Source organism: Chironomus tepperi, unplaced genomic scaffold (genome assembly GCF_022539635.2).
Source record: "Chironomus tepperi strain 1889 unplaced genomic scaffold, CSIRO-AGI_Ctep_v1 contig_16, whole genome shotgun sequence".
NCBI lineage: Eukaryota > Metazoa > Arthropoda > Insecta > Diptera > Chironomidae > Chironomus > Chironomus tepperi.
In genome coordinates this window covers 1593312-1737490 of record NW_027226138.1, presented here as the reverse complement: position 1 = coordinate 1737490, position 144179 = coordinate 1593312, and the positions used below count along the sequence as shown (strand labels likewise).

The following is a 144179-nucleotide window of genomic DNA, read 5'->3' as shown; positions in this document are numbered from 1 at the left end:
TGTCATATGAATTAGAATTGAATTAGAATTGAAGAAATTATGATATTCAAATTTCTAATTGACAATATAATTTCTTTAATTAACTAGAATTTTTGAGAACAAATTTAACAACTGCAGTCGAAAAAGAGAATTCTTAAAACCGAGTCAAAGATTTCTAAGTCTTCGGTCTCAAGATTTGTCGTGATTTGTTCGAGAGCAAAATTTCGAATAATTTCCTAATAGTCTCGATCCTCATGTTGATATCAAGAATATGTCGAAACCAGAGCTCGAAATAGACTCGAATTTTGAATAAAATTGAGTTGACTTTTCGATATAAAATCCAATTCAATTTTGAGCTCTGATCGAAATCGAGTTATTAGAGAGCCCTAGTCATTTACTTAGTAGTAGAGCTCGAAATCGCTTTGAATTTTATATGTAGTCGAATTGACTCGAGTTGACTTCTCCAGTCGACTTTAAGTTCTGCTTATTAAGTTTGAATAAAAGGAGGAAACTGCGATTATGCAACAGATTGAATAAAATATTATTTTTTTGTACTTTTATACTTTTGAAATAAGGAAGAAATTGCGAGGGGTGATAGGAGTCTAAAAATTCGTTTATTTGCGTAACGTAATAAGTGAATATCCTCAATCTCTCTTGAACGGGATGTGAATTTACGAAAAATTTCTCTTGTCAAGTAAGGCATATTAGACCATAAAATCATGATACTTTTTCTTGGGCCCTCATCTCTCTAGTCTGACTACTAATCGCATAATATAATAAATTTAAAATTCTTTTTATCAATTCTTCAACAAAATTTCAGCAAATTTTAAGGATTTCTATCTTTAATGAGTATACAGTTTGAAGTTCTTATTTCGTAACATACCGCATCAAATTTATGTTTTTATATTTTTTAAAATTGCATAAAAACAATTTAATAGAAAAAGTTGAAAATTTCCTACTTTTAACATACACTTCACACCAATGTGCAAATTCATATGTGGGTAAAAAATAAATTAAAATCATGATGAAAAACGTTGTGCACAAAAAAATATTACACTATAAATAAGTAAGATATATATTATGCTACTTCATCTATTTCATTAACAGCCAGTAACAGTATCAACTTTTTTAAAATGAACTAATTTTGAAAAACTCTACACTCATTGTTTTACTCTCAACAACAAGAGCATTTTCCATTAGATATTTTATCGTAGTTGAAAAAAGGGAAGCACAAAAAAAAAATTGTTCTTTTAAATTTTTTATGCACAAAAGTAATTTGATGTTTTTTTTTTGTATCTTGAATTACCTTTTTCTTTGCTTCCTCATCCACTTATATCTTCTATGAGCATCGAAAAGTGGGGGATGGAATTTAATAGAAGCGAATGAGGAATAATCCTTGGTTGCTGTGTATGGTTGAGGAGTTTTGAAATAAATATATATATATCGAGATAGCATGCGAAAGTAAAAGAAGAATTTTACAACAGGGAATAAAACATTCAGAATTATACACATTGAAGAAAATCCATTTCTACATATTTAACATAACAATAAGAAACATTACAATGCTCTTGAGCAGGTGCCAAAGAAACATGAAAGGCACACAACAGAAGTAGAAAAAATGAGGTAAAAAATTTGAAGTAAAAAGGAGAGAGAGAATGGGAATATAAAGGAATTGAGCTGTGAGAATTGTTTGCAAAAAAAAGGCATTAGTTCCTCTGCTTTTCTATTCTCATCGTTCCATTTGTATTTAACAGGATATTCTACTGTTCACAAGGAGGTCAATAAAGCACACAACAATTTCTCAATTTTCATTCATTGCACATTTCATCATCGTATCGAAAAGGATCTCTTTGGGATCATTTCACTACAAACTCACTCTAATACACGTATAATGTAGTCCATTGTATATCTATATATATTTATAAAGTATCTTCTCAGGTAGCTACTGCCAGTGAGATGACTGACAAAAACACTTCGATATTCTTGACTGTAGGACTTCTCAAGAAAATTAGTTTTCAACAGCATTTTGAAGTGTTAACTTGTAAATTATTTATTGCACAGTTCAAGTCAAACTAATTTGTTTTTGAGGATCTGGTTTTATGCAAAATAATTTATATATATACTGTGCACTTGACATGCAGTCATGCATTGATTTCATTTAATTTATGCATTATGGTTTGTGTTCGATAAGCAAAATCTAGTTTCGGTGTTGATAATCCTGTTTTAATTTTGAGTATAGATATAACACGAGATTAGTTGATTTTGTTAAGGTTGTAAATTTGTGATGTACAACATTTATTGCTATAATTTTAATGATATAGTAGGATATTGAGTATAAAGTGTGACCAGAGATTGTTATTGTTTTGTGATTAAAATGATACTATTAGATTAAGAAGATAGTACTGAGAATATCCAGTGAAAGTGCAAAATTTGGTGATTATTGTATTTTACAAGCATTGCATTCAATAGGCAGAACTTGAATTTGTTGTGATGAATTTTCATTAAAATTGAAAATCATGAATTCCTATATGTGAGTGGATCAGGTTGATAAAAATGATTCTCATACTATAATCCGCGCTGTGTATTAAAAGTTTATCAAACAGAGTCGGCTGGATTTGGTCAATTTTTGTCTTTCACAATCGGCAGGCTGCTGGTTAAAGGTGTTACGGTGACTAGCGGCGACAGGCCGTCATTGACTGTCAATGGTTGATGATTTTTGGCTTGCTTTCCGCAGATTGCCGTCGAATTGCATTTCTGTTTGCAGGGTTTAAAACACATAAAACTACACAATTAAATTTATAGTTTGTCTCAAAAACCAAAGAAGTTTATCCACTGTGACATTTAATTCTCAATAGTCATGAGGAATATACGTTGACTTAAGTGCTGAACCCATTTTCTCACGTACAATGTAATCAAACCACTGGAACAATACAGTAGCTCACTTAGTATAGCAAAGTGGTAAATATTTACTCTACCATACCAACACCGGAGGGAAATCTGCCTCTAAACCAGTAAAAAAAATCAATAATTCAAAAGAAATGTGTCCTTGACAATAACAAAGTACAAAAGTAACAAGAAGTCTAGCATATTTATTAACTCAATTCGCTCGTAATAATTTTGTTACCCTCAAGAATTTCAGTCTCAGATGCACACATGACAACCTATCTCAAACACAAACATAATTACATTCATATAAATAATCGCCGAAATCGACAAAAAAGAAAAATTTTTATTTCCGTTAAAGTTCTGAATATTAAGAACATTATCATGTTATGAGAATCACTTTCAAAGATTTATTGTATACAGCCCCCATGAGATATAAAAATAAAAATTGGCAGAGAAAAATAAAATAACACAAAAGAAAGGGAAAGCTCGCGCGGAAGAGATGACTGAAATTATTCATGAATAAATTAAATTTTAATAAAGCTTTGTCGCGAGCACATTAAAAGCAAATTGTTTTTTTGTCGATGAGTGGTTATATTTTTGAAGCTGAGTAGTGTGGGCATGTTTGCGGAATCAATTTAAAGTCAGTGTCGGTGATTGAAAATTTTATGTATATTTTTCACCCCCAAAATATCCGGTCTCTCAATTTTTTTGGGAAAGTCTACTGTTAGTCATGTTGCTTACTTTATTCATTGAATAATGATGATAATGTTTTATGTTATACTAGTTGACATACATTGGCTGCCTTAAACTCACTTTATTTTTTTCACAACACTCGCCTTCCTGCTCCCACTCCAACCTCCGTTGAGTTGGCTTTTACCATTAAAAATAATTTTTTATTCACAATTTTTTAAGCTCTGAATAATAATGAGTCAGGGGATGCTTAAAGTTTTTTCAGTGCGAGAATCTATATACATTGTTGCGATGAGTGAGTGTATATACACTCACTTTTTTTTGATATTGATTTATTATTCAATTTGTTTGAATATAATGAAGTACTGCGCCTAAATAACAAAGTGAGTGAACGAGATTGTTTGAATGCTGTGTGTTGCTTTAACGTGTATACATGGTGGAACCAATGAACGAAATTAATGAAATTTTTTTTTGTGTTGCTTCCTTTCTTCTGATGATGCTTCTGTTGTTGTTATTATTGTTATAAAAAGCTTATGCTTTCTCATCAATAACGCCACTTTATTTTACTTAAACCTCTGTTTGCGATAAATTCATTGATCGATTTCATCTTTTTTCCCATTCATTTCTGTGTTTTTTCTGAAGAAAAGAATGAAGACAAAAGAGGGATTCGTTTGCTTATGACGTCTAAAATTGAAGATTGTTTCAACATGCGTACATATTAGAAAATAATCATGAATTGCAATTTGACAGTGGTCTATGACATCTCTAGTTTAGTGCTTTGTCCTGTTTATCTTATATTGCCTTCTGTATATGACTAGATGGTACCATTAGTTTTATCACCATCTAGTCAGATTGTAGGGCAGCCATCATTAGGATACGGTGGTTGGGATAAACATTTACTCTCTATTAACGTTCTTATCTCGCCAAATTGCTTGGCTGGTGTCAGGGGATACCTCGAGAAGCATTCACTTCCAATTGGTCAATTCTCGGCTACCTTAATCCCCCAATATAGTGTCTTATAAGAAATTGTGATTCTCTGATAAGAGATGTATGAGAATAGGAAATGAGAACTGACTTTTATGTCTGGCTTTATATTTCTGTCTACTTTGATTTTATGCATTTTTTATGAAACACTTTGAAATTATGAGGGCGTTTCCTTCTGTAAATCAGAAGTAAATGATGGAATCAGGTGTGATAGCCAAGAACGTGATTGCCATCAATCTCAGGCTTAAGACTAGTAATAGCACTTAATATACAATGAACAAATTGGTTACTATAATTGAGGATGTTCTTGTTTTTTGTCTGTTAGGAATCCAAATTACTAGATGTACTATAGTTCTAACATAAGTGGATTGTAAAAGTAAATCAAACCTTATTAATTCATTTTTAATGTCACTAAAATATGATTCTATACAATCGAACCAATAAAGCTCTAAACAGTGATTCAATACATTGATAGACATCATATCCAGTTGATCCCACAAAAAAGTTGTTGATATAAAAGGAAAAAGTTTTTTTATGAGCGGAAACAGAATTGAGATGAAGCAGAAAAAAAAATGTTGATAACTGATATTTCTCTGTCTATCATGATTTCACGTGATTCTTCTTCCCATTACACTATAAATATTTCTATTCATCAGATAATTTGCTAAGAGCAAAGTTTTATATTCTATTCAATTTTCATTTGATGATATCAAATATCTCAATTTTTCCTCTTTATTTTGTTATCTTGATATGAAAATGTTGTATATTATTGGGGAGAATCCACATGGAAATATGTAATCGAGAACTTTTTCTGTTCAATTTAATGCTGAAGTTCAGATTGTTTTTCAAAATCAAAAGGTTGTGAATATTCAATGATTTTACAGGAAAATTTTTTTACAAATTTTTTCCGGTTCAATCAAAAATAATAAAAAAGATTTTCCTGAAAGTTCCTCTCGTGTGGAATCGCTTTTCCATGAACACATTTCTGCTCTACAATACGTAACATGAGATATACACTCGGATAGCTTTCAAAAAAAAAAAGTTTTATGTAAACAGTTTGCTTTTCATAAAAATTGCGAGTAAAAATTCTGCATTAAAAGTTCAAGAGTAGCAACAAAAAAAAAAGTTTTCAGCATGAAATGTTTTGCATATTTCTCATTTTGATATATCTAATAAATATGAATATTTTCATTATATTAAACTTTATAGATGAATCTTTTATTATGCTATCATGTTGAAAATTTTCATGCGAATTTTGTCAATAATAAAAAGGGATTATTGTTTAGCACATTCATAATTGAGACGTATGGGGTCACTATTTATCACGGATATACGTTTCAAATATTAAATGGCGCTTCGGGGAATTTTTTTTTTGGCTTTAGAAACTTAAAATTAGTTGAATGAGGGTTAAATTATTGTTGAATAATGACTATGTTATGCGGATAGAAGCTTGGGGACTACAGGCTAACATAGTTTGTAACTTTTTGGATTTTATTAATATTTAAATTTCAAATTTAAAGTCTTGAATAGTTTTAAGGTATGAAATATCATGAATAGACCTGCAAATATTATAATTCGGTCAATGCTTCACTCGGCAACATGGCGATGTGTCTCGGCCCGGATTGAAATCGAATCCGACATCAAGTCAGAGGCACCCCAACTAACAGGCAACGAGAACTTGCTCACCTTAAATATACTAGATGAGCATGCTCATGAGCAACATACTCTGAATCTTAAGAGTACCCTCTTTTCCTGCAAGGATCCCAACCTGGGACTGCATGCCGCTATTCGGGAATCAAGCATAATATTCATTCTACAATGTTTTCTAATAAAATTGCATATTTTATTACAAAAATGAAAAACTTTTATGTCCGAGCTGCACTTAATGCTTAAATCCATTTAATAGCTCCAAATTATTACCATCTGATATTATTTATGACTGAACAGCATATGTTGCAAGTGCCAATGACATGACAATTTTGTAGATATAAATCTTGAATTTATGTTGACGACGGTTGGGGTATTCTTTTGGTTGGAATTATCCTATCTACGCCACTGGACGACAGTCACAAAGTTCTTTTTTACTATTTAATTCGCATGCTCACTTTAGAATCCAATTTGATCCTAGATCTAATCAATTTTTTTTCTTGTTTTATTTCTTTACAGTTCTTCTGAGTAGCTTGGCATATATCTATTGCAAAATAAATGAAAGAATAGTATTGGCAGGAAAGATATCATCATTGGCGATATTACCACAAGACAAGGAGTTGATCTAGACACAAAATAGTCAATAAGAAGGAAAAACGAGGGGAAAATAGACAGAAAAAGGAATTGTCATATGAGGATATAGATATACATACGATATAAATACATAGCATATGAGCATATATATTACTCGATAGATAATAAGACAAATAAGAAAATAATCTTTTATATTGTTATTTAAATGCTAAAGAAATATAGAGAAATGTCATCAAATACATATCAGAAAATTGCTTTGATCCTATTGGTCTTGTGCATAGTTAGTCCAATTGAAAGTCGCTATGAGAGTAAGGAGCGAAAACAGGAAAAGTCAATTGGATCACAACAAAGCATACAACCGCAATTAACAATTCAACAACAAGGAGTATTAAGTTTGTGCAAAAGGATCGCACGCTTTCCTTCCTTTGCCACTGTACACCGGATGATGAAAGCATTAAAGCTCAAAAAGGTCTGTTTCTAATTAAATTTATTTTGCGGTTTATAGTTTGCATGAATGTAATTTAATGTTTAAAATTTAATTATTCATAGACTTTACATATAAATTTGAATATTGTAAAACTGTAAATGAGGCTTTGATGGTTGCTGAATTGGTAGAGTAAGGGGGGTTCATGTTATGAATTTTTACTAATTATAGTTTCATATGTACCCTCAAAGTATACTACCGAGAAATCTATTAAAGTCTATTAACAAGAAGGGGTGAATGCTTTGCAACTAGGCAAGCGTCTTGAGCAGCACATTCGAGTCTGTAAGATGTTTTCATGTCTATGTGTAAATGACAAGATTCGATGATGTCCTGACGTCACCATGATGTGTGTATCCATGTGCAAGCTAGCCTATGATCAATTTTCTAGACTTCCCTTGAAGCCTTCTTTAAAATTGTCTTGGAGAGAATGGAAATACCCCTAAAAATTAGATCTTGTTCTTCATTCATAATTTCAAGCAAGAACATCCAAAACTGTACAATCGACTTTAAAACTATTCAATACTTAATTACATGGCCACTTCTGGCACTAATCAAGTATATTTGAAACTGTGGATTACCAATATTCCAAAAACTGAATAACTCAAGCCCCCAAAAACTAATCGTAATCATCAATTACATTTTACCACGACATTATGGCAATAGAATTATATCCCGAAAGTACATGACTTGATTGTTCACACTTGAAAAGCGTCGTTACGTGACACACAAACTATTTTGTTACTAAAATAATTATCAGATGAAAATTAATTAATTACTTTATAATGTTCATTACAGCCGACTGTTGGATTATTAGTCAGAACATAACACGCAAGGATCAACAGTGGTTAGCATTTAACTCACAAACTCAGTTGCAGCATTTAAAGTTTTCAGTATTTGCAAATGGTAATTTAACGTTTGTGCCAACTGATATTCTTCAGCCATTGAAACATTTGCGAACGATAAATATTGAATACGGGCATATCGACGAAATATACGGATATGCATTTGGAAATCTAACACAATTAATGAATATTTCATTGGCAAATAACCGCTTAAAAGTCATTGGTCAGAATGCATTCGCAAATCATCCACACTTACATGAAATCAATTTAGAGCGAAATGAACTTAAGGATATAAATCGTCGGGCATTTGTGAATTTACAAAATTTAAATCGACTCAATTTTGATCATAACTTATTGGATGTGATACAAGATGACACGTTTGAAGCATTAGTGAAATTAAGTGAATTGTTGTTATGCAATAACAGTATCAATAAATTGACACGCGGTATATTCAAGGGACTGGGGAATTTAAAAGTATTGAATTTGAGTCATAATAAACTCAGCATTATCGGTGATACTGTATTTGCCGAATTGTGGAGCTTACAAGAATTGGAATTGGAGCATAATCAGATTGATGTAAGTACTTTACTTTACTTTATTTACTTTTTTTATCCTATTCATTAATTTGGTTTTCCGCAACTTTATTTCTCATCATGAAATGTGCAATAATAAAGTTTTAACAGTTATCTCATCCTTTGAGTTATCTCTCTCTCTCACTCTCTCTCAGTTTTGTGCTTCTGTGGATGAAAAAAAGGATGGGAAATTATTTATTGCAATGAAATTAAAACTTTCTCATTTCAATTATGATGATTAAGTATTTTTTCTTTTTACTCTACTTATTCCTTCATTTTCTTTCCTCAAAAGTGATCTCCTTTTTTTTTATTCTTGCTAATTTAGATGCGGAAGTTGTTTAAATGCTTTTTAATTGTTTTGTATTATAGCGTTTTTTTTCTTCTTTTTATCTTCTTTTTATGTCCCGCTATTTCGCTTGCTTCCTTGATTTACATTAATCCTTGAAAGTGAAATATTGCGGATGCAAAAATAGTTGAATTTTCTTTGGATTATTGTCTTGTTTAAGAGTATTAAAAAAAACTTCTTGGGGTGTACTTTGAATGAGAATGAATCGAGAAACTTCATCTTTTAATTAAAAGAGAGCTTAAAGGCAGTGTTGTCAATCGGAAGTTATGCAAATTATAGATAATCATTCTTGACGTGAGATTTAGATTGGTTGTGCATTGAAATGTATATTACACTTGATTGGGGTGCTAGAATTAAATAGGGGAGTGTTTAGAATTTTTGAAGAAGAGGCACTGATTTCCCGAACAAACAAGGAGCATGCACATGAGTATTAGACCACGAAATCGAGTCGATTTGACTTTATTAATCAACTTTAAGTCGATTCGAAGTCGACTGGGTATGAGATGTGTCTAGTCGACTTCAAGTATGTCAGCTTCAAGCACTGTTGAGTATCCTCAAAAAACCGTGACATGGTTTAAAAAAGCACAACACTGACTATGAGTAAGAATTTTAATCACCGAACATTGAACAACCCTGCCACAAAGATCACTGTCTGAGAAACAGCATCACTGTCTTAAAGTTTTAAGCAAACATTCAAAAATTTTTGTGAATCATTTCAATCAAAAATTAAAAGTTTTATTGTTAGCGAAAAAGAATGAGGAATTAAAATTCTTTCTCTTAAATAAAAGATGTCAAGATTCAACGAGCTTTGTGACTTTATATACATTTAATTACGATCATTCTTTGACTAATCAGTAGTACTGTTATATAAAGTTTATTTGATATTAATTTACTATATTTAAGAGAATATTAGGAGTGGTTAAATTAATGTGAAATTTTTAATCATTTTAGTTTGGTCCCGGAATAGTGGGGACCAGAAATATGGGACCTAACCATATACGTAATGAAATTATATCTAGAGAAATGTGGCTAACAGCTTTTTTTTAGGATAAAGACAGTAATGACATTAATGGAGTGATTTTGATCCTAAGATAGAGAATCTGGTCTACTAAGTACGGTGGTCTGGCGCACCCTAATGCCCTATTCAATAAAATGCTGACCATAGCTTAGTATCTCAATGATCTGAAAAGCTCAATGTTTTGTTTAAAACCAAGGTAAAGCTTTGGTATATCACTATACTGCAGAGGGCATGAAGTAAATTTGGGAAACTCTGGAATAGAAAAACATCCAAAATTTACATTCCTTTAACTACTAAGCCATTAAAATAACCACTGATTGTTTTTCAGCTTACTTATTTAGGATTCACAAATTAATTAATTATTGTATAATCAAGTAACATTAACCGAATTTAAAGATTCATGCTTTAGGCCTATCAAAGCCTTTTTCTTTGTTCAAAAACTTTTTTATTCAAATTTAATTAATTTTCAAAAGTCCAACATAGACTTTAAGCTATTTACAATACCTTGAAATTGCTTCTTTACCCGATTTGTAATTTTTTTGCAACACATTTTTTCATGAATTCTGCAAACAATTAGCATCGATACTTTTGTGCAACAATTAAATATTCAAATATGTATATAAAATTCTGATCCGTACACAGAGCCGATGGGCAGTACAAGAATTTACATTTAAAATATTTTTAATCTAGCAAAAGCAAGATTGATGTAAATTTCATGTGAAAAAAAGTAAACAAATCTTTTAATGCATAAAAAAAAGTACGGGAACAGGAAATTCCATTAATTGTATAACATAAAGGAACGATGGAATCATAGAAGTGAGAATAATTCATTGTTTGATTAAATCTGTCTAGTAATGCTTCAATTAGTCAAAGATAATTTGAATTGTAAAATCACTTCCCATCTTCTTCCTTCTGCATAATTTACTTGATTGCTTATTTTATTTGAAATGGTTATGCTGCAGTCTTTCCTGTGAGTTTTTTTTTTGTTAAATTGTGAAAAATTTTTCATTTCAACGAAATATTTTACTTCTTTTTTTTTGTCTTTTCCCTCATGCACATTATATTATTGTGTGGATTGTTGAAGGGAAAGAGAAAGCTAAGGAGAGGAAGAATAAAAAAATGGAAATGAAGGAAAAGGAGATGAGAAAGAAGTATACGGATTTTTTCTAATTAAATTTATCATGATAAAAGAAGAAAATTCATCTCAATTTCATTCAGCATAAGCAACAAGAAAAGAAATTTTTTTTCGCATGCAATCTTTTCATTTGACTGGAATAAAGAAAACTTTTCCTCTTCTTACTTCTCTTCTCTTCTACTTCCTTTTTTTATTTTTTTGAAAGACAAAATTCATTCATCGTAAAAAAAGTCGTATTTAAAAAGTTTTTCGAATTAAAACTGTTTGTTGTTTACTTGATTAATTCAGATCTCAGTCGGGATAAGTTTTTTTTTTTTTTTATATCTCTTCTGACTTTTGAGCTAGAAAATTCTTTGATTTTCAGCAAAAGGAATCTTAATTCGTTTCAATCAGCATAAGTTTTATTTTTGAACAGATTGAAAGGATGTCATACTTTATTTTGGTTGAAAGAACTTTAAAGATGGGTTTCTATTAGATTACTGATGTGTAACATGTGTGCCGTGACACACTGTTGTGTGTGACACACTGGTGTGCTATGAGAAATCTCAGATATGACTAGGGTTTCCTGAAATTTTCGAAATCAAGAGAAAGCCGAATCGAGGTCGAGACTAAATCGAGACAGATAGATCGAGACTGAGAAAGGAATCGAGACCGAGACTGGGATCGAGACAAAGACCGGGATCGTGATCGGGATCAAGACCAAGACCGAGATCAATATCGATACCGAGATCAAGACCAAGTTAGCGATCGAGACAAAGTTAGGGATCGAGACTGAAAGCGATACAGGAATCGATATCTAAACCGAAATCGAAATCAAAACCCACATCAGAATCAAAGCCGAATCGAAACTTGGTCTCGATAATTTTCGATTGAGAATTGAAAGTCTTGGTCTTGGTCTCGACTCGAGAACCTTTAGGTGTTTGATGTTGAAATCGTTCGCTACACATAGGTTGCGCACTCCTTTATTACTCACTCGGAATCTAGTTCTTAGTACATATTATGGACTGTAAAAAAGGAAAAAATACTGACATTATTCAGAATTCAAAAATATTGTAAACTCAAGTTCCGAATCAAATAATCAAAAACTTTTATCTTGAAGTGGACTAAAAATAGTCAAATCAATTTAAGCATGACTTGGTAGTGACTGAAAAGCTAATCAAAAACAACGAAGAAACTAATTCGACTAGACTCAATTTCAAGAAGTAATAGCCATAATCACGTTGGTTGATGTAAAACGACTCCACATAAGCCCACACATATGCTTAGCACACGCCTATATTTAGCACCGACAGTTGTGTCTACAAGCAATCTAAAAATAATCCATTTGATAAATGATGCTTCGAAATTTGCTCTTACGTAATTACAAAAAAGCATGTCTCGTTGCAATACCGCAAGGAATCTGCGTATATTCACGACATAGCTTCATATCTATCTACACTCAATTATTTTAAAATATTTTCTCATTTCTCATGAGGGGGAATTAAAGCAAGGATGGAAAAAAAACAATTTTTTAATGATAAAGCAAAAATGCCTCATCTGTGCTGTAAAGTTTCTTTTCACTCAAAATTTAATTAAAGTTATATCAATCATATTCCTCAAGGTTACTGTACTTGTCAACTTTTTTTTATTTTTATAGAATTTTTGTTATTCCTTAACCCATAAATTTGACGCATACTATCGTACCCTTATCATAAATTTTTATGATTTATCTTCTTTATTTTCATGGTCATGAAGACAGAGAAAAATGAATGCTGAATTTTATTTACATAAAATTCGATTGCTTTATATTGACTAGTCCCCTTATTTATTTCGCATTATTCCAAAAATACAAAACTTATTCAAGCATAAATATTAATAAATAATTTTTCAGCATTATATTATGGCATTGAAAAACATTTCGATAATTAAATTCAACTTTTATTTTACATTTGGCTTTATAGTCATATCGCACGGGAAAGTTCTGAGAGTAAACATCATAAATTTTCCAAAAATAGTAAGGGAAAAAAATGCTGTATGAAAAGTGAAAAATTTGCATTTTTATGACTTCTTGATTCCTACAAATTCATTGACAAATAAATAATAAAAAAAAAAATCTTGTATATAAATATTTTATACGCATATATTAGGTATCTACTTTGCATATATCCAACACAAAAAAAAATATTGTAAAGGAGTTAGATCTAAGTGAAATACGATAGAGATACAAAACTGAGTGAGAGTGTTGAAAAAATGAACTTATATAACATATAAAGTTGTTCATCGCATATACCATTCCTTTTTTGCATAAGTTGAATATAAAATTAGCATACAGAGATGATAAGTAGTTTCTTTCTCACCAATAAATTTTCCTTTTTTTCTCCCCTTTCTTTTTCATATAGAAAATTTCTGAACGAGCATTTGATGGCTTAAATAACCTACAACGACTCAATTTGGAGAATAACAATTTGAAATTGTTAGAACGTGGCCTCTTTACTGGTGTACCAGCACTGATTTATTTAAATCTGATGAAAAATTCATTAGAAACAATAACATACAACAACATTTTGCCGTTAATGGATAATTTGGTGAATAACACGAACAGCATTTTGGACATAACAGGTGCGTTAAATGTAATGGTGATTTATAAAACGCGGGTAATAGGTATTTATGACTTCCGTTTCTCTAACGCCAACGCAACATTTGGTTGATGGTTTTAGCAATAAGTACCATCACGATTTAATGCGTCATAATCAGCAGCGTCAATTAATTGTGTGAACTTAAAAAAAAAATTATGTGGTAGACGGAGGCAGGATAATTTTAATCGCTTTTCGGTGTAAATTGCTTCATTTTTTGCGCTCGCCTTATTTATTCCCTTTTAACGATGAAATGACAATTTTCCATTAAATATAATGAATGTCGAGCAATAATTACTTTTTTTTCTTCTGTGACTTAATACAAACTAAAAATAAGATACGGAATGAGAAAAAATGGTTGTCATTTCCTGATTTCAGCTAATCTTTTAATGCCCATTTATATTTATTAAGACTGAAATTCTATCCTCTAATGTATGTACATATCCATCTTTATGATCAGGAGTGTAGTATAGAATCTATTGAATTAAGGTTTTTGTTCTGAATGAATGGAAGTTTTTTAGTGGAGGTTGAGATTTACTTTCATAATTTTGCTGTCTTTGGTTCATTTCTTTCTATTATCCAGATTTCAGAGACCACAAATAGCCTTGATAGCCCTCAAATACTTCTGAACATCTTAGGATGTTTGCCGGGTCTCTTCCAGCAATTTAAAATTAAACCTTCCAAAATTTCAGAAATCTGGATTTGCAAAAATTTGCTATTGTCATGCAGCTAACGGCAATTTCCATCCAGTTTTCCTCACAAACTATTACAAAATTTGTTCAATATTGCTGTAAGGGATGCTCCTTCATAGTCCCTGATCCCATACCCAAATAATCTCAAACTAACTCTTAAAAGCTTCCCAAGAAACCACCCCTGACTACACTCTTATACACGATTATCTTGACATTACTTGCGTGATGGTGAAAAGTGATTGTAAATGACATAACAATTTTCGTTAAGTTTAAGGCATTTCAACCATAACGCCCATATCATTTATTCTCGGTTTCACGATAATGCTCATCATCTTCTTGTTATTATATTCGTCATTTATGAAGTATATACTACAGGTTATTATTTGATTAATGTGAATGATTTATGAGGAGATGTTGTGAAATTGATGGAAATCTCAATGGAATTAGGATTTTGATGTGCATTTAGCTGACAAAATTCTTGAGTAATTATTTTAAGATGCTGGATTATTCAGCAGTGTACAGAAATTCCCCAAAAATAAGTGTAAATAATCCGAGAAAGATCCCCAACTCTGCAAAAGATTCCCCCTTGATTTACATCACCTAATCATCTGATGACTTCTGGTAGACAGTCTCATCATACAAATTTTTTCTTCTTTTGAAAACTAATTACTTCTGAGTGAAGGTCTTGACATTTTTGTATAAGCAGAAGAGAGAAGCAAGAAAAATATGAAATAAGAAATAAAGTTGAGGGAAAATATTTGTTCTCGTCTTCGCATTTTTAGTAAATAATATGCTTAGTAATGTCACCCACAATACCGAGTATTTTCTGAAAATTCCATCCTTAATTTTCATTAAGCACGTCAAGTGTTTTTTAATTTCAAGTTTTTGAAAAGTAAATTTTTATGACAATCAGAAGTTTCTGCTTGTTTCTTCATTTAAGACATCTCATGAGCCACTCTTAAACGGTTCATAATTATACTTTTGTACACCCGAGAATTTAATTTAATTAAACATTCATATAAAAATCACACGAGAAAAAGTTTGTTTCACTGGAAATACGGGGGGTATTGTACTTACTTTGATGTTCATTACTTCGCCATTCGCACATATGCGCTTTACTTTCCTCAAGCGTAATTGATATAAATTATTTTAATACACTCGGGATTAGATTGTATGATATAATTTTTCATATAGCACGAGCAAAATTTATTTAATACCCTCGTGTACTCACTTTTGAGTGAAAATAAAATAAAAATAAAAAAATATTCTCAACAAAATTTAATTTACTCATAAATTTATTTTTGCTTTTCTTTTCCTTTCAATGACAGTAGCTCCTCTGGTTTCATTTTGAAATTGGAAAACTTTCATTATCAATTTTATTCAAGCACTTTTCTATTCAAAAAGAGTAATTGAGATTACGTTGGAATATTGTCTGCTTTCTAATGACTGTCTATGAATTCTATACAATATTTTAATTTAGTGACTTCTATGACGAAGTTTTATATTATCAAGTACTTGCTTACTTATTTAGCTGGTAGTACAGATCAATTGTGATCCATGGCCTCATTTGGTTTACGTCTGAAGCTGGATCTTTCGCTGGCAACCACTTGCAAATACCAAGTGTATCACCATCTCTGTCGACATCGTCTTTCCATGAATTATTGGGGCACCTGTGTGATAGCTTGCCATCCATAAAATAAGATTTAAAGAAAATAATTAAGTAAAATTGGATTTGAGAGAAATTTTCACATTTAGACCTTTGAATTTTGAGTTAGGAACTTAAAAACTCTTAAAAACATCACAGATCAGTTGATTGCTCCAAAAATCTAGATAGGAACTCCACTCTGACTTGGAGCCAGATTCGGTTTAAATACGACATCGTTCCAAAAACACGTCAGCTTGGTGGTACATTTTGGATCTAGCAATCGACTTGTGATTTTCTAATCTAAAAACAGCAAATATTGTTCAATTTTTAAAATTAGTAGCTAAACTTCGCCGAAAAACGTAGATTTCAAATCCATTTGATTAGAAATTTAATTAGAATTTGGAGCCTTCTTCTTACTAATCTTCCGAATCTAAATGCTCTTTCAAATCTAATAATCTGTCAAATCTAATAATTTCAGAATGAGTCAGACGCAAACAGCAGCTTAATTCTCTAATTTAACAAGAAAGTATTAACGCCCAAAATTCATAAAACTCGACCTTGCTCGAACTTGATTGACTTTCTAAACCCCCTAAGCTCTTAGAAACACAAGTTAAACCTTTCTACTTAGAATTCTCAGAAATGCCTCTAAGTAAGTCCTTCATGTTAATAACAGAGTTTCCAAAAATAACATGCAATGGACATAACTTTTGCTTATTTATTCAGCAAGTCCAATACGATTTCAAAATTACAACTAGAATACATGCTGAGCTTATTTACACTCCTTCTAAATTTAGATTCCGTTAAGACAACATGAATCCACACTAAACTTACCAAAAGCGCTAAAGTCATTACATAAACACAACGCCATTTTCAGCTTTTTCCCAAAAAAACACAAGCAGCACAGTAAGAAGAAGATATAATTTAAATACAAAATTTTATTCCTTGAAAAAGATAATTAATTAATTTCGAAACCGCATCTCATTGGAACTGTCTATGTTGTTGTATTGGCTGCTCATTTCGCTGTTTTATTTATGTCAATAAAGCCCCATAAAAATGTTTCATTAAAGTATAGACAGATTTTTTTGGTTATCATTAAGCAAAACTTTTTTGCTTCATTTTAATTAAAATTACTTTTTTTTGTGCCACCCCCTCCCTAACCTACACCACAGTCTCCACGTTGCTGCCTGCTTTTTTTTCGCACATTTCATCTCACCAGAAAATTCTCGTGAGACTCAAATGCAAAGTTTGAACTTAATTAAAGCCTAATTTTTGGGTAAAGAGTGTAAATTAAATTCATAATAACGGAAAATAAAATGAAATCAGTGTGAGAATGAATGTGATGCGTGCTTAAAATTCATGAGTTATAAATTTTAATTCTCATCATCATAACAATTTTTTTTGGGGAAGGAAGGAAAAGGTTCACATGAAAGGAATTTTTTCATGAAAGAAGCCTTACTTTGATATTCATATATGCATTTGTAATCTCGAGCTTAATTTTATTTTTTCTCTTTTTTTTCTCAAAACAGAAAATGATTTCATCTGTGACTGTCGAATGACGTGGCTAATCGAATTGAAGAATCAGACAAAAAATGAAGACCTTCGAACCGCACTTGACGATATTGAATGTTTACTAAAAAAGCCAAAGGATCCATACCACAAGACAAATAGGATTGACCATAACACTATTGAGCATCCAAACATGCATGTTGAAGAGGATGAACCGGAATATTACGATGATGAGCCAGATGGTAAAACAGTAAGGCTAATGCAATTAAAGCCCTCGAATTTGACATGTCCGGAGGAGATGAGCGATCCAACAGAATTGCCACTATCGAGAGAGTCGATTGGTTTTGACATGAGTTGGGTTAAAGTTGTTGCATCGTCAAGATCGTCAAGTAGTCTGCCAGTTTCAATTAGTATCCTCCTCCTACTCATAGCCGCCTCGACAAGCATTTTTAAATTCTGCTGAATAATTTAATAAGCGAATGGAAACAAAACATACACAAATGAGAAACTTAAATTTAATTTAAAAATCTTCTTACTTCTCTTTACTTTCTCATTCAATGTCTCTCACTCACTCCCTCACTTTTCATTGTTTAATTTGCATTTTCTTAAATTAAATATATTTAACTCTTTTTTTATTTTTTTGTGCTAAATAAAGAATAGAAATGATGCAGGAAAGGACTTCAAAGTCTGTCGCTTTTCTTTTGCATTTCCCACAAATTTTCCCCATCATGACTTATATAAAACAATTTTCAAGTTTCCCCTTTCATCAACTTTATCATCATAAAAGTCTATGTTGGAAGCGAAAAAAATAATGTAAATAAAATCCAAAGATAAGCAGATATATTTCGTTTCCTTCTCCGTTATCTCATACAATAATTTTTAATTTTCTGTCCGAATAGCTTTTTCTAGGAAAATAAAATTCTTAAAGAGTGGTGCTTTGTGCTTTAAGACATACCCAAAAAAAAAGGGAAAAATCATATGAATGATGAGTTTTTGTGTCCCAATTTGAAGATTTCTACTGTAATGTAACCTAAATCTCGTATCTTGGTAATCCTTTTTTGTTTTGAGGCATTTCTTCTTCTAATTTCTATATGCAAATTTTTGTGTCATCTGAAAATCGATTTTGTTCTTCCATAGTCATTCTTCATTTGTTCAAACTTCAATTTTCAATGTATTTTGTCTGTTCGTTTCTTTTGTCGGAAACTATTATGGAAATTACATGATGAGAACTTTTCTTGTCGATAAATTTTTTTCTTGTTGCTTTCAGTTTGTTGAACTGATTGGGCAAAGCTATTAATTTGGAAAGAAAAAAATGTTAAAGTTTGCATTTTTAAATGGCAAAGAAATTGAACGTTGATGCCTCAAAGGAAAGCACAAAAAAAGACATTTCAAATTAAACTTGCAATATTGGAATAGTTCTTATTTAATTTTGCATACTTTTTGTAAGTTTTTGTTACAATATCGAGTTCTGAATGATTATTTAATGGTGTTACATTGGACAAAACTTCCAATATATGCATGTAAAGCTTCCATTAACAAATGAAGTTTCCGATGCATGTAAGGATCTGGAAAAATGGCATCAGAGGCCTAAATGGATGAGCGTTGGCTTCAATTACCAGAACATGTCAAATTTTCAAAGCTCTTTTTCCATTTGACCGTTTTACCATTTCTAGATCCAATGCTTCGTTGTTGAGCTGGGTGAAAATTTTAGGTTTTGGCATATAATTTGACTCCATTGCTAGGTCTAGACAGGGTACATTAGGTTTTATGACGTACTCATGTCATTACAAGTGATTCAGAGCTCAATTTAGACTATTGGTCTCAAGCGATTAGTGTTTAGGCTTTCCACAGAACATCTTGGTGGTAAACCACGTCCGAAACTACACACGGCAAGTCAAGATCGCTATATGCGGTTCCTGACACTTCTTAAAAAATTCAGCGAATGTGCTTTTGTTCACAGTTTGAACAAGAATGCACTAAAGGATGTCGTACAAAAGATCCTTTGATTTCAATATCGCTAGCACATAAATGGACCCTTGAAACACTACATAATATAAAGATCACTTCCTGATAGTTTTAACCGCAATAGATGAAACAAAAGCATTCATATGCGTGTTGATGGCTTTTAAAACTTGTTTACACTTTCCATAACTAAACATTATTCTATACAAGAAATGCCGAGGTGTCAAGATGAAGTAGAATCATTTTCCATTAATATATTCAAGCACACTAGTAGAGTCACTGATTCTATTAGTGCCCTGCTATGATTGTGTGTACGTGTCACGTTGCGAAGCATTAAGCACTTGATTTAAGATATATTTTTCTTGAAAAGTATATTAAATTTTTGAAGTAGTTTAGGATAACAAAAAAATAAAATAATAAATGCACGTGCTCAGCCATGAGAGGTCGAGAGGTCGAAAAAAAAAGGTAAATTATGTTTGATTTTGAGACAATGACTTATTGGCTTAGTACTGAAGAATACTCAAAAAGATAATTCTTTTTTGAAATCAAAATGACAAAAAAATAAGACATAAAATTCTAAAAAAGTGGAGATAAAAAATCCCCAAAAAATAATTTGTTTATTCAAGAAAAAACCAAAATGGATGTAAATGACACAAGAAATTCAATTTGCTACATTTTTTTGCAATTTATGTCAATAAGATTTAATTTTTGCTTTGACAATTTTAGTTAAACCAAGTTCCAGATGATAATACTCTTTACATACATAACATATAAGCTATCATCCTTGATTGTAAATATATAAAAAAAAATGTATTTGAGAGCAGAAATTTGTTTTCGTTGAGATGCAGCTGAGATTGGACATATACGAGGAATCAAAGTCCTTTTATCATCTAAATCTAATCGATTTTCATTAAGTTCATTGAATTTTTTACGTCAGTCCAGCATGGAAATGAAAATGATTTTTGCACTCAAAAGGAATCTTGTAATTTTATAGTTTTTGCTAGATTTGGAGAATTTACGGATGTGATGATACTTCGAGTGACACATCATGACGATGATGTTACAAGTGCATTCATCATGATGTCTAGGCAACTTAATGTGATTTTCATCTGACGTTAAAATCGGAAGTTTAAATAATATTCACAATTGACTAAGCATCCCTAACAATCAATGAGCATGGTCTCAGAAACTTATTCTACTTAAATATACTGCTTGAGCATGCTGGCGAGTATGCTCTCAGCTTGCTCTGCTTTTGAGAAAACGTTCTTTGCTTGATAGGGTATAAGACGTCTTACTTACTCAACTCAGTTAGCCGTACAGACCATCTTTGATCCATGGCTTCTCGCAGTTGGTATCTAAGACGTCTGAGGAGTATAAGACGTCATCAAGTGAAAATATAGTTTTTTTAATCGAATTGTTACTGAATGTACATTTTTGATTTGTTTCTTGTAAGATCAGCAATAACTATCCTTGTCAGTAATGCTCCATCCACAAGGTGATCAGTTGTTGGACAATTCACAAATGACTCAATTATGAAATCATTAAGCGATCTTCTCTAACAAGCAAAGGGTTCGGTGTTAGGTACTGTAATGAACTTTCTACACCACAAATGCATGCCCTTTGCCTGTTAGTGTACTTTGTAATTATAAATAAAGAGTGATGATCGAGTAAGACACTCCAAACTGTCACCAAATTGCTAAATAAGCATGCCTATAAATATCCGATAAATTCTCCAAATCAAGCAAATTTCCACAAAAATTGACAAAAAAAAGTTAAAGAAAAAATTGTGACAAAATCAAAAGAATAATCAAGAAGAACGAATTTATAATAAATCATAATAAATAAAATAAACACATAAAGGAACTCCAACCATCATTAAAATGAATGTTATTATTGCCGAAAATAAAGAAATCCGTGAGTTTTAAAATGAAATTATCAACTAAAAAATTAACATATGTTAAGCAGCATAAAAAAAAGAAAGAAGAAATGAGAAGGCGTAAAATATGTAAATAAGATAAAAAGCCGTTATGAAGACTTACGTGTACCTTTCGCATTAAATGAAAACATAAAAATTATTAAATCGCATTATAATTTTCAGAAAATATAAATTATTGTGAATGAAGATGAAAATAAACAAAAATATAAAATTTTTACAAATGAAACGTGGAAAATTTTTCAAAAAAAAGAGGATTTTCTTTTTTAACGAGAATTTTCATTAACAAAGAATTTTCCTTAAGGTTTTTACGTTTCTAATTCTTGTTGGTAAAAGATTTTCGTGTGGGTGATCTTGAAGCAGCTTTTAAGCCTATTTGACTCTTGAAAAAGTTGACAATATAATTCAAAATAATCACCAGAATTAAAGATAATCTTGAGTTTCGTGAAATTCAGCTCAAAATAATATTATTTTTATGGAATTTCTATTAAAAATAATTCAAATTGATTTTATATTTTAATTGGTGGGGTTTTAAGTTATATAATGATTTTTTGTAAGCATTGGTTGTATCATCAATGCTTGAAGCCTAGAAAATGTACACCAATTTTGCTTTAATTTTACTTTTCTGTACCTATGTAACCAAAATGTTGAATATGTATTGATATTGATATTCCTTAGGAACGTGAACGTAATACACGTGGATTTTTTTGGTTACATGAGCAGGGTTTGTCAAAAAGTTGTATTTTATATGAGCAAGCTTGAAGCTTTTTCTGTGCTTTAAGTGTTCCAAAAACTGTAGATCTCCCTGACAGACAATGAGAATGCTCATCTAAATGAGCGTATTCTTGATTATACTCAATCAACACAATTGAGCATGTTCAAGTTGAATTGTATTGATATTGATATTCTTAGGAACGTGAATGTAATACTGGATTCCTTTCAATGCATTGACATTGTTCCATAAACTCCAATCTTTCATTCATCTAAATGAGCATACCTTGAGTAACTCAATCCATTCATATTTATGAGTCTGTTCCTTTCAAGGCATTGACCCTTCATCCAGATGATATTTTTGTATGGAAATGAAGAAATCTTTCCATCCCAATGAAACTTGTGTCAATGCCTTGGTTCCTTGTTTATTTGGGACTTAAGAAACAAACCCGTTTTTTCTGCAGATCTTCAGTTTTTTGGCAAACCAAAAATTGAGAAATTTTGATTTTTGAATATTTATAACCAAACTATCTACATATTTAAAGCAATAATAACAAGTCCTAGTAGATTTTTAAATAGATCGCAATATCAGAGACTAGAAAATACAATTAAATTAGGATAAAGCAAATATTTTCACTTTCCCAGAAAAATACTCCAAGAAATTAATTGAACATTTTTCCAAGAAATGACGAAACCCACATCTTCCCAGAATTGATCAAAATTGATTTCCAAGAATGTCGAATTTTCAAAGAATTAGGGCTTAAAACTTGCTTCAATTCACACTTAATAAAAAACAATTTAATTTTTGCAAAATGATGGAATTTTTTCGTTAATTTTCATGTTTCTCAATTAACTTTCTTAGACATTTAAACGAATCGCGCCTAATTTGACTCATAACAGACTGGTTGTTGAATGTTAATTGTGAAAATTTAAATATAATACGACAAAAAAATGTGCAAAAAAAATTTAAAAAATATAAAAAATGATTTTTTTACACTCCCTAAAATGCTATTTTTGAATACAAAAAAAAAAGAAAAAATTCGTATTGTATAAAAAAGAAAGAGAATTAACGCTGCATAACAACTCTTTTTTAATGTTTCTAATTTTAGTTATTATAATATAGGAAATTGAGAAATAACTCTAATGTTAAGGATAAGTATACACATTCAAGAAATACAGACACTGATTTTATTTCCATCACATTTAACTGAAGACGATCATTAAATAACTTTTTTGATTTAATGAAGACAAAAAAATAAAAAAAAAATAATTAAAATAAAAGGAATATAAAATTGTAAGTAATATGATGATGATAAGGAACTTTTAAATGAAATAATAAAATGTAAGAAATGTATTTTTTTGACTTTTTTATTTCAATTCATGCGACTGTCGCTTAAATTCTTCTTTTTTCAGCTATAGAAAATAAATCTAAAATCAATAAGAATGCCAATTGATAGAAATAGAGCTTTTTGAGGAGAGAGCAAAAAAAGGGGGGCTTTAAATTACCGGAACATCAACATTCTGCTCATTTTTCTTTTTCCTTCGCATTTCATTTCACTTCTATCTTTTTCATTATTTGAAAATGCTACATATTGAATGATATAAGAAGAAGAATTGAAATTTATTTACAACTTTCTATCTTGTGGAGTAAATCGATGAATTTTTTGGGATATAAGGTGTTTTTGGCGCTTTTTTTCATACTTCGTTGAGGGATTACTGATTACTTATGTGAATTCGACTTTTGGTATTTATTTTAAACAGTATTTCTCAACCTATGGTCCACGATACTTTACAATGCTTTCCAATATGATCTCAAGTTTCAGGTTTTTATTTAATACTTTCACAGGCAGAAGCTTGAACTTACAGGTACAAAGATTTTCACTTTTGTCAATTTTACGAGCGGCATTTTGCCACTTTTGTCAATTTTTTCCTTAGCGACCGTCGAGGCAAATTCGTAGGTTCTCGCTAATACGATGACGTAGCGATGTCCTAGTGATCTAGCTGCTTGTTCAGATTAGTCCCTTGTCGCATGATTTGTTCACTCCTCGATAGCAAATAAAATCATAATTTAATCTGTAGCCTGCTTAACAGTTTCGTACAGCTTTAGAAGATATGTCGCTTGAAAGGTGAAAAGTAGAATTAAATATAAATCTGTGGGTTTGGATTTCCTACAATTTAGATGAATAGGTCGGTACATTTTGACAAAGGATGCAGGCTTTTTATATTTCATCTCATGGTGAATTCACCTCATGTATATTTCACCTCATGGTGCAATACAGGTTCTGGGAAATAGAAGGCAGTCAGAATATTTACGCCACTAGTTACTTGGTGTGTTAACAGAGAATTGTCTCTTAATAATCTAAAGAAAATATAATTTTTCGGATTATTCTGATGTTTTCAACCCTTTTTTCGCCGTTTTGCCACCTACAAATGTAAATCTTTTGCCAATCAATGAAAATTCAAGCTTAATATATCAAAGAAATCTAAAATAAGATCGAAACCATATTTTAAGAAAATATTTTAAAAATGATTATTTTTGAAGTTTAAGCACTTACGCCACTTCACCATTAATTCCAAGTAAGTCTGAAAAACAAACTTCAAAAAATAAAGCTCAAAGACAAACAAGTCAAATGTGCAAAACTCAATCATCCCACGTTTTTCAAAACACTGTTTCAAAAAAAAAAACATCAACATCAAGTTGATTTAAGATAAAAATGAAAGACTTGCTCTTACGTAATATAAATACATACACATGAGTGAGTGTAAGAAGTTTGCAAAATGAAAACAGAACAAGTTCATTTTTTTTAAGTCACAAGATATTGACACTTGAAACATAAAATTGTTGAAGTGAAAAAAAATTTTTTTTTCTATAGATCAGTTTTTTGGACAAAATGTAAAGTGACGAAATGACTTCTGAACTGCATCTGATACTATATTTCGTACACAAGTGCTGTGGAGTATTTATTGTGAAGTAGAATTGCTGATATTTCATTTATTTCACTGTAAAGTGATGGAAGCTTTAAGTTTTTTTGCGCATTTTTAAAATTGAAGCTTTTTCTGACATTCATGCATGTAGAAAAGGCAATAAATAGTGTCCACGGTGACTCTGGTATGGCGATGAAATTCAATTCAGGACTCACGCAGACAAGCACACATAATAAAATCCTATCAACAAAAATCAATCAATCCACTCGCATGTATGCCTTCCTCATCACAACATTTAGTCACATGGGTACAGCGTCATGAATCATGAGAGACTTATGTACACATGAATGTCAGATTTTCAATTTTTTTTACTTCTTCTCGCTGGTGTTAAAGGTGGAAAAAAAATAAAATGGAAATATCGAGATTAAAATTTCATGTGTAAGGCTATGATTCAGTAATTTTTCTTTAAGCTTTCCGTATCTTCTTTACATACCCTCAAATGAAAAACTTTTTTCCTCACCTTTTTTTTTGGTACGCAATCGAAAGTGTAGAGTGGAATATTGATTTACTTTGCATGATATATATTCGCATGAAAAAATAAAACAAACAAAATTGATATTCACACAAATGTGTATGTGTAATTCCCAAATCGAGATGAAGAAGATGAAAAATTTTCACTTATATTCTACGTCTTAAAGGAATGAAGTAAGTATGAGAGACAAGGTAAGGAAAACATTAAGCATTAAAGATCAATCTTTATGTTGTTTACAGTACGGAAAACAACTTTTTGTTCTTAAACAAAAATAATTCATAGAAATGAGGCTCATTTTCATCAATATGTAGGTATGGACTATCTTTCACGTCTCTTGTCATTCATTCCTTTAGGGTTCTCACTTAATCGGTTCTATTGAAATTTGAGATGAACTTTTGTGCTGAAAAAGATTTTGGTAAAGTTTTGTTCCTCAGAAAAGCTTCACAAAAATAAATTTCTTCATTTTTAGGTGCATTTATAAATCTTTGAGACGTTAGAATTTTGATCTGGCTATTTACTGGCTTTAATGGTTGTGGAATTTTAAACATGAATAATAATGAACCATTGTAGAGTCCTCTACCTACCTGTTACATAATTTACCCTAATTTCTTAACAGAGAAGCACTCATGGCTCATGAGCTTACCCCAATGTTAATCCGAAGCGACACAAATGAAGAATGTTCCACCATGAAGGTTTCATGCCTCCGTCGAAGCTCTTTCATGTGACTTAATATCAAAAAATTAAAAACCCTGTTAAGTCTTAAGTCGGCTCTATCATTCGAGAACTTTTCCCAGCTCGGAATGTCAAGGACTTTAGCGTCAATTTCTTCACATCGAATCCAGAAATTCTTTTAACCTCGTTAAGTAACTCAATTGACCTTTAAACAGCTCCATGTCGACTTTTCCATACAAAATTCCAAATCGACTATAAACTGTACCTTTAAATAATCCGAATTATCAAAATTAATTCCAAAGCAATACCCAAAAAGCAAAACAAATTTCTCGAAATTCCAAAAATCTTGAATTTAATTGAATTAAATCAAGAAAAGATTGATCTTAAGAAAAATGACCATCATTCTCGTAAAATGAAATCCAATTGACTGCCGAGATGCTCTATCAAAAATTCTCAATATCAATCTATCTTTCATCAAGAAGACATAAAAATAGCCTTAAAAGTTTCATTTCAAAGTCCGTACATAGATATAAGAAAGAAAAAAAAATCCTACACACAATCCTATTGAGAGAAGTTATAGAAATTCGAAAAGGATTCACTATCTGAGAAAGATTTGTTAGCTGTAAATAGAAGAAAAAGAAAGAAAATAGAGGAAAATTTTCTTGTACTTTTTGCAAACAATACATCTTCATTCAAGATTTGATAAATTATTGATAACTTGAAACTCGTTTATAGAAATCAATAAGCGTCACACATCTGGGTTAGGAAACATGAAGTGTTCCTCTTTATAATGAAAAGATATCAATTGTATTATCTACACAACAAAGAGAAATCAGTTGATTTATATGCTTTTTTTGTATTCCTCCTTATTGCAATGTGAGTTCCTACATCATTCGTATAAGAAGAAGAAGAAGATGAAAGAAATAAAGGATTTTGATTTCATACAAGTGGTCAAAGATGGAATGTATAAGGATGTGAGATTCTTTTATAAATACGATCCATAAGAGTCTATCGATTTTTTTTATTGGAAAACTTTCAAAGAGACTTATCTGTATGGATGTGATGATATTTACAGAGAGTTTTTATGGATGGGTGAAGCCAATTAAAAATATTACATGCACACTCCATATCTTTCATTCAATTTTCAACTGATGTAGTGATTTCAAACTCATTCAACCGATGAGAATAGCGGTTTGTCTGTGGTTTATTCGTTCATATGATTGAGTTTTGTATGGCGAATGAAGTTTTTTGGGTAGATCAAGATAAAGTACTTTTAAATTATTTTATTGAAAGTTGAATGTTGAGGATTTAAATCTTTTGGCATTTGAAAGTTTCTCTATATAAGAAACTTTACATATCATTAAATGAAATCTTTAGAGAATTATAAAAGAATTAAGTTTTATTCTTTGTTTGATGAAAATTCATTAAAATCGTTACTTACTCGAGTCATGAGAGACTAGCTCGGCAATCTCTAGAAAAATGGCTCAGACTTGACTCTGCCATGGATCATAAAGCAAACGTTTGGAAATTACGGAACGCTAAATAAATTTGTAACAAAATCAAGACTAAATTTTGGGGTCGTTCACTTATTATGTTCAGGTTTTATTTCTAATTATTGAAGTTAAATTTTTATTCTGTACCTTAATTTCAGGAATTTCTGAACGTTTCTTTAAAGCTCAATCAAGGATGGCTCATTTGGTTAACACCAAATGCAAACCGACTTCGTTTCCTCTATTTGGCGATTAAACAGATTTAATCTGCAGCTTTCATTTAGGATAAATGATGTTTAGTTCCTATTGATTCACTGTGAATCGTAGGAGGTTAATGAAACAGTTGAACAGGAAAGGTTGAGGAGTTCCTGGCCAAAACGCCTACTTCTGCTAGTTTCCGGTGTTGTTGCTCTGGTTCATTCTTTACTGTTAAGGGTTGGTTTAGAGTTAGTAAATCTTTATGTAACATCTTTATGTAGGAATCAGAGCACAATCTGAAAGCATTGTCTGAGAACAGGTACACATTGGGGCCAAAAGTGGAAAAGATGGCAATAATTCATCTGATATGTCTATATTATAGACACTAGTGAGTACTATATGGGAAAAATAAAATTTCTCCCCATGAGTGCACTGTGCGCGTAATACGGGGGAAAACGTTTTTTGGGTAGAGGGGACTTTCAAATCGTTCTAACTTTTCACTGCCTTAGCAGAAATTTTTGAAGTTTTTTTCATTTGGTAGGTATAAGTAAGGTCTTTCAGAAAAATATTCATATGTTACACTCAGGGTCAAGTCGAGCGTGAAAACCTCAAAAAAGTTCAAAAAAATGCATGTTTTTAGTATTTTTCACTTCCTGTGACTGTATACCGAGCTATAACTATTGACAAGTTACTGTATATGAAAGATCTTATGTATATCTACAATACTTACATACATCATAAAACAAAAAAATTCTGTACAGATAGTCAAAATTAGCTTTGAAGTTAAAAACACGTGGTTCTTCCGCCTTCTAGGGTCAATATGACCCCCCGAACATAACCAGCGGTTTTTTGAAACTAGTTTTATTTATACCTAACACACTTATCTATCTAATAAAAACAAAAAAATATCAATTTTTCTGCCAGCGCGATATCGAAAAATTGACTTGAAGGGGGTCAAGGGGGGGTACCCCAAAATTCAAAAATTTCTAGTAATTACCAAACTTGATGAAAATTTTTGAAACTTACGGATCTTATTTAAATACTACTAATATTTATATTGATATCAATAAAAATTGTTACGCAGTGTAATTTTCCCAAAACTATTGAAAAAACTGATTTTTATGTTTTTGAATCCACTAAATGACCTTTGAACGTAGTTTAACCAAATATTTTCTATATATCTCATAAATATGTAAACAGAAAAATCTTGAAATTCGAAAATTTTCGAAAAATTTGATTGTTTCATTTTCTGTCATTTACAGGTTTTGATGATGAAAAATGAGACTTTTTAGTGTTTTTAGACAAATTTAGAGTAAATATATGGAAATTGCTTTCAAAAATAAAATTTGGATAGTCGTTGCACCTAGGACGGATAGTCAAAATATGACATTTTGGACTTAGCATATCTATGCACTGAATATCTATTAAGATATAATTTTTTTATTATCGCATAAATACTGCTTTTAGCTTTCCAACAATACCAAATTTGTCAAATATTATTGAAATTTACAATAATTATGAGCAAATTTGCAACTTATAGATTTTCAGATTTGAAAAATTTTTACAACTTTTTAGTTTTTTTGATATAAAAAGCATAATATGTAACATATTATACATCATTGAAAAGGTAATTTAATGCACTTTGTATAAACTAATGAGATATATAGAAAATATTTGGTTAAACTACGTTCAAAGGTCATTTAGTGGATTCAAAAACATAAAAATCAGTTTTCCCCCGTATTACGCGCACAGTGCACTCATGGGGAGAAATTTTATTTTTCCTATATAGTACTCACTAGTGTCTATAATATAGGCATATCAGATGAATTATTGCCATCTTTTCCACTTTTGGCCCCAATGTGAGGTAATCAAATTGTCTAGGCACCCGAGCAAAGAAAATGATTTCAAAATTTAGGATCTTTGAAGAAAATTAAATTCAAGTACTACGTATTCCTATACTGAGGATGTAAATAAATGAATATACCTCCTGAACTAGATTCACAACTTTTCAAACTTATACCAAAAATATCATAGTACATAGTTTATAGATTCGAAATTGATATTATTTATTACGAGAATTTTAAAAATTTCATATAATTTTGTTTACAGAAGTTATGTATTTATACAATTCCTACATAGACATAAGATAGATATTATCAAAATGAAATTGAGATCATTACACAAGCATTATAACTTGATTAATTTTATATAATACAATACCAAAAATGATTGAATCAATAAAGTTATTGCATTATTAATATCAAGTCACAGGTTCATGTACCTTACATTAATGTCATAATGCAGTATATACCTCTTTAATTATGATAAGATACAAATTTTTTTTACTCAATTTCAAAAAGACAGACATAAAGCAATTTATGTCTAAATGATCTCAAAACAAGCATATAATGCTGTTCATTTTCTAAACGAGATAATAAAAATTATATAGCTTTCACTTTAATTTTCTTGGCATGAACATGAAATGGAAGAGAAATGAAGAGAGAAGAAATGAGCAAAACATAAGAGACGGAAAAACCCTCAAAAGTATTTATCTGGGAAGTTGTGCCTTACGTGTTGTGAAATATAAATTTTTTTTTCGTTCTTTCTTGTTATAGTCGGAGAAAAAATAAAATTTTTTACGTTTCATACAGCCTCTAAAGAGGTCTTTGATGTATTTTTGAAGATAATTAAATGGAGCAGAAGGTTCAGCTTTTCTCGACGGACATCATGGCATCAGCATTTTCCAAAAAGAAACTATTTCATTTTACATTTCAATTTCGACTTTTTATTATCGACATGTGGGACTATAATTCTCGATACAGCACAAAACAGTCGATGATAAGAAATGGCTTGTGGGTTTTGGGGCTTTAAAAAAATTTGCTTTGGTTGCGAATTCTTTAAATAATTTTTGAATGTATTTTCGAAACAGGATTCAATGAGGATTGAGGAATAGCCCAGGAGTGCAGATATGTAGAGATGAATTTTCTAGGAACTTATCCCGTGAGGTACGATGCAGAAAATTTTATTTTGTGACATAAAAATTGACAAAGCACCGTCGTTACAGTATTGTCAGGGTAATTTATGTCTTACCGCAAACATGGTAACATAGCGGTGTCCTAGCGACTACGTCATGCTACTCGGGTATTATCTGCATGACAATGGCAGAATTTTGGGGAATTTTTTTGCAATTTTCTACCAAAAATCAGCCGGTTTTCTTCAAAAAATGATACCTAGCCATCCCGAGCGACACAAATTAAGAAGGTTCCCCTAATGTCCATTTAGCAGTCATATGACTGCCATTTGGTCATTTGGTAATATTTCACGACCATGGTACCATTAGTGTCACATTTCATTTGGTAATAATAAAAGAGCTTTGACGAAGCATCAAAACCTCAGTGTCGGAGCCTTCATCATTTGTGTCACTCGGTCATGTCTGTGTAAAACCATAATATACTGCCTACGCAATGCCTGTAATAGATTTTTTCATGTGATAAGAAATTGATAGGTGACAATTGTGCTTTAAATATTAAATTTTATTTTATATTTTCCAGAAAATGTCTTCATGTTACCATCGAGATTTATTTAAAGATTTATAGCCTTGGGTTGCTATATCAAATGAAAAATTTACTTTCCAATTAAAACAGAAGAAATTCTGATGAAAAATCATTGTTGAAATCCAATGAAAATAATAATTTGATCATCAAGTTTAAATCATAAATTTAATGAGATTCAAAGCTCAAAGTTTCAGTTGAAATAAATCCTGAAATAAATCCATCAGAAAGTTTTTCACAAAATTCATTTATTTACTGAGGAAAAAGTTTTTAACGATCAGATTAAGGAAATTTTTTTTTGCAACATTTATATAAGTACTCTCACAGCTACATATATCAAATTTAATGACAAAATCATCCTTGAAATTTTTTCCTACAGACAATCAAATTAATTACTAGCAAATCCTTTGACATTCATAATTATAATTTAAGTGGAACTAAAATGTAATTTACTGAAGTTGAAATGAGAATTAGTAAAGAAATCGGATATGAAAGTAATGGATCTTTTTGATACAATTTATGATTCACAAAGATTGTGATAAATTGATGCACTCGTTCATTTTCTTTTTAAAAGGATGAGAAATGTAAGTCGTGAAAGAACATTTTAATGCTCAAGATGTTGTGAGTCAGTGGATTTTATGTGTGCTTTGTAAGCTTGAGGGCAATTTAGGGGTTAGAGGAAACATGTATCATGCCATGACATGTTATCAGGAGGGTCTCCTTTTATTTTGTGCTGCTTCCAGTTTCTGATTAGTATTTCGTGAATTTTAGGTCTTGTCAAATTCTTAAGACCAAAACAGAACGATAGACCGTATGCGGAACCAAGACCAAAACCCTCCTTAAGGCCGAATCTGACCTCAAAATCGAGACCGAGACCGAGACTGCAGGAGAAAATCCAAAGTCTCAGTTTCAACAAATCTCAAATTCTAGACCGGGAAGTCTGGATCTCGGCATCGTGAACCCTTACTTCTTATGATCAGTCCTTGACATTCTAGGGAAGTAATTAAAACATATTAAGCCATTCAAAAAATCCTCCATTTCAAGATATTTATGTGAAATCAAAACAAGGACTTCGATCCGACGAGAAGCATGCTTATGAGTATTCTCATTAAATTGAGCATGCTCAATTATGTTAATTGAGTTTACTCATAACGAGTGGACAAAACTATGTTGTAAAAAGTTAAAGGCTACTTAATGTCCAATTAATGATTAGTTCTATAGTATTTTGGTCCACTCGGGCATGTGCACCCTCATTTTGGTAATTATTCCTAATGTCTGTTACGATACAGTCTTATACCATTGGCACACCCTGAATTACGGATAATAATGCAAGAAGTAAAATATTACATTCTTTTGAGCGTTTTTCAAGCATTTTAACTCCACATTTTATGTCATAGAATATTCAAATACAAACACAATTGAATAATAAAAAAAAAGATACAAGAAGCATGAAAATGATGAATACTTCTTCTTATTGTTTCTAAACCCTCTTTCGCACTTTCATCTTTCATTTTCATCATTTCTTTAAATAAAGCATAACACAGGGAAAGAAAGAGAGGAAAAAAAAATAAAATTACAAAGCAAATGTCTTGCGTTGCTTCTTCTTTTCATAATTTAGCTTTCAAGTCATGTTTCTACGTTGACAATTCATTACAAAACATATTTGACTCAAATGTAAATATTATTAAGAGTTGTTGTGATAAATAGAGAAATGGCATAACATAAATAACACAAAACTTGAGGATCCGTGGCATTCAACAGTAACAAAGAAGAGCTTACATGAGAAATTGTATGACAAAAAGAGTAATGAAATAGATGGAAAAGAAAAGGAAGCGAAAATGTAGTATGGGGGTTGTTTATAAATGACGTCATTTGTTTAGCTAATCGATCAAATATCCGGCATCAGACCAACATGACTCTGACATGATGTCGAATTTAGATTGATTCCGACATCATCTTTGGATACACCCCTAAGTGCCATTTAGTTTATGACTTCTCGTCCTTCGTGATCCCAAACATTATACATCATTTGCGTACGCCGCCCATAGCAAACAATTTTTCTCACTTACAGTGTATACGCAATTTTCATTCAAACACGACATTTAGAAATTTATTAGGCAGTTCCATTCAATTTTAACGTTTCATTTCTTCCTTATTCAAGTTTCAACATTTTTGCAACCTCCTTAATGAAAGTTATAATTAAAATAAAAATATCTCAAGTGAAAAGTAATTTATTTTCTTACAGGTTTTGCTTACAGCTTTTGACTCGACACAAAATTTGTATGAAATGAATATAAAATAATAAAATATTCTATGAAGTGTTAATGTAAAATTAATTACGCTTTTCTTTTCCTTTTTTTTCCTTGTATTTCCTTACTACATAACTTGTTTTAATGATTGAAAGGTATTACTTCATTATTTAACACATTATAAATGAAGAAATGCTTATACATAAGGCATTCACACTAGTTTTTCACCTTTATTGGTTCAATATTCAATACGATACAGTGTGGCTTTTGTATTCTACACGTGCTGAATTTTTTGCAGTCAATACCAGGTAGGTTAGGTGACACGTGCTTCAAATAAATGACAGAAGCATTAAGCGTCTCATGAGAAATACGTAAATTCAAAGCATATTAAAGAGTGCAAAACTCGTACTTTTCGAAGAATAATGTTACATGTTACATTGAAGTATGATTCGTTGACTTTAATAAGGTTGATGTAAGTAAGTACACTGTCAGGTAATTTTTTTGATATGCTGCAGTAGTCAACATGTTCTATTATTGGATTTTTTAAAGTCATTCCTTCCCAGGAGTGTGTCAGAAAAATATTGCTAATAAGCTTTTGTGTGGGTCGAATTTGGACCCTCTGTGGGTTTAATTTATTGCTTCCAAATACCACTGGTAATAAATTACATTCTTCCTTACTTTATTCATGCTACTTCTAGATAAGAATATCGAAATCGTCCGCATCTGAAGGCTTTTAATACACTGCGGCTGCTAATGAAATTGATGGGTAACTGATGTTACCTAACAGGCAACCGCTTCTAAGTGCCGTAGTGATATTTCGGTATCATGAAGTTATGCACTTTGCCTGTTAGGGGTTGTGTCCAATTAAAAGGAATCAAATTCAAATATGATTGTATTCATAATACTAGACCCTTACAAGCAAAGAACATGCTTTCGAGAGCTTGCTATCCTTAAACATACCAGTTGAGCATGCTTGCGAACGTTAGTTTCACCTTGATTTGCTCTTGAGAGCACGCTCTTTATCTGCTAGTAAAGCACTCGTTTCGATTTCGGCCAATTTTTTCGACCGACATTCTGAATGAAAACGAGACCGAAACCAAGACTACAATAGAATTCTTGATAAATCTTGACGGAATAGACTGAGTAGTCATGATAACGGTATTGAGAACTTAATTTGCCTTTACTAATTAATAAATTCTGCAGCTATTCATAATTATGGAAGGATCCTAGTTATCTACAAAAAAATGGTGCAATATTTCCATAACATTCTCATCGAATGGACCAAGTAAGCAATTAAATTCCAGTTGAGAACTTTTTAATGTCCAAACAGTATGCTAATGTATACCTGTTTTCAAAGTGTACCATAGAAATGTCGAGCATCATTATTACATTGCAAAAAGTAGTTTAAATTTAGCAAAATACGATTCAACTTCTACGAAACATTACAATCCAAAATATTTTCGCTCCATTTACCTTAAAATTGTAATGAAAATAGCTTCAAAGATTCACAAATTAGAATTCCAAATGGTAACAACATTACCTTTATTCCAGCAGTAAATAGAACAAACATTTTCAATCACGAGAAAAATGTCAAAGTTTGTAAGCCTTCTCAAATATCTGATATCTAAAAATTAGAATTGCGTGTGAATTCAAAAGGAAATTTTCCTTACCTTTTTGAGACTCTCAATAAAATTTTTCATTTCCATTCAGTTGCCAACAAAAAAATAAATTTACATCCACCGTCTTCTATTCAATAAACAAACAAAAAAAAAATTGTCGTACACAAATATGAGATCATTAAATTATACATCTCTGAAAAGAGAGTCACGCATAATTTAAATAAGCTTACAAATTTGATGAAAAGAGGAATTTACTCTACGTTTTATTTAATGTTAAAGATTATTCTGATTATTCCTCTTTTCACTTCGTGTAATGAAGTTTACAAATGTTTTCAACACCTTGTAATTATTTTTTGGTTTAAAAGAGAAAAGATTAAAGTCGATGATAAGAACAGTGATTTTCTTACTCTTCTATAATCTTAATGCTTCATTTTAATGTGATTAACTTCTTGGATTGAGTGTTTATTTAAGGATAAATTTCTGTCCAAATGTCTGCCTCATTAGCTGTTTGTAATGATTTTGTACATTTTTAATTGATTTTACATTTTAAATTAAGGCATTTTAAGATGTGTTCATGAGCATGATCAGGATATGTTCATAAGCATGTTAAAGGACATCTTCAGGTGAGCATGATATGACTTGACGAACATTTTCTTAATTCGATCAGGGAGACATGAGCGTGCTTTAAAGTGTGTTCAGGTGAGTGCATTTAAACTTAATGTGCCATATTAAATAAGATTGCTTATGAAGTGCTTAACAATGCGTCAAGAGTATGTTCAGATGAGCACACCAAAATTTTGGTGCTGAGTATGCTCAACTGATCGTACTTACTTGAGAACACTAAAACAAACTTTATCCTTTTTGAGAGCACATTCAAAGAGTGCTCTGTAGAGTCTTAAGTCCAATAAAAACAACTTATTTAATAAATTAAATATCAAAACGAGTTTATTCCTCTTTCCCTCAATTACAAAAGTGACCAAATCAATTCAAGTACCATACATCCGTTATTTATTCATAACTTCGCACCCCTACATGCTCAACTGAGTATGTTTAAAGAGCACGGTAAACGATGATTATAAGCATGCTCAGTTTTGTAACCACGCTCTTCAATTGGTTCCTTTTATTCGGGACCCTTCAATTATTAGAAAAGCTCGAATTTAACACAAATTTTATATTAAATCGAGTTTGCACAAGCCGACTTCTTCATTCAAAATTTGAGTCGACTTTATTAGGTAATGCCAAAAAATTGACTTTTTGAACCAACTCCTTGAATTCCTTCTCAATAACGGCTTGAGCGTGAGTAAGTTGATTATTCGAATAAACTAACCTTTATTCTTAACACCTTTATACTAGTTAAAGACTAAATTATCTCTTTTTCTACCTTAAACTACCTACAACAGTAGAAAATGCGTTAGTTTTCCCTTAAATCAATTATAACCTTTGATGTTTACCTGTTTTATTTTTGTATTATAACTTTTTTTTTCCTAACTCTCTGTTCCTCACAATGTAGCTTGAAGCAAGTAAGTAAGTAATGTTCAGGAAGGTCAAAACATTTTTATCGAAACAGAAGATTTTTATTATTTTTTTTTCTTCCTTCTCTCAATTTTGTGCTTAATTTGTTTTTCTTTCTTTTTTACGAAGCAAATTAACTTCTTGCAGTGATGCTCTCGACATAATCAAAGTGATGTAAACTTGAGGACGGTTGAGAGGATAATTTTATACGAAACAGGATGATAGCACAAGGCGACGTTACCTATGGCAACTGAACTGAGCAACAGCAAAAACTTAATTTAAAATTAAAAATTTATTCATAACACAAAAATAATGTACCATGAAATTGCTCACCAAACTGCATTAAAATCGCCATGGGCAACATTATCGCTCTCATGTATGAAGCAAAAGTATACAAAAGTGAGAAAAAATGAGAGAATGAGATGGAAAATCAACGATACGAGAAAGGGAGAAAAGGACAAGATTTTTAATTAAATGTATTTAAAATAATTTTTTTTTTCGATTTTTGTATAAAATTTCTACCATGAAAGTCTCGCTTTCTCATTCTAAAATATGTAGCAAGTTCTTGTGTTATCGACGGACTTGAGCGCTTTCACTTTTTTCTCCATCGATTAGTATTTGATTAACGGTTTATTTGCAATTCAAACTCCTAGCGACTTTGAAATGTTCAAATTTAGAGATAGTTTTAAGCAATCAGATTAAGCGATACGCCATGAGCCCAATAAAACAGATTAAATATTTCATAACCGAGCTTTCCCAGCCAGTCAGCCAATCTAAACCAGTCTTAGTCACTCTCAGCCAGTTTCAGTCAGTCTCAGCCAGTCTCAGTCAGTCTCAGCCAGTCTCAGCCAGTCTCAGCCACTCTTAGCCAGTCTTAGTCACTCTCAGCCACTCATAGCCAGACTTAGTCACTCTCAGCCAATCTGAGCCAGTCAGTCGATTAAAGTGAAATTAAAAGTGCAATTTACTTCAAAACTGCACTAAAAACTTTACCAAATATATATATTTACAGTTTAAACTACGGTATAGTCATTGAGTGGTTTTGCATTGGTAGCAATATGAGGGAAATACATAACTTTTTTTTTTGGCAGCACAGAATGAGGAGAATGAAAAATTCAATTAAACAAAAGTGCTTAGTTACTCGGTGAAAATTGTAATGAAATCAAAAGCGAAAAATTTTTGTTACAAAAACCTGCAGGAGTCTACAGCATTAAATATTGGAACTGGCAAAACAATTTTTCATGGTCTTCATATGTATTTTAATTTAATTGATTTAATTCTTTAGATTGAGAGCATAAAGTGAAACGATGCAATAAATTATTATTGATGGCTCACACATATATGGCTCGAGGTAGACTGTGCCACACATACTGAAATTTGTCATCAAAAGATGACTTTTTCAATTATTTTAATTCACTCGTAAGTGAAATTTTCCACGGAAATACTAAAAGCGACACAAAAAAAAATGAAAATAAAAAGTTTAATTTTTTAAAATAAAAATGATATCAATTGCGCAATGAGAAATAACATTAATGCACACGAGAAAAATAAAATATGACATTAAGTGAAGCGTTTTTTTTATATATTTCATGATCATTTTGATGTTTGGGCCTCTTTGATGTACCTACATGAATTTTGCAAATAAAAAAGTAAAGTACATTTTTTTGTGAAAATATTTGCGATGCTAATACAGTAAAAGTAATAATATTGTTTGAGCTTTTTAGACTGAATTTGTAAATTGCTTTTTTTTGACAAAATTAAAGCTTTGGCACTAAAATGTTTTTACTGCAATTATTGATATTTTCAGAATAATTTTGGGCTTTCTGAGAATATGATTGTTGAATTATTAATATTTGGGTGTTAAAATTGTGGATTGTAATACATAGGACTGACAGGATATTTGTCGGAATTCTCATGAATTTTCCACAAATATTTCTGAAATTCCTGCAAAATTCGGTTGAACTTTTTGTAATAAATTTGGGATAATTTTGGAAAAAATTTAAAATTCAATAAAAAATTGCTGAATTTGGCTAAATTTAAACGAAAATTCGATTGAAAATTCTATCAAATTTGGAGCAAAATAGAGAATTTTTTAATTTTTTTTGACGCACCTCGGTGATAAGCCTCGATTAAAATAAAACACTGTTCATGATATTTCCAAAACTTTTTGCAGGCAGTGTCCTGTGATGAAAAAATTACCCAACAATGGATTAAAGTGTAAGTCAACCGACCCTAAAGACCCTTCGTCAATTCCAGGGGAAGTCTAGACGGATTTGGGTAAATTTCGTCATTTCTAGTAACATTACCTCGGTCTGTGTATCTGCGACACACAAATTATAGCAAGGTACTTTGCTTTAGTTTACCCTTTTTACCCATGCAACTGTGAAGAATTTGAAAAAAGCAAAATGTTTTTTATGACCCTACTTCTAGATGTCATTGCATCAAAAGCATCAAATTATTATCAAATTTAAATTTAAGATGAGGAGAGCTGCTTCTAGAAAAAAATCTCCAAAAATTCTCTCGGCCTTTTGAAAATTTACGATTTTATTAACAAGTCTAAATTGTCAATTGGAAGAAGTTTGAAATGTCGTCAAATCTTTGAAATGTCATCAAGTCTTCATCTTCATTTTGAAAATAAAAATTCGTTGCTACCTGCCAAGATTTTCAAAAGTTCATCTCTAAGAAGCCTACAAATTCATTTCAGATTTCTCCAAAGTTTGAGGTTCATGCAATAAATAAAGGATCTTCAAAAATTAATGATTGTTTAAATTTCATTACGTTGATAAAGCTCAGGATGTTTGATTTGTTATCACGAAGAGCGAAATTTCTAGTCGGAAGAAGTCTACAAGTGGGCGAATTTGCAGATGATTAAAAAGATATTTGACGTTAATGGTAAAATATTTTAATATTTAATTGAATTTTGGCTTCTTGCTGAATTCCATTTTTGACCTCTGAAAATTGGAAAAGTTTTAAGGCATCAAGAACATCGATGTTCAATAATTAATTAATATTTAATTATCATTACTGTGGAAATTTCTGTAATTATTGTTTACTGACTTTTTGGGAATCAATAATGTTCAGTTGACATTCAAAAAGTTCTTCGCCTCATTAAAAATAATCCAACCACCATAAAATTTCAGTTTTAATTTCTTCTTCCTTTTTCCGAGTACACAACATAACACGTTATATATGAGGTATAAATAAAGGCATTATAAAATCATAATTGATACAATTCAACTACGCCCCTATGGTGTATTTATTACCCTGTACACTTAGTAATTCGTGCTTAATAAACCCCTTTTTTTCTATAATCAGTCAGTCATACAAGGAAATAAAACATGCGTGCAATAAATAAATAATTTATGTATGCGACACTAGCTGTACATCAGCTAATGTCTTAATTTACCATTTGCAACTAACGAGTGTTCATTAAAATTTTCTAGCCAATATTCATATTATTCATATCGCTTTTGCATCTAATTGAAATATAATTATGTTTTTCATGGAGAACGTGCCATAGCATATTGTCCTTTGACACGATATTGTTGAGTTATTAAGTTAATATGAAAACTCATTTCATAATGTATACACGTAAATCTAAAATGTGTGTGTGTATGTGTTGTTATCAATATCAAACAACCTATCCCTTGCACTTTATGATCAGTTCATTTACAATTGTCAACAGAAACATATATGTAGATTAAAGTATGTTAGTTCAGGTGCTACATATAATTAACGTCGTATTAAATTTAATTCTGCGCATTCTCAATTTTTTTAACTCCAACCTTACAGTCTTTGCCTTTATGTGAACGAACAACAAATGTTAACAATTTTTATTTTATTTCATATCGGGCGAGAAAAAATTGTGATCTTAATCTAATTGAAATATAATATACACACACAGCACTGTGTGTGCTAATGCACAGTCTGTGTGCTTTTTTATTGTTGAATGGAAATCCGTTCAATTGGAAATGGCAACATTTGTCTGGATGTGTCAATTGAATCTTCAGTTTAAAAAAACTTCATTAACCGATACAATTGTTGACTATTTGAAAGTGAAATTTTATAGGATTATTATTATTGTTATGATTGAGTTGGGAGATTGGAAAAAAAGGAAGTGAAACCCGAACAAAGTATTGTTGGGTGTGAGTTGATTGCACGGTTCAAATAACACAGAAAAAATGTTACAATTTTTTATTTAATGGAAGCTATTCTAAACATTACTGGTTACAATTCTGACATTTGGAACATGTGCTAACGGGTGCTAACATGTGGAATAACCCGAATAGTACAATTGGGTTAATTGATCAAAAATCCAGCTAAAGATCGGCCTGAATCTGACTTAGTGCCGAATTCAGTTTAAATCCATTATTGAAAAGGTTTATATAAATGGTCAAAACAAGAAATGCTAAGCACCATAAAACTAAACTTTTATTTAGTGACTCACTTAGAGACGAAGCAGGAAGACGAAGACAAAGAAAAGACTGAAAATCTGATGTCAGATCTGACTGATTCTGAACTTAGGCCACTGATTCTGAACTCGGACAAAAATCCGGCCTTAGGTCAGAGTCAAATCAGCTTGGGTCTGTAACTGAACTAATCCAGAAGCCCCAAGGCATTGTAAAGGATGAAAAACTGGTTCTAGGCAAACATGACTAGCTCTTGGCTAAATTGAATGAAATTCGGCCTCAACTCAGAGTCAGATTGATCTGGAAACGGATTTTCATCCTTTTCTACGCAGTATGCTTTCCGGATAAGATACTTATTAAGTTTTAAAATAAACAAGCAAAAAAATAGGATAAACGGAAGCAAATTTGCAATCCGTAAATCTAAATAAATATGACCTAAATATTTTGATTTGTTCCGGTTCAGCAAAAGCTACATTCTGTGCTGCTAAAAAATTTAAATTCATTTTTATAATCTAGAATGTTTTAGATAAACTTGAATTTTTTAACATGATTCTTAAATAAAGTTTTAAGGATTCTCATGCAAAATTTTTAGATTTTTTCTAAAGGCTGCACAGACCTACAGTGTCCACAGTATTCATATTTGCCCACAGTGGTAGCTAATATTTTTATACCACCGAACACCTCAGCCATTGAAAATTTTTGCGGGTTACAATATTAAATACATTTTTTATACAGCACATCAGTAAAGTAAATGTGTTTAAAGTTATAAAGATTGAACACTGCAAACAGCTTGCTACTTATTAGTACTATTGTGAAACTGCAGCCCCTCAAACAGAACGACTCCTTAAATGAAATACTCAAAATCTTTAAGTATGAGTCTTTATACCCCTCCAAAAATTCAATCATATGTCACTCGGGAGCAACATTGTGGAAAATATAAAAATAAAAAGAATCTGTGACTGTAAAATGTCACCAGCAAGTAAAACCCTATGTCATTTCCCTTCATAATATTTAATTAAATATTTTTTTCACACTCATTTTTTATTTCTCTCATTTTTAATAATTTTCCTTCCTCTTATTCTTTAATCACGAAACAGTGAAGAATTTAAAATTTAATGTTTAGACTTAAGTCTATTGTTCTATTTTATTTAGCAAACAAAGCAAAAATTTTCATGAGAAATCTACTTTAACATTAAACATATACACAATTTAAACGTCTGTCCCCGAAGGCACTTTATATTTTCTTGTTTTTGCGTGTATGGAGACAAAAAAGAATTAAGAACACTTAATAAGGAGAAATGGTGAAAATGATAATAAGAAAATGTGTAGTCAAGGATGATACACTTTGGCATTTTGACAATGTAAATCCTTGATGCCTTTAAAATTTTAATTCTATCAACAATTAAGATTTGACAGCAATCATCATTTGATTTGCCTTTGTTTCTCACAAAAAAGTCTTCAATTAAATTCAGTGAGAGTGCCTGAGACAAAAGGCTACAAAGAAGAACTTAATTTCCGAACAAGATATGTCAGAAAAATCTTCCTTCCCTATTTTTCAGGAGTAGGACTGAATAAAATTCAAAATTATATTCACAATGTATATCAAAAACATGTAATGAATAAGTAGGATGGATTTTTATATGTTATCATCTTTTTGGGGGCTTTTTACTCATCTTTAAGGAGATGACATTAAAATTTTAAGCCCTTTTTGACATTGTTTAACAGAATCTTTATGACACAATCCTTTATGACATATACACACAGATATGTGTAAGTTTATTCTCTGAAAAGACGATTAAAAATGAAGATATCACCATATTTACTCGTCATAAAGTGAGAAGAGAGATAAAGGCATAACCCACATATATAAATATAGCAATAATCTTTTTCATACCAAAAAAAATGATAATAGGCAGCTCGTATTTATGAAAAGAGGGATTCCAAATGAATTCATGAGGGCATCCAAACCCCTTCAGGAATAAAAATATACAACACAAAAATTTTCATGATTATGACATCTAAATTAAATTTATGAATGGATCGGCTTAATTGATTTGATTTTATGTCTTCTATACATTAAAGTATTAAATTACATGACTCTCTCCCTTATCCTTCCGTTTACCATAATTTTATGCAGGACATATTCATGTGTATGAATATTTTGTTCGTAAATCTGTCTGACTGTGTTGCTAATATTTTTTTTGATGTGAAGTATGACTAGTCCCCGAGTGGACAAAAATAAGTTAGAATTAGTCATCAACTTGAAGGCAATGGATCAGATTTGGAAGTCTTACCTTTTTTTATCGCTCGCCGTATTTTATCGGCAACTAGCTATAATCGTACATTTTTGTCCCTAAGATTAATAAGTCACTTTAAGTCTACCAGATTCAGTAGTCAGATTTGAACTCATCTTAGGATCCAGTTCACTTTTCGGTCCACAAAACGAGCGTGCTCAGTGAGTGTACTTATCGGAAGATGCTCCGGCGATCATACATCCTTAGAATAATTGCAAGAATGGTTGTGCATTTTAACTAGATGCAATTATTCAGATTTGCAGAATAAGTGATACTAAGAACGTATCATCTTCCATGTTCAGGTCATGAATTTTCGAGACAAAAATCAAATCGATCAAAGTTTTTGAAATATACACAAAGATAAGAATTTATGGATGGAAGCTGTTAACAGAGACAGCATAAATTGACAAACGGAAGACAGCGATAAGGCCAGTTTCAAACGGCATCTAATCACAATTGATCATCAAAGTCAAATGCGCTAAATTCACTCAACAGCAGTGAATTTCCAACTAAACTTCAATTCCCAATATGAGAACTTTTTAAGGAAACTTATTGTTCAATACAAAAGGGCAAATGGACAGTAATCAGATGGGAAAGGAAGTGTTAGAAAGATAAAAAATTTGAATAATTTGATGAAATTAAAGAATTGACACTGATGTTAAAGATATCCAAATTTATTCACTAATATAGTGAGTATCATATGACATAGAAGAAGTATAAGTACATAAGTAAGTATTAAATTTCACAAGTTATTCTTTTCATATTTTTTTGCAAATAAATAAGATTTAAGGCTATTTAATAAGAGAAATAAATACGTTCCGGAAGACGAAGCAAGGAAAAGAATTAATCTTGGCACCATCTGTAATGATACACAATTACTGAAGGAAAGGAATCTAGAAAACTACTATAGATGTTATGAAGAAGGGAAAAAGGAAGGCTAGAAAAGGCATAAGAGAAAGATAAAAAATGTATAAAGTGATAGGATAGAGGAGATAACTGTACCCTAATGAATAATTTCCAGCCCACTGATTCGCAAATTCCCTCTCAGGCTACAAACATTTACAAAACGACAACTAAGAGTAGTAATCGTATACGACGATGGAAATGGTTTTTCATTTCTTTTACAATTTTTTCCTACTGCCCTTACTGTTGCCGCTTTGCTTTCAGATTTTCAATTCTCTCTCTTTTTTTCCATTAGCTTCTTCCTCAAATCAGATACGAAATCATTGTCGCTATGAGTGGCAAGTGTATATCCTCGAATGTTTATTATTATATATATATTTTGTCTCTCCTCTTCATTCAGCAGATTAAGCTATTTTTATGCAAACTACAAGGCTGTATTATTTTGAAATAAAATCATTCCACTTTCATTCATTCCCTTACCCAACATCATTGTATTACTGACTACCAACTGAATGAATAAATATATACGATGTTGGGATTATAATTTTTCTTATGTTCTTTCAGCTCTTTTCCTATCTCTCTCACTCACTCACTTTTTGTATGTTATTCACTTGCTCTTTGTTTTTTGAATAGAACCATATTAATGCTTGTTGCACACTAATGATCTCTTAAAAGGGTAATAATTTAAAAGAATGAGAAAAAAAGAGTATAGGGATGTGTAGAAGCTGTTCGTGTTCATTCAGGATTTATGCGGTAATGTCATATCTTTACGTGAAAATGTTCACGATTTATAAATTAATTATGGATATGAGTGCTTTTAGTCTTTTTGAAATTTTCATAATGAAATGCTCCATCAGAAAGTTATTTTTACACAGCCTTAAGCTTAATATACATTAAAATATGTCAAAAATGTTTACTAAGAAATTTTGACGTGGCGCAGAACCAAAGAGATATCCAAGATATTTGAAAGAAACACAAAACTTTGCGACAAAGCGTCTACGGCTCCATAAGAAGCAAAATCCACTTGACCCAATTTTATTATACCCTACTTCATAGTAATGAGTAGTCATCTGTAAAATTGGTTGGGTAAATGGTATTCATCTTCTGCTTTTTACCGAAACTTTTTTTTTTCTTTCAAGTCTTATTTATAGAACGCTTAAAAATGAAATTTGCAATCGTAATTATCCTCTTTTATGTGATTTTTACATGGATGCAGATTAAATAGCATTTCTGTATAAAATCCTCAATTTTACCAACATTTCTGACTATTAAAAAGCAAAGGTAAAAATGTAATGCTGGATAATCTTTTTATTTTCACAAAAAGAGGAATTATTTTAAAGGCAGTCATTGAAAATTTAATAGCTGGTTCAATTTTAATTTCTGTATTTTTAAATTAATTTAATTTGTAGAATTTTCAAATTCGCTCTAGCGGCACAATTGGGTGAACCAAATTTATCTCCACAAAAATAGGTCAAAATCAGAAATTTCGCAAATTTACGGTAATATATTGATATAGCAGCACGCTGTGTGCTGTTCGGGTCCTTGAAAATCATGTCAAATACTTTAAAAGTCAAACATTTTCGCAATAAATTTTCTCCCTTTAAAAAAACCTCAAATGGAATTTTTTTTTCCTTTATTCGTTCGTATTTCGACGAAGCATCGAGTCATTTGATCATCACTTTTCTAAGAAGGACATTGTTAGTCACGTTTTGCTGAATTAATCATATGCTCATTACATGAAAACTTGGAAAGAAAAGTTTTTCTGACGTCAGAATGGCGACACAGCGGTGCTCTATCATTTTTAATTTTTCAGTCTTCTGCTAAGTGTCTGGAGGGTATTTGGTGATATGTGGGTGCATGTTTCCAGGTGGAAGGAGGGTGGATTGGATGATACCACTCTATTTAGACAAAATTCTATTATTAACTTACCCCAAAAATGAAATTCTGGCTATGTTTCTGAGTATCTAAGCCATGATGTAGTTGAGTGGTCCTCACTAGGGCTAATAAATGGTGTACAAAATGAGTTAATCGTTCAAAGTTTTTAGGGTTTTCAAAAGTTCTCATTTATTAGAATAGTGTGTCTTAAGGCGATATCAGAGGCGAATTCATGTGATACCCGAACCCACCCTCTTCCTCTTTTGGAAAAAAAATATTTAAATTTGATAGGATTTTCTATGGAAATGTCAATAACCCCCACCACTAAATTTTTGCAATCCATACAAATATATTAAAACCCATCCTCAGGCTACGTCATTGAGCAACAGTGAACAATGTGTTTTGGCTCTATGTTAGCTCTATGTCAGGATTACAATGGATTTCCTGAATCCATTTTTTTAATTATTTCAATAAAACTGTTTGAATTTTGAGATTGCTCATTTATGTATCGTTTTACGATGAATAATATTTAAAGCACATTTCACATTACATGCGATAAATTAAATGGTAATAAAACATATTCAAACATATTCTGAATTCTCAAATATGTATAATATTTTTCCACATAATTACAATTTCACATTAAATTTATTCTCTTTAATATGGTTAGTTAAAATAAATTGAATTCCAGGAAAATTAATATCTCGCTAATATGTTACTCATATATAGAAATTTAAAGCCTGCCGCCACATATACATGCTGTGTCCTTGAGAAGAAAAATTACCCACATAACAACAGCTTCTATATATTTTTAGATTCATATAAGCAAGAAGAAAAATACCGGAAAAAATGAAGCGTCAAATGAGCTAATTAACAAAAAAAATTCAAACCTAAAATGAATAAAATTCGGAAATTTAATTAATTTTATGTCAATAACTGATATAAAATCATTTCGGGAAATATAAAAAATATTTCCTTTGAAGTAAAATATAAAGCATAACTTTTTCATGATTTCAATACTAATTCAATTAAATAGCATTTTATGCGCGAGTCATAAAGGAATAGGAAAAAAGCTTTCATATAATAAATTATAGTCGAATATTAAAATTGGATTTGAAATATTAAGTACCAAGCTTTATAGCATTTTGAAATATTCATGATCCAATGAATGTCAATTTTATGTTCATGATGTTTTTCCGATAGTATTGTAGCTCATTTTACACATGTATGTATGTATGCATGTATCCAAGCTAGCTTATAAATCTAAATCTGTATACCATTAGTAATTAACGGATAAAATTTGCATAATATTAACATGATCTACATAATATGAAGTGGAAGCTTTTTCAAAAAATTGTAATTGACATGTGCATTAACAATTTAAAATCCAACAAAAGTGATTGCTATTGATATTTATTTTAAACTGTATACATTTCAAATTGGCTCATTGGATCAGGGAGGAATGCAAAATAAAAACATATAGCATTTATAATTTATTTGTTCTTTTTTTCAATGACTTTTCATGCTTTTTGTTTAAAAGGGACTTGTTGTCCATGCTTTGGATGTTTGCTTACTTGTTCTTATTTTCAATATAAATAGTTGAAATGAGGATTTTATGGAAGGCTCATTCAAATATGAGTTCTTGAGATACTTATCTAAAATGCCTTCATCAAGGATGATGCTGTGTAGTATAAATTCTTCTAACGGTATCTAGGTATAAAAATCTAAGGTTTGAAACCTACAGAAAAATTGTTTTGAATGATTGAAAGCACTTTCTTAAGATATCCTTTGATAAGTCTTTTGTATTTTTTGAGATTAATTTTATTGAAGATTTGTCTTTTGAATTTGTATTGTCATTCAAATTTGGTATGCCTTTCCGGAAGGTACACGTTGTGGAAAATTCAAAATAAAGTGTTCCTTAGGTCGACGTGTCTTTGTCTTCGAGGGGGATACGACATAATCCAGTCCAGAATGAAGTTATGTTGACCTAAAGACAGCAATTTTCCGACTTTTTCATGTCGATTGCCTTTTGAGCTTAGAATCAGATTTATTATTTAAAATTGATTGAGTGCTTTTGAAGGACTAAATCTGATTGATAGATTAAATCAATCGCAATTTCGACAGTACAGTATATTTATAAAAAAAAAATTTACTTATTTCACTGTTCGTAAGATCAATTGCGATCTTGACTTCCCATAGATGTCACCTAAGCTTTCACTCGTTCGAATTCCACTTGCCAATTTCCAATACCAAATGTAATAATTTCGATAGAGAGTGTCAGTTGGGATTGAAATTTGCGGTAGCCAATTCAGGTCCAACTGAGGAAGATCCATGAATCACACTTGATCTGCCGGCCAGCGAAGTGACTCAATAACTAAAATGAATCTACCCGAATGCATTTCGTTAATTGATTCAAAATCTGGAAACTGGCCGATTTCATGTCTCGGGAATTGGCATTGCCACTCGTAAATGGATTTAAATGGATCCAAAAACAAGTCAGAGACTCATCGGGCTGGTTCCGGATTTTTGATTGATTAATGGATTAATGCTTCTCGGAATATAGTACTGAAATCCACACTAGTCTATTTAAATGTGCATTGAATGTTGCATAACATCATTCCACCAAAAAATTCGCTTTTAACTCAGATTAATACGTGCGTTTAAACTAGTTAATGATATGAAAAGTGGAATATATCGAAATAATTTTCAATAATTGACTGTCCATTGCAACAATAAAATGAAGTGCATAACATTTATGCACAATTTTAATCTTCATTATTGTGTTTATTTTCATGCAAATGATAAAAAAAAGAATTGATGATAGCTTTTTTCCGGGTATAAACAAAAACAACAACGGTGTGAATGTGAATATGTGTGAGAAAAAAAAGTGGTATAAATTATTACTATTATCATAATTATTAGAATAGTTCTATTCTAAATAAATGACTGTGGACAAAACATTTATTAAAATTAAAATGCATTTAAATGTAGTGGAACTATATAGTGCTGTATAGATGAATTTTTATTGTATGATGCAACTTTATGCAAACAAGGCAATATTGCAATTGTGACAAAAATTTTTTTGTAACTCATGCGTCATGAAAATTTATGGCAATTTTCATATTTCCAGTTAAATTTGCAGTTGTGCATGAAGTTATTTTTTTTAAATATAAATATATGTATCTACGATATTATTTTACATAAAACTCTGTTGGTATTAAATTTAATCCATTTCCAGGTAACGATCACTAAATGCTTACAATTTATGCTGTTTCAACTTGAGCTATATTTTCCCCGTGAGAAGAAGTCTCTTGTTTTATAAAGCTTAATATAAAATTATGAGATAAGTTTTACTACACCCAACTTCTATCTTACTTTCATAAAAAAATATTATTATGTGCATTTACCATAGGATTTTTATGAAAAATTATTATAATTACTCATACAGTTTATTTGTTCCTCTCATAATAAAAAACTAATTTAGTTTCACTTTAGTCAAGGCATGGAAACTTCCAAAAGATACCATATTATTCTTAGAACTTCCTGACTAGATTTTCCCTTAGAAATGATATTCAGACAAATTGAGAAATTGTCAGTAGCAGAAGATTATTTTCCAAAAGGCGTTTGAGAGCAAATACATACACCTGACTCATGTCACAATAAGGAATCACATACGCTGTGACGGTCGATACTACAAAACAAAGATTCAAACGGAATTGTCAGCATTCAAGTATAAGGAAGCAACACTTTATAAGATTGGAATTTTTACATGACACTAAAGGATGGAACAACTCGCAGATCCAAGTGTCTTTTTGTCAAAAAAAAGTAGATCATAAACCTTATTCAATCTATCTATCTGACTCATGTCATGAAGTGCTGGGATTTTTCTGAATATTTTGTGGATTTTTGGCAGTTTCCACGCCTTGACTTTAAATTTTTATATAAAATAAATGTTAAAAAATTTAAGAAAAAAATAATTATTGTGTTGGGAATAACTATGGATTGAACTGGTGAGATTTATTATGCTATTGAATTTCATGCAACAGTTGTGTTCTTTTTTTATTTTGCACACAAACTTGACTCCATTCAAAATTCTAGAACAGGGGTGTATTCAGGGGAAGTGAGGTTCAGGGTTTAATCATTGTATGGATTATTAGCGACCGTGCTCTGTGCTAGGACATGTATTTAAAAAGACTTTTATTGAAAGGTAACCCAAACAACTCTGCCTGAAGGGTGACAGAATAGGAGTGGATACCTACTCTCTCTCTCTCTAGACCCAGCTCTAGACCCAGCTCTAGACCCAGCTCTAGACCCAAGTTGTACAAAAAAGAGCAACAGAATACAAACAGGGCTAACAACGATAACACAATGCAAATGAAAATGAAATGTTGTAATCTAAGTCCCACATGGCAGTATGATTAAAGTAAGGATATAAGGAAGTTATTAAGTAGGTCTTATCCAGCTCAGTGATAGATTTATTAGATTTCATGGAATTATGATTTTTATATAACACGCGAATCACTCAATGTCAACTAAATTACCAAGAATATAAAATGTCTAAGAAGTACTTACATATCAAAGCACAAACGACTCATAATAAGGAGATATGAATAACAATTTAAATTGATCAAAACAAGAAAATCTTATTCGGACAGTTGAAAAGTCAATGAATCCCAAAGACCTTTGTATAAACGAGCAAAATACTCAACAACAGACATAAGAGAAAATTTATTCACTTGTAAAATGTCTTTGAAGAAGTTCCGATAAAAATATTTCTAATGAGACACTCGAGCACATTAAATTACAAATTTGAAAATAATTAAGATATTTTAGACATTTGAGTAAGATTAATTGCTTTTATCTAATTTATACACCTAGTGTGGAGGATAATCAAACCATACGCATGTACGTGAATATAATTGAGTGTGATCAATTGTCACACATGGCATTATAATCATAACGACGTTAAAAAGGAATGGTAAAGACATGAACGTGATTTTTATACCAAAATGACTCGGATAACCAACGAGCTGTGCGTCTATGACAATTTTCAAATCCAAATTGAACTAATAAAAGTAATTTTTTTTTTCATCTTATTCATCCTTTATCTGCTTCCATTCCATCTCTTTCGCTCCTTGTCTTACTCGATGTCGTCTCGATTAGAATGAAAATGAATTCTTGGCCTTATAAGAAGTGAGATGATGATGAACAAAGCGAGAAAGGAAATTTTTTTTATGTTCTGTCGTTAAAACAAATCATTAACACTAATAATCCTTTTCAGTCTTAATTATTCTCTCTCCATCTCACTTCTTAGTTTGATATCTTTAAAGATTTTTTTTTTGTGCTGGCTTTATATAGTTTAATTATAAGGGAGCTGTTCATTCAGATAGGATATTTTGTGAATGATGTTTGACATAGGAAAATGAGATTATTGCAGTGTTGTGGACAGGATGGTGACAGGATTCGAGTGCATCAGGGTGCGATTGACTTTAACTATGTCTTGTAAAAAGTTTGAAATAGTTTGGCAATTTTCACCAATGCGTCAACTCGCATTTTAGAATCTGGGGTCCAAATCCGTAATCTCGGTGCCTTTCAAGCAGCTTAGTACGGTGTCGAAGTGGTGCCCTGGCATCACAATGTACTGTTCGGTCACTAGAGTTAATATTGACTAATCTTAGCCTGTTTTACTCGGGTAGAGTCTGTTCTATGTCATACCCTACTCTATAGGGTACTCTGAAGCAGATAATATTATAATATACTGTATAAGTAGGTTCCAGTATGCGTAATTGACTATAAACTGACTTTAAAGGTACTTCTCCCTTCCTTTTGTGAAGAAAATAATTTAAAATTTATTATTTTATTCTAGGTACTTAACAAAAAAAGGTGTTAAAATTTTATGCGACTTCCCTTTGTCAAAACTTACATTCTATGCGAGTCATCATGCCTAAACGTCCCCTAATCTCATCGAATAAAATCATACCATTCACTGAGTGTTCTTTATTTGCTCTTTCATGTTCATCAATACTTAAAAGAACCTAAAAAATTTAAGTATTTGCAAAAATACGAGAAGCACTAACGGGAATGGAATTCAAGTAGGGGAGAAAATCAAACATAACAATCGTAAATGCCTGATAACAACAGGAAAGGAAACAATTCGGAGGGAAAAAAAAAATTTTTATTCTTTCCTTAATTTAAAAAAAACTTATTTTCTTAAGTGAAACAACATCAGTGCGGATGAAAATGGCAATAAAGAAGTTCAAATGCGAAAGAACAATTTTTTTGATCAAAAAACAATCGAATCTTTTACATAATTTCATTAAATCGATATTTCAAAGCTGTTCTCGTAAAAAATTGAGTATTTGTGTATTTGTTGGAATTTTGACTGCTTGTCTGTTGGGGTTTGTGCATTTTGTGGCATATTATATGTGAAAGACATGGCTTTTAAAAACCCTAACATGTAAGAACAACGCTTTAAGGTACCGCAGAGGTTTTTCTGTACAATGAACGCGTACTTATTGTCTGTTAGGGGATTATAATAAGTCGTTGAGATTGTAAGAAGTCGAAACACTATAATGTATTTGATAGGACACCGGTCCGTCGTCGTCCGTTATCATATCAATGATAAGAGGCGAAATGGTCTTGACAGGATCATGACGACAGATTTCGACCCATTTTTTTCGTAGAACTCGGTCATTCAAGTGACAAGAAAAAAGCAATGAAATTTCCAAGAAATCTTCATTTATGATTTTCAAAAGACATCAGCTGAGAGATAAATTCCAAGAATTCAATGCTTTGACTGCGAAACTCATCAAAAGAAGAAATGTCTTAATGCTTCCCCAGCACGAGATATAGTATTTGAATTTAAAGACTGCAAAACTATGTCGTAATGGTTTCCATGTTTTCTATAAAGTAGACAGATTCAATGAAATCTGTTTTATAGTTCTTTGATTCATTGTCTCCTGATGAGATGATTGTTATTCTTTGAAAATATGTCAATGATCTACCTCGAGTGGCACAATATAGTTGCTATGGTACTGCTAAATCGCCTGCATTGAGTAAGGACGTGATGGCTCCTTGACGACAACATGACGACTGCTTTCGGCCTATTTTTAAAACCAAGAAATGAAACTCGCCCCACAAAATTATGAAAGTGCGAAATTTGTTGATGAGATGACATCTTTACCCTAGCGACACATCATGATGATGATTCTGTAAAAGCATATACCGGTCATATGAAGGTATAATCAAAATATCATGACGAATGCTTTTACAACATCATCGTCCAGGGAAGTACTCAGAAAATGAGTCAATATTTGGAGAAAATTCCCAAAGCACCTCTCATTCCTTAAATAGAAATCAGACTCATTGCTAGTACAAATATAAAAAATTCAATAATTTAAATACACGTGTAGCAATTTGAAGAAGTTTGCTTTTCCCTAAAACAAACTGAAAGGAAATCTTAAAATTTTGATGAGAATTCTCAGTAAGCAGTAAGCAGAGCACTCAGCAAAAAAACAACCAAAATGCGTTCTAAAACAGTCTATACGTGCGAGAACTCCATGTAAATCTCATCATATATATATATATAGTACAGCAACAAAAGAGCAAGAAATTTTCACCCATCATTTCTTATTTTCACGGTCTCGTTACGCAAATAATCACACATTTTTATTGATGAACACGTTTCAAAGGAAGCGCAAAAATAGCAAAAATCGTTTCTTATTTATTGAAAATTATACTGGCGGATTGGATATAATTTTACATTTCAAATTGATCCATAATTGGCATATCAAAGGTATGGAAAGTCTTGTACATTAAATTTTCATTACTTATTTCCTCTTAACCATTACTTAAGAGAGATTTTTATGTATTTTCCATAAAATTTTCATAGAGCTCAATCCCTGCGCCCTTCTCTATTTTTCGACTGACAACAAAAGGAATAAAGAAGAAGGAATTTAATCTAATTTAAATATTTACACAGAGGCTTTATTTTTACGTGCAGAAAAATAAAAATGCAAAAAAAACAGAAAAAGAGATTGAACGGTGAGGATGAGGAAACGCGAAATGGAAGTAAGGGGATGATCAATTGAAAATTATACAGCATTTGTTTCAATACAATGTGACATTATCAGCTCATTGTGTGTGTTTCTTCAAGTGCACCATCATAAAATAAATTATCGCCAACTTTTTTTTTGTGTGTCTTCTTTTTATACGTTCGTTATCTGCAATGAATGGATGGAAAAAATCTTTAAAGCATCTTTATATGGCAATTTCCTTTAGTCGAAATTTTCTTTTCTCTTTTCTTACGCGTTTAACGTCATTGCGATAAATTTGGATGATGATGATGGAGATGATGATGAAGAGAACAAATCTTTCGAGGATGTTGAAGATGCTGAAGAGCGTAAGTGCTGTAAAACATTCGTGAGAGAATTTAAAGCATTGAAACAATAACAACGAAAACATTGAAACATAAACAGTAAATAAACATTCAGCAATAAACATTGAAAACATTAGGGGAAATGACTGAAAAAGTGGGGATTTGGACTAGATTTTACTCTCAATGTTTACAACAAGGATGCACCCGATTTTAAGTAATTTAATTATAGAATCTTGAAAAACAGTAAAAATTGTTAAAGTTTATTAAATTTAAAAGCAAATAGCATCAAGCATAAAGACTGTCAATAGTCATTAATCCTATTATTTAATTTTAAAGATACAAAAACAAACCTCATGTGTTTCCCCTCCAAATGAGCCGAAAGAATGCACAAAACCCCTATTTGCTTTCCGATTCCAACTCGTATTTACAAACGATTTCAACCAGAAAAAAAGTGTACGTTATATTTCAGTAGACGTCTGTGACTGCCGCCGAGTAGTTTGGTTGTTGTTATTTCTTTCATTATAAAAAAATATCTAATCAAAGGAAACACAGGCTTTTGTATCTGAGTGGAATAGGAGCAAATAAAAAAATTTTGTGCTTAAATAAGCAAGAAAAAAAAAAATTTCACGTATTAAGCATTAAGCCGAAAAATCAATTTTTGTCAAAATAATCTGAAAAATCAGTTAAATATGTAAATTTAAAAAAAATAATAAAAAAACATTTGACATTTAAAAAGCCAAAATAAAAAGGAAGAGGCATTTTACTGTTTAGTGAATTGTATAATTCAATTGATTTGTGATCAAATTCCTATCAAGCGTGAGAAAAGAGTTAGAAGGAAGGCAGCCAAAAAGTGAAAAAAAAAAAAATAAAATAAATTGAATAAAGCAAGGATATATGTGAAAAATGAAGAATTTAAATTGGAAAATTTCGTGAAAAAAAAAAACAAACAGAATGTAATGTGATTGAGTGTTTTATGCTATTCAATCGCATGTCAATATATACATATACAGAAAGCAAAACGAGAAGAAAAAAAAACTTAAATTTTAGTGTACATTAAACGAATTGAATGCTTAGCGTTGCATGAAATGCATCAATAGAGCAAATAGAAATTGAAGATAGGAAAAACGTGGAAAATTTTATATATTTTTATTGAAATAAGGAAAAGCTGATGTTCATCATCAATATTCAAAACGAAGGAAGAATATTTAGATAGAAAGTGAGGTACGTACTGTAATGCTTATGCAATTTTCTTTTCCATTTTCATTGCATTATTCAGCCATCGATTATTAATGAGATGAGGCTTCAATTCTATTTAAAGAAAAAAAAATGATATAAACTTACCTCAATCATTCTTACTTAACCTGTCAATCGACTATGTAATAAGAGAGGATAAAGGAAATGAACACTTGTCATAATGAAAATCATTATTATTTATTCAAATAGCCGTGACATGAAATGTGGCCATTGTGAGTGTCCATTGTTTTACTTCCAATTATAATTAGGAATAATTGAACAAAGTGTATCATCAAATATTTATAAAAGTCAAAATAATCACTGAAAATATTTTTTTTTTTGGCTATCTTTACCTCTCATTATACCCCTAAACGCAAACGGAATCGATTTTTCTACTTCTTTGCACACAAAATCCTCCGCATTCGGACATTTTTTTTATTATAACCCAAACTATTACATTCCGGTGAAATTATGGTCGTCATGATTAAATCGTAAGTCAAAATAAATTCAATTTTATGTAATGTCAACAATAAAAATCGCTTTTCGCCTACACATAATAGGCATTATATGGTCATAGCTAAGTTATTGACATTTTCAATTTCAATTGTTCACAAAATTTTAATCGAGTGGTAAATTTTTTCAATTCTAATTTTGGGTTCGAAAAGTGTTCATATAAATTTCTATTTTTTGCCACAACTATGACCAGTCAGGTATCACTAATTAAACTATCAAAATATTGTGTGTGTTTTTTGGTCTTCTTTTTTGTATTCAGTTATAAATAGAGATTTATCTCTTTTGTGATGGAAATATAAATAAATAAAATTCAATTTTTTACGCATTAATGCGTTTTGGTATTGTAGGGGGAACTGTGTGCTGTCTAAAAAGAATATCTATAAAATGATGACTTGTTAAAATTTCTTGATTTATTTAAAGACATGGGATCAATTTTTGGATTTAAAATTAAGTACTGTGAGAGTGTTTACTGATGACGTTTATTGAATGACCCCCACCCCCTCCCCTACTGCTAAACTGTTGGACTAATTCAGTGTTGTCCATACTTTTTAGCGTCTCGGAACACTTTAGTGGTTTGCCTAGACCAAAACCGCATACCGCATATTGCTTATAGCTCTAATGTGCCGCGGCACGCAGTTTGGACAACATTGGGCTAATTGAACGACTGTACACGGTCATAACTAAAATTAGATACAATTTTAAATCATCACAAAGTTTAGATTCCCAAAAAATGTTTACAAAGCCTCCATTCCAACTATCACCGCTTCATCCAACGAATTTCGCCCCCTGGCATTTAACCTTCTCATGAAAAACTACTAAGTTTTCCACATGTGTTATTGTTTTTCTTCTATCCAGTGATTGTTCTTTTAATATTTCACGAAACTTTCTTTCACTTTTTTGTCTACATATAATAATATAGAATGTATAAATCGATGAAGCAACAAATATCGAGAAAAAAAGGTTGAAGCTCTCTAGGAACCAACAACATGTGAAACATTAATCGATGAAAATTTTTCCGTCCATAGTAATTTCCTTTGACAATTTTACTTAGTCTGATACTTAAAGTTAATAACAGTGAATCGAATTGAGAATACTTGCATATTATGTATCCTTTTAGTTCTTAATTCGAGCATATTAATGTCCATTAAGCAGCTGAAATGAAAAATAATTTAATTCAAATTAGTCGGGAAATTAATTGATTTACGGTTTTAAAAATGTTTACAATGATATCCCACAAAAATCGTATACATCATAAACATACGTTATTTTTGGTATTTATGAAGATCGCATGACATCCACGTGATGAAAATGCGGTATGCCGGTACAGCGATATCTATAGAGAGATGGGGGCAATGTCATGGGAAATAAAATGTTTTAGGCACTTTTTTTTGTCAAATCGTTTATTTGCACAGTTACAACGGATGTAAATATTGGATGGATTATTACTTGGAACTAATCTATCAGTAGTGGGCAACCTTTTATTTGTTAAGGCACACGGTGTTGGTTGGTAACCTCCGACAAAAACCGCACTGTTCAAGCATTTCCATAACATTTGGCGGTACACTAATGTGCCTCAGCACACGGGTTGCCACCACTGTGCTATATTACGTCATTTTGTGTGTCATTCCGGTATAAGCTTAGATCCTTTTTCCTCGCCATAATCCTCATAGGGTTCCCACTTTAGGGAATCTAGAGCTCAAACTCGACTCGGATTTTGTACTGAAATAAATTCATATAAAAATCGAATACATTTCAGTCCGTCACAATTGACGACGTTATTCCCTAGTATTTAATAAAAACTCAGAAACTTCTGACTAAGGGCATCTAATTTCATAATTTAAGAATTCTTGTACTTAGAAAATATGTCATTGATGTTAGTTTTATGACAATAGCTTGAAAATAGCTACGAAAGGTCTCAAGACCTAAATTTCTTAAATTAAGTAATAAACTCATCTTCAGCTCCGTTCCCTGAACCTTTAATTAAATAAAAATGAAGAAAATTTCCTTAACATATGCTTCAATCTTTCTTACCCTCATTATTCCTGTTTTATCTCTAATTGTCCTTGATTTTCTTACTTCCGTTATCACTAAAGACATCTTTCATACAGTAGGGGTTGTTGAGACGTCCCGGAGTGAATCATGGCAAAAAAAGAATGTAAAGATAAATTGGGGAGAAAGACGTTGGCATATCCATACATTGAAATTTATTAAGGTATTGCTACATTGCATTACCTGACAAATTTTTGTTTTTGCAATATCACCATGAAGTATCAGCACGGTTAATAGACACATCAAGGAATAAATTAAGCCACATCACAGAGAGTTTTAACCATTAGTAATGGACATTTGACTTTGATGACGTTCACTGAACCAAATTACATAATGAATATATTTTTAATGACATTTTAACATTTGCAGTTGATGTTTTACATTTACAGGAATATTGGCATCGATAGCTCAAATTTTTCATTTCATTTATAATTAACAATAATTACAATATTATATGTCATTGCTGTGTAAATGAGATGCCCAATTTTAAAAATTAAATTTAAAATCGTTCATGAATTATTCAATAAGTTACAATGTCGTCAGGATGTATGAACGGACATCATAGGTATAAAATTGATTGCCTAACGTTTGGATATGCTCATGTTAGTCATTGGCATGAAAAATAATTAAAATTTCTTTAAATTTTCTGTAATAAAACAAATATTCATTAAATTTGATACATGAAAATCTGTAACATAGATCATTGTCCGAGATTACTGACATGCTCTGCATCTACCATATTCATTTCTAAAACAAAGATGTATTGTAATATTGTGTATGGTAGAATATGTCTGTTTGCGTAAAAGTCGGTCTCCTCGTTAGTATCCCCATTGAAATTGTAAATCGAAGTGCATACCTTTCATATATTGTACAATATATGAGCATGTACATGAACCAATTATGGTAAAAAATCGAACAATATAGGAGGAAAAAGTTATTGAAAGTTTCTGAATCCAAAACTCGTCAGAGTTGCTGGATTTTTACCATAAAACATCATCAAATCGTTGATTGTATTATATTCATGTTAAAAAGCCACATTTGCATGTTATAACATAATGTACAAGTGTCCAGAGGCTTTAACCCAAAACACTTGTCACGGAAACAAACAAAAATTTTATTTCTAACTCTCTATCGTCTATCCTTTATTGATATCAACTTTATTCCTGGTATTTCATAACTTTTTATTTGAAATAAACAACCCTGACACATTGCATGTTATAATGGAAATCTATGCAAATATTATTCAATTTCTGAAAATTATAAAAACATATTTTATATCCGTAATATTTTTGCACAATATAAATACTTAACGAAATTTATCGATTTTTTGTTTATTTATTTTTATATTGCATTGATTATAAAATATAAAGCTTAACCCGCACAAAGCTTTATATGCATGTCTATGTCCAACGATGATATTTAAAAAGCAAATTTTGATGGTGAAAACCAAATATAACAGAAATATATTTCAAATGCATATAAAATAGATATTTTTTTATTTTCGCATGTTCAGCATGAGCAGTAGGGGCTGCAAACGAATAGAACTGACAGATTGCATGATTTAGTGGATATTTTAGGAATTGATAAAGGATTTTATTTGTAAAGTTGTGATAAATTCAGTTCTAATTTATTCAACTTATTTCCAAAAGTTCGTTAAAATTTTCAATTTCGAAAAATCCGTTAAATTTTCAAATTCTTAAAGTTCAAATTTCAAAAGTTCGTTGAATTTTCAAGTTCCAAAAGTTCGTTAAAATTACAAATGATCGTTAAATTTTCAAATTCCATATATTCGTTCAATTTTCAAATTCCAAATATTCGTTAAATTTTCAGATTCCTAAAGTTCGTTAAATTTTTAAAAGTTTGTTATATTTTCAAAATTCAAAAATTCGTTAAATTCTCAAGTTAAATTAATCTCTCAATTTTATGAGAGTCAGCTTGATTTAACATCTCATTAAATTTGACATGTCACACAATATTATTAATAATCTCCCTAAATTCGAAAATGTATCGTAATCCCTAACTCATGCTGAGTGGGAAAAATCAACATTTTTCATATGTACAAAAAAACAGTAATTATTTTAATCGCAAATGTTTTGTGTTTGACGTAAAAGTTCCAATAGATATTATTTAAATTCGAAAATCCCCTGATTGGTTATCCCGGTATTACGTGTTAAATCAACTAAATCAAGCTTTATTAGTTATATAGAAAATAATTGGCTATTGCTGTTGAAAGTTGACCACAACCACATATAGACTACATACATGCATTTGATGGGTTTTAATTCAATACAATTTTTTTGAAAAAAGGAGGGCATGGAGATGATTAGGTAAATATACAGTACAAAGAAATGCCAATCAATCATCAAAACATCCATTATTAATTCAAAATTCATTGATTATTAACATATTGTCACATTTCTGAAGTCGTTGTGTACACAACTTCCGTATTGTATCTTCCAACAGAAACTTGTTGACAAATAATATTCTGAACAAGAAATACCTTTTTGTTAGTTCTTTATTGCTTAATTTGACAAAGATTGATAGACTCGGTGCGTGCGATATTTACGAGAAATGGATTATCTGCTTGAACTGAATAGAGAGCATGAACCTCATGCATTTCAGCAATTATTTAAAAAGTTATTGAGTTTCTAGAAATCAATTTTGAATAATGGGGTGACATGCAGAGTGCTGATCTATGTTGTTTTAAATCAGGAAGTAATTTGGAAGTAATTAATTGGATGATTTAAGAGTTTATTGTGGTGCGCTAGGGAAGGTTCAGAACGACATGTCACTGTAGAATACAATTCAGATTGGTTAAAAATACGTTATAACTAGTTAAAGGCAAGTTAATGTCCAGTTCTAAAGGATTTTTGTCCATTCAGGAACACTATTGACAAAACATAGAAAATATGAATGATGTAGTCCTAGGAAAGGCTTGAGCAAATTTGGCCTGAGGCCGAAATTTTTTGAAACCGGTCCTATGCCAGCACCACGTTAAACCAATCGGTTACAATTTGATTATACTATCGGTAATTAAATATTATCCATTTTATTGACAACATTCTCAATTTCTGTTGAAGCTAGATCTAGTTAGTCTAATTTCAGAAGACACACGGAGTGGATTGTCCAGAAAATAGCGCTTCAGGGTAGCGTCACTCTGAGCTCTGTCCAGATTCGATGAAATTCAACCTCAGGGCAGAGTGTTAAGTTAGCCGAAGTAACGATTTTTAGTCATATTAATGCCATGTGCTTTCCAGAAGTTCATTCACCTCTTCTTAAACTGATTCGCTATTAATCAATACCGGCACCATAAATCCTTAATCATACATTATCATTAATATGATTGCCTTAAATTAACGTTCCAAAATTACCCTTAACACGTGTAAATTTTTACTATTATTCAAAGGTCATTGCCATAATAATTTAAGGAAGTATGGCTTAAAGCAATTGCTTCTTAGAAATAATATCATGAAAATATCTACAAAGGATTTATTATTACATCTACTTCCAAGTATTAAATAATAGAGATATTAATCTAATATGCCTTTTGGGATGAGATTTTAATACCAATAAAAATTCTTTATTAATTTATAGTCATTATACTGTATTATGATTGTAGAGATGCCTTAGCATAGTCCTTTAATAATTAGAATCAAATGAGAACACTAGAAGTTATTTAATGCAGACAAAAATGACATAAAATATGATAAAATATTACTGAAACTAAACATAGTGTGCTTACGTGTCTGTAAACCTTATATAGTAAATATTATAAAGAATATATTACGATTATTATTTAGCATATGCTTCATTATACGACACCTCAGAAGAAATTTTTTGTTTTATATGAAGGCAACCCATAGGGTCTAACGGAATATTTTTACGATCTATGTGATGTGTACACAGACACTTCTTTGCTATTTTTGGTACTATTATTAAAGGCATGCTTGGCAAATGGGAAAAAAGTAAACAATTCTTCTGAATGAATAAATTTTATGGAGTAAGATATCAAAAATATATATTTTATTGTTTGGAAGCATAAAAAGAAGTTTTTTTTCTTTCCTTGCCTGCCTGCCTCCCTTTATGCTTATTCGCTTTGGTGGTTGGATGAAAGTTATACATCACACACAAATTATGTGATGTGTGATATGACTGAATATTGTGATATTCTCATTCACAATCGAAACGAAATATTTTCATGCTTTTTTTCGGGTGTAAAAAAAATGTAATTTATTTCTAGACAATTTCATGCCCGGCTTCTATTCTTCATGGTTAATATGAAATTTATTCACAAACAAAACACATATATATGTGATACATATGCACATACGAGAAAAAAAGTATCAAATATTTTCTTGCTCCTAGTGTGAAATATTGTAAAAGTAAATATCATGATTCTTTTTATTGTACCCGGGTGACATATGCTGGTTGTTGTTTTTTTTTTGGTGCAATTGGGTCAAATAATCAATGTGATATGTGATAGGTGGGGCAGATAGACGACATGATGATATCAGATTCATTTACAAAATTTTGACTATGACAAAAAAAAGCAATAAAAAGCTAGAATATCAAAAGTATGCAAAACAGCACAGTGCCAAAAATGTGATATGAATACACCGCATGACTGTTAGTGCTGTATGTGTAAATATATCAGGAAATATGTTTATGTTGTTATACCTGGAATAAATTCATATAAGGAATAATTCATAATCTTGAGTGATTTATTAAATTTGGATAAATTCATGTCAATAAGAAGACTGTCTTTAGACATCCCGGAGTGCACACAGCGTAGAGAAATTGGAAAGCATGGTCAGAATCCAGCGTGATTCGGGTGTGAGTTGAGTTTCGTCGAATTCGATCCCACGTAAGAGTCACAACAGCCTTAATCATCTTTTTTATACCATGCCACCCTTTCTGTACCTGTTAACCTGACAAAACTCCAACCCATGGTCGTTGTGTGGCACTACAGCAATTAAGGACCATTCCAGTCATTATAGCTTCTAGCCCACAAGTCCACAATACCCCCTCACGAGTCAATAACATTATCCATCAATAAGCACCGAAATTTTCATTTCCCGAAAACAAAAAACAAAAACACAGTTGATCGCTCAAGTAATGCATCCCTCGGGAAAGGAATTACGTTGATACATTTTATATAGAAGCAACGCATAACATATGACATTCCTGAAATTTCCCATTACAGTCTTTAGCTTATATTTTTCTTTCCCAAGTAAGTTTATCATTTCAAAAGAGAGCAAAAAAAAAATAATGGAAATGCTTAGGTCGTAAACCTTTAAACAGAAAGGAAAGATTTTTTTCTCTCGTTTTTTTCCTTCCTTCCTTTTCATACATCAAGTCATCCTTTGTGAAGTTTTGACTCGTTCACTCTATATTTTTTTATATTATTTGACGTGATAAAGGCTTTAAGCATAAAGAGATGAGAGGAGATGAATGAATAAACCTTTGAGAATGATGTTTGCCGATGACAGTATGGCAAGAAAAATTGTTGTTTCTAAAAAAAAATTGCGACTTCTTTTCTTTTTATTCTCTCGTGAGACTTTTTTTTTCATTAGGAAGTAAAAGGGAAGAATTTTTCAATAAAAACAAGCAATAAAGTTTCTCCTTTGTGAGCCTTTAATAGCTTTACTGCGAGAAAGGCTGCTACAATTAATTTGAAAATGGTTTCATAAAATGTTTTAATGGCCACGACCGTTGAGAATTTTTCAAATGACTCTTATAACCCTATTTTTTGTATAAACATTTTATCACGTGATAACTATGAATGACTTTTTTTTTTGGTGTATAATGTACAAATTTTTCTCTTGTTGAGTACAATTGCTTCCATTTCTAATTCGTTTTCATTAAAATGATCATTTTATTAAACCTTTCTCGAGGCGTATGCGCCAAAACCACTTTTTTTTTCTTCTTAATAGTTCTTCTTGATACTTTCAGTAACGTTTAAAGGTTTTTGTTCGAGAAATCTCTTGAGAATTTTAGAAATGCACAATTTGTTGAGGAATTGTTAAGTGATTACAATGGAATTGAGTAGGTGTTGTTTGCAAGTGACGTCCATTGAGAATTAGGAACAAGTCTTTTACATAAATGGTTGATACATTTGTCATGAAATATAGGCACAAGAGTCATGTAAATGTCAGGATATCCTCACTTGTTGACTACAATGCAGTGTTTTATGCACTAGCGACTGCATTGTACTCTCAAGTGAACAAAACTACATTAGAACTAGTCATCAACAGGACATTTACTTAGAATCAACTACGCATTGCTGTCCACTCCTTGGAACTACTTGAATTTATTGCCTCTTCAATGAAAATTAGTCGCTTAAAGCTAATATTCTCTATTAGATTTATATACCCTAATGCTCTTTATTCATTTGAATGATTTTAATCATGAGCACGCTTTGTTAGCACAGTTTTATGTACTCATAAAAGTGAGTAAGTTGAAAGTGTGCCTTGTGGCTGTTGGGGATAACTAATTTAAGAACCATTCATAAATGATGTCCCTAATTTATCTGAGTGGACAAAAAATACGCTATCACTAGTTAAAGGAAAGTTAATGCCTGGTTAGTGATCAGTTCTAACGGTTTGATGTCCACATGGGATAGTAAGGCTAGAGAATAGGGCATGGAACGGGGTTCTAAATTCCTATTTCTCAAGAACAACGTCTATAGATTTTTTTCATTATTTTACAATGACTCTCGATCGATTTTACAATACATGAGAAATCCGAGAATTAAGTTTGTTTAAAGCATCAATCCCTCTTTATCCTTCAACTCAAAAAAGTACTTACCAACCTCATCTCTGCTAAAAAAATCCCTCATAAACGAAAATTCATTTTATTTGAACTTTGACACCACCTTAGATCCGTTCCCCATAATAATATCCAACATCATAAGCAATTTCCCCCATAAGCAAAATTTCACAACAAGCATCACATTACAATGTCAATTGGCACAAACTTTTTTAATTCACCTACTAAATTTTTCAACATTTCCTGTTGATCGTCGGAGAAAAAATTCTTGAAAAATGTAATTAAAAAGAAGACATTTCAGAAATTCAAAATGACTTTGTCGATCCAATTAGTAAAGAATCTTAAAAACTTTTTTTTTTATTCCCATGCGACAGCCTCAATTGGATACCTTTCGAGAGCTATGAATTACCCATTAAGAATGGAGAAGAAAATTGTCTATTGATGCCAACCTGTTCGATAGAGTTACATAAAGGAAATTCTTTATCGTTATCGATTAAATGTTCAATTTATTGTTCAATAAAAACATTCAATTCTAAATTAGCTGTTGATTATTTGTCTCATTCAATGGTAACAAGATACTTTCCTTTCCACTGCCACTGTAAGCCAATTGATTGTGAAAATGGAGAGTTAGTCAGGAATGAAAAAAAAAACAGTGAACTTTAAATTGCTGTTATCAAATGTGCGAAATACACTTTTATTGCCATCGGAAAGTTTAAATCGATTTCCTTTTTGCTTTCTCTAACATTATTACAAAACACGAGATGAGAATGGTAAGAAAAGTAGTAATAAAGTCCTTGTGGAATATGGAGTAAAAACGCATTTTTCCACATGATTTGGCACTTATCAAAATTCAAATTTTTATAGTGAATGATCAATGTAAATGTTGAAATGAGCTGGTTGATGCGAAAAGATAAGGAGTATGCTGACAAAATTAATACTACTCAATTATATTGATTGAGTATGCTCATGAGCACGCTCATTTAGCTGAGTGTGCTCACTTTCTGTTAGAGTCAATAAATTCAAGGCATGGTTTTTCGAACATACCAGTCAGTTTAATCCTACTTCCTACAACATTAATTATAGACTCGATGATACTCGTACCCACCACCAGAATATTAATGCAATTGACAATAAATAAATTAAGTGATTGAAAATCACTCTGTTTGCTCTAAAACCTATCAAGTGTCACTAATATTAATTAAAGCAATAACAGACTTCCACAATATATTAGGGCATACTTGTGGTGATGGCTTGACACCAAAACGTCAAAACTTGGAGGTTTTATGACTGTTTTTTATCGCTTTTTGATGACGAAAATTAAAATTTCCCACAATGTGCCACTCGGGATAAGCTGTAAGTCTTTGACAAGAGTATTCCTGAACAACTGGACGTACAGACAATTTAAACTTATTATAACATTCCCATATTAAGAATAAACGTTTAAAAAAATCAGTAGTAGCAAAAAAACTGATTTTCTTTTTCGCTTTATTTTTCATTTGTTGGATAGATTGCGAAAAGAAAATTTTCTTCCTTTATTACTTGATATTTTTCCGAATGAAATAGCTTTATGATTTTCATTTTTCCTCCTTCTTCAAAGCCATTTCATATTATTGGTTTTTAAATGAGATTTTTTTTTTCTTTCTTCCTTCACTGTGTGTTCCTTTCATTCACTCACTCACTCCCATTTTATATCTTTGTCTCGTACCCTACCTCACTACCTCCACTGTTCACATCCTATTGAGCGATGCTACGTTTTCATTTTCTTATCAGAGATTTTTATTGTAACATTCTCTATATTAAAAATTACGATCTGAAATTTTCACTCTGTTTCCGCAAAATTGCTTCGATAATATCATTTACTTTTGCTTGCTTGCATGACAGAAGTACAATGCCATGAATAAAAAAAATATTTATGTACATTACCTGTCTGTGGTTTATTTTTTGCTGCCGCCTCTCTTTCACTGTCTCTTGTTAAATATATCTGTTTAATGTGCAATCAAAAAATGATCGAAAAACATAATTTTTTTTTTTGGAGGCTCTTAGAAACTTTTACTTACTCTCTCTTTCCTCCATCCCATTCGTTGACTTAAAATTAAAAATATTTTTCATTAAAATACTTTTATACCATTGCCTTTTCCTCAGAGTATTTTCATTAAAAATTGCTGAGATGTTTATTTTATTATTCCAACATATACATCATGGAATTCACAAATATATATATAGTCGTAGGTGACAGGGGTGTGTTCGCCCGATTGGAGCAGTAGAAGTGGTCGAAAAATCGATCGCAAGATTTGACCAAGACAGAAAGACAGACAGAGAAGAAAGCAAGTTAAGAAAAACGAGGTAAAAACAAGATGAGTGAAGTGAGGGTGGTTGGAGACAGTGAATGAGCTGGAGCTTTTGGTAAACTGTGTCTAATTTTGAATTATTATTTTTAGTTAAGCGACAAGAGTATATACGCTATATATAAGTATATAAAGTTACTAACCGGGGCGTCAGACCATCATAATCACGTATTTAAATTTTGGGGAGAGTTTGAATCGAAAAATATCTTTACCGCTACTTCTCTACCTTGATTATTCATTTCATGGGGAAATATTCATGCCCGTCCCCCAAACATCCCTAGGACATCTGCCTGTATGTCACGAAACAAGAAATAATTCAAAAACCTAGACTTAAGGACTCAAAGGGCAGAAAGCAGGGATTATTGATACTTTTCGTATCAAAAATCAAACGAAATTAGTCGTTGTGTTAGGAGCAGGTCTAGTCAACTCACGTCTAGTCATAGTAACGCTTTAATGACTACATTTTGTTGCCGGGTGAAATTTCCTGAAAATTTTTGAGTTGAGGTCTTTCCAATATGTTTTGGGGCATATATCTGCCATTTTCACAAAACTCCAAGCAAATAAGGGAGAGGGATGTGTTTGACACCAAAAATCCCACCCTAACTACATATGTCCCTTGTCTAGATTATGTAATCCATTTAAGTCTCTACCCCAACACCCTTGGCACACAAGTAACCACACAAAAAAGAAGTAAAATGAATCTCTAAACAGTAAAAAAAAATCATCACATTACTTAGCGTAAAAAAAAATTCTTACGAGATTTTCTCTTCCTTTTTCACGATAGCAATTTTTTATACAGGATCAAATTGTTCACAATCGTATTTACGTCACAGTGATACATGAAGCTGAAGAATTTCATGAAAAAATATATTTTTTTATACCATCAGCATATTGTTTGCTGCTGAATTATGATTTTTTTTCGTATGCAAGCATATGATGATTATTACACACTTTAGACTTTAAGATCCATAACCCGATGCCTAACACCCGGCGTGAATAATTTTGCCATTTTATGGTAATGCTCATTTTTGTGTTATTTAGATTACCTTAAGACAGAAAGAAAAATAATGCAACACTTAATGAAATTCTTTATTTAAAAAGAAGTGAACGTGAATATTAAAAAAAGGCAGAAAAATTGGAAAGGCTTGAAAGAATGTACTGCATTAAGAAGTTTTTGAATGTAGCGACATCATAATGATTAATATTCATTCAAATGGAAAAATGAGACGAAAAAAAAACTCATTTTTGCTTGTTCCATTCATTTATTCCCGTATTTTGCATTTTTTCGTTTGTGGCATAGTTAATGGAGGTATAAATTTGGTGACAGATTGACAGACTGACTTGTGGATTTGTTTGGAATGAGGGTAATGCGGAAAATAGACCTTATTGTGTGCATTTCTTGTCAAAAGTTTGGGACATTCATCAAAATTTAAAGATGAAAAGTTTGTAAATTATTGAATAAATTTTGAATTATGTAAATATTTGGATAGGAAATGCGTATTTTTAGCTTATCTGGTGCTGCAAGTCTTTTAATGATTTATTCTTATAAGGGGCCGTTATTATAGAAAAATGAACTTTTCTCAAAAATTAGCAATTGAATTCTTAAAATTTCTATAGGAAATCCCTTAAAATTTGCCTTGATTTGTTCCATCTTGACTTTAGTAGTTCAGCATCTAATAAAGATCCAATTCAATCTTATTAAGCCACAATTTCGTATTGATTTGAATATTTAATCATTTACTGCTTGCTCAGTGTATGATCCTAAATGTATTCCTATAAGAGAGCAAACAACTGTTCTAATTAGATTGAATCAGAGTTCGAAGTTGATTTGTATTTTGTATAGAGGAGTCGGTTTAAATCGATTTGACTCCATAAATATCTGCAAGCTATGGCGCCCTCTTTGCGCTACTTAGCGAGCGATTCTACTCTTAATCTTATGTATTAATCATCAATGGAACTCGCTCTAAGTTTGGCTTTGTTTAGAGTTCTGCTACATAAGACAAAAGTTTGTTTAAATAAGATTGACTAGAAATTTGTTATTCTGCTGAATAAGCCTCACAGTTCCCTTAAAGCTAACCTTGAGTAAAGTTCTATGAGCACTTTCCAATAAATGAGCTTGAGAGTTCAACTGATCAAAAACAGTATGAATTATCAGTTTCCAATAATTTAGCGTGGGTACAACCCCTAAATCCACAAACAAAAATCAAGATATGAGATGTACGCTTGATTAAATAACACACGAATAGCAATTTATCGTTCGTAGAAACAGTATCTGTGCTGAATGTGTACCTTTAAGGTATTCGTAACATTTTTAATTTAATTCAAAAAATGGAAAAATTCAAAATTTTCTTAAAAAACAAAAAACAACTCACATTTGAATCTAATTAAATTTCCAGCATATTGAACTCGTAAAGATTTTTTCTTAAAAATATTATTTACCAAAATTTCTTTAAATTGAAACTCCTCAAGTGGAAGTCATTACCATCACTGTCTTTAAAAATACATTTAATTAAAAATTCAGACTACTTCATCATAATTTAGTCATTAATTATTCATAAAATATACTCATACTTGACTCATACTCACCAGAGAGATGCGCTATTGATTTAAATACTCATCCCCAATTTTTCTTTCGCTTTTCTTTTGCTACTTTTCATTATTTCGCTACAAAAAACTTTGTACCTTAATTTAAAATTTATAAAATGACTCTGACCATAATGCACGTGTTTCAATTACTTCAATTCCTTCTTTTTCTTTGTTATATTCACAAACGAGTGAATTAAAGGTAAGAAGAAAGATGAATGAAAAGTTCTTTTGAAGGTGAGTAAAAAAAAAGTACTAAAATCCTCTATCAATATTTATGGAAAGAATGTAAAGCGGAATATTCCTACCTTTTTAACAACCCTCATATTGCTTACATGAAACTTTCATTCAACTTTTTTATTTTTACTCTCTCGTTGAGTATGAAAATTAATAAGCAATCAGAGAACAGCGGATGTTTACTTTATTTTTTTTTGTGTATTCATTATTGTGTTGAATAAGACCGAGCAATTATTTTGAATTTTTTTTAAAAAATATACGAACATAAAAAACTGAATTTCCGTGGGTAAAAATTGCCTCCATTATAGCAATTATCGGTCGATTTTTTTTGAGAGAAAATGGAAAATAAATACCAAAATAATAAAGATAGGACGTCGATATTTAAGCACATGAAGTCCATGCTCATATGTTATAAACAAAACAATTTATCATGACGGTTTGGACAATATGAAACAGTAGCAGATTGTTATGACCTTTTAGTGCTAATTAAATTTATACCATATGTCGATTTTTCCTTCTGGCATACTGTAAAGATCAATTTTTTATATAATATATATTACTCAATTTCGAGTGCTAATGGATAAATGAAGGCATAGGGATAGTAAAATTAAGGCAGGGATGAATCAAAATTAATTATAGTTCATTTATTTCACACTAATCAATCGTTCTAATCGTTTAGTCATTTTTCTTATTATTTATAGAAATTTAATGACGAGTAAAATGGATTTTGAATGTATTTACAGGTTAATTAGAGTCCTTACTGCGTAAAAATGGTCAAATCCAATTAGATTACATCTATTCATAGCACATTGAGGTTCTTAATGAAAAGATTCTATTTAATACATTTCTATTGTTTCCATCAGACTGTAAGCTCGCGCTGTCTTGATTCCAAAAAGGAACACCTACAGTCAAATTTCATAGAAAAGTTCAAATAGCAATGAATTAAGATATTTGTGATCTCCTGTAAGTGAAAGTCCACCCACATGATAACTACGCATATTTCCGACTGTGAAGTTCTGGGTATTATTGTTGGATTATGACAAAAACAGTAAATTTTGTTGAACAAGTCTAGAAAATACTAAGATATTACCCGAACAGTACAGCATGCAACCTAGGGCATTACTCTATTGCAGTGTAGACAGAGTCAAAAAAAGCTGCTCTGGCGGTACCTTGAAAACTGATTTTGGCTCATTTTACGACCAAAAATTAGATTCTCCCAATTTATGCCTAATTTTGATCCTTTGTTCCATGTTATCACAGTTAGAGTCTGAAACTGGCTCTGTCGCTAGTTGCCTTTTGTCAATTACCACAACCAAATGCTACTCTGTCACTATCAACAGCCTGTTTCCAAGAGTTCTTGGGCCGGTCTCGTTCTCGAGTTGTTTTGTCTCATTGTGTCGCTCGGGTTCATGATTTGATCAATTGATTTGGAAAATTCCAAAGAAGAACAGACATGGCTGCTAGACACAGATTAAATAAATTAATAAAATGTCATCAAGAGACCTTTCTTCAAATGGCATTAAGCGAAACTCACCAAATTTGCCCTCAAAACCCACAACTTTTTGGTTCGCTAAAAAAAAATTAATAAAAAATTCCAAAAATGTGGATTTATTCAATTTTTCACATAACCTGATTTGTGTGTTCTCGCCTACATTCATTCGTTTCTATTCCATTGTCGAGATGTTTAACGGTACATTGGCAACTCATTCATCAATGAAATGAAATGAAAAAATACTCGGCAAAATGGTATTAAATGAGAAGAAAGACATTAAAATCCTATTAATCAAACCGTAAAAGGAACTTGAGTGAGAAAAAGAAAATCGTTTCCAATTTATAATGAGTTTAGAGGAGCACAAAAAAAAATTAGCTTATTTTTCGACTAATGATGAGGAGTTTCTTTGAAAATAATTAAATGATTAAAATTATTAGGAGGTGTGAAGGAACTTAGCTTTGGATGGTTTCAGTTCCTAAGAATTTAGATCCTTTGATGATTACCTGGAATGAGTGTCTTCTTTAATAGGATCTAAACATTATCATTACATAGTATCATAATGACCCCCCTCCCCCTTCCTTTCCCACAGAATATTACTTGTCAACAGAAAAAAATCCATGTATTTCGCTGATAAAGCAGTTCTCATTTGTGATTCAAATTATGGAAAGTGTTGATTTTGTAAACGGCATAAAGGTTACCACACTCAACATTTCAAAATACCAGCTTGAATATGAAATTTTCTTCATATTAAAGTGCTCGAAATTTCGTAACAAAAAAAAAGTCGTTATGTAAATCTAAATTTCATACAGACATAAATGTCACATCAGTCTTAATTTATTCTTAAGCCTCTCTCATACTCTTGCAGGCAGGCACATGAATGGGTAGGAGTGCGCAACGTGAAGAGCAGTAATCAAAGTTATATGAAGTGTTATAATGTTTATAAAGCTATCAGGTATAATAATGTGTAACCCAGCTTATAATCAAAATAAACAGTAAATAAACATCCTGAATAAACAACAGAAAAACAAAAAAAAAAAAATGACTTCATCAGAAGCAAAAAAATCAAATTTCCGTTCATAAATCAAGCAGATTCACACGTAAACAAAAATAATACGAAATGGGATTGTGAATAAATGATGTCCACTATTATATTAAAATGAATGGTTTTCAATATGCAAAGAAGAGATCACATGTGTTCTGGATTTTGTGTTGGAGCTATTCATTAAAGGATTTCTATCCAATTCTTGGAATATCATGCTATGCTGCTTCTCTGCCCTTGAGTTAAAGTTAGACATCACTTAAAGCTAACCACTACTGTTCGTATTCAAACAGAGTTGACAAAAACCGGGTATAGCTTTGCTACACCTTCCTCCGATGGTCACTCCTGCAGGTTTCCTCATTCTGCACGTTGCCAACTTCCCCTGATGACGCTTTTGACTGGTTACCGTCTTCTGCTAATTGCATCTTCCACTGATTGCTCCCTTTCGTCGATTACCATCTTCCTTCGATGACTTTTCTGCAGGTTGTCTACTTCCTTTAATGGAACCATTGACTGGCTGCCGCCTTCAGCCTATGACCCCTTCTGCAGGTTGCTCCTTTCCCCAATGACTTTTCCGCAGGTTGTCAAATTCTTCCATGGCCGCAAGTTGCTATTTTCCGCCGATGGTCCTTTCCGCAAGTTGTCATCTTCGCTGATACACTCTTCTGCAGATAACCCTTTCCGTGGGCTTCCGTCAATTATTTCCACCTCCATTCCCAACTCTGTATGCAAATACATTGGATAGCACAAAAAAAAGTCCACACACAGCTAACCTTAATCTCATGTAATTAAAACTTCATCTGTATACTGTTTTTGTTCAGTTCTTTTTTATTTATTATAATCAGCAGAATAAAAAAAAAAGTTATTTTTCTGTACATTTTACAAACGTTACAACATCGTAATCATCATGCACAATCATTTATTTCAAAAAACGACTGTTAAGGGTCATAAATTTCAATTAAACGTGTTAAATTTACTGAGATTTTTTCACTCCAATGCTCATTTTTCTAATTTTATTTGATTAAAAATGCTCATGACACTTGTTTTTGTTTAAATATTCACTCTTACTTTATATATTTTTAAAAAGAAGACATTTGAGATCCAAAAAGTCGCTAATGAATGTGTATTTAAATTTAAAACCCTTTTGATTATTTTTCTTCGCATCTTCACATTTCCTCTAAATTGATGGGTGTCTGAAATGTTTGTAAATGACACAAAAATAAACAATACAAATCACAACCTTATTTCAAAATATTTCTTTTGGATATTATGACAATTAGAGAAAAAGAAGAAGATGAAAATAAAGAAGGGTCTGTTTTCATCTCTGATGTGTGCACATCAATACATATCTCATCAAACAATTTTGCGTAATCTTTCAACATTTTGTGATTCAAGTATTTTTTTATATATGTTGATAAACATGTGCCCACACATATGATTATTTAAATTTTGATCCTCATCACATTGGTGATGATAATGCCCTATTGCTAAAGATCATGACATACATTTTTCTTTTCTTTGGAATTTGGGTATGGATTTGGGCTACTGAATCATCATAGAGATGAAATTTGTTAATTTTGGATTATTGAGCTACTTATGTGGCTTTGAAATTGAATTTAAATTTTCTTTTCAATGTATTGAATGGTGTCCCGATCGGTACACTTTGAAATGTTGCCATAATGTGCATTTTACTTACATTGAACTAGGATTCAGCCAAGAAATGACGGCCTTCATTTCCTGCATTTTAGATGCCAAGACCATCAGTTTTCAACCTTCTTACTTACTTACTTCGCTGGCCGTACAGATCAACTGTGATCCATGGCTTCCCTCAGATGTCGCCTAAAGCTGGTATCATCGTCAGCTTCCGCCTATCAATTACCTATACCAAATGAATTTTCAACTGCTTCCTAGTTTTCAGTCCTATTTTGAACTAAATGACTGTCAGTTGGCTAATTAGTCAAAGAACGAAATTTGCCAATTGACTGACAATTGTTCTAATTATATTATCGCTGTGGCAACATGTCAATGTATGCGGATCGGGAAAATAATATAACAATGTGTATACTTTAATGAAGTAATACAGTAATACTTCAAGTTAATCTCTCACCAGTTATAAAAGTGTTAGCAATCCTTAAACTAAAAACAGTATTTTCAACAAAGTAATCCTTAACTAATTGTTGTTGAATTATGTTTGCTTTAGTATTCGGCGTATTTATGGTGTGTGAATTTTAGGGTCAAAAACTCTAAACAAACTTTCTATTTTCTCAGAGTTCGAAGCCGGATTGAATTTTGTACGAAGTCAGGTTGACTCATGTCGACTTTCTCATACAAAGTTTAAGTCGACTTCTAGCTCTGCTCGAATAAAAATACCAAAACTTTGTTACAGGTCAGAACTTTTTCAAACATTTTTACAAGAAATGTCACAACTTTCTGTCAAACTTTAATATTCTCGAAAATACGTCATACATTTATAGATTCAAACAACAAAACAACACGTGCCTTAATATAGAAATCAATTTCCTATCAGTTATGTCATATTCAATACTTGACCAAATCAGTGGGCGACCTAAAAAAATACAAAGCCTCAAAAGAAAGTACATGAATTGTATTTTAAAGGCAATTTCCTTTACAAAAAAAAGAAGACATATATTTTTTGGTGCAGATAGCAACTGTTTATTTTTTTAAAGGAAAGATTTTGATAATCCCACTCGTATTGACGATATTGTTCAAAAACGAAAGAATAGCACATAACATTGAAAATACTTATTTTCCTAAGCATGCATTAAGCACATTTAAATTTGATATGATTTCATCAAACATATCATCTGAAGCTTATTTATTCATGCGTATAGACGAAACGAGAGATGGATTGTGGTATCTAAGATATTTTGGGTGTTTTCTTGACATTTTCCTGATAAAGAATTCCTTTCAAAGAGAGATTTTGAACATGAAAGTATGCATTGTTATGACAACAATCATTCATTCGCACAAAAGGATTCTCAACGATGATAAAAGAAGTGTTTTTAAATGATTGAATATTTGCAATTGTTTATTACAAAAATCATATCTTATAATATTTAATAATGTCTATCGTATAGGTCATCGGAATTGGGAATAACAGACATTTAAATATGGTATTTTTTTTTTTTTGTTGACAATATTTGAGGCACAGAGGTTCCATAATTGGAAAAATGTATGTTCATTATATACAGACATTTACAAGAATAGAGAAAAAGGAAACTTTTTGAGAAATGTATCATACAAGGAAATACATCCATAGAAAATATGTTTATAGCAGCCATTGAACTATAGCTAGATGACATTGCTGTGAACTAGTTGAAATTATTCGAAATTTTTTACAAAAGTTTTCATTCGATTTTGTGATTTGTGTCTCGAAAAACTCTAACCAATTGAAGAATTTTGCCAAAAAATGAAGGTTTGGCCTTGCTTTTTTGATTCTGGAGCATCAGTATCTATTAGATTTGAATTGATACCAACCTACTAACTGCTTATTATCATAATGTTCCGTTCTAGACCTTAGGTTGCAACAAAATGCTTTCCATCAAACTTTGTTGCTGGTTCTGTCATCCAGTTTGTTTAAATTCTCTGTTCACGCGTTGAGCTCTGTTCTACGTCAAGTAGCTAAAAGTAGACTGTATAAATAGAGTTCCTTGCCCGGTTTCCTTTGCGAATTCCAACCATAGGCGATGCAACAAACTTGTGTTTCTCTCCTAGCAATGACATTTACTTAAGGATTCTTCTTTCAAAGTCGTATGTCTTATTCAGCCTTATTTTCTCATCTGAATCTCCTTCTTAATGTCTTCTTGACCTGCTTTTTTCAGAAGCTTCTTATTCTGAATCTAGACGCTAACATTTCATCGTTTCTCAAAACACAGGTGCTGAATATGACTCATTTTATGCAATACATCGATAAAGTCCCACACGTTATTTACTTAAGCTCTATATGATTCTAACGTATTTTTTATAGAAAAGCCTGCAGTGAGCGATATGATAAAATATTAGAAACAATTTCTGACACGCATTTCACGTGGATATAGGGATTAATTGTCTACCATTGCAGCTTTATGTTCTAAAAATAGTTGAGTTGAATAAATTCTAGTCAAATAATGCAAAAACAACCGCTAAGTAAAACGTTTTTCAATAAAATGTTCATTCCGTTATCTGTCATACTTATTAATCATCTACAAACACCCTCATTCGAGTTGCAAATTTCTTAAGCATACTTTTTGAAAATTCTTAATGAATTCTTATTTTTTTCTATTTTTTTCCCTCTGCTTTTTTCCCTTTTTTAGTATTCCATTAAGAGCGAGCTACACAATTTACATACCTAATTCGCAGTTTTGTTAATTAAAATCTGTGTGAAAGTTTCGTCCTGATTTCATCTGTTCCATCAGCTTTGGCATAAATGAAAAGCTGGTTACGTAGGTTTTTATTTTTTTTATTTTCTTTCGATTTTTCACACAAAGTGAATAAAATTTTTTTTTTGTTTTTGCTTTTATATTACTTAACAATTCGTATGCGATAAAGATGGAAGAAAAGTAATTAAATTCAAAGGATTAAAAACTTTTTTTTTTTACTTCTTTTCCTGAATATTGAGCGTGAATTTTTCTTTCTTATTCATTATTCTCCTTTTTCTCCTGTGTAAATGTGTGCATGTATAAGTGTAAGGAAATCTACGGCGTCAAAAAAAAAGTAAAATAAAATTAAAAAACCTTCCTGCGTATAATGTTACGGAAAATTATAAATTTAAGGGAATTAAGAAAGAGTTTTGTTGATTCCCTTCTTTTTTTAAGAGTCATGGCGGTTTGTTTATTAAAGACGATATACAACCCACAAGGTTCATCATCTTGTTCTATTTCTTTTTCCCCCCATTTTTACTTGCATTATTGTTGTTTATGCATTAAATAATAGATACTATCATGAATGAGGGATGAATGCGTGAAAATGAGTCAACAAAATATACATGAGATACGATGTTTAATCAGATTAGATTTTCTTTAGACCGTCGGAATTACTTTTTATTGCTGTTTTTTTCTGCTTTAATGCGATTTATTAAGGTGTCATGATTTTGCTGTTTGGGCGAGTGTCTGACTGTCCGGGTGTACGTAATGAAAGTCGAAAGATTTCTTTTCGAATTTGCGTTTCTTGAGGTAATGGATTTTTGATGCATGAAATCTAATTGGGCCTGAAATGAGGCTTATTTACCCACTTACCCCTGACAGCCAAAAAACATACTCAACGAAATGAGCGTGCTCATGAGTAAACTCAATCGAGGTATTGCTTCTTTTCTGTTTGAGCACTTCGCTGGCCGTATAGATCAATTGTGATCTATGTCATCCTTCAAATGGTGCCAAAAGCTGGCTCTTGTAAAACGAGGCAATATTCAACTTTGGAAAATATTCCATCAAATTATTCCCCAAGAAGCAACTTACATAAACCAAGTCACTGACGATGACGTCCCCAAATGAAAAAATTGGCATAATATCCAGCCAATAGTCGATTAATGGCTGATATGGTCGGCTAATGGCATTTTCTAAGGAATGTCCCGTAAAATGTGTCATTGGTTGATCGTAGGTCTAGTTCAAGTCTAGTTATTAACTACACACTTTGCCAAGTTGTCCACTCGATGTCCTGTTACTTGAAAAAATTCATTACAGTCACCTGATGTCGTCATTACTGGACGCTGATGGAAAAATATAATTGAATTTATCCAATGGTTAATATTTTGTACTGAATGCTTAAATCAATAGAAAATCCCTATCATTGAGCTTGCATATTGAATGAAAATTGTGATTCAGACCATTTTTCCTAGAAAAAAAGAAAATCACAAAAGCATTCATATGGCTTTAAAACTATACAATCTCAATTCCATTCATCATAATGCGCTAAATTCATTCATTCAGGACATGACTTTCACATTTCACCACATTCTATTGTGCATTTTTGCTGATAAATATATATTGCAAGTAATTTCATTCCTCTCCGTCTCCATAAATATTGTTTTAGCGTCATTTAATGAATACTTTTTTTTTGTGCTCGTACAATGTACATAAAAATGGAACGAGAAAAACAAGGAAGAGAGTATTAAAAGATTTCGTGGCAAAATAAAAAATGAATGATTCCCATAAAAACTCTTTTGATTACGTTTCTTGGTTTCTCTCTTGTTTCTCATTATTATGTCTTGATACTTGTTCCTCAAAGTGTTCAGAACAACAGCTACAACTGTTTTATCTCCTGCATAAAAATAGCATACTGGATATTTTCTTACTTCTGTTTCAGTAAGTGATGGGCATAAGGGAATTTCCTTTTTTTGCTGCTACTGCTGTTACTTGCTACTTCCTTACTTATGTTAATAAAACATAACTCATTCAGGATTGTTGTACACACAAATATATTTATGGTTGATGTTGGATATCATGTTGTTACCGCTAGTTTATTTTTCGTGTTTCATAAGAATTCCCATGATATTTGTTGAGCATCAAAAGTTACACAAAAAATGAACCCAAAAAAAATTATCCATCTGACAAAGTAAAAAATTGAGGAGCACATAAAAAAGGCTGCAGGCGTTTGTTCCATTATATGAATATAAATTATCATAGAATTTTTTCTTGGATTCAAATTATGATCATCTTCTCAGAAGCATAGCTTTTAAAGAAAATTCAACGCAATTTTTCTGTTAATCAATCAACTTGATCTAAATTGTTGCTTAGTAACAGGATTTTTCGGATTTAATTACAGGAAAACGTGTTTTAATTACATTCTTTTGAAGGTTGAGATTGGAATTTCAATTCAATAATCTCAACTGTAAATAAGAATCACTTTGATGAAAGTAACATCATAGTCGAGTAGTATATAAGGTGTATTACAGTTATTTATTATAGTTTGAATGCTTCAAAGCTCTGAAAGCACGTGCTACTCGTGAGTTTTATAAAATATCTAACTTCACTTGAGATTCTTATCTCAACAAGTCTCATCAACGCCTTTGAAATATGAATTTATAGCTCAAATTATATTTTTTGAATTTTTAAGACTCATAGGTACGTATTAACTTATTTTACTGACCTAAAAGATCTATTGCGATCCATGGTCTTTCTTAGATGTCGTCTGAAACTTGTCTTCTTATTTGGCTCTCTTAGCTAGTAATTCAAGAGTTGGCGGTCTTGCTCTAGGCCAATGTACCCCAATTAAGCACAAACTCATTTTGAATCCGTCCAACTCTAAGTGGCATTGATTGACGGTCCCCATCGCTTGAAGTCGACTTGGATGTTGTATATAAATTGACACATTTCGGCTTGACTCCATATCAAAATCTAATCGAATTCGACCTCTAGTTTTTAAATGGTGAAGTTAGGATAAGCGTGGCATAAAGTCACATATATTACGTTTTCACCACCTTTTATCAGACCGACTCACAATTAAGGTTTAAATAATTATTGATTAAATCCATTTATTTATTTTACTCTAATGAATTCTAGGTCATCAATCATTTTATTTTAAATAATTTGCAGCATAATTATCAAATAAATTATATGCATTATCTAATCCAAATCACTTTTCCCTGAGGGGAAAAATTTTCAAGTCATTTTCATTCCAACCCAATTAAGCTTCTTAATTATGCAACATTATTCAGGCATTCAATATATATATTTATATATATACCAACCTTAATTATTATTATAAAAACTGGCCTTTTTTTTCAAGAGTAATGAATACAATATCAACGTATTAATTATTCATTGACTTAATAACCAGTAAATAGCCAATTAATGAAACATTAAATGACCAGATTTAACTGATAATTTTCAATCCTTCTTTTAGCAAGTTTGATTAATACCAGGTGGTTATTATGAAGTTAAACCAACAACGAGTGAAACAATTATATACTTTTTTTCTGGATTTAAGAGATTTAATTAAATTAAATTAATAATAAAATTCAATTATGAGGGATAAAGTCAATTGAAGTGTAGTTCTAGGAATTTATGAGGGTTATTTTTGATGGATTTATTTGATTAAATATTCACTCATAATGTAGGGTTGAACAGGAATTTTATAAAGGAGTGTGGGAGTGAAAATGGAAAGGGTTAAAGTGATTGACTGGATGTGGAAAGTTAAAGAAAACATTATTAATGAAAAACTTGTAAAACTGACAGATGATTTTGGATAAAATTTGATTATGAATTCATTTGGGGTGGTTCTAGAATGATGTCCATTAAGTGGTCAATACCATTGGGATTTGGCTATTTTGAAGTTATTTAAAACTAATTCTATTAGCTTTGTATATATGAAAATTTTGCTCTCTGATAGCAACTGATAGTTTTCTTAGTATTTGGTTAATTAAAATTATGCTCTCAAAATTCCGGTCCTGAGAATTATGACCTTGTTCAGGCTTTGGATTTTTATAAAAACCTATGAAAATTGACGAGGTTTAGTAGATTGACCTTGATACTAAAGCTTCTCGAAGTCTCGGTTTTAACGAATTTTCGAGACCAATACCACGACCGAGACCAAGACCAAAGACTACCAAGACAAAGACTAAAGGAATTTTTTTTTATTTGATCTCATAATGAGTAACCCTCTGTCTAATGTGGCGAGAACCTGGACTTAAGTCTACTTTCCTAATCCTTATTTCTATTTCTGAAGTTTTTTAAAATTATTAGCATGTTGAGAAACCTTACCTTATTATTGTCTAAAAATGTTCATTATAAGTCATAAATTTCTTCTACAAAACTTTATAAAACCATCAAAAAACCGATGTAAACATCACTCAAGAATGCCTGTTCAAAATACTTTGGTCTAACTTCAAATTTCAAGTTTAAGCTGTACTTGTTTTACAACACCGAAGAATGACCCCTTATCAAAACAATTTCTCGGAAAGAATTTTTTTATGGCCAGATAAATCAAAAGAAAATTTTCCCTTTTTTCATCAAAAAATAAAAGAATTTCCACCCTAAAAATATATTTATTAAATTAATTTTGAAACCTGTTACATTGAAAATTTGATTCCAAGTCATTTAAGAAGTGAAAACAAATGAGGTTAATGATGGATTTGTTGCAGGTTTTTACTCTAATAATTACAGTATTTAGAGCATAGCTTTTATTGTATAAAACCAAAGACCATGAAAAACAATCGAGAACAAAATTTATCAAATTTTGGCAATAAAAACAACATAAAACTGCATCATAACCCGATCAAGTGGAATATGATACAGCAAATAAAGTTTAAACGACCCATTTTATTTTGATGTGCTTTTCATGTATTTAAAAAAAATCTGAAACCCAAGCAAAATCCATACTTTTTATATATTTTATTTATTCCGCGACTGAAGTTAACAAAATTTCCATAAATCACAATATGATTCATTGAATATTTCACGGGTTTTCATAAAATATGTGTGTTAAGCATATGTTTTTAAGCTATTGAGAAGAAAAATAATCTCTTATATATGTATATGGCATGGCTACATATTTGAGTGTAGGTAAAACAATGATGATAATAAAAATTGTTTGAAAATTTTCTCTGGTATTATATACTACATCAGATGTACATTAACGATGATTATTTTCAGTACAAAAAAAAATTTGGAATTTATGGGATGGAGGAATTGAAAAATCCCCCAAACTGTGGTTTTGTGTGGGATTTCATCGCTGTGGCATTTTTTTATCTCATACGAAAATTCACACTTTTAATTTCTGAACTTGTTTCAGACTCTGTTATGTTGTTTTAATTTTCTGAGTCATTTGTTGTTGTTGCTTTCAACATAATTCTGTAATTTATGAAGCAGTGCATTCATTGACAAGCTTCTCGCTTCTTTTTTCCCTATTTTATTATTCATTCATGTGACCATAAAAGGAAACGGGTGAAAAAAAAGGCTCTGTAGAGAGCTGTGAAAATGGGGTTTTTGTGCTTCATTAATTAAAGGAAATTCCATCATGCTTATAGAGACAGTACTTTTATGTAAAATGGATAATAAAAACCCGTAAATGTAAACATGAAAAGATGAGGGAGGAAAAAAGTTTTGAGAAAGACTCGAGGCATAAGTCAAGCAGAATTGAGATAAATAAATAATGAACACTGGTCTCTAAAGGACTTAGAACTACATGCATATATACATAGATTTCCAATTACTGTACATTTACAAGTTTGAAAAGATTTTTTAACGTGCTGAAATGTACATGCTTGCAGCATAAAACTCGGGTGTTATAGAAAAACTTTTTTCTCATTTCTCTCATTTTAGAGCTAATTAAAATATAAAAATATCCTCAGTTATTACGGATATAATAAAAATTTTAATTTTTTATTTAACACTGACCAAAAACTTGATTACCAGGAATTTTAAAGCATATCCTGAAAATGTTGTCACCTAATTATAGAGTTGTTATGATTTACTTTTTTATTGCTTGACAACCTTCTAAATTTAGCGGTTTGAAAAGGCGAATAGGGATAGAAAAGATGATATGTATAGCTACTCAAGCCTCAAGCCATCATAAGTCTGAAAGTCACGCCAACTTGGTGTCAGATTTCACGCCTTTTCTACTTCATTTGGTTTCTAAGAATGCGAATTGCTACTTTTTAAATCTTAGAAATTGAAATTGAAAGTTTGTAACTTTTAAAGTAAGAAGAAGATTTGATTTTTTGATTTTGATGAAGTCACCAATTTTCACTTAGTTACTTACTTACTTCTCTGGTCGCGCAGATTAATTGTGATCCAAAACCTCCAATTTTCACTTTAAAATTTTTCGTTACATGGATCTTGCATACAAAGAAATTTTCAGGTATTCAGACTAAAAATGTGTCGCAATAACGTTAATGTACTGAATGGAATGATGTTAGTGAACGATCAATTCTACTTCCAATTCGCAAGACCTTTCCTTTCGTGTTATTGGTTCTTGGTTCAATTCAAAGTCATGTCTCATCGTTAATGCTCTTTTTCCATTTCACCTTTCTAATTACGAAACTTTAGTCTTATGTTGAGTACAGTTTGAGGTTTTTAGAGCAAAAAGCGTCTCCATTGCTATGTATATTCTTAAGGATATATTAGTATATGCAAGATTTTCTTGGCAAAATCCTTCTTGAATTTGTTCGGATCCTACAATAAACTGTTAGTTTAGAGTGTGACACAATACTTTAATTATTCATCACATTGCCTAGAGCTCAAATGGGTCTTTCAAGCCTTACATATACAAATCATACATTCAAACTCAAACCTATATCAAGTAATGAGAAATAATTGTAAGCAATACTTCAAATATTTCGTTAAAAGTATCATTTCCATAACTGATTCACCAAACTCAGCAAAAAGGAATTTTCATTATTTCATTCCAATTTTATTAAATTACAAAAATTCCTCAACATGTAATAACATTAAAATTAAAAATTGCCAAGATGTAAATACCACCAACATCAAATGAGTTTCTCATCAATCGGCAAAAAAAACAACAATTAAGGTCAAAACTTGTAACAAGTTCTAAACAAGTTGTAATTAGTAAAACAAGTGCCAATTATAAATATGAACATTTCACAAATTTTTTACGATGTTGGAACTGACGTCACAAAAAAATATCCTGCCCACGAATTTCGTTAACCTCAATGATAACTTGAGACACATTTATGTTATTCATTTTTGAAAAGCAAACAAAAAGTCAAACAAAAGCAAGATATACTCGAAATGTAACATAATATGGGGAGGATTTTGAGTGTATATACACAGAATATTGTGATTCTTAAAGACATACAAATTGTTTATTTATATCATATCTATGCATGGAAATGCTGAAAAGGAGAAAATTCAAGTGGCTCATTTATTTGCTTTCGCAATTACTAATTTATGATATTGCCTGTGCTGAATATCGAAAACAATTTGTTGAATGATATTTATGTAGGTAGAGGTATGGGAGGTATTGTAAATAAAAGTAAACTACATAAAGTCAAATTAGCATTCATTTTACGATACTCATTCTACCTTTTTACAGATTTTTTTCCTTACCACACCTCCTTCACCCCTCAAAATTTTGCTTTGTTTTCATCATCTGCATTCTCTCTCTTGCTGCTTATTATTATTTAATATTATGTATTACTTTGTTTTCAATTAGTTTTAAGTCTTACAGTGTTGCGGAATAAAGGGGGAGAGAGGCACAACAGAAATCATAAAGCAGGCAAAGAGCGTTGGGGTCGTTCAACTTTAACGTGATTTTTACAATTAAATGGAAGAACCTAAGGGTTATTCGGCATTTAAGTATGAGGGTGTGAGCCGCCTTTCCACTACATATGATTCGAAACAGGACTAAATGAACAATTTCTCTTGTCAAGTCTAGAATCCATGATAGCTGGGTCGGTATTGATATAATTATAAACCTAAGCACCAATCCATTCCGCCACCGAGCAACATCGACTCAGTCTCATGAGCAAAATCACTATTCACTTAGCCGATAAGATATCTTCTTGTCTTGTCGTTAATGAGACGGTATATCGACCCTCAAGCAACCCTCAAGTGACTGCATTATGCTTCTTGGGACAATGTTGTTCACTTATTAGGTTCGTTTATTAGGGAAATGGGACGGAGGGTCTACGATTTTTTAACAGCTTTTCAGAGTTAGAAAAACTCATTTTTAGCGTAACAAAATAAGAGAACAACCCCTAGATTAGGGATGGATTATGTACAAGACACTCATTATATCGCGTTACATAATAAGTAGAATTTCCCCGATTGCGAAAATTTAATTTGAAGGTAAACAAACAGAAGAATTCTCTTATTGTTTTAATACACATTATTTTATGCAATATAGGAGTGAGAAATGTGATGCTTGGCTTTATAAAAATTCATTTAATGAATCTCAACATTAATTCAATATTCTTAATACAGGGATGGGTATCAAGCATCAAGGTTATTGTCAGTATGTGTAAATACAATTAATTTGAATAGCTTGGTGGGGAAAAAGGGTGTGATTATGAGTAATGACAGGAGTATTTATTTGTATTACCAAATAGACAATTTATATGAATCACAAAATTGAGTTATTTATTTATAAATAAATAAAAGGTTTAGTAAATAAAATCGAATCAGTTATTGACCAAACATTAAACAATACCTAAAAGTTTATTGAGATTAATGAATATTTAATTATGTTGCATAATTAATATTTAAGCACAATCATTTCCAAAACAAATAAAAATCAATAAATTAAAGTGAAAAAATAAATAAATATTCTAAAATTTTTCATTTATTAATGTGTGGCGTATCTTGAATATTTATACAAGCATAACATAGCATATTTGAATTTTAAAACGAGCTATCATCAAGGGATCAATCCATGACTTGAATTGAAAAATAAACATTCGCATATTGTTATTTTGGGAATATTTTATCATCTCATTTTCCATCTGTCTCTTATCAACATTTTTACACATATAAGATTTTTTTTTTCTTTACAGCGTCTTAGCAAGTCACAAAGATTCATTTTTTATTGTCGCAATAGCTTTCGTTTATATCATTTTTTATATTTCAAAATAGAAAGAAATTAACATTCTCCCCCCTTTAACTCCGATATCAAACAAACATAAACAGAATAAGCGAACGAAAAAAGTATCATAAAATCGCGATTTTATTATTTCGCGAAAAAAGCTAAGGATTTTCAGTAATAAAGTTGAATTAGAGAGCGAGGAGAAAATTGTTACGCAGGCTTTTCGTATGGCAAAATGACATCATATATTCATTTTGTTCTGCAGGCTGGATTTTGTCAAATGAAATTTCACAGCAACGACTACTAAGTGTGAACAGCAGACTTTTGTCATATTGATATTGAGAGTTATGCCTGTAAGGGCTAGATTCATCTAAATATGTGCAGTTTTTAAACGTAGAGGCGTCAAACTAACCGTTCTGAAAAGTCAAAGCATTTCTTTTGAAGAGACGGAATTAATTTGAAATACCTTAAGGGACAAAAAATTTTAGACTAAACCCTAGTTAAACCACAGTTCAAAAGAGAAGGAGTCGTCCAAAACTGCAGGATTTCAGATAGAAAATGCAAGTCTGTAAACTTTAACGCTCTATATAGTACAGCTGAGGCTTGCGTTTTTATGGTAACTCAAAATTGTGGTTACGTATGCTGTTTCGGTACAACTTCAGTCATAAAATCGATAAACCGAGTGGATTTGCAAGAGTTTTTGGACTTTTTAACCGAACCTAAAATATTTGAATGTCCATTGGGACACTCAAATCTCAGCTCTAGTCGAATACTACATCCATGTGACACAAAATGGTTCTCAAGATCGAGACAAATACTTTCTAGTCTCGGTATCGAAAGTTAATGAAACCGAGACTTTACCGCAGGATTACCTTGTACTCCCGGTCTCGATCCTGATCTCACTAAAGCGTTTTCAAGCATGACTTTGACGTAGAGTCAGATTCCGCGAAATTCGGTCCCACGCAGAAGTCCCACGTCAAATTAACAACGTCCTTAGATACATAAATGTTTCACCTTTTCTACACCGTATCCCTTTCAGGATACCTCATCAATTTATACACTGTTCATAATAGCAACCCATAATTTAATGAAATGCACACCTCTACAAATAGTAGTTCAACCTTGACTTCAAAAATCTAGTTCAAGTCATTCAACCTGTATTTTCACATAAATATCACATACATCAGTCACACCTTAATTTGTTATTGCCTACATTTTGTCATAATGATTAATTTTAAAATGTCTAATGGACTCTATCTATCCTGTTAAATCACCCAACAAAAAAATGCCCTCAAAACATTTATCCTACAACATTTTCACTACTTCCTGTTAGGAATTTCGTATGAGTTTTATTTGAAAGATTGAGATGCTATTTTATACTTTATTGCATTACATTTTAGATTTAGCGTTTTGAGAAATGTGAGAATGAGTTGACTATTATGAATGACTGAGTTTATGTATACGTATATATATGTAGATGCTGAATGTGAAATGAATAAAGACACAATGACAACAACAAAAAAAATGTAAATACATTTTGATGGGGTGTACATAAGTAAAAGGAGCAAGATGAATAATGAAAAGGAAATGTAATGGTAAAATAAATGGATGGAAATCTTCAAGGGCGTGTATAGGACAAGAACGTGGAAATTGTGACTTTTATCGCGACATTTACGATATCTTTTTATTTATTCCAATCACCGTCTCGGTACTCATCACATTTCTTTTTTTTTTGTGTCTATTGATTATGTTTAACAAAGCGATATACTTGTCTCGGGTATTGTCGAGCTCATCAAAATCATCAAAATTGATTGGAATCTCTCATTCACTCTTCGCATTTTTATGCTGTTTTGCCTATGACAATAATGTGAGTGATACGCGTGCTATATGAAAAAAAAAAATAAGCGAGAAACAGAAAATGAAGGCAAAAAAGGAGATGGAATTGTTCTTTTATTTTATTTCTCTTTATTTTATTTGCTTCTTCAATGGAACAACGACATAATAGAAAACGAGAGACGTAGGACGAAATAAGAAACAACATTGAAATTCTTATCATTCTCCTCTTTTTCAAGCATTTGCTGATGAAAATATAAAAAAAAAATTTCCGCTTTCACAATTCAATCAACACATCATAGCTACACTCGAAAAACACACGTCATGAGCAATGTTCAGCATAAAAATATCTCTACTTAAAGTGAGTGAGAGAGTAGACACAAAATAAGGAAGCAGAAAAAATGACAATCGTGAAATGATTTTTTTTCCCTATTTTTTTGGCATTTATACTCTCGAATGTGCTTATTTATGTTGAGTGAAAGATATGTTGATCTAATACACAACATAACTCATATATTTATACAACAGGGTTTGTGTGCTAACATCCGCACATTCTACTTCTTCTCCTTGCTACTCAATTTTGATGTCGTATAACATTCAATTTCACATACCGAATAATATTATGAGCTTAAATTTCAAGTACTTTCTTGATAAAAACATATCATAAAAAATTGAATGTTTTTGGATGTTATGAAAAAGAAGAAGAAATTCTCACAAGCGAAGAATAATGCTTTTAAAATCTTCAAAAAAAAACAACAGTAATAGCAAAATGTGGATATTATTTTGCTAAGTGGCATTTGAAAAAAACATTAAAAGAGCTTCGTTAAGTATCTTGTCAAATGAATTTTCATTTTATTATTACTTAGAAACGCTACTCAAATGCCATTAGATTCTGTTGCCTTTCTCGGACACGGATGCGGGGGAAGTTAGTACTTTTATGGCGTGAAGTATTAAGCGCTTTCATGGTTTGCATTCTTATTATATATTCAGTCAGGATGGGAATTGAAAAATTCTTTAATGTGGCAAGCTTATGATGCTTTCTAGATTTTCTAACTTAGTTTGATGTCTAGTCAGTACAAGCTGATAGCAGGGATGCATATCCAAAACATTCTGAAAATCAGAAGATCAATTGAGGTCGACTCGACTCCATTTAAAATTCAAATCGACTTCGAGCTCTGCCAGGAGGTAGCTAGAAAGACGGCTAATTGGACTTGAGCCTTTATGCCTTATTTGACCACGTAGTCATTTTGAAGAATTTCGATTATTTTATAAAAATGATTATTTTGCAAACGGATTTGTGAGATCGTTGAGATTTAATTTACATTAAAAATCAATCTTCATGATGCCATTACAGGTCTTGTCTTTAACACGACATAGCGGTGTCCTAAAGAAAAAAATTTACTGTTAGGAAACTCTACCAGGATATAAATTTAGTTAACTTTCAAGTAGTATTAGAAGTAGTTACTAAGGTATTATTTCCCAGAAATCATTTTATCGATCACAAATTAAGCCCTAAGCCAGAGTGTCTCTGATGTGCTGAATAATTCGGTTTAAATCTGGTATGATAAAAGGTCACGTCAATCCAGTGATGAATTTTAGATCGATTAACCGATTTATGCTTTTCTGATTAAAGCCATCAACAGTAATTGTTAGCAAACATTTAATATGTTATTCCAAGAACATTTTCAAGTTTTAAAAAATATTTTCAAATAATTCTCAAAAGTTCGCATCAAAAACAAATTGGAAGCCTTCACCAACACACTTCAAGACAACCTAATGTCAAGAACACACGCATCTCAACCCTGATCAATAATCTTTCTAGAAAAGCTGTTAAAAGCTGTTAGCTGTTAAAGATAAACAGAAAAAAAAGTTTATTTTTAGGAAAGTTGACAAAATTTTACATACAAGCTTGTAGGTGGAAGTGCTGACATTGAGAAAACATGAAAGTTTCTTCTTTAAAAAATGTGTTTCAAGACAGAAATTGTCAGTAAAATATTAAGGAGGAAAAAGAGTGACTGAAGAAAAAAAAAGGCAAAGTTTAAATGCTAATTATAAATTTTACCAAATTAAGAGTGATTTCGTCGAAAATGGCAATGGCATAAAAAAATGAAAAGAAGTTCCGTTCAAACTTTTCTTTTCTTTATTTTACAGCGACAAATCTTAGAGTCGGTAAATAACTTTGGTTGATTTTTGATGTGTTTAAAGGCTCTCTTTTCCGACCTTTTTTCATTCTTCTTCGTTTTCTCACACAACAACGGCAATTTTTTTATGATTTCCTTCTTTTATGCTGAAAAACGACCAAAAAGTTTTTCTCTCCTTTTCCTTCAAAGAGTTATTCGAGCATAAAAACATTCCACAATATCATAAATTTTTTCTCCTCAATTTTTCACTTTTTTTCTTCTTCTTTTCTTTCTTATGGAAAAGCTATGGAAAAGTGTTGATTTCTTTAGTAGCGTCTGCATAAATAACTCTCTCACAAATCATAGCAATAACTCATGAACAACATAGAGCACAGAGAGAACAGAAAAAAAATCTTTATGAAAAGAAATGAATTATATTTTATTGCATAAAAAAGAAAAATTGCTTGGGTGAGCGAGCAGCAAAATGCCCGAGCATAGAGAATAAGAAGCAGAAGAAAAAAACTTAAAAATGTCACCCATAATTTTACCCCATGATGATGGTCCCAAAGTTCAATTCCAACTAAACTACTAGAAGGAAAATTATTTTTTTTTTTGCTACTTTAAGGTAGGACGGCTATCTGCTGTAATATTGTTGTAAAGCTGCTGTATTTTTCTCTCTTGCTGCTGATGCTGTGTCATAAAAAAAGCCCCAAAATGTCCCTATTTTTCAAGATCCCAAAAATTTTAAATTAATTTTAAGTCTTGAACAAATTATGAATGTTGACTTTCTAATTAACTTCCTTGGCTGAGGCGCATGTTATCTCAAACTTCTAAAACCGTTTCAATTGTTCGAGAGCTTCTGCCAATTCGGAATGCTAAGAACTTCAGCGTCAGAATAGCTACACATCCATTCCAAGAACTATTTGGTGTTCCTCGAGATCTCTTACCATCCATACAAAGTCGGATACTGTTACCCTATATACTGAGGCATCCTGTAGGCGACTACATACATGTATAGCCCTCTCAAACGATTTCCTCGAAGAACTGAAATGAAAAGAGCCACTTGGAAAAATTGATATAATTCGTCAATATGTCGTGATCGATACTTTTCTGTATCCCCTATTTTAAAGAATGCATATAAATTTGTACTACATTATTCCGCATCGATCTTGATCCCCTATAAGTGGGCAATCATCCACTACATTTTGTGGACATACACTTTATAACCAGTTGATTGCAATATTTTTAATGCCAATATGTTCACCAATGTTCTATTTGCCAATCATATAAATGTCTCAATTTCCTTCCAAAGTATCCCAACATTTTCCAAGAATCATCTGGTCACCCCACCTTTAAGTTGGATGAAATATGAAAAGAAATGTTGTGTAGACAGCACTCTGTTCAGGAAAGGAGCAACTTGTTGTATAGTTTTTTTCCCTCATTCTTCTTATTTTTCTCTATTTTTCTCATACTACATACATTTTCATTTCGTTTTTCCTTTTTGCCTTTTTTTTCAGCAACATGCTTATCTTAATGTGAATACTTTTTTCCACAGTATCGCCAACAAAAAAAAAAGTAACTCAGACTTTTATTCATTTCTTCTTATTTACTCTCCTTTTTATGTATAGTCGATTACGCTTGAAAAGAAACAGCACAAAGTAAAAGTTGTGGCATAAAGTAACGTATTCTCATTTTCAGCCATAAGTAATTGCCAAAAATATCAGAAGAACGCGGAAACAACAAAGAAAAAATTTCTCATCTAGCATTTTTTTTATACATGAATTAATGGAACTAGGAAAACATATGAAAATGTTGTACTAGCTAATATCACAATCGATTTTCCTGTTTTTTGCTTGTGATAAGCTTTGGGGATTTTGTTTTTAAAAATACTTTTTATCACCTATGAAATTTAACCTACATGAATAACAGCATATCCGAGTGGCACACATGGGGAAGGTTCCGTCGCGGAGTTTTAAAGGCTCCGCTTAACCTTCTCCCAAATTGGAAGCCTTTGTCTATATCTACTTGTCTATGTCTTTGTAGCTAGGCCTATGTCTATGCCATATGCCTTTGCCTAGCTATGCCTACCTAGAGCCCACCTATTTTTGACAACCATATGGCCGTCAAATGGAGACGGCTCTTATTTGGTGGTATTAAAAGCTGGTGGTATTAACGGAACCATTAAAACCTTTAAAAGCCTTTCTCATTTGTTCCGCTCGGGTCAACCTACACTGAAACTTATCAAATTAAGTTGAATATTTGAGTCTCTAATTACACGTGCGGAATTAATTTATATGTTAAATTATTTTTATTTTGCTGCTTTAAAGCCTAGGGGGAGAACAGAGGAATGAAAACAAAACATTTTTATCAAGAATTTATGTAATCTTAAAATTATTTTTCATGATAAGTATGAACATATTACTCCATAAATCTCTATGAGAATTAAGTAGTTGCTCCCCTAAGTAAAACTTTCTCATTTATCATATTAATAATTTGCAATTTGCATAAAGACAATGTATGTTATATGAGGAAGATAATACCTATTATTTTATTGCTAAATAAACATTATTGTGATGCATATTTAATTAAAATTTTAACCATAAAAATGTAAGAATTTCCATTTTATTATTTTATGTTAGTCTGTACTAATATTTTCGTGAATTTTTGAGTATTTTGGTTGGTGGATTTATTTTAATATTTAATAAATAATATGAGATATGAAGATCGTTTCGACAATGAGGGTGTTCAGGAGTGATTCTTGAAATTTTTGAAGGAAGGAGGGGTTTTTTGTATAAATCGCCAGAATTTAGGTATAATTTTGAATTGTTTTTTTTTTTAAAAAAATTGATGAATTTCTTCCAATTAAGGGAAGGAGAGGAGGTTTAACTCCCATAACCATCCTTGTTACGCCCCTGGGTGTAATAAACTCAATTCCTGAATGATAAATCAATGATGAAGTCAACACGATTTCAAAGCACGTGTGGGTTCCATATGGCTACCAAATGTAGCATTACGTTGCACAAGATTAAAATTTAACAGAAGTCGAAATCAAATTGAGTTCGTCGCAGTTCACCAACTTGAGTTGACAAATAAAGTCAGCATTCAAATTTTAATCGGTTTTTAAGCGAACCAGAGCAAACTCACTGAAATTTAATGGTTGCTACTGGGGGTGTAACGCCCAAACCTCCACCTGCTTTCGAAGATTTCTCGCTACGCCCCTGATTGCTACAGAAAGTCTAATTTACTTCTAAGAAGGATTACTTTCTAACAAACTTTATTCAAAGTTTGGATAATTGTACCTACAATTTACACTAATTATTAAAATTTGAGTATTTCCTGTTTGACTCAAATTTCTCACGATGTATTACAAAATTCTTAGAATTTTATGAACATTTGATAGCTGAAATTTGCAAGACAATTAGTAACATAAAACCTAAGAATATCATTGAAGTCGAACATGATTTGCATCTCTCGAGTCCAGACTCTAGACATGAGAATATTTATTATCAATATGGGATTATTTTGGAGCAAAACAAATCTTTACCTCAAGACAGAAAAGAAAACAATTTATCTTTGAAATGTCAAGAGTAAAATTCTCTCGAGATAAGATTTAATATAACCAAAAATCATCAAGTACGAAAAAGTTTCTTTGCCCTTGAGAAAAATACCTCGTGCTTAATTTTTCTGCACATTTTCAAAAAAAGAAAACCACGACATAAAACGTTCAACTTTTCACCAAAAAAAAAAACGAAATAAAAGTATGAATGATGAATGAAGGTGGCTTCATAAAATATAAATAAAGACCAAAATTTATAATTCAAATATTCGTAGATATAATGACTCACCTGCCTACGTTAAATGTCTATAAAAACATTTGTTACTAAAGGCAGTTACATTTTTCGCAGAAGTATGCGCTATCATTGATCAATTACGTACAAGTTTTATACCAGTTATATTTATTGTTCTCGGAGTATGTCAGTATAATTTTATGAAAACGGGAAGCACAGAAACAAAAAAAGAACTGTAAGGACAAAAGAGTGCGAAGGAATTTTTGTTATTCCCTTTTACACAAGGACAAAAATTTAATTTAATGCGAAACTGACGTGAAAATGTGTATTTATAGCTATAGTCGAGCAAAAGGAATTCTTTTGTCGTTTAACTGCAGAATAAAAATACAAAACGAGACTCCAATGAAAAACAAAAATTCCAATTAGTTTCATGTCGTCTCGCGCGATAAAAAACACACGAAATTATAAGAAACGTAAGATAATACAATTTTTTTTTTCCAAAAAGATAATAGAACTGTATATGTAAATATCTTTGTAATAAAGATGAATTTCGGAATTCAAGTATTGGATGGAGGAATGAAGAAATTAGATGAAGTGCTCAGGAAGAAATATAGTGTAATATGATATTTCGGTCTGGAACGCATTAATGTAGTCAAAGACAGGATACTAAGCAGTGTTGTATGACCAAAAATTATATCTGAACAACATAATTCAACAAATTTCATTATTAGCCACGAAAAATGGTCGAAATCAGCCTTCACGTAGTCGTCAGGGCACGTTAACATCTTAAAGTCAACGAAGTGACACATCGGAGTCCGAGCGGCAATATTGTGTTTCTCAGGCTTAGTTTGATCCTAATTTCCTTAAGTTTAAACACTTTACCTACTATGTGGATCCAGTTATTCATATCACAAGACATTTTGTGACAAGGAATTGATAATTAATCGAATTATTAATGCTTGACCATCGAGTTTTGAGTACATATTTAGGAACTTGAGTATTAGTTCCAAATTATGAGATAAGTATCAATTCGTGCTCCTGATCCAAACCTGAGGTTCTTCTTACTTACTTACTTCGCTGGCCGTAGAGATTAATTATTATGATCCAAGACCTTCCAGATGATCTTGGCCTCGTCAGTCACATCTTTGTGACCATTTTGCTATAACTAAGATCTTTATCCTATTCGATCCTATGCATTTTTTGGAAACTATGTTAAGACAAAAGTGTCTAGTAGAGGGAAGCCCGAATCTCACAACGTTTTCGCTAGGGCATGACTAAGTCACTATATTAACAAAATATTTGGTTCACTGCATTGTGTCATTCTAGAAAAATGTGGAATTGATGAAAAAAGTATCAAAAGATGATTGGTCAGCTCCAAATTCCTGGTTTGAGGATATCTATGGCTTTATTAAGACATTTTTTCTGATCCTTACAAATTTACGTCTAGTCTTAAAAATCTATAATGAATTCGCTGTCCCTATAATGAGATTTTAGATGATAGTCTTAACAAATAAGAGCACTGTAGCTCATCGATAACATTAACAAAAGTCCCATTATGCCAGACAGACAATTACACAACCAAAATAAGATTTATAGCACCTTCCAATACAAAACCTCATAAAATACGCTTAAAAGTTTTTTTTTTTAAAAAGAGAAGAAAAGGAAGAAGTAAAAGAAAATTTATTTTTTATGCAAATGTTCCTTTTACGAGTAAATCTCTATTCATTCGGACGAATCTAAATCAGAATGGATGGAAGCACTGACGAGCACAAATAAATTGCCATTCATTCTTTTCAATACGTTACTCAGCCGCCATCATCTTACTGAATAGAAATGAATGAATAGGAACTGATATTGAAATGAATACGATATCATCTGTTTGGTTCTTCTTTTCATAGTAGACATACGCATACATACATATATATATAAATGCTATCATCAGCAACCAAATGAAAGCACAAAGAAGAGAGAACCCACAAAGCGTAAAATTATAGGGTAGCGGCTTTATTACTTTAAGAATATAAAGAAATAGCTTCTCAACTTCCTTCTTATTCTCCTCTACACCTCATCTGCTACTACATTGATAAAAAAAAAATATCTTCTTCTCTTTGTTTTGCATAATCTCGTACTTTTTTTTAAACTTTATACTTTATCTTCCTTATTGTATATCCTGTACCATGCTTATACGCATGAAAAATATATACATCTCTTACATGAAGATATACGTACATGCCACTGTAAATCAAGGTTTTAAGAGGTTTCCAATTTATTTCGTCTTCTCAGCATGCTGCAAAATCCATCAGATTTGAAAAGATTAAAAATCGATTTTTAAAAAATTTTTTACTTAATGGTGCTGCTTCATTGTGTCAATTTTGAAGAGGAGCGTGAAAGGCGGAGATGGGAAGAAAAAGAAATGGTCTAAATAAAATTGAAATTCATCGACTTTTGTAAAGATAAAAAGATTTTAGATGAGCTTAGTTCTAAATGTTTTTTTAAAAGGGTTGATGGTTCAGACAGATCTCATGCTGTTCTTATATGAAACAATAATGCATCTAAAGGGTTAATGCATTTGATGTTTCGAAAAATGTTTTTTGAAGGCAAAACAACTCTTAGCTCTTACATCTTACTGATGCTATTTATATGAATTTAAGGCACATGAGATTAAAACCTTGACCTTCGTTACATGCTGGTTGTTAGGCAAAGTGACTCTGTGGTATAGGGCTGCATGTGACATAATATCTAACTGTTATGTCACGAGTGGACGAAAATATGTTATAACTAGTTAGAACCTAGTTGATGCACAGTTAATGACTAGTTCTAACTGTCCACCCGTAACAACTACTCTTAAGCAGCAAAGAATTTAGATCTGTACCAAAAATATCATAATATCATACCTAGATTGCTATGTATTAGGAGAATTTTAAGACATGACACGAAATGTTCTTCATTTTCCAAACTTTTAATGAAGTGCAAAAAACAACATTGTTTTAATTCATTAGCTTTTCCGGCAGTAGCGCAATCAATAGTGATTCATACCCCATTTTAAGCTATAAATTCTAAGAAGACTAACGAAGTTTATATGTTCTTGGAAGGCAAACTACAAAAATTCGTCGCTTGGGTTCAGATTTAGTGAAATCCAGAAACAGACCAGACTCACTGTCAAGGTTCATCATTTCTCGCTATTACTAGACTGAGTGTATTCCGAGATTATCATAGAAATGCTTGCATTAATTGATTCATCCCCGAGTTCAAAACTTGGCATAATGTCTAGTCAATAACTAGATCCACGGTCGACTAATGATATATTTTCCGGAACATTCCAAAGGAAATGTCATCAGTGAACCGTAGGTTTAGGTATTTATGTAGACATTGAATGTCAAGTTGTCCACTCGTTCTTATCGAATCAGCGCATTTTTGTCCCACTGTATGAAATATTAAAAAAACGAGAATGTTCACCCAAAAGTTCTTAAAAGAGATTAGTAACCTGATTTGTGTCATTTATGATTGACCCTAAATAAATTCTTCCAACTTCACCTGCTCTAATGCAAAAATGTCGTCAAATATTTCACAATTGAAACTTAAAAAATTCAATCCAATTTCACAAAAGTAACATCGTCATTTGAAAGTAATTTTGATCAAGCAGCTCTTTCCGGAATAAAATTGAGAGTAAAGTAGAGCACAATAAAGATAAATTTATGTGCCGATTCAACCCCTCCAATACAATTTCTTTTTCTCATCGACACCATCATCATACTGTAAATTTGTTTCCCTTAAAGAAGCTAATGAAATTAAATAAATGAAGAAATGAGAAAGAGAAACCTTAACATATCTTATGAAGAGGGGAAGGAAGGAAGATGAAACTTGAGAGTTTTTTGATGACGGCGATGGAAAAATTTAATCCTGAATTTTTAATTTTCTCAACTTTTCTTTCAATTTTCCATGGAACATGACTATTCGTTTCCGTTTTATAGCATGGAAACTGCACTGAAAAAAAATTAGACGTAATCAAATATGTAAATGGTTTTTACATTTATATATATTATTTTCATAGACGGGATAGGGATAGGGCAGGGGTGGACAACCTTTTGTTCTTCGCGGCACAATTTAGTTCTTAGCCTTGACTGAAATCGCACATGGCATACGGTTTATAGCATTTCAAGACAATTTGATGGTGTGCCGCGATACAAAGGTTGTCCATCACTGGGATAGGGTGTAAGGATGTAAAAAAGTTCTTTTCATACTTTTTATTTTTTTGTTCCTTTTTATTTTATTTTTCTCCTATCCGTAATCAAATAGAAAATCGATCCATTGATTTTTCGGTTTTAATGGAGCATAAACTGCAATATAATTTCCCTTTCCTTAATGCTTCATCTAAATGTATTGTATAAGCTATAGAACAAGAGAAGAAAAGAGAGAACTGAAATTGCTTCAGGCATTTGAATTGATGTAGTTCAAAGCTAGAAAAGGCATTAAAACTTCAATCAATCAAAAAAGAGTTCTTTATAAGCACGAAATCGAAAAAAAAAGAATTCTTTTATGAAAGACTTTTAGCCTTTAACAAACAAGTCATTGAAGGGAGTAAAGTAGACGTATAAATGTGAGCAGAGTTGTGAATGAATGGATGTTATTGGTACAAAGAAAAGTGATGAAAAAGTTTCAAGGATTTTTTTTTTCAGCTAAAAGAAGAATTTGATGAAAGTTTTCGGGACTGTCAGTGATGCTCGGTAATTGATCAAGCTTGTTGAAACTTTATAAATGATTGCTTTGTTTAGGCTGAAAAATCTTGAAAAAGAATCTACAAATGTTTAAATTTGTTCATTTATTTTCCTTTTTTTTTTGTAGATGGGAAATTATTCTTAAATTAGTCATTTGACTCGCGACTCTGCAAGCGACCGACTCAAATAAGAAAAGTTTTGTCACTTCTCCGTCAAGTTTCTGTCATGGATACATTAATTAGTACTTGAAAGAAGGTATGCCATGGAGTCTTTAACTATACGTTGAGCATACAAGCTTAAATGGTCATGACCATGAGCATGCTCGATCAATATAATTGAGTATGTTTCCTGTCTGTTCGGGAGCTGAGAAGGAACTATTCTAATTTGTATTGCTCATGACTATTCAACCAGTTAAAGTTTGTTGGATAAATGCAGTATTTTATTAAGGCGAGCTGGTAAAACTAGAGCAAGAAGTCGACTTTTCATTACAAAATCCATATTGACTTCTGTGAAAATCAACTAAAACTGCTCAAAAGAGCAGTCACGTAAATTTTGGAAACTTAAGTACCGTATACCAAAATTCGGGTTTCATCCGATTTCCACAAGTCGGTAAATTGATCCAAAATCTAACACAAAGCTGAAGTAGCTATGGCATGATGTACCGTTTATGCCTAATTTGGGACCAAGCTAGAGTCATGGCGGTTAAAGCCAAAATCCTACAGAAACTTGTTGACGTCATTGAAGACATTGTGACAGTTATATGACACTCTTAAATAATGAAATTTCATACTCGAGCTAATCTATTCACAATTCCAACTCTGACAATGTTTATGTATATTCACGCCAGGTTTTCATATTTGCTCTTTTTCTCAGCCGCTTTCACGTGGCTGTTTCACTTTGTTCTCATTCTTATTGCAATATTTACCAAAGAAAATAAAAACACTTCCTTCCGCAGATTTTTTTCTCAACAAATCAGACCCAATTTGTTTGTATAAGCATATACACGTTTAACTTAGAGTGTAAACTTTCTAATAATAAATTCCTTCGTACTTTTTTTTGGTGTGCCGCTCGATTTGTTATTTCTTCATAGCACTGTTTGGCACACGAAAAAAACGTGTTCCTACATTTTATTATTTTTTTTTTTTTCTTTTCTTTAAGAATGTAAATTTGTAAAGTTTTTCCACATATATTCACAAAAAACTTTCCATCTTTCTTGCTCCCTTTTGGGTGAGATATAAAAAGCTTAAAATGGAAAACTTGTAAATCAAATCTTTACGTACTTTTGTAGAATATGGTAAAAGTTTTGAACAGTAGAAAATAATTTTTTTTTGGTATGTGCTTTATTTCGTTAACCAAACTTCAATGTGAAAAAATAGCGATGTGGTTATTATCGTATTCTCAACACAGGAAGGTAAATCTTCTGAAAAAAAAAAGTTCCTCCGTACTTAGTTTCACGCCTCTTACTCCTTCAAGAATTTATATTCAATAAAATGTTTGTAAAAAGAAGGAACGAGCAAAATTTGTAAGAGAAATTCTTAAGAAGCTTTAATTATGCTGATGATTTATTTTTAAAATGAACTCAACAATATTTGAATATTAACTGTTAAGCATAATTTTCTTTCTTTTTTGCATTGTGTTCTTAAATTAAGTAACTTTGAGAATTCATGAATAATAAATTTTTATTTCTTCAATGCAAGAATGCTTCGCTGTTATATGCTTGTACTGTACTTAAATTGTGGTAATTAAAAACTCATTGTTGAGAAAAAATGATAGCTGAAGTTTGGGAAAAGCTTGGGTTTCTCTCAGTTTTAGAATATTTTGTGGTCCAAAGTGCTATATTTCACTAAGAAATCCCAACAGAGAATGAGCATATTCACCTAAAGAAGAGTTACTTGCTTCCTTGGCTGGGGCGCACGAGGGCCCATTGCCGCGCGTAGAGAATGTCTGAAGACAGCTCTATCCTTCAAAACCTACTGCCAGTTCGAGATATTAAAGACTCTATCGTACTTTTCAACACATACAATCCAGGAATTCTTCGGTCATCCTCGCGATCTCTTGCCATCCACAAATTGTATACAAAGTACACTAAGTATACTAAGTACTAAAGAAGTGTACTCATAAGTATATTCAATCAATTTAATTAGCATGCTCCTTATATGTTCGGGGGAACCGCTAGAAACAGCTTTTTAAGAGATGCAATCCCTGTGACGACTTGAAACAATTTTCTAGGAATTTATTTGTTGCAAATTATGTCAATGCCATCCCATCGTTTTTTGCATCGTAATGACATGTAACAAAATCATTAACCGAAATGTGCACTCCATAACAAAACTGTTAAACCCCTTTCACGCTAGAAAAGGAATACCGTGTAACCCTAGAATTGCAGATAAGACATTGCGATCGTTGTTCCTTTGTATTTCCCCCTGCTCAAAGCGTTACGTGATTTCCTAACATATTCTCTAATATTGTTTGTTTTGAGATATAATTTAATTTAAGTAGTCATAACCAGCCAGATATGATCATGCGTCATGAGTTAGTAACTTTGTTTAATGATAGAAACATTTGCAAATCAGATGCACTTCATGGTCTGATCTCTAGAAGCTTATAAACAGATTTTGATACCCAATTAGATGACGTAGATTCAAGTTGACCTATTGCTATTTACAAATAATCCTAAATGTCTTTAAATGTTACAAGAATTAAAATATCAAACGCAACATCTCACGGTTTTGATAAAAATCCATAAATCCCAAAATTAAGCACATCCTTTGCATAAACAGAAGTTTAGTCTAATTCAAAATACTCGATAATTATATCCAACCTTTTTAATAATTCCAAAACCCACATATCAACGGTTATTCTGAGGAATTAGAAATATTACAACCCTTAGCAACACTTCAACATTTAAAACAAAATTGTGTCAGTCTTTATTATGAAAACAGCATCCTACAGATGAGCAAAGTAATGACCGTTATTAAAGTATGTTACTTCAAGTGGGTAGCTTCATAAGTAATAATCGGTTTACCCAGCTTGGCCTTCACTTTGGACATATTTGAAGAAATTGTGGTGGAAATAAAATCCTCAAAATAAGACCCAGTCAAACTAGCTTTATAAAATCACCAAAAACTTTAAGAACAACAAAGTCTTCTTTATATATAGTTACCATAATACTTACCAACTTTTAGGTTGTTTCTTCTTGATTCTTGTGAAATGATTGAGATGTTAACGCCTACATTGATGCTTTTCCCCGAAATGGAAAAGATCTTAATGATAAAAATTTTAATCTGAAAAACTTTAAAATGATTACCATAGCAGGAACGGAATTAGAAAATTTGTGTATATCATATAAATAATATAAATACATGCCTGTATTCCAGAGATTGAGTATATTTATGCAAAATACAATAAACTTTAGCACTTGAGGTTTTAAAAACTTTTTTTTTATCATCTCAAGCTTTAAAATTAATGAAAAAAATTTCTGTTTAGAAAATACACACAACAATTGTGTATTAGTGGGTGGATGGTGATGTGTATAAATAAGCTGATTATTGGTAATCTTCCAACTTCAGTCTCCAGTATTTCATACTTTTAAACTTGGAGTGTATTTTCATTTTCATGAGAGCAGTAGACAGAGCATATTTTTGCTGGTTAGGAAATATTTGTAGATGCATAAACAACAAGTAGGGATTAACAATAAAGTATTAAATTTGTATTCACACCAATTGAAATTTTGAGAATTTATAAAAAGTTTTAAATGCTTTTGATGATTGCATGAGTGTATTCGAGCGATTAGGAGCTTAAAACTTTAGCTGTGCTGATCTGAGAAATCAAAGCTTCACTTCATATGCATCTCAAGGCTAATGACACTTTAATGAGTTAGTGTGCGTCACTCAGTTGAACCTTAGTTGATAGTGTGATCTGGAATCAGTCTTTTGGTGGTATAACTGCCTGGAGTCTACAAAGAAGCCGTACAAGTCGAGTCTTGAACTTATTATTGCTTTGGAAATCATTAGAACTCGTCCAAAAATCACATGCCTCCATATTGAATGCGCTAGGCTAGAGTTTTCAGTTGTGTCTTAAAGTTTGTGCAATGCTGCAGACCCACATTTTATGTCTGCATGCCTGCAGTTTTGCAAATCATTAAGTCTAGATCAACAAAAGCACTGCATCACTGAGTCACCTACGACTCACATATTATGAGTTAAGCTGCCTGAAAGTGACTTCCGTAAGATATAAAGTTGAACAACCTCTGCCTTATCTTTAAAAGATTAATCTTTAAATTCATGGAAATGTTCACCTTAAGCTTGACCGTCATAATAAGTCTGATGTCGTCTGGTGCCGTCTAATGAAAAAGACATGAAATTCTCAATGAACTTCTGAGAATCATCAGCATCCGCATCGGTCATTGCCATTATGGTCTAGTCTCAGTTCATCTCAAAATAATAGAACCCTTCTAATCTTGATTCCAAATAATTCATCTAATTCAACCAAAATTCACAAAACTCGTAACTCTCCAAAGATGCTTCTAAAAAAGCAAGAGCGAATTAATTTTAATACCCAAACATAGAGCGAGCATAATTCCTTGAAGTACATTCCAAAATCTTTTGAACTCATTACTCATATGTTAAGAGATTTACAGTGCTTTAAGAAAGTATCTGAAAGAAAAATAATAATAATAAAATGTGTAAGCTAGGAAAACAACAAGCAAATTTGCAGAAAGGAACATATTGTAAATTTCATGTTCCTTCATCTTCTTTATACTCTTTTTTTTTGTTCTGTGTATTTTCTCCATAAAATTATTACATGACATGTTAATATCATACAACATTGTTACTTATATTTATTTTGAACCATGCAAGAAGAAAACACTGATAAATATTTGAAAACTTTAACAATATGTGTCTTTCTCATGCCTTACCCCACTCCTCATCCTAGACACAAGAAAAAAAGAGAGTCTTTTCTTTGCTCATTGACTAGCTTCGGGGTTGTACAAAGGTTTTGTATTTAATCCTTGATGTAGAGTAAAGAGATCACAAAAAGATTAAAGAACGTTCGTTACCATTCGTTGCTGAAAAACAAAAAAAAAACTTTTGAATGACAGAAAGAAAAACTGAGGATGTATGTACATGAGGAAAAAGAAAGAAGAAAATGAAAATTTTTCCAATTCATGTCAAAGACAGCAAGAACTTTTATTTTTTGGAAAAAAAGGAAGATTTAGAAAAAGGAAAATGAAAAACTTTGTCCTTTTTTTCTTTCTTTTTTTAATTTTAAGGATGATGAAAAATAACAAGGCAAAGCACTTAAATTAAGAGTACGAAGGAACTTGTTGTCCTTGAAATCTTCTATTTTGATTTTAATTCAACTCAATTGAATTTAATTTTTGTGTTTGCTACGTAAATTTATCTTCATAGCAGATGAGATTTTAGCCTCGGGCAATCTTTTTGTTTTTGACGTGCTTGTCTTTTTTTTTTGTAAAATTTTTAAGTTTGATATAAACACAATGATATGAAGGATTTGTTGATGAAGTACAATTTGATTAAAAATAAGCTGATAAAGATAAAATTTTAGAAATTAAAGAAGTTAGAAGAATTTAAATCTTTGAGAATTGGATTTACATTCTTTACATGTCTTTTGGGTTTAATTATAAGAATATGAAAGATTTGAGCTGTTCTTATTCATTAACGACATTGAAAGTATTCTAGTCAATTCTAGTAAGAAGAAATAACCCATGTCCTAATAGGCAAATAGCATGCTTTCATGGGAACTACGGTACCAAGAGGTGGTCTCTTTGTTAAGGAAGGGATCAAAATGTTCCTTATGCATTAGATTAACGATCCTAAGGAATATCCATGTAATACATATGGAAATTCCGTCACGTGTCTGTCACATGGGAACCGTATCATCTGCATTTAAGTATGTAGATCACTGATACGGTGGACCTGTAGTTTGGGTTTTATAAGTGTTTCAAAATGATTTGTATGGAATACTAATATATGAAATTCCAATTTGTAATCTTTGATAAATATTGAATATTCTAAAAGGTGTCATAGTGGCTTTGTGGCAAAGTGGTTAAGTACCTAATTATGCAATACTCTGCAATCATTTGTTCGAGAAGAAATTTTTCTTATGTTCCTTTTACAAGTCATTTGTCTTAGAAACACGACTCACAGTATTGCTTTGTAGACTATAGACAGTGAAATCATCAAAGGAGGAGCTCTGATCCCACTTTAAAATATATGACTAAATGCAGAAGTCTGCCGTTAATCGTTAAGCAATTATTAACCTCGAAACGCCTTCGAATGCAGCTCTAGATGTCAATGATCTTAATATCTAATGTTTTTATTCCTGCTTCTACAAATTAAGACATTTCAATATTGAATGAGTCTATTTTGAGCTCAAAAAATGATTTAAATGACAAGTTTGAAAAACTTGCCTTAAAAAATGCAATTCTGATATCTATTTTCAAATTCAAAACTTTTTTCTAGAAAATTTGTAAAGCAATTTCCTCAAAATTCAATTTATTTTATGTATTTGATAAAATCATCAATATCGAAAAATTTCTGAATGAATTGTCAACTAAAAGGTTTACGATTATTTCTCGGAAGGCATAGGTACCAATCGGATCAATATGCCTTTGTGGTGTTAACAGATTTTCTGACACCAACACCGGCTTATCCTACGCAGGTGTTGTCTTCTGGAGAAATCTCTTATTTCAACAGAAAAAAATGAAGAATCTGAAAATTAAAAGCTTTTATAAAAACATTCAAAAGACGGAGGATTTTTTTCTGGGAGGGGGTTGTATGGAAGTGACGTCACCTAATAAGATTTGAAATGAATTGAAGCTTGATTGTCTTTTATAAGGTATTGAATTTAAATTTGACAATAAGTAAGAATGAACTTTGAAATTCTGGATCTAGTTTTTAATTACATCATTTACGAACAATCCCCACTTAAGAAAAAAAGTAGAAATGAAAACATTCTTAAATCGGAGTACGTGAATCAATAGAATATAATTAGTCGAGATGTGCTGCAATTTTAAATAGAAAAATGTATTTTTTTCTAAAGAAACCTGATTTGAGAGTAGAAGAAAAGCACTTGATAATACTATATAAAAGAACTAGAAGAGAAAGAGAAGAAGAAAAAATAAAAATAAAGTTTTAGAAAACTATGTAGAAGAAGACGAAGAAGTGGATTTACCATAAAATGCAATGAATAATGCAATGAAATTGACATAAAAAATTTTCAATTTAATCAAGATTTTCTTAAGTCTCTTGAAAAACCATAAAAATACATACTATAGAAATGGAAATGGAAAATGAAAAACTTTCACATATATATAAATGATGCACTCACAGATTTCTCTTAATTTTCCTTAATTATATTATTTTCATGACATGACTTGAAAAGATGGAAAAATTTATCATGTAGAGTTCTCTTAATTAATTAAATTAAATACTTACCACATTTGATGGCCTTGCATGGATTTTTTATTCAATATTGTTTTAAGCTCTTCTGTTCAAGTTGATTGAACACTGTGGTTTTTGGGTGATTCTGGTATCCTCAAAATGATTTTTGGTTGATCTGGAAATTTGAGCTTTTAAGAGTGATTGAGTGGAAATAAAATTGAATTCATCAGAGCCTTCAATTTCATATAAAGTTGAGTCCATTAAAAAAGGCTTTACAGTGCAAAATCCAAGTCTATTTCAAGCTCTGGTTTCGATCTCAAGAAGATTTTAATCCAAAATCCTAGAAAATTAGAATTTCAATGTCCCAACCCGAGCGACACAAATAAAGAATGTTCCGCATTAAAGCTTTAAAGGCTCTGTTAAACCGCTTTTATCAACACCATCGAAGCCGTCACTGTTTGGCGCCCATAAGGCTGTTAAATTAGCAAATTTAGCAGAGTCATTAAAGTTTCATGATGGAGCCATCTTCATTTGTGTCCCTCGGGCAATCAACACTAAATTTGCCATACTTCTGCTCAGCCACATTGTCAACCTCTTTCCATCAAAGCTCAAAATCGACATAAATTTCATCGAATTTTGTAAGCAACAGTCTCCTTGACATTACCAAAAATTCAAGTCTATATCAAGATAATCCTCAATCATGTGTCGATCTACTCTACACCTGAGCATTTAACCCCAAAAATAAGCAACCTTAAATTTCATTTATATCCTTAATAAACCAGCATTTATCCTACCAAATTGACCTCTTGCAAGGTTCTCAACCTTTTTACAAGATTCACATACAGTCAATTTTAATAAATTCCATACTGTACTCAAAATACATGACATAAAGTTTTACGAGAGATATAACTAGTTTAAGCAAAAAAAACATCATATACTGCATGCATTTCTCCTGCAACGTGCAAAAAAAGAAAGAAAAGGAAATTTTCCATTTTCAGTTTCTCTTTAAATTTATTTATGACCTAAGATTTATGATCTACATTAACACTCTCTTGTATTCTATTTTTTTGCAGATAATAACGGTAAAAGTTTTATTGTGTCAGTGTCGTGCGGGCAAAGTGAAGATATAGCGGTAAGCACAAGAAGGAAGAGATAAAAAATTGAAAGAATAAACTACATAAATAACCAAAAAGGATAGGAGCAAGAACTGCAAACTTCAAACAACAGACTAGCATATATGTTGATAAATTGAATCAAATGATAGAATTTGCAAGCTGAACGACAGTCAAAAAACGTGTGTGAGAGAAGATAGATCGATGAAAATAAAAATGGCAGCATTAAGTCACATGCTTTATACAATAATTTTACTCTATCTATGTGCTATGCCGATAGAGAGTCGTCATCGTGAACGAGATCGTAAGAAACATCGCGAGCCATCATCACTTGCATCACAGCAACATCATATTATCGAGTCAAAAGTCATGCCAATTAATTTATGTTCGAAGCAACGTGATATGAAGCTGATGTGTCATTGTACGCCTGATAATAATGACAATGGGAAAGTACATAAAGCAGAATGTTGGATATTTCGTTCTGATTTGTCAATTCGTGATCCAGATTGGACAGCATTTCATACACAAACCCAATTACAAAGTTTAGTGTTTTCAGTTCACGGTTCTGGTAATTTATCTTTCATTCCTACATCTGTCATTCAACCGTTGAAACACTTGGAGAAATTGACAATCGAATACGCTCAAATTCATGAAATATTTGGTTTCGCGTTTGGAAATTTTACACGAATACACAATATTTCACTACCAAATAATCAAATTAGAATCATCAGTGCATATGCATTTGCAAATCATATGGAGCTACAGGAGCTAAGCATATGTCGTAATGAAATTTATGAGATTGATCCGTTTGCATTTATCAACTTACCAAATTTGAGTCGTTTGAATATGGAGCGTAACCGCATCGAGATGTTACATGAGGATACATTTGAGAATCTCGATAAACTAAGTGAACTCGTATTAAGTCACAATATTATTGATGTGATAACACGTGAGACATTCAAAGGTCTCGGCAACTTATGTATACTCAAGCTTGACAACAATAAATTGAGATATTTGGGTGACAACATGTTCTCTGAACTCTGGAGTCTCATTGAATTAGATTTGGGTCACAATGTTATTGAGGTAATTTACTTTACTTATGTTTATATTTTGTATTACAACTAATTTTCAGCTGTTACTGCTAATTATGCTTTTTATTCTGTGTAATTGTATGTAATTAAGCGCACTTTTCACATTTATATTTTAATTTTTCAACATAAATGGCGGTCACACAGAAAAAAAATTGTATTTTTTTTTTAATGAAAATTAATTCCGCTACAAAATTTTGTGAGGGTTATAATTCGAGGTAATTTACGCGAAAATGGGTTTGTTTGTATGACGACTTGCTTGTGCTTTATGCGAATTAAATACATAAGCATATGGGTGGCAATGAATAGATTATGGGAAAATTTTTATAAAGAAACATTTCCATGACTGATATTTATCCTCATGAACGTATTTATGATGTGTTTTTTTCAAGGATGTACCAACTCATAAAAAATAACGCGCAAAAAAATTATTCTGATATCAAAAAAGTTTTTTTTTTTCTGATATCAGTCAAGGAAAATGAGAAGTTTGGAAGTAATTTTATGTTGAGGGCGTTCATAGTTGACGTCATCATATTTAACTTCTCATAATTCTTAATAAGAAACATTCTGTCAAGTGCCACAGATCCCAAAAGCTAAGGATTCAAAAGATCAAGACTTTCCAGTAACTCGAGATCGAAACTTCGAAGAACTTCTAGCCTCGGTCTCGTTCTCGGTCCCAAGCTCGGTCTCAGTCTCATTCTATGTCCTGGTTTTAGTTTCGGTTCCGGACTCTTTCTCGGTCTCAGTATCGTTCTCAGTTCTGATCTCGTTCTTGTTCCAGGTCTCACCGTCCGGGTCTCGTTCTTAGTCCGGGTCTTCTTCTCAGTCCGAGTCTCCTTCTGAGTCCAGGTCTCGTTCTCAGTCCGGGTCTCCTTCTCGGTCCGTAACATGTTCTCGGTTCGGGTCTCTCAGTTTAGGTCTTACTCTCGGTCCCAATCTCGTTCTCAATTTAGATCTCGCTTTCGATCCCTGTATTGATCCCGGTTCCGGTCTTGGTCCCAGTTTCGTTCTCGGTCCATATCTTGTTCTTGATGTCGGTCTCGTTTATGTCCCGGTCTCAAAACTTCACCAAAACCAATACTTCAAGCAACCCTTCCAACATCCCCGTAAAATTCAGACATCACTTATGATCGATCTCCACACAAGTAAAAATACATCTTGACATGTTTTGTACGGAATTTGATGCTGTTATTTCTGTCATTTATGGCATACATTTAAACAGTTAAGGAATGTTGAGTATATGATGTCAAATGTGACATTCTTATTGCCAACTTTGAAAATGTTCCGTGACATTTTGGACACATTTCCACAATTTGACACGCCTCATCAAAAAATAAAATTCCCGACATACACAAAAAAAAAAAAAAGAAATGTTCTCCTGCTACAAATGTTTAGTTGTTAAACACACTGTGGCACACAGAGAAATTAAAAAAAGAAAAACGCGCCACACTTTTTAGTATTTTCAAGTACAATGATGTGTCACGTAGATTTTAATTAAATTCATCCCATTAACAAACGTTTTGTTTGTCGACTGCTTACTTTCCTGCCTGCTCTGCCTCTTATTCTGTTCATACAAAATGATATAACAAATAAGCGACAAATATGCTTCTTTTGTCTCCCTATATTCTCTCTCTATCTCACTCACTCATCTGCTTGACTTGGCTTTTTTATGATAATTTAATGCCGAGTATCATTACCAAAGGGAATTTTTGCCTCATCTCGCCTATGTTAATAAACACAAAAGTGTCGTTTCACCGCTCACGACAGGCTCGAAAATTAAAAGGAATTTTCTCCTTCATTGATTATACTGACAGATTCGTGCGAGGGATTCTTGTAGGTGCTTTAATGGAATTAATTTCTAATGATATAGACATTACATAGTTGTAATGCCATTCATGTAATTTTAGCGATCTAACTTACATTACTTTAAATTTTTACTGTCATCGCATGTCTCAACTTTTATGGAGCTTTTTGTGTTAAAAAGCTTTTAATCCCTTGTCGTTGATAGCTTTCTACAGAAGCTTATGTCATTAACAAATGTAACTGTAATATTTTTTCATGTCATTTCGTTTCTCGTTTCTATATAACTAGCACCAACTTTATAATTCCATAAAGATGTTGAAAATATGAAAAAAAAAAAAGTTTGCTTTTATTGGTTCGCTATCAATAACTCAACATGAGTTATTGGCACACTTAAACTTTACTCCCACAAACAGCAAGAATCGCACAAATTTTAACACGAAGTGTAAATATCCTCGGAATGAAAATGAAAATAAAATTTAATTAAAATTTTTTCTCTCTTCTCTTCAAATATGTATGATATGAGAGTGGGATGCAGGGATGGTGAATTGAATTGAATCTTGGGATTGATTCCAGGATTTTATGCAATTCAATCCTGTGATTGGGAATGCTATTCAGTACTTTGCTACTGCTTCTTACTTTAATAATCCTTTTTCCAGTGATCATATTTATGTTTTAATTCCTCATTGCTGTCAATATCCAACTCATACGCGAGATCAAGAAGGTGTTTGAGTTCAAGAAAGAGACCGGGACCGGGATCAAGTGTCTTTAATTGGCCTGTTCCTATTGATATACAATAAAACTTAAGGTCCTTTCTTAATGTTACAATTGTGAATTTCAATTGGCAACGTTATTATTATCATACAGCCTGGCTTGGAACTAGGGATCCAGGTGAAGCCTTTCAGGCAGGCCTGTTGAACGCTCTCATTTAGATCGAGTAGCAATATTCACCATGAGAAGGCCAAAGAGATCAATAATCCTCGATTTGCTGTAACCATGTCTATCTGGCAATATTAATAAATGGATGAATTTGGAGAAACACATTATTGCAACATCTCAATTCTTTGCCTTTCCATGAAGTTCTCAATGATAATCATCATTTCCACCCGCGGCTGACTATGTTGTCCCTAATTTACCTCTGGGATTTGGAATACTAGAGGCGTATCTGGAGGAGGTTATGATGTCAAACTCCCTTCTCTCTTCAACAATTTCCAAACCTCATCCATGCTCTGTGTCACATTTGCAACTGATACAAAATGCAACCATCAATGCCAACACCCCTGATTAATCTTATTCAAAAAAGTGTCCCCAAAATCGATTCTACGACAACCCTGAAACTGTATACGTTCACGTACAAACATTCGTCGAATAAAACTGAATATGCTTGAGACTTGCTACTTATTAAAGATTTATGAACAGGCAGAAATTATTTATTTCCCTCTCACCAGGCGCATAAGAAAGCAGCCATGAAACTTTTTTTTTTTCCTTAGAAAGAATGAAAATCATGCCACCACATTACATTACGATATTATCGACTGTAGAACTATGACATTTTTTTATTCTGCCGATGGCAGCAAGAGAGAAAAGAACTAAGAATAGAAGAATAAAGAAGAAGAATAAACATAAATAATTCATTATCAAGGGAGGACGGAAAAAAATAGATGCAAGAATAAAAAAGTTTCTATTTACTGTGCCAGAAAGAAAAAGTTAAAGCGAAGTAAAAAAAACTAAATTTATGCTTTGTTGCAAGCCATAACAAATCATAAAAAAGAAAACTATGATAGCCCATGATCATAAATAAAATGACAACTCATGAGCGAACACATAAATATTCAATGAATTTAACAAATATATGATGTGCTTAGGGATGATGATTACGATGATGATGATATCTTTAGTATGTTCACTATATGCTGTCTTATAGACATGCAAGAGCAAGCAGAAAAAAAAATATGAGTACACAAAAATTTATCGTTTCATGGAAGGTTTGCTGATATTCAATACGACTCTTTTTATCATGCCTTTGATGAAAATCATAAAATATATGTGAGGCATTGGGAAAGACAGAAAATTGAAAAAAATAGCACAGAACAGTTGCAGTTCTCTTTTTTATTTCCTTACACCCGACACAAAAATAAATTCCTTCCTTTTTTTGTAGCATTCATGCACACTCGTTCACTTACATTATGAGTCCCCCTTGATATCGGAAACTAACTTCTGCGCTCATAATATAATAAAATGTAATTTGCAACGTTAAATCGACGGGAGGGCAAATGTTGGTATAGACAGTGTAAGCAAAAATTTAAAAAACTATAAATTTTGAAATAAATTATCCTTGCTGAGCATTAAATTATCTCACAATATTATCGGATCATTACTTTCTTATAATAAATATTTATTGTTACACATTGGGAAATTGTTTGCCTACATAAATCTACTATTTAGTTTCAATCAACCATGGAGGAAGTTTTTTTTATTAAATCACGGTCTAGTCCGAGGAAATGATTAAGGGTGCATATATATATGTGATGTCTAATGTTTTGGAGAAATTTTTTTGTGATTTATGACGTTATTAAATTGGAATTATTCTATATGATAATAGCTTAGGAAGAAGCATGATACGCAGAAAATCCTGAATCGATGTTAACTTAATACGCACTTATAACGGAATTCAATATAGTTTCACATTTGCGGTGTCCAACATCTCAATTTGGCAACGATATCTGTATTTTAGAGATTTTTAAAATGAGTCATGCCTAGTCTAATTCTTAAAACGTACCTCAATTCCTAGAAAATTTGGCACCCAATTAATCTATAAATAAATTGATGGATGTCAAAATGTTTAATAGACTAGATGCTTCCGATGAAAACATGAAAGAACATTTTTTTGATTCATTTTCAAAGTTAGCAGATAGCCGGCGGCAATCGGCAGTAGCCTGTAGAATATCAGCTACAACAAGCATTTAGCAGCGGTTGCTTGCTAGAGACACTTTCCAATTGACCGGTCGCTGTTGGTTGCCGATAAAAGAAGACGACAAATGACTGAAGGGAACCCACTATCAATTCTGTTCATTTTCGCCACAAAAACTCAACAATTCCATTTAAGAGCAGACTTAACTTGTGTATAACCCCATCCGATATTTGCGGAAATTTAGTTTCCTTTAATACCAACATTGAAATGTCAATCCTTTACCATAATTTAAAGTAACATAAAATACACATTTATGCACTGACCCACAAAATGCCTAAATCAATAAGCCAATTCGATAAATTTCTCAAGCAAATAAAATCCTTTTTACATTTCAGATTATAACCGGAAGGGCATTTGATGGACTGAATAATTTAAAACGTTTAAAGTTAGACTACAATAGATTGAGATCACTTGAACCTGGAACATTTGCACCGACACCTGCATTAACATATTTAAATCTCATGAGAAATTCATTGGAATCTGTCACCATGATCACAATACAACCCCTGATGAATAATCTCGTTAATCACACTAGCATGATGCTCATCAAAGGTAATTTCTATATTTATTTTATTTATTTTTATCACCCCCCAAACTCATCAATAATATTTTTTTATAATCCTAACACACAGCACAAAAAAAAACTAATTTCGTGCTAATAATATTCATACGGTTGAGATTGAATACGTGATCAAATCATTATCATAGTGATATAAAATAAAAATTTATGTTTATGCCACCAAAATCAGCAAAAGCATAAATGAAATGAATTTATAAATGTGGCAAAAAAAATTGTGTGCCTAATTAAAACTAATTTGCTGGCAATGCCACAAATTGAGAAAAAAATTATTTCAAACGATATGGAAAATCCACATCCTATAATAACTATCAATGAACCGTAAAATACTGAAAATGATCCCGCGGGCTTTTTGTGCCTATTGTATCACTTTAAATAATTTTCACCATGTTTTCTCATTTTGAAATATCCTCAATATAGCCAAAAGCAGCATAATTATTTGATTGAAAACTTCTATTTTTTGAGAACTAATCGATCATGAAAAGCACATAAAAGTTCAGCTCGTTAAAAAGTTTTTTTTTATCATCTCATTCAAATGGGTTTTTTCTCTTTTATTTCCCGGATGATTCGAATGAAAATGCTCTGTATTGAATATGTATATAGATTTATAATGAAGGAAAAGGAAAGGAAATAAATATTTTTCTTTTTTTTCTCTCAGTTCATCATATTTTCTTTTTAAAACGATTGACGGACAAATATCAAAGAAAGTTTATTGCAAAAGAGGATCATTATTTGAAAGCTTTGGCAACTTGGAAATTCGGACGATACGATGTTTGGATATTTCAAACATAATAACCAAGAACAGTATTTTTGAAGTCTTAAACCTTTACGATGTCAAAATTTAGATTGGCTTTTTTTGTGGTCAAACTATTAGTTCTGGATTAGCTTCTATTAAACATTTCTGTTCCTGTCTGTAATGTTATCGCCATTGTGCAAATCCATTGTCGTTTCGACAACTTACTTACTTTTCCAGTAGACAACTTGACATAATGTATAGTCAATAACTAAACCAACTATCGAATAATAGCAAATTTTATAAAACATTTCAGAGAAAATGACATTATTGTCCACTCGGACTTACTTCATTGGTCAAATGACTGGCTATGAGTTATCAATTTCCACTCCTAATATGTCCTACACTCTATTTCAGTAGTGACAAATCTGTGTGTCGCTAAGAAAATTTGGAAATAAAATGAAACTTAAGTCGTGTGCGGATTCTCTCAACGGCCACCACTAAGGTGTGCCGCAAATACTTAAAGGTTGCGCAGTACTACTTCATTTAAATGAGGATCGAAACTACGTACTCACTAAAGTATGATAAGGATATCTTGTCTGTTGCTTAGCATTTCCACTGGCATATTCGCCTACATATAACTCGATATCCCAGATTCCACTTCTTTAAGACACCGTACTGGTTGCAACCATAACAACTCATTCTACTGGTTTATTTTTCATTCTTCAGTCATATTCCTGCTGTTGCATGTCTTTAAACAAGTTTGAACTAGATGTTTGGAGTAATTTAAAGTTTGTTCGAGTCAAAATACCCTCTAACTTCTTTAAATTGCATTATTTACATACGTCTATGTGTCTATGGAAATGCGACGATGATAAATCATATTGATAGAATATTTTGGCAATCAATGTCGCTTACAATTAACCCAATTGCATACTGACAATACATATTCAGATTTGGCAGGTCTCTATTTGGAAGCCGGGATTCACTTATTTTTTGGAGGCCTCCAAAATTCTGGATTTTTTCTACAGCAAAAGTCGACAAGACTTTATATGAAATTCAATCAACATCGAGCTCTGGTGCATTGTTAGTTTTTATGCTTTTCCCAAGTGGATATTAGCGCGGACAAAAATATTTTAGATTTAGTCATCAACTTGGCATTGACTTAATATTAACAAGTTGTAACGTACTTTTGTTCACTTGGGTTCGTTTACAGTTTGTAATTCGTTCTTTAATCTGACGTTGCTCAGAACTCCAATTTCATCTTAATCGTATACATTTTGCAGTTCTGAAAAAGAATAAAATTTGCAGACCGTAGGATTCGACCCAACGTCTTTCCTATTGCCATGTCTAATTTGAGTCCAGTGCATTGCCAATTTCTCCACAGGGACACATAGCTGCTTAACATTGCAATGTGCATATTATGTATTTCTAAACGACTATATTAAGATTGCCACTTTCTAATACTTTAATATAAAATCCAACAAAAAGTCCCAGTGCAAATTCAGACTGATTCAAACTATTTAAACACTCTTCTTATAAATGCTCCAGCGTTTCCCTTGACATCCTTAAGTCTTTTAAACATTCTCTGACAGTAAAAAGTAATAAAAAATATTACAAAATTCATTTACTTTTCCGCATCCTGCTATTAATATATCTTCAAGGTTTTCTTGGTATAAAAAGAAGAAGTCTTCATATTTAAAGTATAAGTTTACTTCTTAAATTAAATATTTTCCAACATCTTTATAGAAAAGTTTTCTTTTTTTATTATTTGCAGTCGAGAGTTCAAAAAAGTTCTCGAAAATTCTAATGATCTTAATAGGGGAGACGAAAAGAATTCAAATTTTCTTATTTTTTGCATAACTTTAAGGAATTGAAATTTAAATTTTTTATTACTTCTTTTCGTCCTTTTTCAATAGATAACGACTTCATTTGTGATTGTCGACTCGCATGGATTTATGATTTGAGAAATCGTACGAAAAATTTTGAATTGAGATATTCATTGGAGGAGATTGATTGTCGAAAGCCTAGAGATGAAAAGCCAAGTTTGGATGTTGGATATGAAAATGTTTTGAAACAACAAACTGATTACAGTGATGATGAAAGTAATGACGATGAGAAGGTTAATTTGTTGACTCTACAGAAACGTGAATTACCATGTCCACAAGAATATCGTGAACAGCTTGAACATCCATCAACACGTGAATTTATTGGCTTTGATTTAAGTTGGATACGCTCATCAGCAACTAAAATATGTAGTCAATCATTATGGATTTTAGTTTTGGCTTTAGTATCACATAGTTACAGCACATTAAATGCTTTCCTTCGATAATTCAACAGGCATATGAGAAAAAAGAAAATGTAAGAAAAGAACAAAAAATTTTAATATTACAATGCTATAGCAACTGGTGTCATTCTATTATCACGCAGAATGAACAAGAGGAATGAATGAATGTGTGATGCATGAAGAAGACTTTTATTGTAAGCTATGTAAGAGAATAAAATATTTTTTTGGGCTATTAATTGAGGCAGGTGTAAGAAATTAAAAATTAATTTTAAATTTACACATGGGGGGCTAGAATCAGATGAGATATTTGTTTAACTATAACCTTTTGGTAGTTAATGATGTGAGGGAGGAAATTGTCTGGAAATAATTAAAAATAATGAGGAATTTTGTGCAAAAGTTAATAAATTTTAATGATATATTAATAACGACCATGCGGCACCTAAATCCAATTTCTTGAATATATCTTTGAGATTCTCTTAGGGCAGTGAAGCTCAAACTAAGAAGCACTTAAGAGTCAGACGCTTAAGTAAAAATTGGAGAAATCGTGACTTTTAAACGAAAGATTGGCTCAAGTTTTTTATGGCAGTCTGATGGTAGCTACAAGGCATCTAAGTGGCAATTTTCTTGACATTTAACAAGAAATTTGCTACTTGGACGCCATTTGGCAGTCACTTGGACACGACACCATGTAGCAGAAACTTGAATGGTATATGGCCATTTGGTTGCCATGAATAATGTGACATTTACCGGATTGTGTCGGATTGATCATGAGGATTTTTCGAGTGATTTCAAAAACGTGAGAATATTAAATGTAATCACAATTTTTACGATAGCGTTTGACCCTTGGGGATGAACTATACCACTATATGTGTACATTTTTCAAAATAGTTGGGTTCACTGCCCAATAAAGATTCAAGTAAAATATGAAAATTCAAAGAAATTTAAATTAACTAGAAAAAATCTATCAAAAACTCATCTAAATCTGTAAAATACTGTTCATGACAAAACCTTTAATGAATGATACCAAAAAAATCTTAACTAAGCCTAAGGGGTGTGTTTTTCAGTGTATTTGTAAGAACATTTCAAAATTAGCTTCTTTATTTTTACATTTCTTTCATCTTTATGATCATTAAGATTTAATTAAGAATTTTTACCTAAATTTAAGAATTTTAGAATGGTTGCTTGCCGACTTCAGATCTCAAGGTTGCTTGTCAGTTGTTTCCTACAAAGTATTGAGTAAGGAGGCTGTCACGTTTTTAAAGATAGTAACGAGCATCCCTTCGAAACAAAATTTCCTCACAAAATTGTATTCGCATACCTTCATTAAATTGCGAAAATACCCGAACACCAAAAACCATTTACTTACTTCTTACTTCGCTGGTCGTACAGATCAGTTTCCACAACCATTTTCCACAAATTATTTTACCGAGCAAAAATCCAGTTCCAGGCTTGTATGATTCTGACTTGGTATCGGATTCAAATTAAATCTACAACCAGGCCGGTGTAGCTCTGACATGTGGGTAGATTTACGATTGTGCCTGTTTTATTCGGGGTAATAAATGAATGGCCTCTAACAATAATTACATTATGACATAAAATATAATTTGTAATAAAGTTAACTGTATTAGCCTAAAGATGGAACCTTCAATCTTCATAACAAGATTGTTCACTTATTACGTAACATTCTAATGCGGCAAAGGGGTAGGTTGGGTTTTAGATTTGGTTACGTCTGCATTTTGCTACGGATAGCATAAGGGGGAGGGGATGGGTGCCATTAAGTAGATTTTATACGTTACGGAATAAGTGAACAACCCAAAGCGACAAATGAAAAATCTTTGAGTCTAAAATCTAAAAATTGACAAAAAAAATATGAAAATATTGAAAAACACACCCCTGATTTCCCCACGCATGACACCAGCTTGCATTTAAGTCAAATTTAAGGATCATAATTAGATTTGCAAACAAAAAAAAATCTTTTAGGTTAAAACTAAATAAATTTACTTTTTAAAGAACCAAAAAAAAAAAAAGGGATAAGAATTATTTTGAAAATTTAATATAATTTTAAAAAGCTAACATAATAAGATAAATAAAAATTACAAAAGAACAGAAGAAGAAGAACTTATTTACCTTTAAAATGGATGAAATAACTTTGTGAAAATATATTTTACAAAATATGAAAAATTTTAAGTGAAAAATTACAAAAAAAAAAAATGATAAAATAAAAAATTTAGTCGTTTAAGATCTATTGATAATATTAATGACGATGAAAATTATATATATTTAACTAAAATAATTTCAAAAAAAATGAGAACAAAAAATTGAATTCTGTAAGTAAAAATCTAAATACCTAAAAATACTAAAAAAAATGTAAATTGAATGAAAAAGCTTTTTTAATAAAATTATAGTTATGGAAACATAGCATCTCATGGCGTTTATTTAATTAGCATTCTACCTGCACTTTTCAGACATTAGCATCATCATTAAAAGTTCTCGGTGGAGTTCTCTCTCCATATCCAAGTATCATCATCCATTTCAATTTGTCAGAGATGGAATTTTTCAATTACTTTATTTACATTACGCATTGTTTAAATCTAATGACAATTCATACATGTAGCTCATATCCATATGATGTAAAATGAATATTATACATTCAGCATGAAAAACAATGTGAGGTTTATTGCTTGGCGCACTTAAACTTTTAATGACTCTTGAAATCTTCAATGAATTCACGTATCGCATTGTAAATGTCATTCACATACAAAATAATAGCGTAATAACAGTCATGATGATGATTTTTTAACAACAAAACATCAGCATTTTTTATATCCTTCTTCTTATCCTTCGAAAAATGGAAAGTTTGTAGATTTTTATGTGTAAAAGATGTTCTTATGGCTGCATTTTGTTCATTTTGAGTAATTATTTGACGTAAACTTAAAGGATTTTATTAAGGTAAGATGATTTTAATGACTTTTTAAGGCTCTTCAGCATCGTTAATGGTTAAGATCGTTCTGGAAATCTTATGGCTGTGTTAAGCCATCATTGGTAGTAAAAGAGTTAACGCGTTTAGGTTTTTAAGGTGTTTGTCCTCAAGCAAGGATCTGTAGTTGTTGATGACATAAGTTTCGGTCTGTTTGTCAAAGAGGGAGAGTTTGGTCACCAAATATCCCCTAACTAGGTCCCTGTTCGACTCTTTCTAAGACAGACAATGAGCATACTCATCTAAATTACCATCATCATGAACATGCCCCTAGGGAGATTTGTTACATGTATAGCAATATCAATATCCACTCTAAATCATGCCTACTCGACATTACAAGTACTTAGATGAAACTCAATCAAAATAGACTCATTCGTCTATACAACAAAATACGCTTTGTCAACTCCTGTCCATTGACTTTTTTACCTGAATTTCTACCCTTTTTTTCATTTTCATATCATGAGATTTCATCCATACCATACAACAATGTCATTTAAATAGGACATGGTCTTATTTGTCGTGTACAGCACAGTAGCAGCAGCAGCAGCAGAGGAAGTAAAAAGTAACTACGAACATAGAATTTCCGTGCACCATTTGAAATGAAGGTATTTAAATTCATTTTTGTGCGCTTTTTTTTTTTTGAAAAGGTTTCCTGTTTCAATCAAAAATCCATTTTTCCCCTTCTTCTTCTCCTTTGGCTCTATTGTTGTTGTTCCTTATCAAGCAAAGGAGTAGGTGGAATTTAAATGTGAAAAAGCAAAAAAAAAAATTCTCTTCTTTATTTTTCCTACATACCCTCAAGGTATTTTCTACAGCACTTAAGTGGAAACATGATTTTTCGAAAAATGAGATTTTTGAATTCAATTCGAGTTTCCAATGGAAGCAATTTAGTTCTTTGTATTGTGTCTTTTAAAATATTTTCTTTTCTTTTTGGGGGTCATTCATGAATGATGTCCAGTTGTTGAATAGGACTTGTAGTTTGATGACATTTCTTTGAATTTATGAGGCAACCTAATACTATAGAATAGGTAGAATTGAGGCTTAAAAACATCATTAACGTAATTTATGAACGACCCAATCCATTTCTTGGTTCTAAAATTATTCAATATCGTTCTATATTTATATCCTTACATATTTTTCTTTCTACTTTAAGGAAGCAATTTGCCACTAAATGGAATGATTTATAACTTATGCAATTCATAAAAAAATATATCCATATACAAGGCATGTTGATGTAAGAAAGGAACCTGAACAATTAAATGCATTGGAAAAGTCATAAAAAATTTCCTTATTCTTTCATTATCGCTGACTTGGCGTCACGTTGTTCATTTACAATCCAACTCTTCATAATTAGACATTTAAACGATTGTATTGAGGTGAAGAAAAAAGTATATGTTGTGCCTGCGCAAGTATACATGGAACATTTATAGAATAACAGAATTGCATTCTAGTTATAAATGTAATTAAAAATGAATTTAGGGGTAAGAACGCATTTTGAGGCTCAATAAATTTAATGGCTTAATATTCACATTTGAAACTTATCTAATCTTTACCAACACTAATGGTATAAGGCAATTACTTTGTGTGGCAACTACTCGGAAATGGGGAAAACCAGCTAATTGTCGACTTTGATATTTACGAACTTCAATTAGAGAAATTAAATTTAGATTGAGCAATTTCCGAACGGCGCATTGCGGCATTATCATGAGGGTGATTGTCATGAGGGTAGTTCAGCAGTTACCAAATTCAATTGTCCTGAATTGTGTTTGGGATTAAAGATCAAAAATCATTGAACAAATATGGATTTATAGACAGCATATGTAGGAAATCATTGAACACTAAATCAGGATACATTCCATTTTTTATGTCTTAAGATCCTAACATAGGAGTATATGAGCATCTTACTGCACTAATTGAATATGCAAATTGGTACCACTAAGATGTTCATTGAGCACATATTCGTACGTTAAGGGTTGAACTAAAGGATCATCGTATGAAAGACGACAATCATTGCGGAAAGGACCATCGACATCTGGTGACAACTTACCATTACTCGTCTGGCTTTCGACGCTTATATCTACATGGATGCCAATTTTGATCTCATCATGATGCCATTAGTCATCTTAAAACTAGACATACTAGCTAGTAGAATATAAGTCTGTCCACTTGAGTTTTCATTTACAATAATTTGTCATTTCTTATAAATTCCTTTAATAAAGTCCAATGTTACGAGTGGGTCCACGATTTTCTCACGTTTTATTCCTGGCTAAACTTTTTATCTTCACTGATATTACAAACTTTGAGTAGTGAAAGCCTTTTATCAATGAATTTTTTCTTATCTTATTTTGATTGAATCGAAGTATTTAAAGGATTTACCCCCCTAATAAATAAAAACTCTATGACTGTTTTGTTTGCGTCTTTTGTAATTTTGTTAAGTAATGGAATTCTTGAAAACAATTTTTCATGCACTTAAAACTCTGATTTTTGATTCTCAACTTGAAATGGTTTGTTTTTTAATAACAGCACATCTAGTGGGGTTTCCCAAAGTATCGAGTTTGTCAATTTATCGGAACAGGGATATGGCGGCCATCTGCTGTATTTTGGCCGAGACACTTTTATTGAATATCATGGCAGTAAATAGTTCAAAATAACTCCAATAGTGCCAAACTACCCTAGCCAAGTACTTTGGCTACCCTAGCCAGGGACCAATCCCGAGACTAAAAGGTAATATTTCGACCAGTATATCTAAGTAGAGTTCTTATCTTTTTAAGTAGGAGTCACAATCTAGGTCTTATGAACCCTTAATAGCTCAATGATCTACACAAACATAATGACCTAAAGTGCATATGACAGGATATATCAATTCAGAGTCGATAAGTTGAAAGATGTATGTATAGAATAGTGACGAAACTCTCAAATCCAATTAAAGATGTGGAAAGCAGTTCTAACATTCATGCCACGACTGACTAGTTTTCACTAACCAGTTTGAGCATAACAATCAATTTTTAAACCATTACATCAAAATTAAATTCAGTGTAATTTTTGATGATCTGTAAAAATAACGACCAGGTAAGCTATACAAATGCTTGACATTTGTGGAACTTACCATTAATTGTCAAGTTTATAATTAAACATACGGTCAATTAATCGCAGTCTGATCGTCCCTAAAAGGAAGCTTTTCTTCTAAGAATTCCTTTTATATCCAATCAAGATCATTTCAATAAAATTATTAGAATTAAAAGCTTTAAACATCTAGATAAAAGTTATCAGTTGAAACAATTTATTAAATTTCAATATAGAATTTGCCTGGAGACATATCCATGGACAACGAGAGCTCTTCTATATAAAATATCATATTTTCTGAAATATTAAATAGCAGCACTACAAGTATGATCATTAAACTCAACACATCTACCTACCCCTTTTGTCATGTCATTTATTTCCATTTCATAGTCTGAAATTGGATTGAATGTATTCACACTTTAAAAGTCTGATGAAATTGCAAAATATGTTCGTTTTTATTCAAGACAATACGGCTGGACCATTAAAATGCTCTTGTAATAAATGCAGAAAATGTGTTTTGTAGCAGCTCCCGTATAGTTTTTACTCCCTGTTTTATACTCGAAAAATTAACAATAAAATTTTTAATGGGCACCCATTCACCATCATTTTCCATTGAGTTTTTACGTTATTTTCTGTATTTTTTTTTCGTTTCGTTTCATTTAAGCTCCGTTGACCGTTGTTTTTAAACAACATATCTATATATCCATTTATATATAAACAATAATAATAAAAGAATGAAATTCATTTTTTTTACTCTGTTTCATAGTCGGCTGGTAAAAATACGTGGAAAATGGTTTTCATTATTACAATAAAAGCACAAAAACACTTTTTATTGCTTCTCCATTTTCATGAAAATTTAATTTTAATTTCTTTAAAATGTTCGTTTTGTTCTAATTGCATTGAATCACGCATGGGTAGTATTATGTTGTTTTTCGTAGAATTGTATTAAAAATTACGCAAACTACATGCTGCAAGAAGGAGTTCAAGTTAATTCGAAAATTGAATTATACACATTTCTTTTGGAATTAAGCTTAGCTAGATGTTGATAAAGACTCTTAATAATATGGAATTTAATCTGCATTTAATCAGATAGAATCAATCTTTGAGTGCGAAATTTCAAGAATCTATGAAGTACTTGAAGTCATGATTCAATTGACTATACCACTGACATGACACTGGAACATACCTGAAAGTCGTAATCATTGATATCAGAAAGCATCAATCTTTGGGTGCGAAATTTCATAGAAAAGAATTTCTATGGGGTACCTGTAGTCATGACCTTATTAGGCACACCATAGACATGACACTAGAGCATACCCGAATGATATATGGTGTAGATTTTCCAAATCTGGCCCCAAACCATAGCCAAAACAACATATAAACACCACTGTGGACATAAAGTTCATCCCATGAATACAAGCACATCCACTAGTTCCAAAAATAGCACTTCCTATTTCCACTAAATTTAACACATTCATGTACATTTTTTAAAATCTTCAATTATTATATTTTTTTATTCAGAACATTAGTCACATTTAAAAGTTGAGCATATCAAATTTAAGGTTGAGCTTGATTTCTTGACCATGGTGCTTGCATGTTTGTAGCAAGCATGAATGATCCTCTCAATGTTGATGCAGAGTTCAATCGTCCCATGTATGCAATTTCGTGTGTGTTGCAACGTCCACTGACAAATTCTTCCCATGAGTCACAACGTAATGAAGCGAAAGTCAATGATGTTGTACGGACAGATTCAGCCCAGACTGAGAGAGCAAAGACATGGCTACAATCCCATCTTGCTGTTGGAAGTGCTTGTGTGCACATTGGTTGTGCAACACCGCCATTAACGAAGAATGAAACATGTCCACGAGATTCGAGATCACCGCGTTGTGCTCCTTCTGTGTGAATTGATTCTACCCATTGTGCATCAGCTGAGCTCATTGTTCCGATTGTGATTGAGTTGATTGGACCAAGAGACCATGGATCGAGACCAGTAAGACGTCCAATAATGTGTCTACGTGATGATTGATTTTGGACTTGTCTTGAACTTCTGGCAAGGATTTGAGCACCAAGTGAGAAACCCAAAAGGTTCATCAATCCTGAACTGTATCCATTGTCGAACAAGTTGATCAAACTTGATGAAATTCCTGCAGCAAGTGCATTGGCATTCTGTATAGATTTACAATGTAAAAAAATTTTTATTAAATTTTCAAATTTCAATAGAAATGTCTGAAACTTACGTCTGTTCCAATAGTTGCAACATCGTCATAGACAACGACAATAAAGTTGAATTGTTGTCTTGATGCATATGCTGTGATTACGTCATGTACCTGTGGTGTAGCAATAGTTTGTCCAGCACCATAATGGAAAATTACTGTTTCACGTGTGCGTCCAAAGTTTGGATGGTTAAGGATTGTATGGAAGTCAATAACATTGTAATCGGTCACATATGTTGGCCTGGAATTTTTTATTAATATTGTTACATCAGTTAATTTTTAATTAAAAATAGTCTTACTCGTGGTAGAAACGGAAGATGATTCTTCCATCGCCATTAACAGCCACTAAAAGTGCGAAAATGAAAAATAAACTCTTTCCCAACATTTTGAGTCTAAATTTGGACAATAAATGCTACCGGCCTGGAATTTTCTTCCTATTTTATAAGTTGCCAAATCTCAAGGCTTAAAAATAGCAATTTTTGATAAGAATTATCATATCGCCAAGTACGTCAAAAGGCATTGATTAGATTAGACCAATTAAAGTTATATTTATTACTTAAGATCACTTACACCTGCCCCCGTATCTAATTTATATTGATAACGGAAGACGAAGGTAAGGTTATCTAAATTGCTTAAGAGAGTTTACTGATAAAGATGCTTTATAGTGTCAATATCTCCAAAGCTTTTAAAACAAAGGTTTAGAGTTCAAAAAATGCGTTCATATTCATTTTCCAAAAATGGAGCAAGGCTTTAAAAATATGGGATATTTTTTGATTCAAAAGATTTTGATTGACATTAGTATCTCCAACTCTACACATTATATGACCCTGTGTGTATCAATCCAATGCTCCTTTTAGGCACAATTTGTGTATCAAGAATCTTCTAAACATAGTTAACTTGACTAGAACAGCAAAAAACAACCAACACTTAACCAAGCTTTCACTGAGATTGAACCTGGGTCATTAGCCCTCCCGCTTAAATTTTGGGTAGATATCTGAACATCTTTATCTGGTTTAGGTCAGGTTATAATATCGACTAAATCTGTTAATCTAACAGAAAAAGCATAATTTCAAACAACGGCTCCCATGTGGGACTCGATCCTAAGTAAGACGATTTCCTATCGCATGTTTCTACCAATGAGCTATTGAGGGTTAATAGAATAGATGACAAGATCCTCTAACATGCAGAGAGCATCCTCTAGGGAGCTAGTTTAACTCAAATGAGGCACTTGAACATGCTTATGGTTGATCTCAGGGCACGCTTCTTTCTTGCTAGTGATCCCATGTATGAATTATACTTTTTTGTATCCTTCTTAATACTGCACTCTCAATGATATACCATTAATATGTCATTAAACGAGTTCCATTCCAACAGAATCACATCTGATTATCACTAAATTAATTAGGTCACATGCTGAAATTTATCCTTATCACGCCTTTCGCTTACCATACTCTTAAATCTCTTCAAATCAAACAAAAGTGTTGAAAATTGAAATTTTGATAATCTTACTTAGAAAATAATTAACATTAATTCACTTACTTTATGTTACATGTTATGAATGTATGTTATAACCAAGGGGGAGGAACTTACATTTTTTTCATGAAAATGCATGTGAATGCATGTAAATGCATGTGAATGCATGTAAATGCATGAAAATGCAGGTAAATGCAGGTAAATGCATGTACCATAGAAAATGAAGCAATAGATTGCCTCGATTTTCCTATAGATGGGTGAAAAATTACCGGAAAAACGATTTCGCTTCAATTTTCCATGGATAAAAACCAGACGGTAAAAACTAGTAAATTGGGTTTAAAAGTAGTATTGAAAAATATAGTAATAAATCGAAAAAGTCGAATTTCCCTATTTTGATGAAAATTCCTCAGAAAAACCGAATGTTTTATTAGTTTTCTTTATACATCCGCTTAACCTGATCCCTTAAATATGTACCAAGCAAAGCTTGGCCTAATTTCAATTCTTTTTAGGGCACGGTATGAATATATCAACATGAGGCTTCTAACCAATAAACTAGTTGGTGCATGTTACTGGATTTTAGTTTTTGTATACAATAGATCTCGAAATTAATGGATCTTATCATTATACTGTAAAATTGACTTGGATACACTTTGATGTTTTGCATCAGAGTTATTACGTATCGATTTGCTATCATAGGCAAAAATCGAAATGATTACCTAATAAAATATATTTGCCTCGTTGTAGGTTTGTCTAGCCAAAGGCAATAGCTAGAAAAGGCACTACCTAGCCGAAGGTAATAGTTTTTGCCTAAAAATTACCTGTAATAGTTATGCCAATGCCTAGGCAAACCTAGCGTAGATTTGAAAGGCACATTCTCGATTAGATATCTAAAATCTTCACTAGGTTTGACTAAGCATAGGCATACCTATTATAGACAGGACTATATAAAGGCAAAAACTATTGCCTTTGGCTAGATTGTGTCTTTGCCTAAGTATAGTCTTTGCCAAGGCAAATTTGTTTGCTTTTCTATAGGTAATGCCTAGACAAAGTCAAAAGATAACATGATACAGCCACTCATCTGACAACTCTGTTATGTATTTAAGATTCGATGATCATGAATGTTCCTGGATCATATTATATAGTGAGCTTGTGTAAAATGGTTCTGGATGTCATTGAAATATAAACATAGTATGATTACAAAAATGTGCATGCTCAATTATATTGAATGAGTATACTCTTGAACACGCTCATTTAGGTGATTATGCTCATTGTTTGTTAGGGACAGTAACACTGGATGTTGCTGGATAATAGTTTCAATATATTCAACAATTTCATAATCTAGTACATCCTGGATCATTAATTCCTTCAATACATAACTTATAAGACAATTTTACAGAATAATAATAAAATTCACAACCTTTAGAACTATTATTAATTCAGTGTATCCATACCATTAATAGGCATAATAAATCACCAAATCCTCGAATCTTTAATCTATGAACATCTAGGCTCATTCCAAAATCACATGCATCTGATTATCACTGAATTAAATCTCTTCAAATCAAACGAAAGTGCTGAAAATTGAAATTTTGATAATCTTACTAAGAAAATAATTAACATTAATTCACTTACTTTATGTTACATGTTATGAATGTATGTTATAACAAAGAAGTTCCATAAAATGGTATATCCATAAAAATATAATTGTAATTTATTAAAGAAAAAAAAATTTTAAGGTGTCGTTAAATAACTCATTTAAAAAAGAGTACTCTCGTAAAAGGTTTGTGAATTCATCTTTTTTGATATATATGAATGGAACTGAAACAAGAAAAGCGGTACAAGATCGTCATTGCATGACTTCTTGTAATAAAAAATGAGATAATGTTTTGAGTGCAAATTACTCATTTTATTTTTTTATTTCCCTTTTATTCTTTAAAAATCTTAAATGAGGATCTCATAATGTTGAACGCACAATGAAGAAGTAAAGGAGAACTTTGAACCTTAAGCTTTGAATGATAGTGTGACTAAATCACATTTAAGTTTATTATCAAGGAATTTCATAGCCTTTTTTGTGTGTCGTGCTTTGAATGTTTTCAGATAAGATTTTTGAGGCATCACACAGATTTATGGACAATTGTGTTATCATATGTATAAACATAAATCTATGGAATGTTAAAGGATACAAAATGATTATCAGTGAAGCACACAAAAAAAAACCGACGATATCATATACATCTTTTTATGCTTTTTTATTTCTCATGATTGACATCGTAACCATAAAATGAACACACACAAAAAAGAGGAATAATATGAGAACAAAAAGAAAAGAAGGAAAGACGATGATGAAGAATTGTATTTGAGGAATCTTCATCACCATGCAATAATTTTACGACTCGCTGTTGTATTTTTATGTCAATCATTGTCATTTCTAAAAGTTATTGCTCATTTTTTTTTTCTCTACCGCCTTGAAAATAAAGGAGGAATGAAATGATGAGCAGCAGAGGTATCCTACAATAATTTCAAAAATTTTGTTTGTTGGAACTGTCCGCGTTGACATGAAAGCGCTTTTCTGCGTAGATGTATGCTAATTCATTCCTCAGGTTGTTTGTTTGTTTGTATGTTATGGTGAAGTTTTTCGGAAAATCAAATCTGTCTGAGATATAAACTGACATTTGGATATAAATCAAACTTTTTTTTTTTTGACTTTTACCCACATTCTTTTTGCTGATATAAAATGTGTAAATTTCAATTGATGCGTGAATGGTTTGAAATTCTTCGAAAACAACCTTAACTGTTTAGATCTAGAAAATTCATAGATGCACATAGGCGATTCACATTCAAACTCAAACTTAGTTCAAAAGAGCTTATAGTGGAATGTGGACCAATATATTGACGACATTACCGCGTTTTTAGTGCATAAGGGAAAAGACAACTGAAAAATTTTCCATGCTGATTCTAAAATCCATGAACGCTGAGAAATGTGTCATATTTAAGACTCGAAAGAACAAACCACAATACTAAGGTGACTGTATAGGGCCATATCAAGCCTTATTACTTTTTGTTATCAATATAACCTGAATTTTTCCATAATCAACGATTCTAGAGTTGATAAGCCAAATGTGAACGAAGAAACTTGACGATTCCTCAATGGTTTTTATCTTTTTTATACTAGGACTTCCCAGATTCTCGAATTTGATGAATTTTCAGGAATGAGAAAGGGATCGAGACTGGAAAGCCTTGAACACCAAAATCCTACTTTACTTATTAAGATATTAATCTTAACTGATTGCTACACACTGAAATATTTCAATCACGGTGGCAAACTAGTAAAATACCCTAACAGCGCCCCGAGATAAATATGACATCGCAACGTCACCGTATTAGCAATAAGACGCGAAATTGCCTTAACAGCATCGTGACGACTGAAAACAGCTCATTTTTACGATAGAAACACATTGTGGCATTTGGGACATTTTGAGCTAAGTAACAGAAACAACAAAATTCTTCAAAATACCTATATTCATCAGGAAACTTCAGATTAGGAGAAAGTCAGACAAAGCAAAGTCTATCTCACATTGCCAAAAAATATAAAATTCAAAATTACGCTAAAACGCGAATAAAAAAAAAGAAATTTAGTCAAATGACTTTCAGTATAAAAAAAATAAGAAGAAGAATGAATGATTTAATCTAATAAAAAATCTTACGATTGCTCTTTCCAAGCTCTTTCATTGCTATGTGCACGCGACATTTATCGAATTTCATCTATTCCCTTTTTCCCATAGCACTTTCTTTCCATTTTTTTTTCTTTCTATCCAATGTTGTCTTTTATATATTTTTTTATAATTCTCAATGCACAAATATATAAATAAATGCATAAATCGTTTCACGTCTAAAGCCATTATGTGCAGACTATTTATTAAACATATAGTTTGAAGGAAACAATTGTTTCAATTGAATTTTTTTGTTCTTTTTTCTTAATAATATGAATTTATTTGGGTTCATTTAAGGGAGGGTTAAAAAAATTGAGAATGTTTATTGAGCACAAAAATAAAGTTATTTCGTTATCACTTTTCATTATAGTTGAAATTCAGTGATTCAATATTTATATCAATCCCTGAACGAACACTATGCATACACAACATAAATTCATAAAATAAACAAAAAATTATAATTCAATTTCCATCATGATTTGAAGCTATCATTAAATAAATTTATGTTCTGTGTGCATAAAAATGAATACGTACAATATTCTCACAGACACTTTTTTGTGTGTGAATGTAGGTTTGATCCAGTGTTGATTTATGGACTCAAAGATGAATTTTATTGCCACGAGCCAGAGTTTAGCGCCTATGATTACATTTTGAATTTTTAATTTCGATACTCGAACAGACAAGAAGCATAGCATGCTCACGGGTATGCTCATATAATTGAGTTTGGTCAATTTAGTTCATTGAGCATACTCATGAGCATGTTTATTTATGTGAGAAGTATAAAGAATTGTTGATCTTTTTATCAAGGCAAACTATTAATACTTCTTGAACTCGTGAAGGGTTAATTCAAACATAATGACTGTCGTGAATATCAATAGGGTTTTCGAGACAAAAATCCTAAAACTCTCTAAATTTCAGCGTTTAACATTAAAAATTGCAAACCCCTATAAATATCAGCGTTTAACACACCCTCCCCTCCAAAATAAATTCTGACCACGTCCCTGAATGTAATTTTATAAGCGCTATGAAAAATGTGGCTTTCATTAAGAACAATAAATTCAGAAATTTTATGATGCCTAAGAGGGCAACTAAATGATTTGTCTAGGGATAATGATTTCTTAGAATAGAATTGAAATTGATATGATTACATCCAAATTCCTTTATAAAAAAATGTTCTTACCAAATAAATTACAGGACAATTCTTATAAAAGCTAAATGAATTATTAAGAACGTTTGAAAAGGTATTGGAATGACTGAAAACAGATAAATGTGTTTGTACAACTTTGCGATAAAGCCGACGATAATGTCAAATGAGAACCTTTTGCAGTAACCTAGGCTCCACATCCAATAAATAAGTAAGTAAGTATTTCAAAAAAAGTTGTATTTTGAGAGACACAAATTAATTAAGAGGATACTTTGATATTGTAGTCCAAATTAAGGTTCGGTTAATTTTTGCCTTCTAAGTTTGACTAATTCCTGCATAAACCTGCAATTTTCGGTCGTCCCTCATTGTTTGATCAATGTTGCAAGCCTGCATTTTTCAGCAAGACTGCAGTTTTGAACAAACCCTAGTCCAAATGAATTTTGAAATATTTGTCGCTTCCAAAAGGATTGTTGTATCGCACTAGATTATTAGTAACACATTCCTCAATTCTGTACACATAAGCACGATTTAAAAATATTTTTAAAAATACATACTAAATTTCAATTTTATTAGTTAGTACCCTATACATATTAAAATCATCGGATAGTTTCCATTATTGGCAAACAACACTGATGTGTACATTTGGCAAAGCATAAAAAAATATATATCTAAATGGTATTGGATACAGAAAAGCTCTTCAACAATTTTCATATTCTCTTTTTCAGTTGTTTAATCGATAAGACAAATATACTAGCTAGGAATCATGATAGGAAATCATGAATGAGAGACTCATACACAAAATAAAAATATGGGAAATGTGCCTACAAAAAAAGATTTAATTTTCAGTCATATCATAATGTGAATTTAATTCTGAGTAATTTTTATTTACCAGAAACAACAACAACACAATAAAGTACAAACAACTAAAATTCTGTTAAAGTTGAGGTGGAAGGAATTTTATTTTTAAAAAGCATATTGGGGGGAACTGAACATGAGCATTTAAAAAACACGAAGAATGAAAAAATTAAAAAATAATTTTTTTATGTTTTCTTTGCGACGAAAAAAAGGAAAAGTTTGAAAAACAAACAAATCATAATGATCATCACCATGGAAGGAAGAAGAAGACTTGTTTGATGAAATTCAAATGATTTGTTTGAAGTCTTTTCTTGATTTGCTTTCAATTATTCATAAAAAGTTTAAGTTTATTTGGATTTTAAATGAAATCTCTCATGATTACCTGTTAATATGATTATCATATTTATTATGGCTTTACCAAAACCCAAAGTTTATGTCGAAAATGATTAAAAATTTATTTTAATACAGGCAATCAAACCCACTTGCTTTTAAATTAATATTCAATATAGGTACCTAAATATTAATTAATTTATATAATAATTGATATTCAATTGAAAATCATTAAATTTTTGTTCTTAGAAATTAAAGAATACTTGAATTTATGGGTATTTAAATATGAATGCCAGGCACTTCATTGTGTGGACATAATTACTCCTGTATAAGCTTTTCTGAAGTCTCAATCTTACGAGATTTTCGAAGACTGGATCGGGAATTCAGGAAGATGCAGGGATGTACAGTAAACATTTTAAGGAGAGGAAAGCGAGGTTTTTAGATTTTTGTCTTTAAAATCCAATCAAATTGATGAATTTTTTCCAAAGAAGAGATTTATCACTAAATCAAGACAAACCATCAAGATCAACACTTTCACGGAAATCCTTGACCCCAGTCTCGACACCGTGAATCCTTACTACTGGATCCTGTATTATCAGTGCGGACAGACAATACGTACAAACCAGATGACAGAACAACAGAGTCAGATAGAAAACCTTGCAACAAAGTCAGGTGAAAACCTTGCAACAAAGTCAGTTGAAAAGCCTTGAAATGAAAGGCTTTTGCTTCACTTAGAAACATAATTTCAATAAGGAAGTAAGTACTCATGCATCCTCCACATTTAAAAAAATTCGAATCAAAAGCGTTCCAATCAATCAATAATGACTTAAAGTCATCATAAATAATGTTTACCAAGAAATTTTCAACTCTTCTCGGAATTATTTTCAATGTTGTTCAGGCATCTTTGTACAGCAATTTTCAATACAGATATTTCCACGAAATGTATTCGATGTATTCAAATAACGATTTAGTCAATGTAAGTAAAGGTAAAGAACGTTCAAAATGGATTTAAGGTACATACAAATATTTGTGTTTGGGATGATTCCGGAGAATTTGGCATCATGAATTTAGTATGAGGAATTGAACTTTTGTTTAATAATTTGAATAATTCCCTCAGTTTTATTTATGGCGTGCAAAATGTTTACAGGAACATTTAAATCTTCAGTTTTTAAAGATTTTTTTAAGCATCTTTAGCTGAGTGAGAATTCATCAAAGCAAAATTAAGGATTAAGTCCAGGTGAGACACAAAAGGGGAGTACAATTACAATGTATGACAGTACAGCAAGAGAAACCCAAGCATTTAGGGAGTTGGATATTTTTCTCGAATTGTTAGCAAAATCTAGAGTTTCGTCCTCAAATGGGAGGTGGGGATTGACTCTAAAAATGTTCCTCCTCCTCAATACCCCAGCTTTATAGCACAGTTAAGCAAGAAAATATGCTCCAAAATTCCCAAGTTGATTTAGGAAATAAGAGTAGATGTTACATATATTAATTTTACTTACGAATTCTCGAAGCCGCTGACTTTTTAGTCGGCGGCGGCTAAAATCTAGAAGCGAAAAAGTCCGTCCACAAGCCGATTTTTTAGGGCTAAATATTTCAGCTTAGCTGCCGATTTTTTAGGGCTATTGACTAAGCCGATTTTTTAAAATATTCGGCTTACGTTAGCCGATCATTCGGCTGAATTTACCCCTGCTTTATGAATGAGGATCAATAATTAATATACTAATATGATTATCCCTTGCTTGTGAAGTATTAAATATAACAAAATATGTTTTTTTGACAAAATTCCTGCTGTAATTTTAAATTACATTGTAACATGAAGCATTTTGTATTATTTTTCATATATAAGCAATTTAAGAGAAAATTATTGTATTTAATTGAAGGAAATTAATTCATTCATATAGTGATCCATTCCCTCAATATTTTAGCCTAAACAGTTACATAATATCCATAATTTTACTTACTTTTTACATAATATCCAACCTATCCATTTATGAAAATTAAAAAGTTTCCCCCAAAAAATAAACTTTCCGAGACAAATAAAGAGCATGAAAATTGTAAGGAAAACCCATAGTTTCCCTTTTAATGTTTGCCACTTGAATAGCTTAACATTCATCTCCCACTTTTACTATGGTTGATAGAACTAGAAAAGTCATGGCTTTATACAAAAATTCATATCTAGATATATCTTACCATTCTTATTTCGGAAATTAAATGTCTAGGTTTTTGTTATCAGTCGTAGAAATCGTTATCATCCGCTTCAAATATACTTTACGGATGTTGATTTTCCTTTGCTGTTTTTCTCCTTCCGCGCGACGTAAAACTTTCGTCGGTGACTTATTTCCTTCACTTGGATTCTATTTGTAGTTCTTGATACGTTTCATCAATTAAGTAATTACTTTCCAAAATATCCATGTCTATCTTATAAAGAGATTGAATGTTTACTGTATTAAATCCCGGGGCTTATGAATCATTGTAAAAATAGGAATAAAAAAATTATTAAATTACTTTAAAATTGAATTAGCATCACAAACTTTTTCCATATAATAACTACAACAACAAGTGAAGCAGCAAGAATAAATTTTCATTTTCACTTTTATTCAACTTCCGTACCGAAAAAACAAAAAAAAACCTCCCACAATTTTCATTTCAATTTCTACATTTGCACATTTATTTTAACGGAAGAGGCAGAAAGAGCAAAAAATATGCGACAGATGATAGACGTGGCATTGAAAATTGAAATGTTGAATTATTATTTTGCATCCAGACACACCTACCTATGGATGATAATTCAATTATTAACAAAAATGTGGTTTTAATTGAATTCTTTTTCCCTCTCGATGCCGATGTCTGGTTAAATGTCAGACATTGACATTTTTGTGTAGCCATTTTCTTCCTCATCTCGATACACAGAAAGTGATATTTTATCGTTACATAGTAAAATAAATTTTAATAACGCCTGGTGCATTAGAACTCGTGAAAAATAAAAAAAAAGTTGCGCATTTAAATTTTTTGGAAGCATGGCATGATGAAGAAAATGTTTCCACATTATCTCATTTAATTAACTCACAGCAGCATCTAAAATCGTAAATTTTAACTGAAAGAACGTAATGGCCAAGAGAGTAATGAAACCTGTGGAGTTTTTCGTGTGCTTTACTTTACCAATTTTCATATACACGGGGGCTATTTACAATTTACTATTTATACAGACGTTTATAAAGCACAAAAAACCGAAAAGAAAAATTCTCGTAATTAATGTCGGAAAATTTAATTAATTAAAAAATATCAACTGCTCAACCTGCATTTACTGCAAATTAACACATATTATGATGTATGTGCTCGTTACTCGCATAAAGTATCATTAAAATTAATTCCACATGAGATTTTATGACAGACTCACATAAATACACACGCGTACTTTTGAAAAATAAACTTATACATGTGTTTAATTTTTTGGGTGTAGCACAGTGCTCCCTCTTTTATTTTTTGTGACTTTTAATTTTTTTTTTTTTTTTTTTGCTTTATGATGTTCATGGTAGAAAGAAGCTCAGTTTGTGGAAATTCCATAAATAACCCATATTATTATCCTTGTGGGAATTTCATTTGAAATTGAATAAAATTATAGAATAAAATCTTAAATTTCAATGAAAATTTAAATTCAAGGATGCTGAAAGATTGACGTGAAGGTTTTCAGCTGCTTGAATTTTATAACTATAATGATATGAAATATTATTTATTCATGATTTCTCTTATATTGAGCGACAACGAATCTACAAGGCTTTTGAGCAGCAATGTTATCCTTAACAATAAGTCTTAAATCTATATTATATTTATATCCCGAACAATACAAGCCGAATAATCGATACAAAATCCGATGGCAGGCCTACATGATTTGCCCGTGACCCCATGTCTGATTCCGGAATTATTACCATTAACCGACTTGAACTATTTGAGTTTAAGCACAAATGTAAAGCGAATAGTCATCTTAAAGTAGTTATGCGCCTAGCAGTCAATTGGATAGCCTATTTAGAGTTTTTTACTAGTGTTCGTGTCAGCTTTTGTTTTAATTATATAGTTAGTTACTGTATATTTATTTCCGTTTCAGTAAAAGTCCTCCTCAGCGAATTTTCAGCAACATCCTAACTATATCATTCATAATTCTTTCCTATAGCTCACGTTGTCTAATTCTTAGTGCACATCATTACACTGTTGCATTTTTGAAGCTAAATTATCTAAACTTTCAAAGAATTATTAGGCTGATTAGATTCGAGACAGGAATTCAAATTCTCTTGAATAACACAAATCTGTTTTTCGATTAAATCCAATTTAAGTCAGAGTCACGCCAGACTCTTGCCGGATTTCGGATTGATTAACAGATTGTGTTATTTGTGTGAATTTGAATTTCTCGAATCGAATTTCATCATTAGTCTAGTGACTTTTTGGAAGTTTAGATGCTTCGGCTTCTTAAATTTAACAATTTAATGACTGGAACTAAGTATTAGGCAGCTAGGGATGTTTAGTTAGCAATAAAAAAAATTACGAGAACTGTAAATTCACCTTGCCAGTTCAGTACCACCTTTTACAACCCTCACCTTGCATTATGAGCTACCAAGGCACTTATGCTTCTTCAACAACCTTCTATACAAATTTCAGCATTTAATTCACAAAACCTCTTTTCAAATGTTTCCAAAAATTAACATATCATAATATAGACGACAACAGAAATTCTACCTTGAAAATATGTAATTACTTCAGCGAATTTTGAACCAAAGAAAATTTCAAATAATCAAACTCGCTTCATGTTCACATTTCCGAGTACATTCACATAAAGAAATTAACGGAAAAAAATAATATATTTTTATATACGTTCATTTCGATCGCGACGTCAAGAGAAAGTACAAAAAAAAAAGTTTAGTTGAGATGCTCGAAAATTAATGTCATATCATAAATATAAATTTTATTTTTATTGGCATCGAAGCAAGATATGCTGTATGTTGCATAAAAAAAAAATATAGATGAAAATGATAACATTATATACAAATTGGAATATTCATAATATTGACTCATGTCTTTATGATATAAAAATAAAATATAAAAAAATGAGAAATTCTCATTGCCAGAACACGTCAATAACGAGTCGAAGAGAATTTATCAAATATTCAATTCATGTTACATGTTTAAGCTTTTTTTTTTCTTCCCCTGAAATGATGAGGGAAATATGAAGACGAATGAAAAATTTACTCGAATGAAAAATCTATTGGGATTTCTTTTCATGTACGGAAGAAGGAGTGACTCACTTATTTCGAAGAAAATAATTTTTTAAAGTGGAATAAGAAAAATTCTCACTCGAGCATTTATCTATCAACTAATGGAAACTTAAGCTTATGTCAATTCCCTGTGAGATAACTTCTCGTTATTTTTAACATTACGACATATTCTGTCAAGCACATACCAATACCACCGTTACCATATAAATAATTTCATTTTGATATGTTCAAGAAACTTAAAATTTTATGCCTTCATATGCCATGAATTAATTAGGCTTTAAATATTCTATTTGAGATCATCACATCATTAAAATATGTGATACACAATTTGATGTTTAACAAAGCATGTTGAATTTTACATCTTCATACTTACTTTAATTTATTAGTTCTTTAAAACTTATTTGTTGCATACCCTGCCTGTTGCATATCTTATTTAAATGTAACAACCTCGAATAGCACATATTGAAGTGTTGTCACCAGAGCAACGAGGCGACAATATACATATGAAGAATCAAATGACAACCACTGGGCGAAAATACCTTTTCCAATTAACTGTTGATTGCCTAAGCGGCATAAAATGAGCCCGAGTGGACAAAAATGCGTTATAACTAGTTGATGGCAAGTTAATGTCCAGTAGATGATTAGTTCTAACGTAATTGTGTCCGATCGGTGTAAGACCGAATTTTGTACCTTAAACATGTACCGAAATCAGCCATCACAGTGCTATCAAGACAACTGCGCGAAATATCGTTAATATGGTGACGTAGCAAACACATTGTGCTATTAAGGATGTTTCAATGTATACTGTCATTTTACCGCCTTGCTGGCAACATTTCAATATGTATCAATTGGAGATGAAGCCCCATTAGTGACGAAACTTGTAAATATAGCATTTATTGCTACTAAATTATAACTCATTCAAATTATGTTAATTTATCATCATTAGCATACGAAATTAAATCATTCAAAACTAATGAAATTATATTAGATATTCAATTACGTTTTACAAGAATTAATAAATTCTAAATACTAAGTAACGACGAGTTGGAAATTTTTCAGAGAATTTAGGGCCATTCATGCGATCCAATGAATCAAACTAGTGAATGGCTATGATACCCTACCATAAATCCGAGAATTCATTTTTGAGAAACTTGCCTGGGTCTTACAAAAGTAGAAATCAGTAAAATCTTGCTCCATATACAGTTAAGTATCGGTTATATAATAAATTAGCTGAAAATTTTGAAAAACCAAACCAAACCGTTTATACTTTTCCCATGTAGACAAAAATACGTTATAACTAGTTCATGGCACGCTAATGTCCAGTTGATGACTAGTTCTAACGTACGTTTTTGTCCACTCGAGTTTATCAAATTTTAAACAAGCATTATTAAAGTTGCATGCTGAAGTATCTCAGTTGCCAAGTAGCTTTTTGCTTCGGCACTGAATTGTCGCGACATATACACAGTATATTCACAAATTCCAGACTTGTCATGCAAAATTATTCTCTTGTCAGTCTTTTGAGTTACACGAAAGCTACAGTCAGATATGTCAGCAACGACATAGTTCAGATCTCTCTATAAGCTGTCGTTTTGGAGGTTAAAGACAGAAATATCAGCACAGAAATAGTTCAGATCCCTATATAAGCTGTCGTCCCCAGGTGCTGTGCAATATGCTTCTTACATTTTTGCCAAACGATCCCACATCAAAATTGATTGTACTTATAACTTTTCATGTTGTTTTTTGAACAGTCGATTGTCACTTTATCTTTATTTGAATTTTAATATTATGACAAATGCTTCAGACGAAATGTTTCCCACTTACTGCAAACTAATAATGCAAAAGTACTTCCGAGAAAAATGTAAAATTAAGCGTACCCATTTCAAAAAACATTTTCAGAATATATTCATCATATTGATTTTAACAGCTCTACAATTTACAATAAGTATTCAGTGCAGAACAGTTGTCAAAAGTATTCATATGTAACATTAATAAAATTCTCAGCTAGGTAGTTGAGAATTAGATTTTCTGTCATGTAACTTATTATTATTTTATTATAATATTGTACTTATGTTTGTAATAACTTCCCTATAATGCGGAAAGCAACTTCAACGTACATGACTTTTCGTTTTCTGCAATAAAATTTATTGCACGATTTCTATAGTTCTGGAGAAAAAAAAATAAAAAGAACTGACTGAACAAAATGAATGAATGAACAACTGCGTTGCTCATAAGTATATACAATTATGAGGAGGTCTATGCGATGTATGTATGCATGTTCGTGTGTGTTGTGGAAAGAACTTTGTAGTAATTATTTAATCACGCAATGCATTACGGTATTAGATGTATACACCCCATCTCTCTTCCACATACATATTCTGTTAGATTTATTATTTTAGTGTTGTCCAAATCAGCTAAACATTTTTTTCATTCCTACTACATATTTGCTATAAATTTTACTTTATCTTAATTAAGTAAATTATTAAATGATATAAAGAAATATTAAACTTAGTCATGATATAAATTGTTAAGTCAAGAGTCAGTATATATGTGGTGTAAATAATCGAGAATAGATGTGCGGCTTCATTACAATTATTCATTAAATTTTTAAGGGAAATTGATTCTATTGAGATCTGCAATGGTGCATGAACAATTGAGTTCTCTCTTCATTCATTCCATTCCAATTAAAATTAGTTTAATTGGCTTTTCAATGTGATGCGATAATCTCTAGGAAAGTACTTGCGGGCTTGAAATCATTAGGAACAAAACTGCTTTTCACTAGATAGAAATTTACACTTTAAAATTATAGAATTATACAATTAGATTGAAAATATGGAATTAAGAAAATGTTGATAATTAAGCATTTTCAATGAGACAATGAACATCGTTGGGATTGTAAGGATGTTAAGGTACTATTGTACTTGTACTACAAATACCTACCCAAATATTGATTTCGGATTTGGGTGTAATGGGTAATAAAAAATTCATTAAATTTTTGATTTTACCAGGAAATTTAAATTTTTTTACTAATGAACTTCATATTTTGTAAAGCCGCTTAAATAAATTTGTCAATCATAAAGCTAGCATAGATAATATTGAATTTAAGTTATATATAAGTTGTTAAGTCATAATCTAGTCAGTATCAATCGATAGAGACTTGACAAGGAGTCCTGACATAGAAGACTAAAATTGCAATGTTGCTGTATGATGTTCCGCATTCTGTGTTTAAAATGCTTTTAGATGTGATGCGATAATTTCTAGGAAAGTACTTGCGGTCTTGAAATAATTAAACAAAACTGCTTTTCACTAGATAGAAATTTACACTTTAAAATCATAGATTGAAACTATATGGAATTAAGAAAATGTTGATTGTCCAATTTTTAGCATTTTCAATAGACAATGCATCATTGTAAGGATGTTAAGGTACTCTTGACTGAAGGATGATGGCTGATGGCAAATAGCAAATTGCGAAACATAAGTGTCCGCTAAGGACCGGTATGTCACCTATCAATGATAAGATTAAAGTTATTGACTTACAGTTTCGATGCCGTTGTGGTCCTCGACGACAGTTATCCCAGTAGGCCAAAGTGCTGTAGTGAAACCAGTGTGCCCGTAGTTGCTTATAACAGCCCTACCCCTAACCTAAAACCGTTACATAACTTCCCCACAATTCCTATAGAGTTCACAATAATTCAATGATATGATGCTCCTCAGCGGTACAAAATTGAGTTCGTTAGCGCCAACAACAATACATCATTCACTAATTGGTAATAACAACAAGTGTACAAAATGTACTAAAGCAAAAACCATAAGTATGATAAAACTCAAACAAAGTAACAACAATCTGTTTCTAAAAAAGCAGCAATTATAATTTATTTCATCAAAATACTTCAAGTTCTTAACAATATTTATAACAAACAGATTTTATTATTATAGCAAAATGAGTTATTTACTTATTCATCCATTCGCAAATTTAACAAAAAAAGAGAAAGAGAGGGATGAGAATGAAAGAGATACGGTTTTTTTTTGAAGTACTACTCATTTTCATCATCATCATCATCATATATGTTGCTTGTGTGATGTATAGGTTGGGTAAATATCTGGTGGATTTTTTATTGGATGAAAGTATGAAATTATCAAAAAACTTGAGACTTCTTAGTTGGTGAGCTTAAAGAGCTCAGGAGTTGAGTAGGTACTTGAAATAATGAGACGTAGTTATATCCTTTATATGTAGGTTCAAGACTCATTAAATTGCATTTTAAAGTACATTTGAATTTAGAGTGTGAACTAGTTAGTCGCATCTACTAGGTTGGTGTAAGGACAGATGTATGCATGATTTCTTAGTCTCTTTAAAGTGGTGAATACTCAATATATGTGACTTTATTCCACTTTTAACTTAACTCCACCAAATATCATCCTCATAAGTATGATGAAGCCTTAGTGTAGACTGTAAAGACCGTCAATCCAAGCCACATTGTAGAATGGAGACTCAGCCGCAATGTTAAATGAGGCTCTGATTAATACAGGATGCGTTGGAATAGCATGGCCCCATCCTGAAATACAAGCTAAAAGAACCTAAGGCATGGATCATAATTGATCTGTACGAAGAGCTAAATAAGTAAGTTCCTAGTATCCAAATTCTCTATTTAAAACATAATTCCCTTAGTACTACAAATCTCCCATTCAAACTTAATTAGATTATTTGAGCTTTCGCAATTTCATAAACATGCTCTTCGTATACTAGGGATTAAATTGCTCCAGGAGCGCATCCGGGTGAAGAAGGATGAATTAGTTCAAAACTCAAACGCCTACTCCTTCAATTTTATCAAATTTCCACAATAAGCTTGAATTTATTGAGCCTCAAAAATCCCTAACCTCAAAAAATTCCAGCTCCACCCCTCAATAGCAATAAAGTAACTTATTTTTGTGAACATACTTAATAATCATTTTTGCAAATAAACAAACTAGTAATAAAAACTTGATACATATATAGTCTCTGGACATCCAACTTCAATGTTGCTCTTATGCATTGAAATAATATGAGAGTAGATTCATATAGCAAATATAGTTTTTCATTCATTCAATTGATATATCATTCAAAACATACTGAATGTATATGTCTATTATAAACATCATATATCAATTTCATTCAAATTTGCATACATAAATTATTTTGTATAATGGAGAGAAAATGAATGAATGAAAAATGAGAGAGGCAGGAGTGAGAAAATGAAAAAAGGAACTTTAAAACTAAGTTATAGTTTTTGAAAATGAAAGGGAGAAGGTTGGTTTCGGGCAGTTTATGCTTGTGATATAGCCTCGTGCATTGCTCTTCAACTTACCGCAATATAGAAAATTATAATTTAACAGACAGCCTGTTGATTCAAGTTGAAAATCCGCATATATTAATATGTGTTTGCTCATGCGGATGTGTGAATGTTTCTGGCTGTACATTCTGGGTTGTCTGAATTGTTGAAATTTTATGCTGTTGTTGATTTTTTTGTTGTATGTAAGAATTTCTGTACAAATGTCTAGTAAATAAACAACCTAAACAATTTTACATAATGAAGGTTATTAATGGTATCCAACTCCTACAAAATTATGTTCAGGCAACACCTATGAAGATTGTTATGAATTTGGACATATTGTATGAAATATACCGAACAACGCAATGTCAAATTACAGCAGCAACTTCTAAGTGTTTTGTAGGTAATTTTAGATTTTTTGCCAATGTGTCGTGGAATATTATTTTCTAGGGTCATCCATATAAGGTAACAGTCGGAAATATCGTAACGATAAAATAGCGCTTTTGGACCTTCCACAGAAATGCTTTGTAAAATACATATTCATTAACCAAATTCTATACTCTATTTCAAAATGGTAACTCCGCTTAGTTAACGAACGTAGTGAATGTTTAACATGGAATGCTTGGACTGTATTAAACCCGAGCGATATAAATTCTGTTATTATTATATATTGTATGATTTCACGTCAGTCGAAGTAGATCGGTGGCGAAATGGTTTAGTTTTTCGGTACCTAATTAGTGCAATACCGATCCTGTGATTATGTGTCTCGAACTGGTCAATAAGAAGTCATTCACATGTCTTTTTGAATCATATGTAGCTGCAAACGCGGGTT

General features: G+C 31.5%; 2 protein-coding genes and 1 pseudogene across 2 annotated transcripts; 2 read left to right on the top strand and 1 right to left on the bottom strand.

Moving 5' to 3' along the window:
• The first annotated feature begins 6734 nt into the window (after nt 1-6734).
• On the top strand, nt 6735-19528 carry LOC139092934 (connectin-like; annotated as a pseudogene).
• A 35809-nt stretch (nt 19529-55337) lies between these two features.
• Nucleotides 55338-117745, top strand: LOC139092684 (connectin-like). Its single transcript, XM_070643200.1, has 4 exons — nt 55338-56065; nt 107518-108639; nt 113751-113967; nt 116645-117745. Exons 2-4 carry the CDS (start codon nt 107761-107763, stop codon nt 117055-117057), a joined length of 1509 nt encoding a protein of 502 aa, XP_070499301.1. The 5' UTR covers nt 55338-56065; nt 107518-107760; the 3' UTR covers nt 117058-117745.
• Nucleotides 117746-124531: 6786 nt separating this feature from the next.
• Nucleotides 124532-125709, bottom strand: LOC139092146 (lipase member H-B-like). The gene is made up of 3 exons (XM_070642459.1): nt 125565-125709; nt 125290-125506; nt 124532-125218 (listed from the first exon to the last, which is right to left on the bottom strand). Exons 1-3 carry the CDS (start codon nt 125648-125650, stop codon nt 124610-124612), a joined length of 912 nt encoding a protein of 303 aa, XP_070498560.1. The 5' UTR covers nt 125651-125709; the 3' UTR covers nt 124532-124609.
• Between the last annotated feature and the right edge of the window lie 18470 nt (nt 125710-144179).

Bases quoted from the DNA above. Each gene is read 5' to 3' on its own strand.
- LOC139092684 (XM_070643200.1), top strand. From the start codon at position 107,761: ATGAAAATAAAAATGGCAGCATTAAGTCACATGCTTTATACAATAATT. The intron at 108,640-113,750 runs GTAATTTACTTT...TTTACATTTCAG, and splicing joins TGGGTCACAATGTTATTGAG to ATTATAACCGGAAGGGCATT. The intron at 113,968-116,644 runs GTAATTTCTATA...CTTTTTCAATAG, and splicing joins TAGCATGATGCTCATCAAAG to ATAACGACTTCATTTGTGAT.
- LOC139092146 (XM_070642459.1), bottom strand. From the start codon at position 125,650: ATGTTGGGAAAGAGTTTATTTTTCATTTTCGCACTTTTAGTGGCTGTT. The intron at 125,507-125,564 runs GTAAGACTATTT...AAAAAATTCCAG, and splicing joins ATCTTCCGTTTCTACCACGA to GCCAACATATGTGACCGATT. The intron at 125,219-125,289 runs GTAAGTTTCAGA...AAATCTATACAG, and splicing joins TTGCAACTATTGGAACAGAC to AATGCCAATGCACTTGCTGC.